Source organism: Notothenia rossii (genome assembly GCF_949606895.1).
Source record: "Notothenia rossii genome assembly, chromosome: 5".
NCBI lineage: Eukaryota > Metazoa > Chordata > Actinopteri > Perciformes > Nototheniidae > Notothenia > Notothenia rossii.
The window spans coordinates 78,538,559-78,682,737 of record NC_136903.1 but is presented as its reverse complement, the minus strand read 5'-3'; the positions used below and the strand labels follow the sequence as shown (position 1 = coordinate 78,682,737).

The 144,179-nt window shown below is 41.4% G+C and overlaps 4 protein-coding genes and 1 long non-coding RNA gene across 17 annotated transcripts in view; 3 read left to right on the top strand and 2 right to left on the bottom strand.

The window, feature by feature from the left end:
- Nucleotides 1-6,892, top strand: part of tmem183a (transmembrane protein 183A) — an 11,683-nt gene extending 4,791 nt beyond the window's left edge. The window contains exons 3-8 of the mRNA XM_079683062.1: nt 2,020-2,190; nt 2,274-2,433; nt 2,668-2,848; nt 3,898-3,978; nt 4,101-4,256; nt 4,609-6,892. Coding sequence (XP_079539188.1) covers nt 2,020-2,190; nt 2,274-2,433; nt 2,668-2,848; nt 3,898-3,978; nt 4,101-4,256; nt 4,609-4,794 — 935 coding nt within the window. The 3' untranslated portion in view covers nt 4,795-6,892. The remainder of the gene's footprint in view (nt 1-2,019; nt 2,191-2,273; nt 2,434-2,667; nt 2,849-3,897; nt 3,979-4,100; nt 4,257-4,608) is intronic.
- Nucleotides 6,893-7,713: 821 nt separating this feature from the next.
- Nucleotides 7,714-40,123, top strand: tfeb (transcription factor EB). 7 transcript variants are annotated; one of them, XM_079682587.1, is made up of 13 exons: nt 7,714-8,001; nt 11,658-12,170; nt 20,712-20,805; nt 26,704-26,808; nt 27,179-27,379; nt 30,087-30,185; nt 30,370-30,558; nt 31,301-31,390; nt 35,352-35,469; nt 35,604-35,654; nt 36,362-36,437; nt 36,555-36,702; nt 36,791-40,123. In XM_079682587.1, exons 4-13 carry the CDS (start codon nt 26,779-26,781, stop codon nt 37,403-37,405), a joined length of 1,617 nt encoding a protein of 538 aa, XP_079538713.1. In that variant the 5' UTR covers nt 7,714-8,001; nt 11,658-12,170; nt 20,712-20,805; nt 26,704-26,778; the 3' UTR covers nt 37,406-40,123. The 7 variants fall into 7 exon arrangements, with proteins under 7 accessions (XP_079538713.1, XP_079538712.1, XP_079538710.1 ...); XM_079682586.1 differs by lacking the exon at nt 11,658-12,170 and having other exon boundaries at nt 20,733-20,805; XM_079682584.1 differs by lacking the exon at nt 11,658-12,170.
- A 38,840-nt stretch (nt 40,124-78,963) lies between these two features.
- Nucleotides 78,964-102,203, top strand: LOC307041645. Its single transcript, XR_013808836.1, has 3 exons — nt 78,964-79,066; nt 99,149-99,257; nt 99,923-102,203. It is a non-coding gene; the product is annotated as an uncharacterized lncRNA (long non-coding RNA).
- Nucleotides 102,204-105,557: 3,354 nt separating this feature from the next.
- On the bottom strand, nt 105,558-134,467 carry mdfi (MyoD family inhibitor). The gene is made up of 5 exons (XM_079683441.1): nt 133,999-134,467; nt 132,362-132,557; nt 121,109-121,246; nt 110,287-110,652; nt 105,558-109,293 (listed from the first exon to the last, which is right to left on the bottom strand). The coding sequence occupies exons 2-5, from the start codon at nt 132,504-132,506 to the stop codon at nt 109,040-109,042; spliced, it is 903 nt and encodes a 300-aa protein (XP_079539567.1). The 5' UTR covers nt 132,507-132,557; nt 133,999-134,467; the 3' UTR covers nt 105,558-109,039.
- A 7,259-nt stretch (nt 134,468-141,726) lies between these two features.
- Nucleotides 141,727-144,179, bottom strand: part of foxp4 (forkhead box P4) — a 93,773-nt gene continuing 91,320 nt past the window's right edge. For all 7 annotated transcript variants that reach the window (XM_079683058.1, XM_079683056.1, XM_079683054.1 and 4 more), the window contains one exon: nt 141,727-144,179. This exon is cut by the window's right edge and continues 2,848 nt beyond it. The gene's annotated coding sequence lies outside the window, so the exon portion shown is untranslated.

Below are 144,179 nucleotides of genomic sequence, written 5' to 3'. Positions count from 1 at the left end.
TGTGCAGAGGACTCCCCTGTGCTGTAAATATAATAAATAGCCTAATAAATGCAAAAAAACTGTAGTTTTTGTCTGATATAACAATAAATACAACTTTATTAGCTATCAAGCTATGAAATATGTTTTGCGGATCCAGACAAAATATTTTTTGGGAAAAAGGAGCAAAATGGCTCTTTTGGTCAAAAAGGTTGCAGACCCCTGTACTAGGCCAAAATAGAGTCAAAGAGTATATGAGAGTGAGAGTGTTTTAATTAATATATTTGGCAGTTTGGAGTAAGTCTGTAGATTTGTGTGTGTGTGTTTCATGTATAGGCCTTTCACGATAATTAATTTTGTAGGATACATTGTCCCGGAAATTATTGCGATAAACGATAATATTGTCGGCACCGTTGTATGACCATTTTAGACCACTGACATAATGATAATATATAATAATAATTCAAGTACATCCTTTCAAACTGCTAGTCACATCCTCATGTAAATGGCAATTTATCGAGTTCATTTTTATTTATCGTACGATAAGTCAATTTCAATTTCACTTTCATTAGTGAATGAAACTATGTGCCCTTTATAGTCTGTGTCCAATATTGTGTATTTGTATATATTGTATATATATCCTATATATATGCTAAGGTCCCGCTGCTGACACGATAGCAGTCATTTAGTGCGCATATGTGCAATTAAACCCATGATATCAAAATCTCACTCCAGCCAGGTGCCCAAAGTTGGCAACCCTGAGTTTACTGTGTTTTGTTTCAATTAATGTGTCATTTAGTTACAAATATGTGATTATATCTGAACAACAAAGTGGTCAAAAATCATTTTATTCATTTATTGGAAACATTTTCATGATCGCTTTTTACATTTTCATTTATTGTCATTTCCATTCAGTCAGTCAATAAGTACTATTTTTAAAATGTTAATTTGCTACATATCCACACAAACAAACAAAGTGTGCAGTCCAATGAATGTTAATCTAACTGGGTTTTGATGGAGAACATCTCTTTTTCTTCTTTATTATTTTTATTTCTATTGTGCACTCTAATCAATATTAATCTAACTATTGTTCGTTTATACATTTTAAGAATGGCGTTTATCTTTTTTGAGTTCTTATTTTATTTAATGTATTTGGGTCTACAACAGATGATACAAATGTTTTATGTCAGTAAATGTGTACGAACAGAGGCAGGGGTGTTTGTGAAAACAACGGGGACAGAGCTGGCTGCTGTCAGACGAACAGCTGTGCGGCGTCATCACAAACGGACGTCGCTTCACGTGACGCTCCGGAGGAAAGGACGTCCCATTGCTCTTAAAACTCGTTTCCCTGATTCTAGTGGTTTCCTTGCGTCTCTCCATGCTTCCCTGGTGGGAGGGACTAAACGCAGGGAAAGGACGCAAGTGAGGGACGCAAGGATTCCATTTAACCGACCTGAGATGCAGCCCAAGTCGGACAAAATGACTAGCCATCATGCAACGCACTAGCAAGACGGCGATCGCAATTGCACAGGTCTGCGTCGGTCTCGCTCATCTCAAACAAGCCTAATATCCTGTATCTGTGTCACGTGGGTTTCGCCCCTCCTCGTTGGGATGGGGGGCTTTTAAATGACTAGCGACAGGTTACAATCCATTAAATATTTTTGGACAAGTGAACGTGAAAACAGATTATAACCATTATTATAGACTGTATGATTGGAACCGATCCTTTCGTCACATAGTCACCAGATTAAATAGTTCACATATTTCCGCAAGCCAAATATCTTCCGGACTTTCCCCCAAATTACATTCTTCAGACATCTGGAGAGAAATGTACTTTGCTTGAGACAACATTTTCTGATCTCAGCAACACACACACTTGCAAGATCTGGCAACACAGCTCCTAATTTTTCAGCTAGCACCTGAAAATGTTTTATATAACTTACATTTGTGATGCTGGAAATGTTTGCTTGTTGTCTAAATATCACATTCTTAGCTAAATAAATGCCTGGACAGATCATTTAAGTGCATTTTTCCGTGTTTCAGTAAAATTACTGTGCGGCCTGGAAGCATCTCATGGTGCTGTAGAGGAGGTCCTCTCGTCTTCAGTGAGTGTCGCAGCCAACGCTTTGGACAGCAGTGATGACCTCGATCCCGAAGAAGATGGAGAAAAGGAAACTAAAGATGCCAGCAAGAAGAAAAACAAGAGGAGGAAGGGTATTATTTGTTTAAAGCTTACTGAGAAAATGTATGAGATGAAAATGCAGGACCCAAGGTTTACATGCTTACTTTTTTCACAGAAAGCAGTGAGAGCGGTGATGGCGGGCAGTATCCAGTGGATATTTGGTTAATGCTTGCCTCCTACATTCGGCCTGAGGATGTGTGCAGATTCGCTCTGATCTGCAAGAATGCCTGGACTGTCACTTGCACTGGAGCTTTTTGGACCAGGATTTACAGAAGGTGAGGTGGTTTTATTGATGAAGTCAGTGGACACCAGCCAATATTTGTGTACAGGTTACTTTATAGTGAACCAAAAAAAGCTCCAGGCTTTCATTTACACATTTTTTTGTATTAAATGACATGTTGACAAGATACATTTTTGAATGTGGTAAAATAAGTTAGCAGAACAAATCGAGTAAACTGACACTTTGTTTAATAAACATGCTTTCTCTCCCTTTCACCTTCCATCTCCAGGCACTACAAGATTAATACTGACCTGCCGTTACGTCTCCAGCCTGACTGTATTGACAGGATGGGCTCTTTACGTGCACGTGTGATTCGCTCCCTTTTCCATTTCTATGAGCCGTTCAGCTTGCGTGTCTCAAAGATTCCTGCCCTGCCAGAATCCACGCCCACAACCTTGTTTAACTCCAAGGTAAATGAGTTGATTTGCAATCAGTCACTTTACTATACAGACATGGAGCTAAAGTATTGTTAGTCCTTGTAATTAATAGATCCGACTTTTTCATGCAAATTGCTCATGGCTAACCAGGCTATCCACGACCACCCATGTTAGGCTGGAGCCACACGAGGACGTTAACGCAAATGGACGGAAATCAATATCAAAAAAGTCTTCCGTCCACAGGCAATAGGCACCAGAAACATGTCCGTTCACACGAGACCGCTCGATAGCGCTGGAGACGCTGTAGTACATATGCCGGGCCTGTAAGTGGCGCTGTACTCCTGCCACAAAAGCAGCGAAGAAGACTTCCCACCATGGTTGCCATGGTTGCCCTTCTGTTTATTCTTCGCTGTGGGCGCTCTAGCTCTTTTTCTCCCTCCCCAAGGCAAGCGTTTGCTCCTGCTGTAATTCTCTCCGGTAGTCCACCAGCAGATGAAAAACACCCTCCTCTCCGCCTCTTCCAAGGGACGAGGGGACCGTGCGGCAGAGTTTCAGTTCGACTTTTTTTCGCTGGTCAACATGTCCGTTAAAGTTTAAATCTTCCGGATAAAATTAGAAAAGTGCCGGTCAAATGTCTTCTTTGTTATTTATTGAGCTTTAAAACAAATGAATAATGACTCTATATAATAACAATATAAGAATGAAAGAACGGAGCCTCTCTTTCCCTCCCCCCTCTTCTGACAGCCCAGCAGCTGATCTCTGAGCAGGAGAGGCGGGGCTATTGCTTCAACATTTTCAAGGAAATTATCGTTTAGGCGTAAACACGGAGCCGTTTGCCCCCCAGAGCGTTTTGTTTGCAGATCTACCCACTTTGGGACCCGTTATCGCTATCGTTTATCTATCTGATATTGAACTGTAGCAGATACGACTGTTATCGTCCTCGTGTGGCCGGGGCCTTAGGCTAAAGCCAGATATTATAGAACCTAAATTATTTATATGTATACATTATGTCTCGATATTTCATTTGTATTCCTCTCACTGTGCAAATGTTGATGTTATATGCTTAATGTTCCCTGTTGTAGTGTTTACTGTCCTGGGTCAGAAAGGTTTCAGGGACCCGGCCTGAGGCATTATGGGAGTTCAACTTCAAGTTTCTTAAGCATGTAAGAAAAACATTTAAAAAACCAAATTAACTTCTTTTGTTTTGATAACGTTTTACATAGTCAGTCGTTGCTTCTGCTGTCATGTTTATTTCCGTGTGTTTCTGTGGTCATCTCCCTCGCAGCAGGGACACAGTAAGAACGGTTGTGCCAAGTCATTGTGTCTGCCAAGACAATACGAAGATGTCCACCTGAACCCAGACTCTAACTGCTACATGCTTCAGGTCACCACCCTCAACTTCATCTTCACCCCTGTGGTCATGGGCATGTCGCTATCCCTCGTGAGTAACTCAAATATGATTTTTTTTTTTTTTTTATGAGGCCTAGGGATTAGGACATCATGTTTATGACTGAGACTCTATCAGAGTTTATCGGTTTATTGAGGCCACATAAAAGATCAGAATGGATAAAGACAGACAGACATGGGTAAATCTCCTTCAAAACATTCAGAATATCTTCCCCTATTTGTCATGTTATGCTTACAACTGTATTTTAATTTTTGGCTAATTAATCTGCTTTGGCCTATATTATCTTCACGCACAAAGGATATAATACGGTTTTGGATAATGGCTGGTGTACCAGGTATCCTTATCTCCTCTTCAAATCCAAACTTGTCTGTTTCTCTTCTTGTAGTTCACAATCAACGTTAGCACAGACATGCGCCACCACCGTGTCCGCCTGCTGTTCCAGGACTCTCCGCTCCGGTGGGGGAAGAAGAGGGGGGATCAAGGCGGCACCCAGGTGGTTTTGGATCCCGTACAGAGTGTAAAGATCATGGAGTGGTGGCACCCACAGTACCCCTCCTCAGCCTTTATATAGGAGCCATACCCTTCTGGCAGGACGTCCATTCAATGAGAAGTCTTCAGATATCTCAGCCTGACTGCTGAACCATGGATTAGGTTTATTTACTTATTTTGGAATTTACTATCCCCATCAACATTTCCATCATCAACTTTTTTTAATTGTCATTGTTGGATAAAATTGTTGTTAAAGAAAGTCAACATTTGATGGCCATAGATGGGATGGAAACCCCACTCCCATTTTCAAAGTCAAACGTTGTTGCATACCTATCCACCACTGCAACCTCAGCACCCAGCGTTTAGTGTTATTTAAACATCATCATTTATCCCAGATGTAAATCATGTCCTGCAGAATTGTCCACTGTGAACATTACTCTTAGTAATATTAGGGCTTGTTATGCATAAAAAACAAATCTGCCACCTCCACAGAGGAACATTGGCAGTACTCTCGACAATTTATAAAGAAAAATTACAAAAGATTAGTAGTAGTTTCTCATTCGACAGCTGAAAGAAATCAAACGTCAAATTGCTTTGCATTGTTATCTCAAAGTTACCTGTGACATGATCACAGTGGTATTTGATAGATGATACATATTGATTTATTGCCCAGCCCTACAGATATGCCAGAGGAACATGTACATTTGATCTCCCGGTTGCATTCAAAGACTCAAAATCTGGCGTTATTTTACATTTGAGAACATTTTGCATATTGAATATACATGTGTCACACAAGTTTTATTTTTAACAAGTGAATGAATGGGTTCAAACTAGGGCTGAACGATATATTGTGTCATGGCGATAACCGCGATATGCGCATATTCACATGGCAGGGAAGTGTGATTTTATTAATTTTTTCTAATACGTTTTTTTTTTCTTCATTTTAGGGCGTGCGATATTAAGTAGGTACATTAACTCAAACACGTCGTGTTACAATTAATTTGCTGCTTGCTACAAAAGGAAAACTTGCGTGGCTCTCATGTCAGGGGTACTTGAGTGAGTGACATGCAGGCTCTGCATGCACAGCAAGCCACCAATCACAATAATCTTTGATCAGATCACAGCAGGCCCCGCCCTGCTAGTTTGCAGACCATCAAAACACCGGTAAAAAATGAGCGAGGCACAGGAGGCCAATACCGGAGAGAATGAAGATTTACTTCCAAAAAGAAAAGCAACATCTGCCATCTGGAACTATTTTGGATACAAAAAGTTTTTTCTCTTCTTCATTCACAGATGAACCCCCTTATTTGAGGGTAAGCAACATGAATTATCATGACATGTTAGAACATGACTTAAGGTATGATGAGTCAACCAGTTAAGATCCATACTGTACGTCCGTGACTAAAATCCTTCATCCGGTTAAATATAGTTTTAAAAAAACGCAATATATATCGCAGGGGAAAAAAATATCGCAATGTCATTTTTTTCAATATCGTACAGCCCTAGATCAAACATTTGTTCTGCCCTTCCTTTTGTTAAGCTTACAACATCTTTATTTTGCGTTTTGACAAAGTTGCAGCAAGAAAGTTGTATTCTTTTAAGATCATGTGTTTTGCTGATATATGTAATTTAAAGGCAGCCACACTTAGTATTATGTAAATATTAATGACACTGCATTTCACACAAGGGGACAAAGAGATGATTTACCTCTGATGTCGTCATCTACTTATCTCCTGATCTGGGCAATGTTTGATTTCTTGTGTTTTTTGGAATATAATATATAAAATATCTTGTTTGTCTCCCTGCTGACTATGAGCCATGTAGGCTACTATACTGTCTCTCTTGTAAAATCACGTTCTCAAATAGTTTGAAGTGGTCTGTCTTATGAGTCTTGTATGTGAGTTGAATCATACCAATCATATTCTTGAATTGTATTGGGAGAGATCTATCATTTATATTAATCTATCCATGGATCAGACATAGTGGAAGCTATTTAAGCTGGATTGATTTACATCTATTTGTGCATGAAAACATATTAAATGAACCACAAACATTTCACACTGATGAAAACAAAATCAAGATAGCTGAATGTTCTGATTAGCACCAGTTGTTTGTTTTATCGTGAGTTGCATTGATAAATAAACTACACTGAAATAAAAACTCAAACTGCCCATTCAAAATGCATTCAGTCATATGTTTTAGGAAATGTTGATTAACTAAACATTCAATTTATTTTTAGAATTTGCTTCCCTCTTGTTGTCCTATTGGGTACTACCGGTGTGCTCTAAAATTAACTGAATAAAATAAGGCTCTCCTTCACATTGCTTTACCTGTAAGAATATTAGTGTACTTGAACTGTAACATGCTATATTTCCTTGAGAAACAAAGCAGCACTTTATACAGAAACCTGGACGGCCCATTTCCTGAAATACAGCTGTGGGACGTCAAGATGGTATTTACAACTCCACAAATAAACTCATGCCTCCTGCCAATATGCCGGATATATAAAACAGACAGAAATGTGAGTTTTGGAGTTGGACATGGATCAACAGTATATGGGACTTATTAAGAGGTTTAACCTATGGGTTTAACACAAATACACAAATTAGCCTCAAATAAACAAAGATACTGCCAATAAGACAGTTTCCACTAAATTGTTGAACACTTAAGAATTTGAAAAGATACTAATGTATTTTAAACGATTTCTATCAAAAGCCTTCATCCTAACACTGACACATCACACTGAAACAGGAATTAAACTAAAATGCGTCATAAATATGAAACCATATCACTGAAAGAAGCGTCTCAATTGCAGGCGGTTTAAAACAATAAAGTTGTCTCCGTCCGAGTTGTTCTTGGAACTCTTCAGCTAAAGTTAGAGGACCTCATAAAACTATTTGCAGTCAACAGGCACAACGTCATCGCCTCGAAATACCACTCTGTCGAAGATATGAGGAAAAACTACATTTCCCACAAACCCATCTGCGCTTTGCCATTGGTGGTAGCACAGGTGACCGCAGACGCTTTGAGTTATGACAACATCTCGACGGACAAAACGAAAACAAATTAGCCTCCGAAGTGCCAGTGGTGGTGGGTGGTACACGCCGTAGCAGTCTGTGGAAATACAGAGAAACTTGAAACTCTTAGAAGCTTCTTGTCCTCTTTAACGCGTGTTTCTCTCCCGATAATCGCGGCCGGGTTCGGTATTGTCAGAGCGCATGAGAGAAGTGGGCACGCACTTTTGGTGAACCTGACTTCTTTACTTCGGTCTGTCTGACCTTCAGAGCTGGTAAGTGATATTTTACCACCACCACTGAAAAATAGCTTCTGCAAAACACTACTAACTCTAGAAACCCCGGCGAGCATTAATTCAAATTGCGTATTTCCAGATTGAAATGCAAAATAGAGCGATAGCCTATAGAGAATAATTTAGTTTAAAATGAAAATGATCTAATGTAAGTCCTTAGGCAATTGAAGGCATCACTGTCTTTCTGCTATATCATCGCACAAATAGTTAAACAACACTTCAGGCTTTGTAGACTAGACGTGTAACGCTAGCAACATACTGACAGCTACTGTCCTTAAACTTAACATAGCATCACAAATCAAAGTGCATCATTCGTTAAGTCTTTGCTTCCAGGTCATGATTATGTTATTATGAATCCACATTGAATAATTGTTGGACATTCAAAAGTTTATTTAAAATACAAAAGAAATGAAGAATTGCACAAAGTAATTCACATAATAGTATGAGAATAGCACAAATTCACATTTAGCTGTTAGACTTTTTGGAAGAGGACACTGCTACCACTTTGGGACCCACTAGGTTAGACACTAATGCACCACTTTCCCCTGTATACTGTCATCAGTAGAGAGCTATTGCCATTTATAAGCAGTGGCCAGCCGGTATCAGTAACAACACCTCAGCCCTGGGGTATGCTTCTATGTATAAGCTGTGACTGTAAACTGTACAGACTATACTCTGCTGTGTATTCAAGTGCTTTGCTTTAAAGTCTTGCATGGTGCAAACATAAAAATAATGGAGGCAGCACTGACTATTTATGCCCCCTTCATCCCCTCTGCAGCATAATGCACATACTGTGTATTTATTTATAGTGTGCCTGCATGCAGAGTGAATTATGTATTTAGCCTGATGCTTTCCAGTAATGCAATGTCAAAGTTTTATTCCAGTTTGAATGTTTTACATATCCCGGGAGTTTAGCTGTGATTTTAAAAGGAACCTTGCTGCATTTAAGTGCGACATGTATTAATCCACCTCAATATTATGTGTTTTTCCCTCGCTTTTACAATATATAATAATCTCCCATGATAAATATAAATGAAGATTTACCACGGTTAAGGTCTAACGTTATCCCCTCCATAGTCTGTCGGAAGTCTGTAGGTCCGATTGCCTGTCTCAGTGGTCACCGACCAGTGTGGTGCGGGTAGATCGCGCACCGTTAAAACAATAAAAGTAACAAAAAAAATAAAAGTTAAAAAATAATGTTTTTTCTTTTAACGTTTTTAGATGTAAGCCTATCATCCACCACCCCTTTAGCAGGTGTTAAATGTTGCACCTGCATGCAGCTTCAGTGGATAAGCCTCACAGTTAAAATGGCACTTTATGTTATCTGCTCACTTCAAGATGTTGTTTTTTTCTTTGTTGTGGTTGCTGTCAACAAAATAATGCACATTCACTCAAACAAATGGAAAATAAGCTACATACTGAATGAATACTGAATGTAATGAACGAAACTTAAAATGATAGGTATGATATCAATATTTATCCTTTTTGACATGTTAGTTATGTTGTGTTCTTGGTTTAATCAAATTGGAAGTTGCACCAAATGATTTGATGTAATTCAGATGCAATTAGCCTACATAAAAGGCCTCAAATTGGAAGTACTGTCTGGGCCGTCTTTTTCACTCAATTCTGCAATAGGTAGATCTCGCCTTTCACCAAGGCCAAGGTCGAGGATCTTGGGCTTTAAAAGGACCACTGCTTTAGATATGTGTACCATCTAAATCACACCAACCAAGTGTTTGACACTTCACCCTGACCCCTGACCTCTCCGATCGGCCTCTGTGATCATCTTTAGCTCTTAACGGAACCAAATCATGGTCAGAGCAGAACAGCCTCAATAGGTCTGAATATAGCTTCTAACTGTTAAGTTTCTACTTATATTCATGACTTGACTACTTTTGTTTTTACTTCTTAAGAAATGAACCCTTTAGCTTTTAGCGAGAGCGCTAATCTAGAGACCATGTTGTGTTAGGAGATGCTATGATGACAGCTCATAAAGTGAGATGCCCAAAATAGAACATCTCGAGCACAGCAATCCCATTAAACTATGCATATGATTATTTATGACATAGATTGTGAAATAGGGCTTTGAAGGAACTGAAACCATGGAAAACCACACAATAACCATTAAAAAAAAGGGCACTAATCAAACAATCAGCATTTAATAATCCTTTTAATGACTTAGTATAAATATGCCTGTTAGGTTCAGTAAGGTGTTTCAGGTGCTTTCAGTTGATTCTAGGAAAATAAGTGTTTCAGGGAAGTTGCGCTGGATCACTGAGGTCAACCACACTCACAAATATAGTTTCTTGGTGGCATGTGGGCTTTCCTTAATGTGTTTTGATAGAAAATCAAAACAGATAGTGACATTAAAGGAAACAAGAACTTCCAGCACTTTGTTGTTCACTGTAACGGAGACACAGATGGGTATCCACATGCATGGGGGCATGTTCAGCTGCAGGTCTCAGGAAATAATGTGTTTTTTGATGCATGAGAGTAGTTTATTTGGCTCAGGCAACCACAGTAAATGCATATCAACATTCATGAACACAAACACACACAGACACTGAGTGAATGAGTTGTTGGTGTGAGTTAAGGCCATAGTACTGGAGTGTATTTTGTTCCACATAAAAATGAAGTAGCACGCAAGTTAGTTCAGCAGTTATGTAGTCACATGGTTTAAACAGGAATTATCGTTCTCCTGGTCGGATAAAATTACTTTCTCAAGCTATCTTTGTTTGGTTGTCTCTGTCTCTCCTTTTCACCTCCTCTATCAGCCTCTCCTCATTTCAGCGAATCCATGAGTGAATGAAAACATCTCCGTTGTGTAAAAAAAGATAAATCTACTCTATTGTGATCTGGCACAAAACTGTCTGGAAATGTGATACTAATGTAGTGCTGCTTCATATCAATAAAACAATTTAAAGTTAACTATATCCTCGTTATTCTATCATGTGCCTCTTGGCGTAATTATATAATATTCTTAAGAATGCCTCTGAACTAAAATCCTGTGAAAAAGCACACAGAAGATAACTTACAATAAAAGCTGCCTGCAACACAGTATCAGAAAATCTTTATAAAACAAACGTTGGACGTCATAACCAGTTGTGTTTGAGAAAAAAGGATAAAGCAGGGTGTCTGTGTGGCTGTTGAGACTTTTACCTGCTCACTCTCTCCCTCTTTGCCAACACAAGCATGTGAACAGAATAGAAACAGGGAAAAATGGGACACATGCATATAGAGGAGTCGTTGGGGTTATTGAGTGCACACAAAGTACGAGGGGTCAGGGGTTAGTTAACACACTGAGCGGCGAGGTCATTGTCAGCAAGGTCAGAGGTGACCGGCCACTATGTTGAGCAGCAGTGATGCCTGGCAGACTAATCACACTCTCTCCAAAAGAACAGTAGCAACCTGCTCAGATTATTTCATTTCATTTTTATTTGTCCCGTTCATGGTACGCAAAACCAAATGTGCAATAATTGCCACAAAACAGGACTCTACCAAAACACCATTGAGCGAAAAGGAGCAGGGAGAAGAATACAATCTTATGTGACCTGCCCCTTTCTAAAAAAAACAAAATAAATACAAATAGCTGGTCTGCACTTCATAATAATACTTTTTTTTTTTTTTTTTTTCCACAGCCAAACATAACAGTATCTTAGGATACTAAGAGAAACACAAACAAAAAAATACTTATTTCCAGCTTGACGGTTAACGGAAAGAATCAAAACAACACCAAAACATCACATGTATAAGGAAAAGAAAAGGAAAGTGCAACACGCTCATCTGAGTCCTACTGGAGAAGAAGGTGGAAAGCGACGCATGATGATAATAATAACAATAACAACAATAACAATGGCAATGGGACCCGCAAATACAGAAGAGACATCACATCAAAAACATGAAGGACCTGAGTACATAGACTTATTCACATTCTGCTTCATATAGACCCATCTTTCTTAATTTATGCAACTTCTTTAACTGGAAAAGATAGTCCAGTTTCAAGCAATACAACCGCCCGCAGAGGGGATCGTTTTGTCCATCTACAATATTGGAATAACCAAACTACTGGTTGGATTTGAGCATAACTTTTCCATCGCTTGTGTAACCTTTCTGTGTTTGAAGGTGAACAATCTTGTCCCACAAATGCACACGTAAGCACAAACTTTACATCCTGTGTGTATGGAAAAGTGTGCTTGTGTGTGTGTTATATTTTCAGCTTCATTGGACTCAGTCCGCTTGAAAGTGTTGGAGATGGGGTTCATTCTCTTCAGGTAAACAAAGGCAGCGGGACACACACAGGCACACTGAGTAGGCGCAATGGATATACTCTAGTGTGAAAGAGCATCAGGTGTGTGTGTAAACACAGCTTCCTCCATACGCCATATGGACAGATCTCCCGTGACCCGGACAATGTTTTCACCGCTTCGTGACTGGAGCAGGAAAAGGAGAATAAGGGAAGTGTCTTTATGGTGTTTTGGTTTTCTCTGAGAAATAAAAAAAGACCTAAGGAATGACTGAATACGTTTTTAAGCTCAGACTTTTTGAACCACAGGATCGACAATTAGCATGTGTTATATGACAACATGACCCATGATTTATCAGATGTGAGCGTGGGTGGGGCATTTTGAGGGCATGTGCTGAGTGTGTGACTCCACTTCCTCATCTTATCTCCACTCCACTGTTTCATATCCTCTTTTGACTGACAGACAGTAGTGAGGGTCTTACGCAGTCTCGCTTTTCTGTTGAAGAATGGCGTCTCTGCTGCATCTGTGTGCACAAACTGCAGCTGGCCTGTTGTGTGCAGCTGGGCAATTTGCTTGTTAGTGTGAACTGCAGGGGTGAAGCTCGCAGTGGGCAGTTGTAGCTTTGTGGAACGTTAGCTCTAACAGGGGCCTCCAGTGATTTCATAGCTATCTCTGTATAAAGATGTTCATCATCTCAGCTATGTTTTTAAGACCTGACTGTTCCCACATTAACACACTTAAAGTTGAAAGTATGACTATATTGTAACAAAGCTTTCAAATTGTATTGTAATTGCCTTAAAAGCTTTTCTTCGAAATAAGCACATACAAACCAAATATAATATATATAATTATCGCACTCTTCACTTGCAGTTTCACATCTTTTTAAGATGGTGTTCCTGTTGTCTGTGGAATATCCTAAGATAATTCTGATTTGCTTCAGGAAAATGTGTTTTCAAGGCTCAATACAGCGTTGAAGATTTTAAGATTGATTTCTTTATCTGCTTTTAATACCCCCCAAACCACAGGATTTGTATTTTCAACAGTCGGCATTGCGATTGTTCGACTGAACACTGCCTCTTACTCTTGTATGAACTCTGCGCTCCCTCAATAATATGCCCCCTGGGCTCCTCAAACAGGTTTGCCATTATGCTTATTCCTAGTATTCTTTCCAGTGGTTGTAGACTAATGGGAATAAAAACAGAAAGGTTGTTTCAACATTACATTTCAGTATTGATACATCTCGTCTGGTTTCATATGATGATATTTTAAAGAAACACACTGATGACTCATTACATGACTGTACGAATACTGTCACGTTGGATCTTTTGTCTTTGGTTGGGAAAAGTATGTTTTACTAATGGGGTTAGTTTTAATGCCAGCATATTCAGACTTGTTTTGTAACTGTTATAACATCAAGCTATTCAGTTAAAGGGTAGGTAAGAATGGAGAAACCAGCTCGAGTGCGCTAGAATTTGAAAATACACAACTGGAAAAAATCTGCCACTTCATTCAGACTTCCTTACAGAGCCCCTCCTCCAACACACATGAACGTGCACATGACCAATGAGGGCACGAGATAAGTTTGTGCACAGATGGAAGGCTGACAGGCAGGTAAGCCATCCAGTTATTTGAGCCAAGCCGGCTCAGATGATTGGTCGTGCTTTTTACAGGGCCACGGCTTCCACAGAAGACATTTTTATTTATTTATTGTCAAAGCATTTATTGTATTCATTGCTATCGGGATGTTAAGAGCATTCCATGGAATATAACAAAAAGTGTATCTGAAGTGAATTACCTACCCTGCCTTTAAGATGGACAATTGTCCATCTTACTCCATCTTAGCAACTACACATTGCTAGTAGCTACCTTGGGCCTATTGAAGGTCACATTGCTTTAAGTGTTTCCTGTTGATAATTCAAAAGGACAGTGTTTTCTTCCATTTAAGCTGATGAAACTTGTCTTTGATTTTGCAATTAAATATTAATCTACAAGATTCTTAAAATGTTGGCTCCTTCCTATGACTCATAAGCCTTAGAACACCAAGTTCCCTTAATGTTACAGGATGTAGTTAATCCTGAAGCTGTTTGTTTGCTGAAGGTAAATGAAGATCAGACCTTTGCTGTGGCCTTTTTAAGTCTGATACAATATTTACTCTGTTGAATCCAGTCTCTAGACATGCCTCTACCTTTAGTTCACACTGGTGAATTTAGAAATATGCACATGCCTTAACTGAGTTGCCAGGATTTTCAATTTGTCAACATTTCACAATATCTCGAAAGCTTGTAGATTATTCTTATTTTTAAGAATCAAATTTCTGTCACTTGTTTTTGTTTTAAGATGACTAAGAAGTCTGACATAGGACACATTTGAGGGTCCCTCTGCAGCGTCCCAGGAACTAGTCAATAATCCAGAATCCATATTGTTTTCTACTTTGAATTCATGTGATTTAAACAGGTATTCATTTCTATAAAGTGTTTGTGTATAAAAAGAGGAAGACGGAGGAACTTTTGCACTTCCAAAATCAACTAGTGCTGTTGTAATACTTCTTGAATTAAGTGGCATGACTCATTTGGTGATCTTGTTCAAATAAGTTATTTCCAGAGGTGACTAATACATTGATATTGATCAATAGTAACATTATAAGTTCAGGATTCGTGGTGTTAGTGGAGATCTCTCATATAAACCGGTGTGATAGAACTGTACAGCTGAGGAACTTAATGATGCTCCTTATAAAATCCATAGCTGGCGCTGTCTTTATTTTTAAAGGGCTGAAATGCAAAGCAACTTTAGTAGCAGCACTGTACCCTGCCCGCGTCTATTGACATCTTTATTGGACAATCTCTTCCTCCTCTCTGTTAGTGTTAGCTGTAGTCCGTGGAAGAATCTTCTCCGGAGGAAATGTAGTGATCTACTGTATAAGGTTGTATGTGTGCGTCTGTGTATAGAGACACAGCATTCCTTTGTCTGCGCTGCTTAATCAAAAAATGGCCCCATATTTGGTCAGAGGACAAGTAATGGATGCTGATCTGACACACTATCACACAAAAAGACACACACATCACAGAGGAAGGTCGCCTGTAAACTTATCTTATTGATACTCGTCCACTTGACCTCTCCTCGAACTCTTGCTTCACGTGTTTTCACGTGTTTTCAATTGTTTCTTACCTTCTTGCCTCCCTCTCTCTCTCTCTCTATCTCTCTCTCTCTCTCTCTCTCTCTCTCTCTCTCTCTCTCTCTCTCTCTCTCTCTCTGCGCAGTTCTTTCTCACTTGCTTCTACTCAAAGGTCTGAAGGGCTAAAAGGCATTCACATTCTTCATACTGATGGTAATTAGTTTTCAACTTGCCTACCAGTTGAGAATGAAAACAGGACAGAGACAGATAGAGGGACGAGGAGTGTGCTTAGTTAATAACAAGTTATGGTGTGTGGCGACCGTAGTGAAATAAATGCTTGTGTGTATGTGTACCTTATCTCCCGAATGCCTTTCATTCCGTTTCACACATGGTGACTCTCACTCATGCAAAAACAGAAATGCTGTACTTCTGGTTGGCTGGTTATTGCTCTACTTTCTCTCTATAGCACGCAAACACACATATTCTCACATTTATTTACTCAGTATTAATGACATTGAACTAATGTTATCTAGGGTTATCTAAAAATAAACACAGAATGGCTCAGTGCATTATGATTTCAGCATCCGGCCACAGCAGCCATTATATCAACTTTTGATACTTTTACTGTATGTGTTTTTATTTTTTTTAATCAACTACACATATATGCAAAGTTTAATAAAAACTTATGCAACGAGAAGATCCAACTCATTTGAAAAAATAACATATTATTTATTTTGATTTATGTATTTAGGTTAATGTATTTGTTTATGATTTATGTAATCAGAAGCAGGCTTTATTCTCAAGCACACAACTTGAGGTCACCTAAGGTCATATCATGATGCACTTAGGAAAGTTTAACAGTCATTTTACGGCCAAGGGTTGATTCAACCTAAATAACTTTATTTAAAAAGGTGCACATATATATGTTTGATATCGAGGATAATGTGTATAAAATGATTTGCAATATGTATAATTATTATACAGACATCATTTTAGGTAAACATACTGTATAATATAATATAAATTGTAGACCAATTTTCCTGCAACCTTAGGAACTCTTAGGTGTTTGGTATATCGACGCTGCTGTTTGTCCTTAGCACAGCTGGATTAAACCTCACTAAGTCATATCATCACAGTCGGTCCAACAACTGTCTATGTTTGTGTGCAACCTCTTTGTAGCCATAGTGACAGAGGGAGTAAATTGAGGAAAACGTAGACAAGTTAAAGAGGGTGTTGGGTGAAGTGTGCGTGCATGTGTGTATTTGAGTCTTGGTAGGCCATTGTCAAAAGAGTACAAGGCTGTCTTGGTCGATGATTTGCCCTCCTACATATACGCCTTATAATTGGCCTGACGCCACAGGAACGCATCTTTTTCAACCAATAAGCTGAGGGCCCCGGGGGGAGTCCTGCCCCTGGACCAAAATAACACAGTAAATACACTGCGGCCACTATGAGAACTGGAGCTGGCCCGCTTTTGAATGCTTTGTGTATAAACAAGTAAAAGCTTGTGAGCCCGGTGCTGCTGAACCATGCTGGTCAGTGTTCTCCTCTGTTGTGATAGGCACAACAAGCTGAGTGGCACTCTGATACCAGTGTTTGTGTTCCTGCATTCAGAGATACAGGATGGTGTAGGGGAGTTTAGATGGGAGGGAACTAATTAGAAGGGATCTTATACTCGGGTTAGATATAGCGATGGAAGAGTTTTATTAACTTATTGCACACGAATGATCCATCTAACAAGCAGCTGCACATACGCTCTGCATTTGGCCTTCATGTGTGCCGACGTGTGTGTTACAGCCCGAGGCAGATTGATTTGCAAGTACATTTTTTAGCAGGAATTGTTCTGGTTTAATTAGCCAACTGTGACGTCTAATGAGTGGCGATGGCTTTACAGTTTTATAGTGTTTGGCCCAACAGTGGAAGTCAGTGTCCTGTTGCATTATGACACATGATAAGGAAACCTGTCAAATTGCTGTTTTTTTTTCTCTTCTGAAACCTTTATTGTATGTTGAACGTAGGGATGCCAGAAACTGACCATGATCAAATTCGAAAATCGGACAGCCCTGGCGAATATTAATCGATTCTTCGCCGCCGCCAAAAGATTTACTTCAATCAACTCACAAGTACCCAGTCAAAAGGAAATCTCTGTCAATCTCTGAGAAGGAAACGCACATTACTGTAGCTAATCAGTGACTATAAAATGATTCAGAGACACCATCAGATGGATATAACACACTTAGAAATCTGTAGTTACCTGCATAAAGATGTAACTTTTTGTTTGAATGTTAGAACAGCTTGGATTCATAACATTGTACAAATATTCTATTGTTAATATAATGTTATACTTAAAGTAAAACTAAGTTCTAAATGCTATCTACACTGCATTGTAACATCTAAATTGTTCTAAAGTTAAATATCTTATGTAATTGCTTGCACCTTGTTTAAAACTAATCAGTGACTTTTGAAATTCATTAAAATCTGTTTCTGTTAGTCATTTTATTTATGCTGTGATTTTAAACGCCCTATACAGTAATCTCCTATACAGGGACCATGACTTTCAGTATCCGATAACAAATATCTTAGTGCGAAACCTCTCTTTTTATTACGATTTGGCATAAGAGTGTTACAACTAATACTGAACAGATACAGATCAGAATCAGAAACCGGTGAATTGTCAAGCCAACACATTCGAGGAATTTGCCTTTCACATTAACATTCATACATAAAAATGAAACGGTGATCAAAAATAAATTGAAGTAAATATAACAATATTTACATTGAATATGGAAGATAATAAATAGCCATTTCCTGTTCTTAGGATTGTATGAAAAATTGGTTATCTGTTGAGTCTCATAACATAACCATCTAAGCATGCAGGTTTGTATTTGCGTCGCGTGTGGGAGGTTGAGTGACAGACTGTGTGGGTGTGCAATTAAAGAAGTAAATATGTTGATTCACTGCCGTAACGTTTAGGATAACATGTGCACAATGACCTAGCAAAAAAAATGCAGGAATTGCCCTTATCTATTGGTGGTTATGTATGCATGTGTGTTCCTGTATTTCAATGGTGGTCACTGCTTTAAGAAGGGAACTGGACTGAAGGAGGAGTTCAAACGATTAAAACGAAAGAGGGTAAAAAAAAAAAAAGGAGAGAGATGAGTTCACTGGACACAGGGCTCCTGTTGTTGTTTCCCCAGACCATGGCATTCAGGCTAATTTAGGGGAAGAGGAGGAGGAGGAGGAGGAGAAGGAGTAGGAGGAGGAGGAGGAGGAATAGGAAGCTGAGCTGGTGGTTATAGGAAGGGAAGGAAGGTGACTAATAGTGTCTGTCACCCAGCTTACTGCAGCTCTGCCCGTGGAGGGAGGAGTGTCCTCACAACCAGTGAAACGGCATTTGAATGCTCTCGTTACTCAGCCCTGCCAGCAAACAACTGTGTCCTTGTCAGAGAGTGTGTGTATTAACACGTGGAGCAGCAGATCTCACTTTCGTACACTATGTTGTCTTTGGGATAGTTGGACAGTTGCTGGTAAGGACTTTTTTTATACTCTCTCTTTATACTTTATGTATAAGTATCACTGTTTCTCACTGCCTGGCTGTTGAATAGGAACTGTCAATGTGAGCTCAATTCAGACCGACTTGTTAGATCAGAAATGAAAGTAAACATGTCTGGGCATATGTGTTTTTTTAGTAACATGTAGTTCCTTTTAATCACAAACTAATGCAGTAGCAGCAACAGAAGCAGTATTGTTTGAATTTCTTTTGACAGTGTTACGTTACGTTTTGACCTTTCAAAAACAGAAATAGGATCCAGAGATCTCGAGCCATCATTGCATTGTTTAGCAATGTGAAAATTGTTTATTATGCGCAGCTAAGTAGAGGCCTAATGTCAGAGCGATGGTACTGATTGTGTGCCGGTCTGGAGCGGAGACAATAAAAGTTAATACATGAAATACAACAGTTCTCCAATGTTCAAATGTTGTATGACATAATGCATCTATTTAAGGAATAGAAAATGTAAACTGAGGTTGGATTGTTGAGAGATGTTTGGAGTGCCGCTACCTTAGGACAGAATTAGCACTACACCTGGCAAAACAGGATGACCGAATGTGATTACATCTTATGATCTGTTAACCTCACTTACTTTAACATTTACTTTGAATTATTCACGTATTGTATGATCGATTAATGAAAAAGCAACGAATTTGCATTTAAAGAAAATGATGTAAGGGAAACAGCTCTAGGTTCTTTCCTTGGGTTTCCTGCAGAGGAAGTTTCTTCATCACTGACAAAACTAGGAGTTGTGAAAACGTATGGACACAAAAGGGAAGTGATGCATTGTGGTCATTATTGATGATGCAGGTCTATTGTCTTTCCTGCAATCTCATTGTGTTGTACTTTGGTTCGATATGGCTAAAAGTGTTTTAGTGCTGACAATGTTTTGTTTTGCTTTCCGCACTAATTTCACATCGCTCTCTTCTCTGATCTGTGGAGCAAAGTGACCTGAGGAAAGCAGAGTGGACACATTCACACTGGGCAAGGGTCTATCTTGGTCAGCTATTTTTAGGTAGTGTTTACAAGGTGACAGGCATAGTGATTCACACACATTGTTGATAAGTTATGGTGATGTATCCTGATGACCTTCAGAAAGTTAATGACTGTGTAGAAATGTTACTCTGTGGATTCTTTATGCATGTCAATTACTGACAAGTTTCTACTCACCTCGGGTTTACCAGAAATCTAAGGACACCAGTCATTGCACAGCAGCTGCTATACATCCAACTCTTTACCTCAACCATGCTACTAACAAGAAGAGTCATTCTTTGTAATGTATTACTTGAGGGTACTCGTTGTCCAACAAATGAAGGTGTAAAAAACATATAGAAACCACATAGAGTGCTTTAACACTTGACCACAAAATAGACTCCATTAAATAATTGCAACAGTCAAAGTTGTCTCCGTCAAAAGAATAATTTTTTTCTTTCTGAGAGTATCTTCTATTTAGACCATTTAGTGAGTTTGTACTAAGGTCTAACCATGGTCTGTTGCTCCCTTCGTTTCCGCTGTGAAAACTCTTATTCTCAAAGTTCTTAAGTGTGTGTTGCACACCTGCTGCTTCCCCAATTGAACACTTCACTGCCTCCTCAGTTGTACTTCCCCACTCTACACATCGTTATATTTTGTGTTCAAGCTATTCATTCCATTCATCCACTTTGCACTGTTACATTTGATAACCAACCACCCTTTCTTTCTTTTTGTCTGTTTTGTTTGTATCATCTTCATTCCACCTCCATCGCCTTCCTTCATCACTCTCCGCCGTCCCTGACCTCCCCTGCAGATTGCAATCCACTTTCTCCAGCATCAAGACATGTAGTCGGCAGCATAAGCAGAGTGTATTCACCCCGTTGTGAACTATTTTTCCTCTAAAAAAGGTAATTCAACATGTGTCTATGTGTGTCTGTCTCTGTGCACCAATGTGCTGCTATATTATAAGGTCAACACACTGATTGTGGAGCCCTGCATTCACACAGCAGGCTATCTTGTTATAAGTGACTTGAATAGAAATGGGAATCTTTTCTATTTAATTTCTAGTAACCCTGTACACTCTGGTGTGCAAACACAACCCCTGTGTGATGTAACTGAATCTTGTGTGTTTTTTGCAATTAGTACAGATGTCAGATTGTCAACTTGACTGTTTATATATTTAAAGCAGCAATTGACCCAGCTGAATTCCAATCCTGAGTGTTGAAAATTCAGTCTGCATGGCCGAATAGTTTGGTATGTTTTGTCGCCAAGGGATACAGGTGTGTGTGTGTGTGTGTGTGTGTGTGTGTGTGTGTGTGTGTGTGTGTGTGTGTGTGTGTGTGTGTGTGTGTGTGTGTGTGTGTGTGTGTGTGTGTGTGTGTGTGTGTGTGTGTGTGTGTGTGTGTGTGTGTGTGTGTGTGTGTGTGTGTGTGTGTGTGTGTGTGTGTGTGTGTGTGTGTGTGTGTGTGTGTGTGTGTGTGTGTGTGCGCGCGCATGTGTGTGAGTTTAAAGAGGAAGGGGTAAAGAACTCCATACTTGCCATGCCAGCCATGTCACATAATCCCGACAACCTTCCCCGGTAAGTGTATGCGCTGGTTTAGGAATATTGATACTTGAGGTCTGTTTACATGCTCTACTCAAAAGCCGACAGACGCTGTAGAGCGGTAACCCACATGCACACTTTTTTTGTTCATGTCCTGCTCTCACCCCTAACTGCTCACATACACACAAACACGCACAAAAACAAAACAAGTAAAACACACCGTGGCTCAGGGGAACAGGGTGTTCCTGAAAAGGAGAACAGAGAGCCGAGGGGGTTATTTTAGTCATTAGAGGAGGCAGACAGACAGCTTAATGCGGGAAGGGTGTGTGTTGTGTGAGTGCGCATGTGCAGTGATGAAATGGCTTGTAACGTGCAAAAGCAGTGTCACTTGTGAAAGCTATGATATTAAAAGGAAGCTTGACATATCATTTAATAACCTGAAACTTAGAGGTAGTAAAGCAGCCAAAGTGATTTATTCAAAGGCTTTCTTTTTGCCAAGAATAACTCTCCTTGCACATCTTTACCCAGCCATGCCCGAGGTTTAAGTTCTTGAACAGTTTTTTGATGTGTTTGTGTCTCAGAGCAGGCCAAGCCAGGTGAAACGCACTTTATTCCAAATTTAAAAGCACCTGTGTGACCTTGAGGGATTTATTTCAATGCTTACTTGCGGTGCCAAAATGCTATATGCATGATATTTGTTTCTGTTCTTCCCGCACGCCTTTTCAATATGACTGTAAATTGTTCAAATAAAGTAACGCAGAGTGCGTACGAAATACATAAAAAGCAAAAAAGCAGATGGCTATTTAAAGTGAAATTCTAAAGTCATAGTCAATACTTGTAATGATAGAGGTAGGTAATAATCCCTGCAAAGCAGTACAAATGCTCTTCTGGGACTTCTTTACACTTGTTCGAACTTTACTGCAGGCAGACCTTTTTTTTCAATGAAGACTGTAAATGATCTTTGAAATCTGTAAAGCAGCTGTGGCCGCATACATGTGGATATACACATGCTTTGTTGTTCGAGAGCATCTCAGTAAATGCGTGTATGTTCACATCCCACATGTAGCTGCTCACAGTTGCCCGTTGAAAAGGCCTTTCTTGGCATGGCGCAGTCCACTCTAAAAATAAACACTCCACAAATTAACACCATGTCTCTGAGCACAGGTGTTATGGCCCCACACTGCCCCCAAGTGTGAGTGCTTGTGTGTTTGGGTCTTTGATCTTCTGTATGTCACACTTTGCACATGTATGTATAGAAACGTTGCAAAGCACAGCGTGTTTAATGTAGTCCATGTTTCCATTGTGGTCATATTGTTGGCACATATGATGATGTGACTAATCTGTTGCACAATCCAGAGGTGACCTGTAACCCGGGCATCCTCCGCTCTACATCCTCCCACTGGCTGTCAGGGTTTGAAGTGAAGGGGCTGTGACATCACAGCGTTGGAAACACAATGACCGCTGTGTGCTCTTACTGCGTCACAGATGCCTGCTGCTTACCCCGGTGGATGCCAGGCAATGGGAAGGCCCATGTGGGAGATCATGCTGCCTGGTAGCAGTGTGTCACCATATGATATGTAGAAGTGATATCCTGTCACTGTGTTTATTTGTGGATCATGGCTTAGTGACACTTGGAGGCTGTGTGATACACATATAGCCACTTATAGCTTCAGATGTGTTGGAAAGTTAGATGGTGTAATGTTAATGTACTGTAGCCATAATGTCTCGTGTCAAACTGTGAGTGACACATACAGTATGTGTCCTACAAACAGCAAAACACACTTTTGCTGTGTTTTTTTAATTTTTTATTGTGTTGTTGTCTTTAGGAGTAGATAAGTGTAAGTAGTGCTGAATCTTAGCATGTACAGTACACATTTTATCTGCCTTGCAACAACACATTCCCCTCAACTTAAAATCTGACGGATCAATCACAACTGTTTATGAGATATGTTGCAGGTTAGAAAAAAATATTTTTAAGAGGAGCGACATTTATGCACTTTCGAAGATGGCTGAAGCTGATGTGGAATTTTCTGTTGAAGTCTATCGCGTTTTCTAATATCACCTGACCAAATTTATTTGCATCTTCCAAAGAATATGACACATGAACTCGCAGATCTGTCTGTCAAGCAAAGTAAAAATACCTTTTTATCTCATGTAGTTTGTTTACATTTTTCCATCATTCAGGGCTATGTCACATGGGTCATTGCTTTGTGTCCTTGGTTGGTCTATCCAGTTGTGTCCGGAGGCATTTTGGAGGTTGCTGACTAATGAGCATTTTCAATTTAGTCTCAAGGGCCTTTGAAGTATACAGCCTGAAGGTCTATCCTTAGACCCTCGAGAAACACAGTAGAGCTCACATCTTCTTGGGGTTGGCATTCCTACCTTCTCGATTGAGTTTGGAGATGTAATCACCCCATTTATAAATACACTTTGCAGCATTCCACCTCTGTGTGTGTGTGTATCTGTGCAAACACACTTGTTTGTCTGTGCAACTAAGAACTTTAAAATAGAGAACTACTAATGCTACATCTTTAGAGGGCCTGTCTACAGCTCCAGATGTTAGCAGTAGGTATGAAACGGCATCAGTAGTTGTTGGCGTTATAGGATTATCTGTCCTGTGAGTAGTGTGCCTCTACCTTCATTTTTGTTCATGGAGAGTATTTTAGTATTTTTGCAGTGTGGTGTCCTGGGATCTAAGTTCTGGTTCATGTTTGTGTTGGAATGTGTGTGTTTCGATGTGTATCTCTGCATGGGAGTGTGTTTTTCCTGTGGGCCATCCAATGGGCACAAAGCGGGCAGTGTGTGCCCCCTCGGGTGCTGAAATGTACACTTCGGACAACAGGCGGCTTCAGTCCTCAATAGGAGCTGCCCTTCTTATTGTACCTCATGCACAATGAGCTTTTCTCTCTCCCTCTGTCTTTCTTTCTGTGTCCTTCTCTCTTTATAACCATATACAGACAGTGTTACTGATGAGAGACTGGAGGAATCAGATTTTGATTGGTTGTTTGGACCCTGATGTCTCTGTCACTACTCGTCTGTATGTAGTTGTCTCGCATTGCGTTACCATCAGCAGAGACTTTAGAATTCATTTGAAACCTGTTTTTTTACAACTTTGCGAGATCAGTCGGGCTTAGTCATGCAGGGGATGAACACAAGTCATTGCAGAAGGGGAACTGTCAGTCCTGGGACTCCCCGCTGAGTGTGCATGCTTAAATATTTGTGAGTGTGTGTGTGCGTGAGAGAAATAAGACAGAGATTTTGTAAGGGGTTTATGGGTGTTCCCCATCGTCCTTCTGCTCACATGATCACCCAAGAACAACAAGACCACATGACTCTCACATGACTTCCCCACGGTAATCGAGGAAGTACCTTACAATACACCCTTTTTTTGAGGGAAAGAGTTTGGGCAGAAAGTGTTAGTGCTCACTTATCTCCTTCCCTGTGCCCTCTTTTAAACATGAGAATACACTTAAAACCTAAATGAGAATACATAAACAAGCTTAGGTGGCCTGGAGATGTGCTTTGTTTTGTTTCAGTTTGCTCTACAGGGCCTAATGCAATACTCAGCAAAGTCAAATCACACAAATAGGTTTGCTAATTAAGATGAACGTTACATTTTGTATCTATGTTGCTTTATTCTTGACTTGTGGATTTTTTAGTTTAGAGATTTTACATCAAGACAAAACCCTCCATTGAAATTTGAAAACAGCTTCCTGTGATGTGTGAATGAGACCATGTGAATGGTTGGAAAGATTATTAGTTTGCTATGTTTTCTTTATTAGGTATTATCTCATATAACTTTACAATGATACACTGTATTTTATATTGGCAGGGTTCTTATTTCTCAAAAAGAAAATAACGATTAGAAGCTGCAAACTATTGTGACGCCTTGAGATGAGTCTTATAGTTTGTTTATCGTATATACAAGATAGACGAGTACTTGCATTCTTTAAAGAGCAAGATTTATTCTAGAGCCATTTATTTGAGGACTCAGACAGACATGAAGGAGACACTGTAGCAAATGCTAAGATATTAACACTGTATATATGGTTAAATAAGGTTAGGGGTCTGACAACATGTCTCTGAACAACTTGTAAAGACGACTGGGTGCCTTTGATTCAGTTGTAAAATAGAGTGCATGTGAGTGGAAAACTAGTCATGCAACAAGACAATGTTTGCAGCCATACCTGTCGTCAGAGTGGCACCAGTGGAAAGGCCAAGGTCTTTGAGCGGACACCTCTCTGTCGAAAATGAAAGGACCAGGATGTATTTAGCATAGCTTGAGTTGACATAGTACTGTTATAATTGGCTTAATCCAAGGTTATCTACAGTATTTAACTGGCCGTTATTTTTAATTAAGAAAGTGGATGTCAACGGGTAGTTACTGTTCAGAATATGATCTGGTTTGTGATTTCAAAGATAATAATACAGGGTGTCCGCGGGGTCTTAAAAAGTATTAAAAGTTGATGAATCAATTTAGCGAAAATTAAGGCTATTAAAAAGTATGAAACGGCATTTTCCAAGGTATTACATTTTGTAGCTTGTTTTCAATAAGTATATCAATTGTCCAAAGAGGTTGTATTCTACAGTCTGCCTGAATGTAATCATGGCGTAGGTGTGTAGTGTGATTCTGTGTAGTTTATTTATAGCATCCCGTTGGATTGGACGTCATCTGAACAGGACATCGCACGCTCAATGCTTGATGGCGCGAAGGTCCGTTTACGCCGGTTGTTAAACAACATCGTTATGGGGAAATGCAAGTCTGCGTCCAAATGGTTGGAAGATAAGGAGGAAGGACAATCAATACTGTATATAATGAATATGAGGTGAAGTGTGTGTAACCAGTGTAACCAGTTAAAACTCAAAGTGGCGATGAGGTCTTAAAATGTATGGAAAGGGTCTTAAAAAAGGTCTTAAAGGTTGTTGCATTTGACTTCAGGATTCCTGCATATACCCTGTAATATCAACATTGTTTTTGACCATAATTTGAATAGAGGAGTCATTGCTATTAATGTTCAACCACTTTATATAAATGACAACATTTGCTTTATAAATGTTTATTAACATACACTTGATTGTTTGCAGAAAGCTCAATGGTTTGGTTATTTAAAAGCTCCCTCAAACTTGAATCCATATCAAAATCTGATGTCTATAATAATAATAATAATAATAATAATAAACATTTGAGACCTTTTTAGTTTTCACTTTTCCTTTCTTCTGGGCCCAACTCTCACTGTCCTCTCACTTCCTTTGTCCTCCACAGCTTCCTCTACCTCTCGGGCTGGACTGCGGTGCCTTGACGTCGGCTCGCCCTCCCCTGCCCCCTCGCCCCCCAGCCATGGCCTCACGCATTGGCATGCGGATGCAGGTACAACGCCACCATCCAATATGCAAGCCTTTTAATAGCTATGGATATCAATGTCTTTCTGGAGAGTTGTATAATCGAGTGGCCCCTGGAGACAAAGGTATTCTGGTCAATGTCAGAGCTTTGTTGACGTGCCATTTAATTGAAGGACATCTACACGCATTAACCACCGATACACTTGGCCGTGCTTCGCATCCGTTGCATATATTAGCACATGTATCATACATACTTTCCATTAAGGCCGGTTAAATAGGTAGAATAGAATGGGAGTCACCAGTTGTTGCATCCTATCAGCTCTTTGTGTCCACTCATGTGTCACAATGCTTTAATGATTATTTCTGTGTTTATGTGTGTGTGTTGTTTGTGTGTCCAGCTGATGCGAGACCAGCTGCAGCAAGAGGAGCAGCGGGAGAGGCAGCAGATACAGCAGATACAGCAGCAGCATCAGCAGCAGCAGCAGAATGCAGCAATGCAATACATGCAGCAGTGCATGGCTGTGCCTCCTGCACCCACACCAGCCATCAACGCCCCACAGCATCACCAAAGCATGCAGGTCCCTGTGGAGGTTCTTAAGGTCAGTAGGGCTGAAAAACAATTATCAACATGAATGTGTTTATTGATTTTACTTGTACTGATTTATTATCAAATCAACTGCTTAATAAGCCAGTAAAATGTAGGAAACATTTTTAACAGACACATCACAATTTCCCTGGGTTCTCAGAGTTCATGGTGAAGACTCTTAAGTTGCTTGTTTGACTTTGTTTGTCAAAGAGAAAAAGGTATTTCATTTACATTGATATGAAAACAGATAAAAACTATTTACTATTTACTATTTGAGAAAATGGAACAAGTAGATGTTGGTTATTTTATGAGTTGTATTCGTCCGTTTCATTCTTGTAAACTTGATATCTTAGCCTGGAGGATTTATTTTAATTTGGCACAAACGTCCACTTGGTGTCAGTGATGAACTGATTGGATTCAAGTGGTCAGAGATTAAATGTCAGGGTCACTGTGACATCATAAAACAAGTTTTAGTCCACAGGTCCAAAATTAATATGTTATTCAAATTCAAAGATTCACATTTTTTATTGTCATATGCACAAAGCTACAGTGTAGAAATGGCAATGAATTCTTGAATCCTGAGCTCTTCTAACAATGCAACATACTGTATATAATAAAATAAAGAAATACTAAATAAAAAGTAGTGCAAAAAGTCTATATATCATTATTATGACAATTCACAACAATGAATAGGATCAAATGAAGTTCTTTTCGACAGACATGGATGGTAAAAAATAGAGTTAAATGTTTACATATACTAATCACTTAATTGAATGACTGTTTTAGTTTGTGAATGAAGTTTATGCTTTTGATCATGACTAAATTATAATCGGAAAGTTGGAAATTATTTATGAGAAGGAATTTTGTAGAAGTATTTGAGAGGGAAAGTAACTTAAATAACATTTTCTGATTTGATAAAGTGTTTATTGAACGCAGAATGCTTTCTCTCCACCGTCTTTTACGACTAGTATTAGACCACCGTGTGATCATAACATAATTAGTGTAGTAAGACCTCCGCTCAAAATGCCAGCAAACTACAAAGACAAAGCCCTAAACAGATCTCATTGAGAGGATTGGCGGAAGAGAGTAAAGATGTTGGTTAAGGGGGGTTACAAATGGCCAGGGGGCTGTGGCACTTCCATTAATCCACTCACATGTTGCTGAGCAGCAGACAGGGCAGCAGTGTGCAGCCGAGGTGCTCAGGACTTCACTGGGGCGTTGTGGCCTTCACATAGCAGCAGCAGCAGCAGGGGAAAACAGGGACAGATTTGAAAAAAAAGGCAGAGAAAGAAAAATGCGGTGGAGCAGCAAGCAGGTAGGGAGACAGAGGGGGGAGAAGGACGGGCCGATAAGAGACGTTTGACATGTTTAGTGATAGGACAGACAGGAGGATGTAGATAGTCTGACAGAGACTGATAAAGCTTAAGTGACATTTTGCCCGATTCCAAAGATGCTTGTGTGGTTCCTTATCTTTGACGATGTGTGTTTGTGTGTATACTGGATTGCACAATGCTCCATTATGTGCGTGTGTGTTTGTGTGACTTTATGGTATTTTGTAAACCAGTAACTGTATGGGGCAATTTGCTGTATCGACAGTTTACTCTGTGCATGCGCGTGTCGAATGGTGTTTATGAAATCTCAGTGTTTAGAGTTGTCAGTGACTTTCCTTTCATGTTGCTGATAAGGACTTCTTTCTGTCTGTCCATCAGTCTCACAGAGCCGTCAGAGCTCCTGTGCTTGTTTGGATTTCCTCTGTGCTGACAGCATTCAGCCAAAAAGGTTGAATAGCTACGGCTGAATAGTTGTTCCTCTGTCTCACGAGACCCAGAGTCGCTTAAAGTTGACAACCAATCACGTGTGTTCATCAAGTATGTCAAGATTTGCTGTAAAAAAACAAACATACACAAAGTAGCTCGAAGGTGAAAAAAACATGAATGTACGGCAATGTTTCTGGGTCATTTGATATAATCCTGCTGTTGGTTATAAAGCAGAGGGGGTTTGGAGAGCTGAGTCTTTTTCTGTAGTAATGGGGAGCAGGCCTGCTTTCTACTGAGCTTTACTCTTTGATGTGAAGGAATGAGGCCAGCCCTTTGCTTTATGTAGCCACACCAGAGGATTTAGTGGCTTTACTCCTGCAGGCTTTACTACTGACTTAATGCTCCTATGTGCCATCACATTGTTATGGGACAGGGATAATGAGGTGTCCATCTGAAGCACATACTCAATTTTTTACCTTTTAAAATGTGATTGTTAAACCAGGCTGAGCTTATATCACTCACAAAACATTTGTGTTTTAATTCAAATCTAATTCTGGTGATGGGTATTACGCAAGTGCCATCACTGTCTGCTTTGTTGTTGTTTGGCCCTGGTATGTTACAAAATAGTCTGAAATAGGAGGTATTTTACAAGTGCACTTTGTAATATATATAGATTTAGCTAGCTAACTACAAATTCTGTAGGATTCATATTTGTATATAAAGGGTTTTCAGTTAGTTTAAGAGAAAAAGCAGTTTTCAACCCTTCTGTTTATATTTGGTTTAGAGATCATCCCTCTAAACATTGCTAAATTACGACTTTATATCATTCATAGACAATGTTTTTGCCTATAATTTAATCAAAAAGGAAACGTTAACAGGATCAACAAAGAATTGGACCAATGTGCAAAATGAATAATGGGTTGAGATTTGATCACATTCTTTAACTGCCTACTCTTAATACAGGTACAGACCCATCTGGAGAACCCTACGGATTACCACATCCGTCAGTCTCGGAGGCAACAGGTGAAAGAATACCTCTCCACCACCTATGCCACCAAACAGGTACGTTTCTGGATGCCTTTCCTGTGCACTGTTTATCTCATTTGATCCACTGTATGTTTTGCCTGTTCCTGAGTTTTTGTTTTGTTTGTCCAACAATCCACTCAGTGTTGCACTAAGCCATTAACAGCATCACCCTCTCCTTCTCTCTCTCTCTCTCTCTCTCTCTTTCTCTCTCTCTCTGTAGATGGTCCACGCAGTAGTGGGGCCAGTGCAGCCCTCTCCTCCCACAAACATGGGTCCTACAGGTGGCTCAGCGTCCGCCCCCCCACCCCTATGCTCCCCACACATGCGCACAGAGCAGCTCATGTCAGGGAACAGCGCCCCAAACAGCCCCATGGCCATGCTCAACATCGGCTCCAGCCACGAGACAGAGGTAGGCGTCCTCAAGTGGCAATGAACATTAAACATGTTCTAAAGTAGGGTTTACAGCAGCCCAGATTGAACAAATATCCTTGAAATATGACTTAATTACAGTCTTGTATACCTTATGAGGATTGAATATTGCCCCCAAAGTGACATTATCTCCACCTTTTATGAAAGCATCGTAATGATTTCATTGCTCTTTGGTAGGCAGGAGCAGCGTTAGCAAATGCATTGGTGTTAATGTGTCATATGTACAGTTGGTGTGTGGGTGAATGAGTTGGTTAACTGGCAATAACTGAGACTGGCTATCATTGGAATTTAAATGCTCCATTATGGCCCAGCAACAGTAATTACAGCTTAACAAGTGACAGCAGAATGTAGGGCCCTTTGAACCTGGCAGACTTTGACCCACCCTCCTCCTCCTCCTCCTCCTTCTCCTCCTCAAACTCTTGACCCTCTTGCTTCTTTGAGTGTCTCTGGGAAAAAATATACTCTTACTAGTTAGCCTTCATGACAAAGAAGTTCTCTTTAAAGTCTTCTCTTGAGGGAGACATGCACCTGCTGGTGAGTTGTCCTGCAGGCCTACATCGAGCAGGTTTCAGGTGCTCTGATAACCAAACGAGCATGCACGGTATTTGCCAAACATGAAGATAAGATGTAGACATAGTTGCAGTGTTTGTCTTAAAGTTAAGCAAGTTAGGTCATTAAGCTTATCAAAATCACAACAGTGACACCCAGTTTGATTTTTCCAGATGGATGAGGTCATTGATGACATCATCAGCATGCAGTCCAATTACGATGATATTCAGGCCTACATTGACCCAATCCAGATGCCAAACACAGTGAGTACAACCAACCAACCAACAACGTGTGTGTTTACAGTAATTCTCTATTTCTATACGAGTTGTGTATTTTCGCAACTAACTGACCCCATGTTGTTGGCAGTTTAACTTATTTGAACCGGAGATCTAAGAATAGAGGATATCATTTGCTGTACAGATAAAGAAATCTTTAAAGGTAATTGTGTTATATTACGTAAAGATGAGTGATTTGACTTGACATGGGTACCCTAATGGCAACTTTATAAAGTTATTATTATTTATTGTTGTTATTATTAAGTCAAATATTTCTAGAATCATGTTCCAATAGCATGTTTTATTGTCCATTTACAAAAAAGCTTTTTCACTGAACTCTGGATAGGAGCCCCTGACCTTATTCTGGGTCATTAATTAAATATTAAAAATATTTAGGTATAATCAACAGCTAATTTTACTTGTGTGTACAAGGGAACATTTAAAAAAAAAAATATTGAGTTGCATACAAATGATCTAAATTAGACCTTTTCCTTTTGCAATTTTTTGTAGGATAATGACATTTAGGAAGGAATAAGGAATACATTTGCTATGCAGCATACTGTAAGCCTATTTGTGCTGGCCAAATGGCTCATACACCTTTTAATGTTTCACCCTTAAAAAATGCAGAACTAGAATCCTCTAAGGTTGTACAGTATTCACGGGGTAGGAAGTCCTCTGAAACCCTGGCCCACTATACTTCAGGCCCAGTCTGCTCTGAGAGAGTTATAGGGTTGGAAATGCAGAGTCATCAGTATTGCTGTTCCTGCATGTGTACCATCTTTCTCTGTCTCTGTCACTGCATTCCTTTTGTGGTTATTTTTCTTTTTTGCTGTTATTGGGATGGTGTTGCAACTTGTGTTAAACCTCAACAAGTCTGAATGAATCTGCTTTGAACCTGCTTTTTTGAGTTGTCAGTTTGTTTCTGTATTTCCTCATATGTCTTCATGCACCACACAAACATCCATATACACATTTCCAGTGTATAATTGACTTAAGCACTAAACATTCCATCCTTAAACCTTGCTGAACAAAGTTAGAAACCAAAGAAAGGACATGTCAGAAGAGGACTGTACAGTGCGTTGTGTCTTAGGGAACAAACTCAGAAAATTAACAATTAAACTGCCAGCAGTTAGAGTTCAACTTGTTTACAAGATATTTGGAGAAAGAGGGAGAGAGAGAGAGAGGGAGGTGGAGAGGGAGAGGGGGAGGAAAAGAAGGGAGGAGGGAGAGGGGGATGAGGGCAATTTGTGCAAGGGGAAAACAGGCTGAAAGTCCAGTTAGGGGAAAGTTCACTCTTGTTTGGTGGGGAGCGGAGGTAGAAGAAAGACAGGATCGGTGCTGCTGAGGTCAGTCTGCCAGGACAGGGGCAGCAGAGCCAGAGAGAGCTGTGAGTGCTACTGCTGCCTGAGAGAGAAGAAGAAGAAGAAGAAACGCCTAGTGAGGGAAGGTGTAGAGGATGAAGGAGATGAATAAAACGTATGCCATTGTGGAAGTTTTTGAAGAACAGATTCAGCTGGTAAGACACAGAAGCGCAGTTGTATGTCAGTCTGTTTAACATGAATTTGGTGCGTTTCGAGTTTATCTTTCCCATTGAGAGAACCACAGGATGCAGTGAGGGCTTTAACTCTCAGCCTCAGGTCCCTGATTATAAAATGAGACACAGCAAGGGAGTAGGGTGGGTGAGGCTTCCGATTTATTTGTTGGTGCTCGTGATGGGTGTTTCTGCAAGACTGAAATCAGAACTCTTGCACGTTCAATTTAACATTAAGCGCCATGTTGGGGTTAACCGTGTAATTAGGGTATACATATTAGCAGGTTCAACTAATGCAGGCTCAGCTCACTGTGTGGTCGTCTATCTAAGTCCCTGCTTCACAACTATGTGTGTGTGAATGTGTGAGAGAGAGGGAAACCCGAACAGCCTCCTGTAGTTTTATCTTATAATATGTTCTCTGTGTTTGATGAGTTATTATTAGTAATTCTTTTAAGTGGGTCTGCATGCTTATGTATGTGTTTTTGTTTTTGTAACATCACACTGATTGATTAGATTAGGCGATTGATCAACCCTGAGGAGGATCAGTGTGTAAAGTCAGAGAGCAACTCGAAACTCAGATCAATATGTTGGTAGTGCTGCCTTTTCACAGCATAATCACTGCTCTTGTGTAAAGTGTTTTTGTGTTAAAATACTGGAGACAAAGCTCAGAGCCTTGTTCCCAATTGACAGACCAGTTTGCAAAACTCACCTGCTAATCCTGATGGGGATTAAAGCGGCAAAATCCATGGAATTCTTGGAATCTCAAAGTTTAGTAAAAGCCGGGGAACACCACTGAATACCAGGCACAAGTGAGCAGTTCAACTCCTAAGTGTGTGTGAGTGTGTATGGGTGGTTAAACTGAGCCATACTGAGTCTCAGTCACGCTTGCTTGTTCAATTGAGTTAGATGGTCTCTTATTGTGAGAGTGAGGCTGCCAGGAACATGGGAGGTCAGTGCAGAAGCATGGAGGATGCTGGGAATACATGTGTTTTCTCTATAAAAGCACAAGACATTGGGGTGTTCAATTGACTTGATGCACAGTTTAGGTTAAGTAGGACGCAGTTAATATGTCAGGGTTATCCCAACTGTATTATATCATTCAAAATGTTGAAAATCAACAAGACAAATGAAGATGTCGTTTTCATATCTAAACAGCTTAACATACAATTACACTTAGCAAATGTGTAAGAAACCCATTTCCTCCTCCCAAGTGAAGATTTATACTTGATTAGATTTTTAATGAAGCATATCATTTACATACACAAGTGAGCCTGTGGAGGTGTGTGTGTTTATACGTGAATGTGTGTGATCTCACATCTCACACGGTAGCCAGCAGATAACGTATCTTGTCCTTCAAGTTCTTTATCTCCCAGCCCTCATTAGCAGTGTTCACATTTGCCCTCACTTCAGGGAGTAGTACACGATTTGTAACGAGGTATAAAAAGTCCTTTGCACTCAAACTATATGGAACAATTAAAAGGAAATCACGTCTTTTTAGGAGACCATGCAAAACAAAATCTCAGCTTTTATGCAATGTCTAAAGTTCAAGAGTTAGGAGACCACGACAAGTGTGAGTTCAGGAGCTGCTTGAGGCGAAGGAGAGAATCAAGCCATAAAGAGAGATAAGGTAGATGGGATGATTGTCAATCATTGCTGTGTGTTTGGCAGGCTGCTCTTAGGTGTGATATTATGGCATTATCTCCTGCTATCTGTTCTTTAGATCGCCCTAAATGTTAAAACTAACTTTATAAGGATACTTACTAGGTGTAAGGAGCTGTAAATAGGTGGTCCTTTTAGAGCCACATTTTGATTTAGTACTGAACTTTCTATTTAAATTACTATTTTACTTTGATTAGGTTCAACATTCATTCCCCATGGAGGTTTTTCGGTTTGGTTTATCAGTTTGTTTGTCTCCAGGATACCCTATTGCCATATTTTCATGAAACTTGGTCAACGGTAAAGCATGGACTATAGAGGAAGCCATTTAACTTTGGAGCATATACATCAATTATTTTTCACTTTTGTCAACACTGCAAAACATTCAGTGCCCTCCGTGTGCCCTTCTAGTTTTATGGAATCTGACATTGTGTTAAATAGTGGACTTTGGAACAGGCAAAGATGTCTTAAAGTGATCATCATAAAAACCTTTTATGGATTAAAGTGTTTTTACGGTTTTCCTTTTGAGTCGAGCAGAACTAAAACATAAGTAATTTATCAACTGAGTGCTTTTGAGGAATTTTCATTCACAACTACTCTGTTCTTGGAAACCAAAGCATTTATTTTCACTCTACTGGCTCCTTCATTCTGCACAGCTCTCATAATGAAGGGATTTTAAAAAGATACTATGTAGACTGTTTGTTTTCCAATGTGTATAATTGTTGTTAATGTGTAACTGTGTATTATGTGTGTCCTCCCCAGCTTCCCCTGTCTAGCAGCCACCTGGATGTGTATACAGGGCCGGGAATGAAGGGTCCAGCCATTGCTATGACCAGCAACTCCTGTCCTGCCAACCTCGCCGTCAAACGAGAAATGACAGGTGCGAAAGGCAAAGTTATACATAAACTTTCTAAACTAATAATATTAGTAGAAGATTATATAGAGGACTGATCACTGATAAATTGTAGAATATTAGCCCCTAGTTAATTGCTTTTTGTTTTTGCAAAGACACAGAATCCCGTGCGATGGCCAAGGAGAGACAGAAGAAAGACAACCACAATCTGAGTAAGTCTTTCCCTAGCATGCTCTCTACCCAAATCACACACACACACACACACACACACACACACACACACACACACACACACACACACACACACACACACACACACACACGCAAGCATGCACACACACACACACACACACACACACACACACACACACACACACACACACACACACACACACACACACACACACACACACATACATACATACATACATACATACATACATACATACATACATACATACATACATACATACATACATACATACATACATACATACATATATATATATATATATATACACACACACACACACCATCATTTTCTCTCTTGCAAACAGTTTTATAAAGCCTCTCACTGATTTAGCTGACATAGCGGGTGGATGGTTAACCTGCTCATTTCTGCTGTCCTGGCACTTAAGTGTAATTACCTGTGACCGTGTTTGTGTGCCTAAACAATTGTCCCTTTTTAGTCCTTAACTTTTATACCCATAATGCATTGATCTATTATTTTCTCATAAACACTACAATACCAACCTTAATTCATGTATTTGTTGATTTGAGACACGCTTAAGTATCAAATCTTGTAGTGTCATAGGTTAAAACAGCTTTGAACAAGTTCTACTTTTGTCATGTTTTTGATTTCTCTGTACTATTATCTACATCATGTATTTACATTTCTCTCTTTCTTTTTCTTTGATAGTTGAAAGGAGGAGGAGATTCAACATCAATGATCGTATCAAAGAGCTGGGCACAATGATCCCCAAAACCAATGACCTGTGAGTTGCTTTTATAATGCTGTATTTTCAGTGTGGATAAAATGTCTTGAATGAAATCTGTTACTGCCTGATACTTATCTATGGAAATGGCCTGTGTATACTCTACTGTGTGCATAGTGACGTGCGCTGGAATAAAGGCACGATACTGCGGGCGTCTGTCGAGTACATCAAACGCATGCAGAAGGACGCACACAGGTCCAGAGAGGTGGAGAACAACTTCAAAAGGATGGAGATGGCCAACAAACAAATGATGCTACGCATTCAGGTAACACAACCACAAACACATGCAAAGAAACACAATCACAGCACCTACGTTGATACTGATGATATTGCCCTCCGCCCGCTGTCTGCAGGAGTTGGAGATGCAGGCTCGTTTACATGGCCTACCCAACAACTCTCCATCAGCCCTGAACCCCACCGACCTGATGTCTTCTTATATAAAACAAGAGACCAGCCCCGTGGAGAACCTCGCTCACACAATGGCACAAGCCCACCACCAGCCCCAGCACATGCCCCAGAACCAGGGTCACCCCCAGGCCCAGCAGCACCACTTCCTCCCACAGAACCACCTCCACCCCCAGGGCCAGGTTCAGCAGCAGCAACAGCAGCAGCAACAGCAGCAGCAGCAGCAGCAGCAGCAGCAGCAGCTGCCCCCGCTTCCCCATCACCTGCAGCAGCCTCAGCCACCTATCCAGTACCCGGCCGTAGGCAGCTCCCAGCCCTTTGACTTTACCCAGTCGCTGGACTTGTGTGATGGGATACCCGGCTTCTCAGACGCCATGTCGGGGCTGGGCGACCTGGGCGGGTTGGACGTCCAGGGCAGGAGAGGTGAGCTGGGCTTCCTGATGATGGACGAGCCCTTGTCCCCTATGGGAGGAGACCCACTGCTCTCCGCAATGTCCCCGGAAGAGTCGGTCGACTCCAGCCGCAGATCCAGCTTCAGCATAGAGGATGGAGACATACTTTAGACACATACTTACACACACACAAACTCACACAAACATGCTAAAGTTTTCGAAAAATGTAAATCAGCATCAAAAGTGACACATTTACAGCACGTATAACAGAAAGGAATCAGCCACCATTCAAGACATTATTCACCCGGCACAAACTATACACTTCACATAATTTTAACATGATCCATGACACATGGATGTGGTACAATTATTTCCCCTTAACGGCGCGAGCAAAAGAAGGCACACAGCCATCTGTATCCTGTAAACGTTTGCGCACACACACCAGTGCTTGTGAGCTTGAATCGTTGCCCAACAGAGCGTTTACAACACTGCCAGGTCAGGAGTTAAATTGCACACTTGACCTTTTTTCTGTAAAGATGGCTCTGAATCATAATTAAACAGGGGACACAACCAGCAGTTAATTAGATTGAAGTTATCAGATACAAGGACAACTGAGTGCATTGTCTCACTTGATAGAGGACAAGTTATTTTGTCCTTACATCAACCTCTTTGAGGAACCATAAATGATTGAATGAGCGATAGTGAATAAAATGGAAATAGCTTTAAGGTCCTGCATGCATAATTTATCTGAAGGGGAAGTAGTCAAGTTATTTTGTTCCCTTCCTCAATCTGTTATTCCAGTGTTGGCTTCAGCCTGTAGCACCAGCTGTTTGACAAAGACCTGTGTTAGCCTGCTAAGCTAAGTTGTATTCCTCCAATGGTGAAACACATTGGGAAACATTATAAAACTCAAAGAAGAAGGTATATAATCCAGCCTTTTTTTAGCAAAGCCCCTTTAATTTATTGCACCTACCCCGCCTCCAGCTGTAGTTGTTGTCTTCTCATTAATACACACTGCTGTCTCCCAGTTATACACCTTTAGCCTTGACACTGTCATGACCTTTACTGTGCAGAGAGTAGGAAAAAAAAGTGGATGCTCATGCAGCATGTCGTCCAAAACAGTCAGGTGTCTAAATACTCAGGTACTGTAACACAATACACAAGCCGGATCAGATTTAAGCAGAAGCAGATGTTAACCTAAACGGTGTCCAGCCCATAACCCCTATCAATGTGCCTTTTCATTTTTGCAGCTGCTGCTCTTCAAGGAGATGTTTTTATAAGTTGGGGATCACGGCCAGGGTTTAGATTTAATATTAACTTTAATGTCGCCTGTAAATGCTTTAGAGTTTCCTACTGTAGCATCCATACCTCTGTCGGTGCCGGAGATAAACGTTTCCTCTTTTTTCTCACTAATTGACTCTGAAGGGCCCAGCTTGCATGAGAAGCCCGGGTGAATGAAATATAAAGTGACAGGGTTTAATACTGAAAAGAGAAAGAGAGTTTTTCTCGGCTGACTGCATAAGTAGTGTTATCTTCACTGTTAAAACACAGCATCAGCACACACTTGCATGCATCCACGTTCTCACACGGTTCACAAACGTGCAGGTGCTCACCTCGTACACAAACATGCGTTATCATGCTCACATACAATACACACAGTGCAGCCTTGAGGCTGTTTCAAATCAGCATGTGAACAAGTCTCCTGTGCTTCAGTCTCTCCCCGACGAGAGGAGTGACGCTGCCAGCTGCAGAGGTCAAACTCAGGTCTGCTGCTCAAACTGCCACCTAAAGGGAAGTGTTATCCCACTGGCTAGCTATCACAGTGATGGTGGGGAGGCTGAGGTTGACCTGAGTTGTCTCTGTGTTGGTGGACCTGGGGCTTGGTTTTGATTTGATATAGCTTATGATAAGTACTGATAAGGTAGAAACGGTAGAAAAAGAAAAAAAAGTTAATAGTGATTTTTTTTTTTATTAAAACAAGTGTTTGTTTTCTTTATTATAGTTTGTTGTTTATTTTATCTACGAAAGCACTGGAAACTATATTACTGTTTTGACTTTGTACATGGAAGAATTGTGGAATAAGATTTATTTCAGATGTATGCCACTAAGCCACTTAAATGTATTTACTTGTATTTGTTGTTTTAGTTTTATTTCAATTTTATTCCAAACTACCCTTTCTTCTCAGAGCCATTTTCAGTAAGCTCACTGTAAAGGCACACACAGGAGTGGTTTGTAAACTTCCATATTTCAACTGACTTTAGAGAGATTAAGAGATTATGTACATTTACGATGTCATTTTTATATAATTTGGTTTTTATTTTTCTCTCTATTTTAACTTTGAATTTTGGAGCCAACTTGATTATTTGGTTTGATTGAATTCAAATTTGCTCATTTTTTTAAATGTAATATTCACCATTGGTTCTGGTCAGACCGAAGCAGGTCGGCGGTTTCGCCATGCCTCCTTCTTGCCTGGCTTTGGTTTCCATGGAGACTGGATGACTACTGACTTCATATAAACTCTGAGCCGAGGAGTCTTGGTTGCCATGGCGTGGCATCACCGACCCTGCATTTGTCTCTACCTTTCTGCCAGAGTCGTGCCTTTTCCCCATCAGCCAGTTTGACTGTTGTTGTACTGTCACCCAGACAACACTCCAAAGAGCTGCTCAGGCCTCCTCTACTCTTCCACTAGAGGGCGCTGCAGAGCAAAATACACAGGGAAAAGTGGTTCTGATTTTACTGAGAATATAAAATGTTTTACCAGAATCCATTCACTGGCTTTTGGCGTTTTTTGTATTGATGCGACTTGAGAATTGTGCGTATGTGTTTGTTTGCGTGGGTGTGGCCTTATATTAAATGGGAGTGCAAAACAATATCTCCTTCCAATCAAAATTATGTGCATTTGGTCTTGTTATTAGGATTATATGATGCTTGACATTCACTGTGCAGGACGATGTACGTACAGAGTTTGAAACCAGTTTTTTGCAATCATGGCATGAGAGTTACACAAGTGTGATGCGGGAATTTAGAGGCTTCAGTGCACAAACACTGGTGAAGGGGACTTTTGGGATGAAGACATCTATTTCCAGCCATTAATCCTTAATTAATTAATTAATTTCTACATTTTTCAGCGTAGACATCTGGATTTTATTTTTAGAATAATTTATTTTAGTTTATTGATGTTTTTCTATTTTTGGGGGGCACAACAAGTTATTCCATTCAGAATATTTTAGCCTGAATTTTTTTTAATTCTAGGTTTACAACTTGTTAAAGAAAGTGAAAGTCTCTTTTGAATGAACGCAAACCAATATGTCCTCCTAAAGTAATGGGGGAAGGACTGCGATTATACAACGAAATTTGGTGAAGAATTGCAAATGCGTTTAAATAAATTGCATCTGCCCCTTCAGCGTTTGTAGTTAAAGATTAATTACGAGCTGTCAATTAGTCAAATTTCAGAAAGTGAATATAAGTGACCCATTGTTTGAGGATAAATTGTTTAAATTAGTGTTTGTGCCCCTCGTCTTTGTTAATTTTTGTCATATGCAGATTAATTAAGGTTGTTGCATTATAGTTCCACCAGAGAGCACTAGAGATCTACATTATTGAAGTGTCTCCTTCAAGTCACTTTTGTGAGATCATTGTCACAGCAGAGGAGAGAAAGGACTGAGTTCCCATTTAATTAACCATATTTTAAATACTACTTAGGAACAAGTAGAATACAATCTAATTTTAGCATGTTCATAAATGGCGAGCAATATGGGATGGGCTGTATGTGTTTGTGCAGAAAACAGCAGCAACTGTTTGACATATTTTTAATGCAAAGGTTTTGCCCTGGTGAATTAAACCCACTTTCCTAAAATCCCAGCATAGCAGGAAACAATTTCCAGAAAAAACCCTAAACAAGTGGAGGTATTAAGATTTTGATAAAAAAAAATGTATTTGCGCCAATTTGGTCAAATAAACCTACTTTCTCAGAGATGGCGGCCCTTCCATTTCACCTGCCGCCTTTATTCGTCTTCTTTTCTTCTCTTTTGCGGCTTTTTTTCCTTCATATCTTCTGATGTATTAGTCCAGGGCTGCTTCAGGATGATCCATAAAATCGTTTTACAGCCTTTCTTAAGTTAAATCGGGGTAATCTTATCCCTCATCCACACACACACACACACACACACACACACACACACACACACACACACACACACACACACACACACACACACACACACACACACACACACACACACACACACACACACACACACACACACACACACACACACACACACACACACACACACACATAGACTGATGCCGCAGAGCATGTTAAAGTGTAGTGCTGGTGTCTGCAGCCCATCCACAGGCCCATTCTCTCGGGCCTTTATGATGCTAATGTACTCCCCAGTCTAATAAATCCCTGTAGAGCTGCAAAGAGTAGATCTTATGGCTCACTCCGATCGCCACCTTTCCGCCCATCTCCCCCATCCAACACACATACACGCACTGCTATTACCGCAGCAGAAGTGCCTGCCTTGCACTTCCACAGATACTTGGGTGGCTGTTTAGTAAGAGCGAGAGAGGGGAAGGGTTGAGCAAAATCAAACATGAAGGTGCAATTGAAGAGATGTTGGCACGCGGACGGAGAGTTTGGGCCCTGTCATAGTGTGCTGGTTGAGGGGAGACACACAGAAACACTCATCCCCCCTTTTTCTGATGTTTGGACCACCTTGATGTAGTTTTGGCACGGTACCTTGAGCACCACCATGCTCTACAGAGGGGCGAATAAGAGGGAAAAGTCAAATAATCGCTGAGGTTTCTCTTTAATCTTCAACAAGATGCTCCATTCAGAGCTGAGGGTGGATCCTCTGTCGGAGCAGGGAGAAATTAGACTTCATTCTCTCCTCCTCCTTCCTCCTTCCTCCTCGCTCACCCCAACATCTCCCTCTACCTGCCCCCTATCTCTCCTCCCTCCATGGTCCTCTGCTGGCCGCTGGGCTTGATGTGTGTGTGTGTGTGTGTGTGTGTGTGTGTGTGTGTGTGTGTGTGTGTGTGTGTGTGTGTGTGTGTGTGTGTGTGTGTGTGTGTGTGTGTGTGTGTGTGTGTGTGTGTGTGTGTGTGTGTGTGTGTGTGTGTGTGTGTGTGTGTGTGTGTGTGTGTGTGTGTGTGTGTGTGTGTGTGTGTGTGTGTGTGTGTGTGTGAGAGAGAGTCCTCCCTCCCTCCTTCCCAGGGGAGCAGTGTGTCACTCAGCTTGAAGCCCACGGAAGAGAGGTGAAAGGGGGCTGATTGAGCTAATTTAGCCCCTGGATGTGAGAGCAGGAAAGGCCTCACCCTCTGCTAATAGACAGACATCAAAATGGAGATGAGGGGGGTGTAAGGAAGGAAAGAAGAGAGGAGGGAGGGAGGACTATAAAACTGAGACTACTTTTTGATGGATTTATATCTTTTTTTACCGAGGGGATGTGCAGAAAACTTTTATGAACACTGAGTGACATTGTGAAGTTGGTAAAGGTTTATGTGTGTTGCCTTGAATTAAAACCTGCTGATATTACTTATTGATCCATCCTCCTCCATTAAGATCCCGTCAATCACGGCCATCTTTATGATCTCTGCTGCTCAGGCCACTCACTCGTACATTCTCCCTGACAGGCAGACTGGAAGTCACACCAAAAATACTGGCTTTTACCTCATGGATGGAGATTGGAGACACTTTATAGCTCTTGGAAGCATACATACTGCTGTAGGACCTGATGGCCCCCCATCAAAAAGCCTCTAATGAAGATGGCACGGTGACACAACATTGATTTTAGCTCCATAACTCAACAGCACTGCAGATTCAAGTTTGCTCTAAAGTTTTAGGGGCACCTCTGAAAGTCTATTCATCAAAAATATTTCCAAAGTTATTTTTCTTTCCTTGCAATTCTTTGACTGTACACCCAGTGTGTTCACACCTGTTTCCAGTTTAGAACCATTCGATCTATTTTGGATCTCAGTTGAGTGTTAAAAGGGTTATAAAGGCAGTCAAACACTGTGGCTTTGTCCTTTTGAGAAAGGTTGAAACTTAGAACTCCCAAACACTCGTCGACTTCTCCTTCTTTTCTTCACCTTTTTTTTTAGCAAACCATTCCTTCTTCATTCCCACCTCTCATGCCCCTCTTTATTCTGCCGCACCTTTGTCCGTCTTCCTCTACATATTTAATACTCTTCGCTGACTCCCTTCAACCCCTCATGCCTCTATTCCTGAAAGAAAAGGAGCTCAAATTGGCTGGAGAGATGAATAATGTCCCCGCCATTAACAGTGGCGTGGAAGGATCAGTCTTTTCATGTGTGTGGAGGTGAAGATGTGGCTTGCAGGAAAGGTGAGGACTGTGTGGCGGTGCTGGGCTGTGGTGTGGGTCTTTTATCATTATTTCTGACTTTTGATTGGACTGAGAAAGAAGCAGAAGAATGGAGTGACTTATCTGTAGATTTGCTATATGTATCCTGCATAGAGTAAGATGGATAATATACGAGTTCAGCTTTCAATCTAAAAACGAATCTATGATAAAACAGCTTTGTCTTTGACTTCTTTTGTATGAGGTGTAAAAAGTATTTTTCATGAAAGCTATAATTTAGATTTCCCCCCCAACATCATGAAAAATTATAAGAAATAATTTAAGGGTCGCTTCTTTTTTGATGAAATGTAATTTTACACCAAAATGAAGTCTATATATTTTGGGTTCATTCTTACAGTAATTTCTAACTGGATGCTTTAAAACGTGTCACAGTATGTCCAGTAGGGGGAGTTAGTGGTCCACAACACAGTGAAAGCTGAAAACCAACAAGGCCTGACTGACATTTCTCAGCAATGAAAATGAATATGTTGTTTAGAATTGCAATGAATGTCATCCACTGACAGAAAGAGCATCTGGTGCAACCTCTGTAAAATTAAGACATGGTGTCATCTCTAAATTCCACCGGCAGGCTGCCCGGGAACATAATAGGCAAACTGTTGTCGGCTGTTTAAATGATCAAAGACGGAACAAAAATACTAGAACATTTTTAGTTTTGTGGGTTGGTTGGAGAGCTGCTAAATTAAGCTTATCACTTGTAAGATAAATAATGCGTCTGACAAAGCATTTGTCATATTTTGAAGGTTAACCACTCCATCCTTTCCTGTGGCAGCTGATGGAGTGGCTATGAGAGTGATGAATCCTGCATCGTCATAGCAGGTTTTTTTTTATTCAGACTAGGAATTTATCTTGAGAGGGACATTAAATGATGGGCAATATCATCGTCCTTGACAACCAAAACACCCATGAAGATTACTGACTAACTAATGGTCTGGCACACAGGATGTATTCAAACCCAAGCTCCTGATATCTATTTGTTCTTTTGCTGTGTTTGTTTCTCTATCAGCCAATCCATCCACCCAGCCATCCGCTCATCCATTCATCCATCCATCTTGCAAATCCTCTTCCATTTTGTTTGGAGTTGTTGTGAGTGAGAAGCTGTTTCGTTGAACTTAAAATATGAAGGTCGCAAATATTTGAGTTTCTTTTTCTTCTTCCATACCTCCCTGAAAAGCAGCATAGATTATACAGCCTACAGCTGTTATCACATTTATACACTTCTTCAAGCTTCTTTTCATTCTCATCCTCTCTTCTCCCGCCTTTCAGAGACCTGAAGATAACGGCACGCCGCATGACGCCATTGTCCTCACTCTTTCTCTCTCTCTCTGTCTCTCTCTCTCTCTCTCTCTCTCTCGTAGGTGGAGATTTAAAGTTCTGTTTTAAAACTGTCACTGTTCCAATCCTACTTAACCCTCCCTCCTTCTCCCCCTCTTGTCTCCCCCTTCCTCCTGAGTATACTACCTAACCCCTCTGAACTTCAGTCAGAGTTACTGAAGACCCGGAGTACACTGGGGAGTCAGCTACACCGCTGAGAGAGAGACAGAGATAGACAGAGACTTAGCTGCCTGCTATTCTACCGCTCTCTCCGGTAATAAGAAAAGTTTCTGTTCTTTTCTGTGTTACAGCAGGGAGATAAAACCAGGGATCACTCGCACTCGCTCACACTTTTGTGCACAGACACCTATGTGTATGCTTGAAAACACTCTCACAGGCATGATGTTGGAAATGCATGCAGAAAAGCACGTTATACACAATGTACAAAATGGAGGTACAATATTGGCGACAAACTTGCACCCTCACACACAAGCTTCAACCTCGCATACGTCCCTTTCTTACTCTTTTGCACCAAACCAAAAGGGGGACGGGGGTAGAGAAAAAGAAACAAGTTTAGTCTGTAAGCGGCTCGAAAACCTGATACGAATTAGAGGGCGATTTCCACATAGGTCAATGTATTCAGCTGATATCCTAAGAGGGAGGACATTTAATACCCCTCTTTGGTTGAATTAATTAATTATAATATTAGGCTAGCTCTAGGGGCCCTTTTCTTCAGTGATTAAGTGAGCACATATCTTTAAAAGACTGTGTTGGTCTCTGGGGCCCTGGGCTTCTGAACCTAGGGGTGAAACAGAGAGAGATGTATTATACATGAGAGGACGGAGTAACACAGACCGGTCTTCTCACCTCGATGGCAAGACACACCGTGTTGCGTATTTAGACCTTCAATGGCACTTGTCTTTCTTTGCAGAGGAGCTTCGCTCTCGCCCCTCCGCCCTCCTCAGGTCCCTGCAGTGTTCTGCTCAGTGGAGCTCAAGTTGAATTGTCTTCAAAGGAACAGGTTAGTAGTGCCCGTACCTTGTCTGCACCTTTGCATCTGTGCCACAATTGGAAAAACATAGGGACACCTTAATGTAAAAATACCGTATTATTAATAATTATTGAAAACAATGAAATAACAGCATACAATACATTTTGAATGCATTAACTTTTAATGTTGCAGGTCATCCAGTTATTGCTAAGATTGAATACATATTATTTTGTATTATGCATCAGTGGTCCATTTTTTATATTTCTTAATAATCTTATTCAGCAGTAGAATGTTACACTTACTGAAGAAAGGCCCTTTCAATTTTAATATAATTGTACTTTATTAAAGATGTTAAAGGTTTCTACTGCACTGCATCTATTATTATTACTATACAGTACACCCATTATTTCACAGCTATTTCTACTCTGAAGGTCAAGATTTTAAACTAAAAACATGTAATAAAATATGCACTTCTATCCTTTTTCATTCCAACAGTATACAATTGTTATTATTAACTCCACTTTGACAACAATAAATAAATGTTTACATGTTTTTAATTCTGCCATATTATTACAGTAATTTAAATGTATGTTATTATAATGCATTATAATATTTCTTATTGAATAATAAGAACTTTCCTGTAGTTGAATATTTTTCAAATGGATAATTTACTGGATCAAAACATCACAATACTTCGTCATGGAAATCAAACATATAACAACAATGTAAAGATTTTAACAAAGTTCAAACTGGAGTTAATCTACTTAGTTACCATCCATCTCTGTGCACGTGTATTCATGTATGGTGTGTGTCTCCCGCGGCATGTGCTAACCCCTATACTGACCCAGTGAGAAGCCTCTTAGCTGTCAATCATGTCAAGCATGTGTATATGTGTGTATCTGTGTGCATGTGTGTGTGTGTGTGTGTGTGGGTGACAGGTATTTGACATCACGTCTAAATCATGGATACTTAATGGCTGTTCTCCTTTCTAACAGAGGTTGATGGTGGAGACAAAGAGGAAGGGCAGGGATGACAAGAAGGTGATGACAGGTCGGGAGAGAACAAATCGGGTGTATTTGTGTATGTGTGGGTGTGTGTGTGTTTGTGTGTGTGTGTGTGTATTTGTGTGTGGTATAATTATAAATAGATGTGGAATGGAGTGACTGTAGCTGTTTGAATGGATCCACCTCCACACAAAGGTTTTGTAGTGCAAAACCAACGAGTGCTTGTAACTAACACCCTCCCTCCTCAGTACACACACACACACACACACACACACACACACACACACACACACACACACACACACACACACACACACACACACACACACACACACACACACACACACACACACACACACACACACACACACACACACACACACACACACACACACACACACACACACACGACCGTAGGCTTCCCGCCCCCACTGCCTGACCCCACTAAACATTCAGGTACAATTAATTATTCCATCCTGATCTAACGAACGCATTGCACTGATTGGACACCCTGAGGGTACAAGGGGCACTATTTTAAAAACACTTTCTGGTCATGAATTTTAATCACTTCAAATGTATTGATAAATTATTAATTAAGTGACTTTAAGTGATGCCAGGTGGGCATAATTTCAGGAATAGTAAAATGCTTTTGGGGGTGAAGTGCTGTGATGTGAAAGCAGAGCGGAGGGGCTTGTTATTTTTCTCTTACTGTAAAGCAGCTGTTTTATTTAAAAGGGATTTCTTACAAAGTGTTCAACAGTCTACGGGGCTTATTTGGTCAGGCAAAGAGGATCGGCCATTTTGCAAAAATTAAGGTCATTTTTCATTCTTTGTTTTATTCCAGCTGTAGGGCTGCAGTAGTAGTAGTAGTATTCACTGATTCAGTTTTTTCTGCAATTGACTTAAATGAATAGTGTGGCTTTAATTGTTGGGGACTCACAGGTACAAATGATAAAACAATTTAAATACATCAGCAATTTTAGCTCATTATCTGAGGTTTTTGGAAGAACCAATATAGCTCTGGTTTTAAAGCTTAAAAGAGGCACACCTTTTTGGGGTTACATTCATCATAAATCCCTCATAATATTGCTATAATATTAGCTTTCTGCTCAAAATCCGAGACTGAATATTTTCATGACTCCTGCTGGCACCCAGCAAGTTTTGAAGTAAAAATACAGTATGTTTAAGTGTGGGTATCAGTGTGTCTGTGCCGGTGTCTGTTCCTGCCTGTTCTATAGGTTAACCTGCCGAACAAGACCCGAGCGGGAACAGCGCAAATTACAAATTACCTCCCTTATTAGGCCTGACCCCAAATTTCCTTTCATGAATATTCATTATGGTGGCCGCTCGGCGCGACAAGAAATGAATTTGCCCTCTCCTCGGAGTGGACTGTGAATAAGGAATGATTAATGGAATTCTGCGTGGTATGAATCCATCATTCCTAGAATGGAGGCTGGCCTGGTAATAAGGATCCAATTAGAGCCACAGTGGGTGGGACACAGCAGGAGCCTCGGCACAAGACACACTCTCACACACACACACACTCACTTTTTGCATTTTTCATCTCCAAATTTCATTAAAGGAAAATTAAGTATAATTGCTTGAATTTACTGCAAGCAGAGCTAACTTTTGTAGCATCTCTGTCCTTTTGCCTTCCTTTTTTTCTTGCTCTGCAGCAGAGTTTTACCTCTCCGCCTCTTTCTCCCAGCACACCTCACCTCTCAGCAGGGCTGCTGTAGCTCACGCTGGCACCTCCACCTTTCCTGGTTAATTTCATGTTCTGGTGCGTCCTGAGACAGCTCATCCTGCTGCCAAATATTTGTGTTGAGAGACCAGCTAATCTGGAGCTGGTTACATGCTCCTATCCCCATGTGCACACACACTCTGGAACATGCAGGGTTATCGGTGCTCAAATTGGCTCCTGTGTGCTGGTGTGTGTATTTGTGTATGTGAATGCTTGCCGAGCGGCTGATACCAGTGTGTGTCTTCCACCCTTCTTGACCAGCGTATCGACCATTTGGCCAAGTAACAGGAGATTAACGGTACATCCGTGTTTACTGCTGAAGTGCAACTGCTGTGTGTGCAGATGAACGGATGAGTGAGGAGATGAAAGGACGAACTTAGTGGAAAGAAGATATTGACAGTTCCCCTCTATCTGTGAAAAACTGGATGAGTTGGCCCTCTCTTACTTTGGGAGTTTGTGCAAATTAAATGTATTGTTCTGCTAAGTCCATTTTAATTGAAAATAACCCATGTTTCACCTGTGGCCAATGTAAATTCCACTTCCTGGCACATCTTTATTGTCCCTTCATCTATTTCCCTGTGTCCTCTCTCCTCTCCCCGGCTTTAATGAGGTGTTCTGTTCGTCTGCCTCATAAACTAAAACCTTTTAGATGAATTACATCTCTTAAGATTCATCTCCAGCACCGTGGCTTCTTTTCCCCTTTTATGATTGTATTTAATCCACATCACATCTTTATTCAGAACAAATACCCCCTGTATGACACCTCGCCGAGCGCAGGCAGGGAAGAGGAATGTTTCGGCGAAGGTAGAGAGACATGGAGATGTGCCAGCACGGCTCAGCTTGCTCTCTGATGATATCCTCGATAAGACTTTTAGCTAATTACTGACTGCTGCCTATGAATGCGGCTTCAGTGGAGAGAAAGCCAATGAACCTGCCTGCTAGCTCAATAGAGAGGCAGCAAGAAAAAAGAAAGGGGACGCGTCTGTTGAAAGAGAGACAGATTAACATTTGTTCTTTTACATGCCTCCCTCTGCCACACACACAATAACTTTGCTTATACTAATTAACAATTAGCAAAGACTGGTTGGCTAATTGTGTTATTGCTCCTAATCAAGAGGCTAATTACCAGAATGTCAATTTAGATTTAATTACTAAGTGCTTTGTTAATTCCCACTGAGCATAAGTTACCCTTTCTCTCCCTCTCTCCCTGCTTTCTCTCCCCCTCCCCTCTTCTTTTTCTCTCCCTCTCCCTTCTTTTCCCCTCTCGTTCCATGTTGAACCCTCGATGTGTTCTGAGGTCCTGTGTTGGGATTGGGGGGGTGGGTAAATACAGAGATAAAGGAGGCAAGGTGTTTGAGCAGGGAGTCCAAGAGGCACAGGCATTAATGAACAGCTTTTACCGCCGGGCCTCCAATTAGCCAACTCTCTCCCGCCCAACATCACAGAGAGGAGAGATCCACCAAGATCCAGTCAGCCAGCCCCCCACCCCCCTTCCACTACCACCTCCCACTGGCCCCTCGCAGCTGTGCCTGCTCTCCCTGCACTCAGCTGTATGTGTTGACCTGGTTGGCGAGGTGCTGTATACATTGGCTCTTATGGATGAATAGAGTTGTAGTTAACTTAATTGAACTGAATTAAGCATAATTCAATGTGATAGTGTGTGCTCTAATGTAGTGGAATTCATATGGGTATACTTGGAAAAAACAACCATAATCATCATCGTTATATTCATCTTAAAATTAATACATAAGGTGTTACAAAGTGTTGTACTAAGACAATCATTTTATTTATATAAAAAGCTAGAGTGCGAAGAATTATTTAAATTTTAAGATTTGTATTAGTTTACACAAAATGACCCAATAACTTCTCATTTTAAAGTCTCTCCTTATCCCTATATTTAACTTTTATAATTGGGAAAATAACGGTGCAATTACTAGTTAAGTAGACTTTTTTTTTAACATAATTTTTTTAAATAAAAGATAAAAACCTTCTACCTCTTCTTTTTGAAATAAGGGATTATACTCATGATTATCCAATTAGGACAATGACAATAATAACTGTTATTATTATTTTCTATTTGATTTACTTTCCATTTGAACCAAATGCTGTCTTTTTTCTTCTTCTCCCCCTTTTCTCTCTTCTGATCTACGAGGCTCTTCCTGACAGCTCAGGGCCTCCAACATGGATTTAATGGTCATTGCTTGTCTCTCCCTCAGACAAAGCAAGCAAACCACAATACATCACACACATACACTTTCCACATGGGTACTGTCAACTGTTCTGTTTTATTTATTTATTTGATCATTGTGTCTGAGCATTGCGTAGTTGCCTGGAACGAAGCACAGAAAACAGATGTTGTGAATGTTGCTTATCTGATGCCTGTCTATTTATGCAGGCATCTTGTTCAACCACTATTTGGTGTTGTTGTCTTACTATTGTTCATCACCTGGACCATTGCTGGAGATGAGGGTGAACACATACATGTGTGTACCACACACACACCAACACACACATCTCTGTCTCAAAAAGAGCAAGCGCTTTCAGTCTCCTCTCTAACTGCCTGGCTCCTCATACTCCTGCCAAAATACCATAAGACAGGGTATAATATATATAATTATCCCCACTTACATTAGCCATTATGCCAGTGGAGCATTGCCTGCAGAATGACACACGACCTGTCAAGACTTCATTCACGCCATTAATAAGCGTCATTAGTGTCTGCTTTGAATACCCCTCTTGCACACTGCAGTCATTTCAACATGTCATAGATTTTAATTTGAGGGTAAAAATAGCTGTGAGGATATTATGCACTCTCTCAGCCAGTCTCTGTAGTCTTCTGATGGGGAGGAAGTTCACAGTGTGACCTTGGATTTTCTCTTTATTGGAATTATAACCATTACTGTTCTTTAGTGGTGTGGGCCAGCTACCAGCACAGAGGCTGCTATGCTTAGTGTGCTCCTTCCTTTGTGGTGTCCATCAACAGCATTCAAAATCAAAAAATGTTAAACCATTAGTTTGTCACAAATGTCGTTTAGGCAATTGACCGGCATCTTATGCAGTCTTATACAAAGTGGGTTAAAGGCCCTAAATTATTTCAAAGGCAGAATGCACTTAAGGAACTAATGCTATGGTGGCCTACTGTGAAATGCCAACTGCTTATCAACGGTTCAACACTATTATATAATGAGGGCCTTATAAAAGAGGGTTTTGTGATCTAATAGTCCGTTTCTTCATTGTTGGCGAAAAACAGAACAAACGCACATGTTTTTTTACATGAGTCCATTTGTAAGAGAGGCAAACTTATGCCATCTGTTAAACATTACTAAGGTTTTTTGTGTGTGTGTATCATCCCACATAATGCAAGACACCATTGTTTACCAGGCATTACAATTGCTAAATGTTCATGTACAAAACTTCATACATGTTGTAAAGCAAATAGCAAAATAGCTTATTTTACCCAGACAAAAGGTTTGGTTTTCTCCAAGTACCAGGCTAGTGCCAAAGAATAGTTCAAAGATTTTTGGGAAATATGCTCATTTGCTTTCTTGCCAAGAGTTGCATTGAAAACATTGATACTATTCATTATGAAGCCAAAGCCAGCAGCAGCTTACCTTCACGCAAAGACTGGAAACATCCAGCTTGGCTCTGTCCACAGGTAACACAACTTTTGAAAAAGGTCCAGAGGGACTGAAACATTAGTATGATTAATAAATTGTGATGCTGAGAAAGAGAAATGTGTATTTTTTTCCGCAAGTCTCAAGTAAAAATTCCCAATGCACATGCATCGGAGATATATATTCAAATATGTCCAAAATCCATTAAGTAGCAGAGGGCATTGTATTATTATATACATTTTAAGTTGTTAGTTAATTATTTTTATACAAGTAGCCAACTCGTTCTTTCTGCATCACGCATGTTTTTGTCCTATTTAATAAAACTGCTCGATTCATCGTCCAGTTTCAACGTTGAGAGAAAAATGTAAATGTATGTGTGGCATGTCACAGAGAAGCAACTGTTCACTCAAAACAACAATGGTGGAGGTTAGCGAAGATGCTTAATCACAACTGGGGAATATGTCTTTAAAGCGCCTGTCCATTTCCAAACATTTTACAATGTATGAAGGCTTCCCAGATGTAGAGAAACCCAACATGGTTTAAGCTCTGCTTGTTGCTGGGTTTTAGAACACGTAATAACAATCCCTTGATGCAGCAACACCTGCCATGGCGTGGGGTTAGCTATTGGAAATGATAGGTTTCAGAGCAGCAGCAAAGACTTTGTTGAATGGTCAGTCTGAAAGAGCCATTTCAAACCACTTGGCAAGAATGGATGGCTGATTGTCGTGACAGACTTAAATGTTAAAAGTACATACCATCCATCCATCTTCTCCAGCTTATCCGTGGTCGGGTCGCGGAGGTAGCAGTTCCAGCAGAGAGCCCCAAACTTCCCTTTCCCTGGCCACATCAACCAGCTCTGACTGGGGGATCCCAAGGCGCTCCCAGGCCAGCGAAGAGATATAATTCCTCCACCTGGTCCTAGGTCTACCCCTCGTTATCTTCCCAGCTGGACGTGCCTGGAACACCTCCCTAGGGAGGCGCCCAGGTGGCATCCTTACTAGGTGCCTGAACCACCTCAACTGGCTCCTTTCGACGCGAAGGAGGAGCGGTTCGACTCCGAGTCTCCTCCCGGATGACCAAACTTCTCACCTTATCCCTAAGGGAGACGCCAGCCACCCTGCGGAGAAAACCCATCTCGGCCGCTTGTATCCGCGATCTCGTTCTTTCGGTCATGACCCATCCTTCATGACCATAGGTGAGGGTAGGAACGAAAATGGCCCGGTAGACAGAGAGCTTTGCCTTCTGGGTCAGCTCCCTTTTCGTCACAACGGTGCGGTAAAGAGACTGCAGTACCGCTCCCGCTGCTCCGATTCTCCGGCCCATTTCACGCTCCATTGTTCCCTCACTCGAGAACAAGACCCCGAGATACTTGAACTCCTTCACTTGGGGTGAGGACTCATTCCCTACTTGGAGTGGACAGTCCATCGGTTTCCTGCTGAGAACCATGGCATCAGATTTGGAGGTGCTGATCCTCATCCCAGCCGCTTCACACTCGGTTTGCGAAACGATCCAGTGAGAGCTGAAGATCGCAGACCGATGAAGCCATCAGAACCACATCATCTGCAAAAAGCAGTGGTGCAATCCTTAGTCCACCGAACTGCAGACCCCTCCCCCACGACTATGCCTCGAAATCCGATCCATGTATATCACAAACAGGATTGGTGACAAAGCACAGCCCTGGCGGAGGCCAACCCTCACCGGAAATGGGTCCGACTTACTGCCGAGGACCCGGACACAGCTCTCGCTTTGGGAGTACAGAGATTGGATGGCCCTGAGTAGAGACCCCCTCACCCCATACTCCCGCAGCACCTCCCACAGTAACTCCCTGGGAACTCGGTCATATGCCTTCTCCAAGTCTACAAAACACAAGTAGACTGGATAAGCGTACTCCCAGGCCCCCTCCAGGATCCTTGCGAGAGTAAAAAGCTGATCTGTCGTTCCACGACCAGGACGGAATCCGCATTGTTCCTCCTCAATCTGAGGTTCGACAATACATACATTTTATTTAAATAAATCATTATAATATAAGTTTATATTCTTCTGTGTTTCACCTATTTCCTGTACTCATATAAATAATGTCTGACATCTGAGTTAAATCACTCCAAGCAGTTATAATAAAACAAAATCTATATTCTCCTGTGGGATACCAAATAGGTTTTCCTTTTTGTTCTGTATCGCTTTCCCTCTTTTCAATGCTGATTAAGTGTTTAGAGAGTGTCTTTGTGTGTCAGTGTGTATGTGCACCTACATGCAGAGTAAGAGAGTGTTTTCTTGTTAAAATGTGTCCCTGTGTGTGTGTGTGTGTGTGTGTGTGTGTGTGTGTGTGTGTGTGTGTGTGTGTGTGTGTGTGTGTGTGTGTGTGTGTGTGTGTGTCTGTGTGCGCATCATTTCAACTCAGTAAGACACAGGGGAATCTCCTACAGGTACGATACATGATGAGTGTGTGTGTGTGTGTGTGTGTGTGTGTGTGTGTGTGTGTGTGTGTGTGTGTGTGTGTGTGTGTGTGTGTGTGTGTGTGTGTGTGTGTGTGTGTGTGTGTGTGTGTGTGTGTGTGTGTGTGTGTGTGTGTGTGTGTGAGACTATGTGCCTGTGTGTGCGTGAGACAGAGTGAAGGAGACCGTCCCACAGGTACAACTGCGTGTGTGTGTCTCTGTGTGACTGTCCCACAGGTGCAGCGAGTGTTTGAGCCTCCTGACAGGCTGTGTCTTTGATCGTTTGGTGAGTCGGTCCTTGTTTGCCGCGCCTGTGTGCGACTGCTGTAGGGGCTAATTAGCCAATGAAAAGACTTAATCACTAGAGCCTGCTGTCAACTGTACACCTTGGCTTGCTTTCAGGAATCTTTAAAAAGGGAGTTTGAAAGGGGGCAGAGGAGTTAACAGAAGGAGGAACGGAGGGGGGATTTTTGGATTGGAGGGAACTTAAACAAGGTATTTGTTTCATTGTTTCCCCCATTATAAGTATGTGTTCAAATGACATGATTAAAATGGCAAATAAGCCACACAGTAACTAATGATCTTCCGTAGTGAGAATGAGAGGGAAGGGAGATGTTATAAAAAGACGAGAAAAATAATCAAAACGACAGCCATTAATCCTGATCAGTGACCCATCACTGCTCCGTCCTGACAAAGAGAGAAAGAGGAAAAGGAAGGGAGAGGAGAGTAAAGGAGGTGATGGGGAAGGACGACTGACACCCCATGAACCTCTCCTCCATGTAAAGAGCCAATTAGAGCCAGGAGAACCCTCTGCTGTTGTCCCTGTCGGCTCCAACACGGTGGCCCCCAGCTCCTCTAACCCCCCCTTCACTCGCCTCCCATCAGCACACGGCCCGTCTGGCTTTTATGCTGTCATGGCTGCTTACCTCTGGCCCCCAGTAAACAAGCATTACATAACTCACAAAACTGGTGTGTGTGTGTGTGTGTGTGTGTGTGTGTGTGTGTGTGTGTGTGTGTGTGTGTGTGTGTGTGTGTGTGTGTGTGTGAGAGAGTTATGATGATGACCTGCACGTGGCCACTAAAATTTACTTTTTATTCACAACACCCTGTAATTAGAGAAACAGCATCAACCACTGAACTGAATGTTTCCACCCTGGATTTAACCCTGCTGTGTGTGTGTGTGTGTGTGTGTGTGTGTGTGTGTGTGTGTGTGTGTGTGTGTGTGTGTGTGTGTGTGTGCCTTTTAAGTGGTTTATGTTGTCAATTAATCTGCAGTGTGATCTTGTTATTGTCTCATGATGCGGATCTTTCTGCCCTCCTAGGCCTCCCTTGCTTATGAAACTGTCTTTTTTCTCCACAGTGATTCATTTGTCTGATTTATTTTTATATATTTTACGAGTAAGTGGATAACACAAGTGAATGTTTCACTGTATATCCATTTAAAGGGTATTTCCTTGTTTTCATTACAGTAAAGTGTAATGTCTCAATGTGTTGAATTATTTATAATATATATAATATAATAATATCACAGTATCCGCATTCCACAACTTCTGTAAAGACTCACTTATGATGAAAAGGTAAAAAAGCATTTTTTTCTAAATGATCAATTGTATTTAATTGAAGAGGTTTTAGCAATAATGTAACTTCAACATATACTACTATAATGTAATCGTTCCACAACATTTTCTATTCAATATACCAGGGAAAAGTCGATAGAGAAACTCAAAGCAAAAAAATGCTTTAGGATTCAAATATCTATACCTTCTTTTGTAACTCGCAAGATAAAAAGAGATAAGAAGGAACCTTTCCACTGCAGACGCTCTGACTTGTCACAGCAGCAATATTCAAGACGTAACTAATAACTTTAAGCCCTGCTCCATCAAAGTGAACTAGTGAGTGAGTCAACTTCCATAATAGCAGGGGCCACCAACTGTCCAAGTGTCCATCATGTTAAAAGCAGTTTAGTTAAGTAGTATAAGTTCAAGTGTTATTGAGAATAAAGAGCAAAATCACAACCTTCTGTCCCTAAATTATTGAGCTATTGATTTTTGAACCTCAAACCTTTCACCTTCAACTTTAAAGTGCATCAGGTGAACCTTGAAAGCTTAGGAAAAAAGGGAATGTGATGATGGGTTTTAAGGAGAGAAGTAGGAAACCCATTTAAGAAGGTAGACAGATAAGAACAGATGGTATAGAAGAGAGGACTAAGTGGAGAACTAATAGACGGTGTGGGAAAGTGATGAGAAATGAGTTGCAGGCTAAATACCCCCCCGCCTCATTTCCCCTCTCTCGTTCTCTCCTTCAGCTCTCCTCTGAATATGTGTGACTGACAGGGATGTTAAGTGCCGTTTGACACCAAAGACGGAGGTGACTATGTGAAGGTAGCTATCTAACTGAGAGGTTTTTCAGTCCGGTGTGTGTGTGTGTGTGTGTGTGTGTGTGTGTGTGTGTCTGTGTGTGTGCATGTGTCAGGGTGGGGTTGTGTAATGAATTAGAGACGTGGGTCCGATTAAAATGACTGGTAATTTCTCCGGGGAGATGAGAGCCTGGAGCGGCATGAATCAAACGACTGCCAGGATGACTCACCAACACCATCTCCAACACTCTCAGACAGAGAGGAGCGATGGACAGTCGGAGGACGGTCGGAGAGAGTGGACAGTGGACAGTTGGCTGAAGGGAAAGACGGTGAGGGGGCAGGAGGGGTTGTGGCCCAGGTGACGGGGGACACAGGGCCTGCCGTGGTACAAGACAAGTGGAGAATTAAAGGGGTGCAGGATATGTGCTGTCCAGAGAAGAAAGGCAGATGGAAAGAGCACTATTAGCGTTTATGAAGAAATATGGAGAGATAGAGGTGACAAGATGATGGCCAAGGAAGGGAGGGAGAGGGGGGGAGTTGAGGAGAGTGAAAGGAAAGGTCTCAAGCATCACTAGTTTCAATCTGTTCTCACCGTTCACACCCCTATCTCTGGCCTCATTGCAGGTGACAGCAGCATGGCTAAATTACCTCCTGCTGGCACTCAAATTAAACAGGGCACATAGCGAGAGTGAGAGACAGTGAGAAAGGAAGGGACAGAGAGAGAGACAGTTTCTGTGTGTGTGTGTGTGTGTGTGTGTGTGTGGGGGGGGGTGGGGTGGGGGTGCTTATGAAAAGAGTGTCCGTGGTCACATTAATGCAATTTCTCTCTGGATCCCTCCGTTCCCTCGGCCCAGCCCTGGATAATGAGCTAGCGAACACTCTCCCTTCCCCCCCACTGGGCCTACCTGCTATGACAAAAGTCTCTGAACGCTATTTTTGGAGCCCCTCTTCTCATCTATTTCCTTGAATTGGTGATGATAATGATCATTGTGGCTTGAGGTGCCATATTCAAATTAACTGCCATTCCTCCGGTGCTATCGGCCCGGCATCACCCTGCCTGCAAAAAAGTGTCCCTGCACCGCCTCTGTCAGCTCCCACCGTTCCTCCCCTCCCTCACCTCTCCTGGAAGCAACACAAAGACCATTGAAGCAGCGCCGGCTGATATGTTTCCTTGTTGAGCTTATTCAAATCAGGTGTTTGAAAACGAACCTTGTTTGCATTGTAATGTTGCGTGGCGGAGCATCTACAATTGACAATTTACTGATACAGGCCTGTTAGAGGGCTAGGTGCATCAGTGCTGTGAATATGAAATGAATTACATTCCCGCCTGTAGTTATTCAGATCAGAGTGTAACATGATAGCTTACATGAGTGGGTTTGAATGGGGGTCTAACTAAATAAATTTGAATTGGAAAGGGTGTGTTTGGCAGATTGTGCCACTCACCAGGTGCTGCGGCGGATAAAGCAAGCAGTTTATTGTACATAATAGGATGCAAGAATCTTTACATATACATGAATTCTATTAGGCATCGCTGGCACTGGAGGGAGGCACAAAAGGCAGCGGCGCTCACTGAGAGGAGGTGAGGGAGCTGCTCACATCCATCAGTCTGATAAAGAGATTTGTATTCGTCAGTCTAGTATGTGTGTGTGTTGGTGTGTGTGTATTTTGTGGGGAAAAAGGCCATCATGCTGCCACTCTCACTTTGCACTGTTTTAGGAACAAAGATAATAAAGTGTTTCTGTGAAACAAAACACCTGGGGGATACCTGTCACTGCAGAGACTCCTCTCAGTACAAAATCTGTGTGTGTGTGTGTGTGTGTGTGTGTGTGTGTGTGTGTGTGTGTGTGTGTGTGTGTGTGTGTGTGTGTGTGTGTGTGTGTGTGTGTGTGTGTGTGTGTTTAACCTAGGGCTGGTTGGCTGATAGAAAAACTTTTTTGTCAAAATATTTGTGCAGCGCCAGTGGAGTGTTCATTATTCAAACGGCGGAAATTTTCCGAAGAAGTAGAACAGGAGTGATTTCTACAATCTGTGACACTTCCATATGTGGGCATCTGTGTGCTATATCTACTTCATCTTAGCAGCTGCTGTGGGTAATCTGGGCTGGTCGGGGGCTAATGGCTGACTTGTTTTCTGGTCCAGCTGAGCTCTTAATTACATGATTGAGCTTGTTATGGCCTAATTAAAATGGTAAAACACAGGGCAGAGAGAGGGAGTGAGTGAAAGAGCTGGGAGAGGGAGAGAGAGTAAGACTAGCAGACCTCAATCCCTCTCTCTCCATCCCACTCCCCCCCCCCCTTTATTAAACTGTTAACCCACAAGGTCCCCTACCTCACCCCCTTGTCTGCCCCCGGCTATTTGGAATGGGCCACGATCTACAGCCATAATCAGCGGGCCTACATTTCAATAACACATTTTATCATTTAACCTCTAGTTATACACATCAAGGTGGCAGAGCGTGTTCCATTTGGGGAATTGAGAAGGGGGACATTTGTGTCGATAAGAAAGTTAAACACAAAAACAAAATTACCAGCGAGTTATTACAAGAGCCCGAGGACAGAAAAAAAGTTGGCTAAGTTTGTATCAGAAACTAAGACACAAGAGGGAGGGGACAGCGCGAGAGAATAAGGCGATGAACAATGTTTTTGTTGTTCAGTTTTTGAGAGTATACTTTTGGGTCAATTAACAATAAAGATCAATTGATATCTCCTTATCCTTTCTTCTGTGATTTTTAGCCCGCAGTAATGAGATAAATATTTATGAAGGCTGAAAGTCCCCTGCCTCTCCTCCTTGTGTCAAATGCTCAGCGTGATCAAAGGCTCAGCCCAAAAACACACGACACACTAAAAGCATCAAGGCTCTGTTTGGCATTGTTTTTATACTGTCCCACAGCTCACACACAGAAAACTGCACATCACCCCCCCCCCCTCCCCATCACCACTACCACCAACATCCCTCCTCTCCTCCCCATACCCTCCTTAAGAGAAAAAAAACACAGATAGGTTTGGGACCGCTACACTGTCGCTTTAAGATAAAATATTCTATCTTCCACATCATAATTATCTCCTTAAGGTAGAAATATTAGCATATCCACCAATCTTATTATCTGAGAAATTGGCTCATTAAGTCGGCTGGCTCCCCTTGCGCCCACCTTGTTCTCCATTGTCCATACTTCATCAGTGAGGGAGGCTGCTGAGGGGCTTTCTGACTGACAGGAGGCACACAGCCCTCGGAGCAGGCCTCTGTGGGGACGGGCCAGCACATGCTGACGGGACAGCGCTCTAATGTTCTGCGAGGGAAGAAGAAGAAGAAGGCTTCCTCAGTCAAGTTCCCCCTCGAGACCAGGAGAGTGGGACCTAGCTCGGCTCCAGTAATGCTTTGTGATTACAGAGTTGAGTTGGTAATTTAGAGAATATTGATCAACATTGCTTGCAGGGAGATAAAAGTTTGCTGCACATAGTTTGACCTTCCTGAGGTATTGGTGAGACTGCCTGTGTGACCCTGCCTGGGGATGAGGGCTAAACCCTGGACAGAGACAGTGTTCAAAGCCCAATGTATGGTCTTAAAGAGGAAAGCATACATTTGCTTAGTAATCAGAAAGATGGGCTTCCTAAATTACATTTCCTGTGCCATTAGATATTAATGAGATGCTGGAGAATAGCTTTGGCCTCTAATCTGTAGGATTTAATCCCTAGATTGAAACCTGACACCCGTGGAGGCTAATGAAATCATCCTTTTAATCCAGGGAAATGTCCCCCATAAGCCCACAGCTTTAGAGAACCACAGGACGCTCTGTGCAGCGGACAACACCGTGCTGGATGAGTTCGGGCGGAGGATTGAAGGGAGGGACACGGAGCTCTTTAAAAGTAGAAGATGTTTGGATAATTTAAAAATTCTGAGACAAACAGATTATGTGAAAAGGGTAGAGGTTGCAAAATGATAGAGTAGCTACGGTGTGTGATTAAAGATGAACCAATCTTTTTGACATTTCTCCAGAACAGAGAGATGCTTCCACACAATGCATGAGCCCCCTTCTCCCTCCTCTCTCTCTTCTGCCTGTCTGCCTGTCTCTCTTTCTCTCTCTCTGCTGTGCAGGGTTGAGTTGTTAATTAGAATCGTGGCCAGGCCAAATGAATTCAGACCTTCTTCCTTCTGTAATGGTGCTGCAGACCCCAAGCTGTGGGCTTTAATTCTCCTCTCATCAGTCTGATGGAAAAATCACCTCACTGCCATTCAGCGCTGCCACTCATTAACCAAGCCAAGAAAAGGTGCCCGATCACAATGGACAATTTTATTATGTTTTTTCACCTCTTTTTTCTTTTCTTCTTATTGCATACATATGCAAATAAGTCATTCGGTAACCTAAAAATGTATGCACAGTATGTGTGACAAGAAAAATGTCACATATGCACAATATCATGTGACATTTTCTTTATTTTTCTGAATGAGCTTGGCATTGATTTTGTTTTATGACAATCAAATGCAGCAATGAACAAAACAGGATCCATGGGCATCTATTCAGAAACCTGTGCGTATATGTATGTGTACTGTATATGTGTGTACTGCATATGAGTCCCTAAATACTTACGAGGGTGGGCTGCGGGGTTTATGTGTGTATTGACAGGCCATGTGGAGGCATGAGGGTCGAGTTGCGATATGCTTAACAGCCAATTTACAAAGGTCAGGTGAGTGGGATCAAACGGGTGGGAAGATCACACCTTACACTCCTAAATGAGTAACAATCATCCCTCCAAAGGTCACCCAGACACAACCAAGGATTAGAATAATAGAGCAGGCCTCCCACTCCTCCTCCTTCTTCTTCCCTTCGCCTCGCCACCCTTTCGCTCTCCACAGGGGGCACGGAAGAACAAGACACCTCTCTTCATTTATTTAAGGTTTGTTCTGTTTCCTTATCTCTCTAGTCAAAGTGAGCACCTGTCTGTGTGTAACTCATTATAATATCTAAAAATTGAAGGATTATGAAACACAGCAGGTCATAATTAGAATATCTTGTTTTATAATCTATCCCGAGTGTATTTAAATAAATACATAATAAAATAAAATAAAACATGACCATGGTACAATTTAAAAGGTATCAGTAATTGTCTTTTTTCCCCAAAAATGAGATTATTTTTTCAGCAGCTAAATCATTTTTTGTTAACTTTTGTTAAATATTGGATTCATTTCAATTTGCCATACCATTTAAATAGTATAGCCCATTACACAACATAGATGAGCTCTGGCCATACAGATTTGATTTTCTCGCTCCACTCGCCATCATCAGAAATACAAATAAAATGAAATACTTTATTCTCCATCACAAGGGAATGGACATTCTTGGACGTGGCTCACACGGTATAAAATAAACATGTACCAAAAAGATACATGAAGCAATAAAGATATATCCACACAGAGTTAAGAAATACACATAAATGGCAAATTATGTGTGGTTTCCTTGTAAAAGAATAAATAAAACAGCTAAAAGCTGATTTTTTTAATTTTTGCTATCCTTTCAATAAAATTGTACTTCCCTTCTAATTATTCAAAAATAAAAATGATTTAAATCTGACATTTCAGCAGTGGCATCGTCCTGGCTGCATGGAGACACAAATCCACTGTGCAAGAACAACAGGGGGCAGTGTTGGGTCACACTAAACACCCAGCTTTCTGTCCACCTCCCTCTCTCCCCCTTTCTATCCCCCTTTCCCTCCCTCTTTCTCTCTCTGGCCAAAGTCCAGTCTAACCACCTCTCAGGATTAATTACACTTTTTCAATTAATGTTCTAATGAGAGCTGCTGGTGCAGAAGTCTGATAAGGCAGTTAGGGAGTGAATGAGACGCAAACACACACACACACACACACACACACACACACACACACACACACACACACACACACACGCACACGCACACGCACACGCACACGCACACGCACACACTCCGACTACAGTGATTGATGGGACATAACAGGGGCTGATACAGTGTAAGAGATCAGCTTGACCAAAACTGGACTTGAGGTGGACCAACACACACTCATCAGACACAAGTGGGTTATTGTTATAAATGGAATTAAAAACACACATGCTGTATGTTTTGATGAGGATAGTCTCTTTGGTGACACAAACCCACATTTCTGCAAACTGGGTTTCCATGGTAATGAGCTCAACTGGTGCAGAAGGGCAGCTCACACACAGACATGCGGACTTCGCCGGCACGCACCAGGGGACCTGTCAAGTATAAATTAGTGCCGTTGATGTGTCACAAGATGCCCCCGAAGGTCATTAATTGGTCAGTGATTGGAGGTTGGCATGTCATTTTTATGAAGATAATTTGCATAAGGCAGCAAAGTACCTTCCCATCCAAATCATTTCACAGATCCTATATGTTAAAGCCCACTCTTTCTTACAAGGGGCTTCTTCTTTTCCTCTCGGTGAGACTGTCTGAGTGAACACCATGCATAAGACAGAGCATTGTATAAGAATGTGCATTCCTTTTTTTATCTACAGTCGATGTAGTAAATCCAGTCATTTCATCTGAATCCAATACTTCAAGGCCTTATACCAGCGATCCAATATAACGGATCATTGTTAAAAATGATTTCATCCAAATGAAAACACCTGCAATTTCAGGAGGCTTCACAATTTCTTACATGTTGATATGGACAAAATGATTTTGAATATGCATGGCTATCCCGTCTAATACAATACACTTATATTCTCATTTTGAAATAAGGTCCCAGGAAGAATAAATTAAAAATCAATGGAGATGTGATGAATTATAAACGGGGCCCATTGTTTAAGAACCAGAACTAAATTGAAGGTCAAGGGAAAAAAAGGAAATCCCCGACTTTTTCGATCACATCCTTTGGAAAGTGTGGAGGCTGAATATTCTCAGAGGACAAAGGAAAAGATAGTGTATGGTGTGTGTGTGTGTGTGTGTGTGTGTGTGTGTGTGTGTGTGTGTGTGTGTGTGTGCATGTGCGCGTGCATGTGTTCGCGTGTGTCTTAGAGAGAGAGAGAGAGAGAGAGAGAAAAAGTGTAGAAATATAGTTTTTAATTAAAAAAACGCTGAATGTGATTCTTACTCTCACTAATCAGAGCAAACCATTACATTACATTTTACACTTTAAAAGATAATAAGAATTAAGAGTGTCTTGTCTGTATATGCATTAGTCCATATATGCATTAGTTAGGAGTTTGTTAAATTAGAACACCATTTTCTCTCATGTTCTTACATCGTCCCCACCAAAGGAGAGTATAAAAGTACGAGTGTGAGAGATTGCCCTTCTCTGCGCTGCTGCTGTCTCTCTCTTCCACACGCACGCACACACACACACACACACACACACACACACACACACACACACACACACACACACACACACACACACACACACACACACACACACACACACACACACACACACACACACACACACACACACACACACGCACACGCACACTTTACTCACTTTGTCTTCTCTCTCTGTTTCATTCTTCTCTCTCTTTTACTCTCTCTCTCTCTTTCTCTTCGTCTCATTGCCCCATAACCACAGAGAGATGAGTTCAAGCCACCATTAAAGCGTTAAAAATTTAAATATATAAAAAAAAAAATCTTAACGCTCTTTTTAATTAAAAAGGATCCTAATAATCCACATCATATTATACGTCGCAGATTCATCGGTCAATTTAATAACAGTGAGGCTTTTGGATCTTAATATCTCTGCTACCAGGTTTCCTTCATAACTGAGAGCCCGTGTTAATTACAGCAGAGCCTAATGGTGGGGAATATTCAGGGCCTCTCCATGTTTTGATAAATGGCTTTCCACTAAGATTTATTCCTAATTATCTCATTTGTCTTTCTCCATTACTTTTTATAGCTTAAATTTATGAAGTCATTAAGACGTTAGTGGGCCTGATAATGATTAGGAGAAGGAATTGTATGAAAGTGAATTATATGAAAATGATTATGGCTAAAGGAGTGTTTAAAATGAGGGCTGCGGAAGCCTGTACGTGTGTGTGCGAGTGCGTGTGTGTGTGTGTGCATGAGGGCTTTGTTTGAAGGTGGTGCATGCCACCCCCTCCACCCTACCACCACCAACCCTCCCCCTGTCCTGCCCAGCTGATGCTACCACCTTACACCGGTGGAAATAAGCATGATGAAACATCTTTGTCTCGCTCTTCATCCTTCTGTGTCTCTCCTCCCTGCCGGCCCCCCATCAGCTCATATCTCTGCTCCATCTATCTGTCTGGTCTGACTCTGCTAACGCGGGGCAATGTTCTCTCCGAGTAATGAGAGATGATCTTTCTCTTTCTGTCTTTAACACACTCCCACACGTACACACAGATGAAGAAGTATTTCTTCCACTGCATTTGGCTTCTGTTTAATTTCATTTTCCTTGGAAGATAATGAAACATATAAATACAGAGGCCCACGTGTGCGTTTGGGGTTTTGAAGTTATGACCATTATGACCATGGTGCCAGAGCTCCCTGGCACCGTCACTGCGGTCTAATCTGTTTGATGAAGGCTTTTAGCTATAGCACAATGGGGACTAGCAGCCCTTCTCTCTGTCACCACACACTGTTTTGTTTAAATTTGCTAAATGCATCGGTATCTATGGCCGATGCCATTTTCAGCCTAAAATCCACCTTATTGGCACACATGCTGAGTTCCCCTCTTGTTATTCTGGCCCTTACTTGTCTCTAGTACACCTCTTCTTCCCACCCTGGCAGGCTGTGTGCCAGAGATCATAAGAGGCAGTGCAAGCCCCTGCTTAATTAATTCATTATTTGATTATTTAATCACCCAGATGAAGGACGTCTTTAACACTGATGTTAATTAGCTAACATCTGGGCCAGTCAGCGGGCCAACCACACAGAAACACAGAGCAGAATAGCAACACCTACTCCGTCTCTTATGCTGTCTTGATGTCACATCCTACATCCTTTCATCTGCAACTTCTGTCAGCAATGTTTTTCTTGAGAAAGATGTGACCTTTGGTCTAGGATTTTGAGAAAAATAGCCATTATTATAAAAACAAGTCCCAATATTATGTTGTCCTTTTAACTTAATTTGACATTCATGTCTCAGATGCCAAAGTAAATGTTGGCTAACCTGCTCCCTATCAACATTCATTTGTTCACCTTCACTTGCCTCACCCTCATGCAATGCTGCCTCTCGCCATCGGGAGGAGCAATGTCTTTCCTTTCAACCTCCTAAGAGACACTCCTTGATTTCACTTCTTAACAGGGTTGCCACACGGCTGTCCACAATATGACTGCTGATACTGCATGCAGGTAGTGTGCATATTGAGATAACAACAGCAATAATACAATTTCAAACCGACACATATTATAATGTATTTAGACATTGGATGGATTTCCATCATATGAAATAACATGTAAAGTAAACCCAAAGGTCACAAATGTTCCTATATTGCTGTATCTCTTCTTTTACATGTTTTAAGGTGTGTGTAGGAAGATAAAGGCAGGGAGACAGAAATGCATGATCCAGAGAAAAAGACTGCAGACAGTGAAGGAGAGATGGAGGAGGAAAAAGATATGTGTGACTCTCTAGCCTGATTAAGACCACTCCAGTCAGGGTGGTGCTACTTCACACAAACAGCAGTGGCCTTCAGTGGAAGAGGGAGGACTGGAGAGGAGTGTGTGTGTGTGTGTGTGTGTGTGTGTGTGTGTGTGTGTGTGTGTGTGTGTGTGTGTGTGTGTGTGTGTGTGTGTGTGTGTGTGTGTGTGTGTGTGTGTGTGTGTGTGTGTGTGTGTGTGTGTGTGTGCGTGCGTGCGTGCGTGTGCGTGTGCTTGCGTGTGCGTGCGTGTGTAGATGTGGAGGAGGGTAGAAGGAGGGATTCCCTTTAATTGCAATCATTCTGGCAGCACTGCAGGGATCTACATGCCATGCATACAATTAGGAGAGGGTAGGAGAGAGAAGAGGACAGGGGAGGAAAGGATAGTGGAGGAGAGGAGAGGATAAAAGAGGAGAGGAGAAGGGAGGAGAGGACTAAGGAGGAGAAAAGAGGAAAAATGATAAGAAAAGAGGACTAAGGAAAATGAAAGAGGGGAGGAGAGGAAAGGAGACAGCATGCTACCAATCTTACTTTCTTTTATTCATACCATGAGTGTATGCACAACCCTAAACACACACAAACAAAGCTAAAGATGGACTTCCAAGATGTCCAAATCAACAATATGTATGGCTGTTTCTTAATGTACATCGTTTGATAGGACTCTATCAGACAGGACTAGGCTCTAGACATTTGTGTATGTGGTGTATCAATGTTTTGTTGGCAGCAGCATCTTGGTTTGTGTGTGTGTTTGTATACATGCTTTCCGTGTGCTGCCGAGGTTAATTGAGACACACAGCTCATCTCTGCCCTGATGAGGGTCAAAGCACAGAGGCAGATCTGCATCGCATTAATCTAACCCCAATTTATGCTGCCACACACTGTCAGTTGCAACCCTGCCCCCCAATCATACACACACACTTGTACCCACTCACACACACCCATTAATTTAGCCCCCAATTTGTGTTGTCTTCAGCTGCTGTGATGCATGGCATACACTCTTGGTCGCACAATCACAAATTCATATAGCAGCAAGGCACACACTGAACGCTTTCTCACACACACTCACTAAAGCAACAGCGGCTTATAAAGAGTAGATGTACTTTTGATGTTGGATCTATGAGGTAAGGTGTATAATCAAATCAACTAGCAACACAGCCAAAGATCTACCCTTGCTTAACAGCACACACACACACACACACACACACACACACACACACAATATCTCACATTCATGTGGCCTCTATTATTCCTGCATAAGTTCCTCGCAGATTGCTGGCCTGACAGAAGCTAAACCCTGCAGCACCCACAGAAGGAAAGGCAAATTAACCAGCTTCACTCCAACACTGAGGGACCATTAAAGTCGAAATGCCTGATCTCCCTGGCCGGTTTTTCCTCTCCAGCCTCTCCCTCGTTCCTCTCTCGTTTCCTCACTCTCCAGCTGGAAAGGTTAGCTGCGAGAGGCTCTCAGAGACACTCGAGCAGACACACAAGTGATCTTTCCTTTAATTGGCTTTTTCACTCCACTTCGCCTCCTCTCTTTTCCCTAGCAGGTCAGCATCGTCCACTGCAGGGCCCGACAGAAGAAACACACACACACACACACACACACACACACACACACACACACACACACACACACACACACACACACACACACACACACACACACACACACACACACACACACACACACACACACACACACACACACACACACACACACACACACACACACACACACACACACACACACACACACACACATATGCACACACAAAACGACACAGAAGCAGTCAGGCTGAACTGAGGACTTGATGCATTGTGTGCGTGTGCGTGCACCTTTATCTCTGTCCGACCAGTCAATCTGTCGTTAGCAGTAAAGGAGTAGCAGCGCTGTGTAATTGAGCTATCTGGCTCTCGGGCCTCCATGATGTCCTCATCCATGAAGCAGCTGACACCGCAGCTCTGCTCCTCACAGTCACACAGACAGGGCACACAGGAAATTCATAAGGAGAACTGTGACAGGTGTGGAGCCATTATCATCCATAGCACAGTCCATTTTTTTGAAAGCTACAAAGCCAAGTTTCCTTTCAAAAAAAGCTTTTACAAAAGTTGGAAATGTATCCAATTTTGAAAAATATATATTTCATGTAGGCATTAGGCTCTGTTAGAATACTCTTGTTTCAGAGCTGGATAAGAGCGCAGGCTAAACTCCTGCCACTGAAAATCCAGTCCCATAACTTCTCATCACATCTGGAAAAAATACTTAATTGTGTTCCCCTAAACTCAATCTGGAAGCTAGCAGATCTTGATAGGAGAAAGAGAATCACAGTGTGAAATGAGTTGCACGCTACGCTGACTTACCCGTGGTAGCCTAGAATCAGAGCAAGATGACTAGACAAGGCCGTTCACACGATTGCACCCTGAACTCAGTAACGCCGACTATTCCGCTTCATCTTGTTCTATGCGCCGGGCCTCGCCACAGCCATTATCCACAGGGTGCAGTGTGTGAGAGGACATCATTAGCAGCTGTCTGCAGAGCAGCCTCCTGCCCCTATCTCTGCTGACACCATTCTATCTAACGGCCCGGCCCGAGGAGAACCAGAGCAGGGCCGGCAACTGAGAACAGCCTCATTCCCACCTGCCACAAAAACAGATAGGACACCAAGATAGCTGCAGCCTGCTGGTGACTCTGTAGCCTCCATTGGGGTGATAATGGAGTGAGGCTCATGACTCATCAAAAGCACAGATGCTCAATCCCCATCTCAGTTGCAAGACTTACTGAAATATATTTAATCACAGCAGTATTGGAGCAAAACCACTTTGATATTTGTCAGGTGGATCAGACCAGTATGAAGCCCCTGAATGTAAAAGTGCATTTACAATTGATACATTTTTCCCAAATGTAGCAATTTTCCAAAACATACTCTCTCCCTTAGTCCTTGCAATGTGTAGCCTTGCAGATAGTTTCAGCCTAACATATATATTTAGAGCCCATAAGAGTCTGCTATTTTTTGCTAATTAGCACGGAAAGCAAAGTACAGGTCAGGCTGATTAGTGTCATAAGTTGGGTGTAATTTGCAACACAACACAACATTGACGGAGAAAGCTAATGGTACGAGTTAATTCTAAAGAACAATGTGTACCACATTTGATGGCAATACTCCCAATAGTTGTTGATATATTTCAAGTTAGGGAATCTCCAGTGTCAGGAGGATATGTCTTCTATAAACCATGAATGAATATGCAAGTAGTACATGGTGAGAAAATTCCCAGGGTAAGACAAAAGTTGACATGCTAGGTGCGCTACAGGAAATGTCAGTATGTCAGTTTGGTACGATCAACATCTGTACCAAATTTCATGGCAATCCTTTCAGTCAACGTACTTTTTCTAGAGTCGTTCAAGCTATAGACCACTCAATGTGAAAAATGTTAATACAATTATGATCTTGGGAACTGACTATTTAAGGGGCAGTGCTCTGTAAACATTAGTGAACTGTAAGTCACGGATGCCATTATACAAACCATATACAGTATGTAGGAAACAGCAGCAGTCAAATACAGCAAGTGTTAGATTTCAAGTTTGTTGTCTCACAAACGAATGAAAACACATAAGAGAGGTTTGCCATCTTGCCTGGGAAAACAGAGATTGTCATGGCGGGGCTTTTGATGGAGCGCTGTGATGTGCTGCAGTTCAGCTGTGTTTGAAAGCAGTCTTTTGCTCTGAGGTGGACATGTGACAGCAGGTGGGCAACTACACAAGATCAACAGGCGCTAAAAGGAAATGGGCTTTGAGGTTGTCATGGTAATCAGAGCATTATGACCCAAACAGTCTCCGGGCTATTACCCCAACCCACGCTGCTGCTGCCCGTCCCCTGACCCCCCTTCCACCTCCCTTCACACTCGCTGAGGTGTGTGTGCCTGCATTGAGGTCAACTGGACCAGATCTTTTATTTTTTTCTAGCAGAGCACCCACCCACCATGATCAAGTGTTTTTTCTTTCAAGTCAGGCACACATGCAGACACACACAGACAATGGTCCAAGGCGCTCTGTCTGACACAGGACAGGAAATAAGTGTTTATGTGGACGAGGCGCCCCTTCCTGTGCGTTCCCAGAGGGCCACCCCCCAAATCCAGGCTCAACGTGCGCCTCTGGATTTCACCTTCCCTCAAAAACACTAACCCAGGATATCATTCTTTCTGAAAAATCTCTTTCTCTTCACTTCTTATTTCTCTCACAATTAATTTTTTCAATCTGTCTCTCTATTATCCCTCACTGTCCCCCCTCGTCTTTCTGTTTTTACTGGCTGTGCAAAACAATTGAGTTTTGTTGGGGAATTGTACCTTTACTGGCACTTTCACATTAATTTTGACTCCAGATGACCCAATAAATGTGTTCGCTTTAGGGCTTTCAACTGGCAGCACAGGCCATCAGCAGTTCACTGGTGAAGCAGACAGAACTGTGTGTATCAAGGCCAGGCAGAGACGCAGCAGAAACTGGAGAGCCTTTTTAGACCTGTAAGATGTTGACTTGTTACCATTGCATTTTGTGTATGTGTGTATGTGTGTGTTTTGTGTGTGGATGTGTAAGGACAAGGCTCTGGTCTGTGCTCCCTGTTTGCTTAAGGTGGCATGAGTCAGCTTGACTCAAAAACAGGAGCCTGTTTTTGTGTGACCTGCCAACTGCCTGTCTGACATTTAGCTAGATTTCTCTCTCACACATTTTCACACACACACACACACACACACACACACACACACACACACACACACACACACACACACACACACACACACACACACACACACACACACACACACACACACACACACACACACACACACACACACACACACACACACACACACACACACACACACACACACACACACACACACTTAGCCACAAGTCAACATCACTCTGCAGAGCAAAACTGCCCTTTGGCTCTCCATCGCCTCAATGCTTATTTTTTGAACTCATGTTTCCACCAAAAGTAATAACGAGTAAATATATTTTGTTTGGGTTCACATGTTTCACTTGGAACCAGGATTTTCAAGTACCAAAGTTAAGAGTCAGGATGGGACTTACCAAAGGTTTGGGATGTCAATAAAGGTGGGAAAGGGGGAAAAGTCGTGATGGTTAAACTTGTTTGGTGGTTGGAAGAAAAATGTGGTTTCTCATGCAGACTGGGAAAGAGCTGAGGGTTTAGGCTGATACGGGGGTCTTGGATCAGGGATAGGAGGATAAAGATGTGTTAGGGGGAGGGTCTCATAGTCTACTCCTCCACCGTGCCCCTCCAAGCCACGTTGCTGCTGTTATGAGCAGCCAGAGGGGTTTGGCAATAGGCCAGAAGTTGCATAACGGTGCCCTTAAACCAGTGGGGTGCCATGCCTCTCCTCCCCTTTCGGTCTCTCTCTCCCCTTTAGTTTTTTTTTTACATTAGTCTTTTACACAAGACATTCCTATTTATCTTTTCGCTTTGTCCATGATAACCCTAAACACACCCTATTGGCAAAATTAAGTGGAGCGAGCATCAATGTGCTGTTATTATTCTAATTGTTTACAGCTTCATAAAAAAATATTTATTTCTCTATGTCTTTAAAAAACAACAACAGTCGAACAGGCCAGAGGGGTTTACTACGAAGTCAGAACAGTGCGTTAGCGAGGTATGTTGAGCCTGAAGCTAGAGTTCTCAGTATTACAAAGGAGGCTCTCTTTTAAACTGGCTAGATCACCATAGCAGTCAATCTTCAAATTAAATAAGGAATTGAATCCCAAATCAAATTTACGTAAATGGAACTGCTGTGATAAAGTATAATTGTATCGAAAGTCTCCATGAATGGATTTTTGAGTCCTACCTGCCACAGGCCAAATATTTCAGGACCCCCACTGGCCTTAACCTTCAACATTTCACACAGATATATACTCAAACATACAACAACTACAAGTAGAGCTAAAACGATTGCAAAGAGACAAAAAATGACAAAAAACACACTCTTACTGCAAAAGGCACAAAACAAACTACAAGGAAACAGAAAATGACAACAAAGGAAAAATGACTCAATTGAATAACTACTTTTTTCAAAGCTTAAACATTTATTTGACAAGTGGGGTAAAGGATGATAAAGCTGTCCAAAATACTTGCTTTCCTGATCTAAAACGGAAGTAGGCCTAGAGCACATTTTGCCATGCAGAAGCCCTCTAATTCACTCAATAATAAGGTGAATAGAAAAAGTGATGGGACCCAGGGAACAATAGTTTCATAATTCATATGCATGTAATGCCAATATGAAAAAGTGCAACCCAGTCTCACGGCATTTCGTGTTATAGTCACAACATTTAATCTATTGATTCGTGTTCCCTAACACGATTTCCCCTTTTTTTTCGTGTCAGACAGAGCGATTTTAAAAGCTATGTATTTCTATTGGCAGTGTGTTTCGTGCCTGCAACAAGTCTTTTTGTCCGGTCGCCTCTTGGAAGACCGGAAGCTGTGTGGTTTATAAAAACATGTTCTTACTCAATATCAAGGCACGATTATTGTTTTTATTTTAAATCGTATAATGTCTGACTTTTTTTGCCGTCTGCAAGGAAAATAAATGGGGCTCAGCCTCAGAATACTGAAATCTGTATTTTTAAAATCTTTTTTTCCTTCTAATTTGTTAATCTTTTCTAAATAACAAACTGTTATTTACTCAATAACACACAATTATCCTTCTTTTTATTTATTTGTTTAATTCTATAATCTCTGGCTTTTTTGGCGTCAGGAACTGAATTTCAAAATAAAATAACCGGAAACAGACGTAGGCCTATATGGGACATTTCGCGCATAATTGCGAGTGTAACTTATATCTATGGTGACAGACACCATAGATATATATAAACAATAGATGACTCACCCGCGCTGCTGGCCAATGGAGACTGACGTTGCCACATGGCCGCCATCTTGCTACAGGCAGTGCTCTCCATAGATATGGCTCATGGGAGATTTTCCAGCGTAGCTGACCGGCCGCCATCTTGCCACAGTCAACAGTTACTCTGATTCGCGTTATGGTAGCTGTTGTAAGCAGTAGCGTGGCGTGACGAAAAAATTAGGGGAAGCCAATAATACGTCCTTTCTTTTGTGTCGGGGGTGTGGTGGTCAATGTAATAACGTAACCAGATGATTGATTACAGCACCCGGTATCATTTTACACACATTTGTATCATACAGATGCAGGACTTACACACGCCTGTTATCTGACCGACAGGTCCGCACGCACTCTCCAGTCGAAACTCTAATAAGCATTCATTCACAAACTAAATCAGGAGACCTTTAACGTTTTACGTCCGATTCGCTCCTTTTTTCTTCGCTGTACACAGCTCCAGTTTGGGCATTGGCCTGTCATCAGATTTTATTTGTTGTTGCTGCTGCAGCGGAAGTTTAGTACAATTATTTTTTGATACAATACTCCAAATCTCCACCCTCCATCGATGACTGTAACACCTACGTCACTTCCGGGCAAAATGTACGGCCCCGCCCACTTTTGGGGGAAAACAACGCTGTCATTTGAATGGCGGTCAATCCAAATTCTGAAGTTTTTGCCCATCCGATCAATTTGTTTTGAAAACCGTGGATTTTTGGATCTTCAAAGAGCTCGATTACGATGGCCATTCAGGCAAACAATTACATTAGATCATTGGTAATCGACAATCGGGCTTGATATATGGTTAAATTAAAATCAGTAGGCGAGGCTGTCATTTCTCCAGCTGTTACTCTCATGAGTGGCGGAACATAATAGTTTTATCATGCCAAAAAGCTGCTGTGTCGTTTATTGCACCTCAAACATTAAAACAAATCCAGAGTTACGTGTTTCTGTACTTCCTCTAAGAAGAAAGGACAGTAACAAAAGATCTCTGTGGCTTCAGGCTCGATCGCCATTCAAATGACAGCTGTTGTTTCCCCCAAAAGGGGGCGGAGCCGTAAAGTGACGTAGATGTTACTCTCATCTATGAAAATCGATAGCCTACTGCTATATTTAACCATATATCGAGCCCGATCGTCTATTTCTAATGGCATAATGCAATTGTTTGCCTGTCTGGCCATTGGGCTCTTTGAAGATCCAAAAATCTCCAGTTTTCTTACATTTCTGATCAGATTGGCAAAAACTTCAGAATTTGTATTGACCGCCGTTCAACTGACAGCATTGTTTTCCCCCAAAAGTGGGCGGAGCCGTTATTTTTGCCCGGAAGTGACGCATTTGTTACTCTCATCTATAATTGGACTTGCTTCAGTTGCTTGCTACTTTCTAACGGCGGTGAGAGTGGTGCAGTGACGCTATCTATTTTCTATCGATTAGATTTATGATTCGAAAATTATAAAAGTAGGGTAGACATGTGGATATTATCAGGCTGAACAAAACGTGCATTTATCTAACAGGTTCGTTTTCCACTGACCTGATTTCCAGCTATTTTCCAAAACCTTGTGGAGAAATCCCATTGCTTTTCCGGGTTTTAGGACGCGTCACTGCACCACTCAGTTGATGCGATTTGATTGGATTGTGAGGCAAGGGAAGCCAGCCGCCTCTGGCTTCCCTTGGCATGGCCCGGACCAACCACAGGTTGGCAGGGACATGACGAGAGCCTCATCTGATTGGTCAATCCCTCCATTTTTTTTCACCAAGGGAAGCCAATTTCGGCTGGCCTCCTCTCGCAACAGAGAGTGCAATCTACTGTTACACCATAACATCTAGAGGGGCGCTGTTTCACTCTTTGTAAAATACTGGGGGAGAGACGGGCCGGCAGCAACACAGAACAAAGAATTTCCGAAACTAAAATAAGTGTTTTTATTTATTTATTAAAATTATAACTACAATCCGAAAAAACTTGGCCTCCAGGAGAAAACGCCACTGGTTGTAAGGTGAGTGATCTGCACAAAAATACTCATAACTTGCTGACATCTTGACTGATTTACAAACGGTTTGGTTTATTATAAACATTATTAGCATGGCTATGATACAGGATGCTTGGACACGTTGAAATTGCAGCTTTTCTTTGTGTATGTGGTTGTATTTATTAGCTGGCTAATAACAAGAGGCTGTGAGTGAGACCTAGTATTACAAAGTTGACCCAGCAACTTTACACCAGTGGGAGAGGCAGAACTGCTCTTTCTTTTCAACATGACTTAAGTTACACATGATTTCTTCCAAGTGGTTTGGCTTGTTAAAAACATCTTGCATTATGATACAGGAATTTGCTGGCTTTGTGTTTACAGAAGTACCTGACTATGCCGGACTTTTGTGCAGCCTACGGATGCTCCAATCGCCGGTGTCTGCCTATGTATTTATTAAATCTTCATGTTCCATGAGACGCAGCACTATGTTCCCCACATATGTTTATGTTTGCTCAGTCTAATAAACCCATAACATGGTTGTGAAAGAATACCAAAGCTGAGGCTGGACGATGATTGATTGTTGGTGTGCCATGTGTCACTGTGTGTCTTATTGGTTTTGTGTTATACTGTATTTTATTGTGTGCAGCTGGTCCTTATCTCCAAGACACATTTAAAACAAATAACCTTGAACCTTGAAGCCCCATCTCTCCCCACCTGCTCCTGCTTCCTACATCCCCTCCACACCACACCAAGTTGTTCTTCTTAATAATAATAATACATTTATTTTGGGGCGCCGCCTTTCATAACACCCAAGGACACCTTACAGGGGCATCGGGGCAATATAGGGAACAATTTAAACAGTGGATTTTGTGATATATCAGCCGGGGTGAGACAAGACAAACCACAAATGGACTACAGAAGGACACAAAAGGACACATGGTACAGTTTATATTATTCTTGGTCTTTTTTCAATAACATTTCAAAGGTTCTGGATTTGTTTACAAATCTAGAAACTAAATACAAAACTAGGATGATATGAAGATCTCATTTCAAAAATAATTGTGATAAATGAGACAGAACTGGCCTGTCTATGAGCACATTTTATGTTGGTTCGGTTCTTCTGATAAAGGTGTGAATATCTAAATAATATACCAACATATGCTATTGTCATTAGTTGTGTCCCTGTTCTTCAAGCTAAGGCATTGCTAAATGAACAACTCTTGGCTTACAGAGTGGTAACATGAGACCGATTTTTATATATAAAATATAAATGTATTTTAATTTTATAATTTATTTATAATTTATTTTAAATATTAACAATATAATACAATTAATGGAAATATATACACCGGCAAATATTTAATATAAATACCTTGTGTGTGTGTATAGCTATTTCTTTATCTGATTAATGTTATTTTCATATGAAAGTCCATGATTATAAGTATGCAGTATCATAACTACATCTTCGATGTTTATAAAAAACCAAACCGTTGGAAAATTGGTTGAAAATTGAGCAAGCTATGGTTATTTAAATAGTAAACCATTATGTTATGAATGAGAGAACTGCCTGTGGCAAGATGGCGGCCAAGTGATGAGTATATATATGAGTATATGTGTGTAAAAATGAGTGCTTGGTATCTTAGCTTGTTACTTATTAGCCAGCTAAGGACGTAACTAACCCTTTATACATACATATACATTTTAGTTTATGATTCAGCCTTGGGTAAGACTTTTATAGTCTGGCTATGACGCCCATAATGCTAAACGGGAGCAAATGTTAATATGGGACCTAATTATCCCAGTGGTGGCCGCCGGAGCTAACGGAGCCGCAGGGGGCTAGCTCCAGCCGGCGTCCCGGAACTAGCCCACTGCGGCTCCGTTAGGTCCGGGCGATGGAGTCCGTCGTTATAACTGGAGATCAAGGAATGCAGGTGAAACGCAGACTTGGTTCACCTGCTGTAGTATTAGCTAAATAAATTATGTTGAACAAGGCTTATTAAGCTGAATATCGCCACAATTGTTCTGCTATGTATCGGTACTTCGTTTGTATAGGGTAACTACACTGTTAGCAGTAACTTGGTATGCATGTATTTCTTGTTAGCTTAGCTTCTTAGCCTGAGCTAGCTCTGTTTACTTCCAGTTCGGAGGCATCAGGTCACGCCTCGGCTCCGCCTCTTTGCCCTTATTTGGAGCAGGCTGAAGAAGGCGGGAGTTCAACTCTGACGTCACTGTCGAGCCGTTAGTGACCGACTCCGCCTACTAAAGGCCCAGATACACCGGCCAGTCACCTGAGAAGTCGCCGACGCCGACACCGACTGTTGTGTCGCCGGACTCTCCTGCTTATTTGCCGACTTCGCGCACTGGAACACACCGCAAATCCGAGCCGAGCACGTATGAACTGCGCATGCGTGAGTGGCAATAACTCTCCTTACCAGCAGGCGGCGGTAGTGTGTATTCGTCATTCAAAAGAGGCAACAACCGGAACAACCGGAAGACAGAGAAGAAGAACAGACTCCGTGATATAAACAAACAACAAATAGCGCTTTTCTTTCCATTTTCACTCTCGTCCATTGAAAACATGAACGAACAGGAGCAGGACGAACGGGAGGTACTGGAGCTAACAGCCCTTGGACTCACGCTTGTGTTAAATCATTTGTTTACAAATTTGTTTAAATTAGGTAATCAGAAGAAATGGAACCCCAGTAATTACATGTATAAACCATGTATTTAACATATATTGCATCATTTTATGCATTTTCAGAAAAAGTGGTAGTTTGTTAAACAGTGACATCAACGGCATGTCTGGTCTGTAAAATGCCCGAAAAGTAAAAGAATGGGAGATAAATATCCCAAAGTCTCCACATTTTATTATATTTTTAATGTGTTTCTGGTCCTCTTTCAGTTGAGACAGTGTAGATGAAGGATGTGTCAGGATGTAGAACTCTTGTGTGAACATTGGATAAAGCCAGGTTCATATTCTTGTTTCATGTTGTTGACATATTAGAGTCAAAGGTTTGCACAGAGCGAAATATCTTTGTGTTGCACCATAAATCAGAAAATACTGCATTAAAAAACTCATTTCCTGCGTTTTTATACTGATAAAGTGTGATATAAATAATGTACAGGCTTTCAGATTGCTGTAGTTGTCACACCCCCAGGTTTATGTCACGGGTTTTAGTGTTGTCTGTCTAGGTTTGGGTGTTTGCGGTCATGTTTTTCCTCCTGGGTTATGGTCTGGTCCTTTTCCCTGTGTTTTTCATGTCTGTCGTTAGTTCCCTGGTCTGTCTAATTCCCTGATTTTTTTCACCTGTCACTCCTCGTGTGTCTCCTGTGCCCATCAGTGTGAGCTCCGCCCCTAATTGTTCCCACCTGTGCCTTGTTACCCTGTGTTTAAATTCCCCTGTCTCCCAGTGTTCAGTGTCAGTTCGTCTTGTCTATTTTCATGTCAGGTCTATGCTTTTGGAACTCTTTGGTTTTTGATTCCTCACTGCGTGAGCGCCTTCATTTTTTGTCCTCTGTTTTTTTTGTCATCTCGACTGGAGTTTTGGTGATAACCTTTTTGTTCATTTTTTGCTAAATCATGGAAAAATAAAGTATCTCACAATACTTTACCTCTGCATTTGGGTCCTACATACTAAGTACCTGGAATCGTAACAGTAGTTCACTAAACACATTAACCACATGTTTGGTGTTGAAACTGTCAGAAAAAGTGAAAGAATGGGAGATAAATATCCACAAATCTAGAAATTGCATTATATTTTGTGTGTGTTTGTGGTCCTCTTTCAGTTGAGACACTGTAGGATGCTCCCGGAAAAGACCAAACACTGGATGTCTTTCAGTCGCCAACATGTGTTTTCGAAACACTGATATTAACTGAGAAATCCTGCAGGACTCAAATGCCTCGTCGGGGGCAACGCTGCCTTTCCCGCAGCGTTACCCCCGGTCTGCACGTTGTTTCTCTTTCAGAAACACAGATGACTACTGTTTGTATGATGCGATCACGCTACAAACGGTGTCCACCAAAAGTCGAGTCCAGTGTCTATGGAGTGTCATTTTTATTTGTTATAGTTTGGGAAGATTGAAAATCGGTAGGGAAAGCCAGCTAAGTCGGTAGGCGGTAACATGTCAAAAGAGGTAGACTACCGCCCAAATCGGTAGGGTTGGCAGGTATGTTAATGTGATATGAAATCCGAAAAACATTTCGGAGTTTAGGATGGCGGAAGACACTACATTACCCAGAATCTTCAGCTATCGTTTGGGACTATAGTCTCTTTGCTTGAAAAACCCTGTGATTAATCTTCAAGCTCTGGGATTGGATGTGGGAGTGGCAGTGCAGTGCGCCAAGGTTACGCCGAGGTTATGCCGAGGTTACGCCGAGCGTCAAACAGCTCTTTGAAATGGAACGAAACCACGGGAGACTATCCAAAACTGGACTTGAAAGGGACCAAAAAAGAATCGGAGGTTGCTCTATACTGAGGGGGGGGGGGGGGGTGGTCACCAGACGTCGTTTGTGCCTCTTGGGATCTAAACGAAGGCCGATAAACCGCCTCTGCAGGCGACGAGTATGCAATAATCCGAGTGGCACAACAAAGTGAGCAGCCGCCATGAGACCCAGAGTCTGCATGATGGTCAAAGCTGTCTGCAAACTGCCCGAAGCAGGGATGCCTGTCTGCTTTCTGTCAGGGTGGCACGTAGTCTGCCTGCATCGAGCAAAACCCCCAGATATACCTGCTGGTGAGGTATGGGGCAGCTCTTCTTCCAATTGACCGCAAAACCCAACTTGGTTAGGTGTAGGATCAATTGGGCTGTGTGAAACATTGCGCGTTCCCTGGACCTGGCCATGACTATGAGGTCGTCTAGATAAAAGAACACCCTCATGCCATGGTCGCGCAGCGGCTGCCGCTGTGTGGCCACAAATTTGCCGAACGTGCGTGGGGATAGTGAGTAACCGAACAGTAGTCTGTTGTACTCGTAGGCTACCCCCTGGAAGGCGAAATGCAAATACTTTCTGTGCTTTGGATCAATTTCGATATGAAAGTAAGCGTCCTTCAGGTTCATGGCTGTGAACCAATCGGTCTGCATCAGCCCCAGTAACTGTTTTATAGTTAACATATGGAATTTTTTGCAGGCAATGTGCCGATTCAGGCTGCGAAGATCCAGAATGGGCCTGAATTCTCCTGCCTTCTTAGGAACCAGGAAGTACATGGAATAGCGGCTGAAGCGCTGCATGACCGAGGTGATCGATCCGAAGAGCCCAAGGAGATCATCACGGTCCTTCTTGTCGAGCGCCGTGAGTCCTAACCACACGTGGCGTGATCCCACTGTGGACAAAGACATCACACGGCCAGCTACGGCGGCTACACCATGGACCAGATTATTCATCTGTCCAATGCAGCGGTCCACATAATCGCTCCGGTCTTCCTGAGACCGGGAGGCGGGGGCTTCCTGCCGAGGTGTAATCAGCAAAATCCCTAACACGCCCAGATTATTGGCCGCTGCGGCCAGCTGTGCCCCGAGCCGGAATATCTTATCCAGAAATTCCAGTGTTTCACGGTCACAAGGCAGCGGGGGCAGGGGTCTTCTCCCCTCCACCTAACCTGCTGTCTGTGGGAGCAGATGGGCCGCCAGGCTCTCATCGAGGGGGGGGCACACCGGGACATGCTGTGTCCGTGCGGCCCTGCATCCTGAGTAAACCTGCCATGCCAGCCACCGGAGCCCTCGTCTTCAGAGGGTGCCGCCACGTCGCCTCCACACACTGCCAAATATCTGGCAATGGGGCGAAACAAAGGTCGGCTGGGCTGGCTAAACCGGGCCATAAAACCCCTGACGGAGGCGGCTCACCGGTTTGGGTGGTAGCGGAGGGGGAAGCGGAGACCCACACGCTCCGTCGCCATGGCCTTCACCAGCGGGAAATCCTGACAGGCAGACCTGCGCGGTGGACCCTCGTGGACGCCGGACCAGAAGCGCCCGACAACTCCCGACGCTCATCTTCTTCCTCCTTGACAAACGGGGCTGCCCGGCCCGTCGGAATGGCGAACACGAACGCCTCCTCCTCGGCCACCTCCTGGTCCTCCATTTCGACCACCTCAAGCTCCTCCTGCGCCTAGTTGGGCGAGACATAATGCACCTGGAAATGTTCCAGGCGATGTTGGCGTCTGAGCTGCGGGAGCGCACGACAGGCACTACAGGACGGAGAATGTTTGCTGCCCTCCACCGCGTGGTCAGGCCCCAAACACTCGAAGCACAGACGGTGGGGATCAGCGCCCGCAATTAAGCCAGGGCAAGTAGGGCAAGGCCGATGTTCAAGGAATGGTGAGTCCATATGCTTTCACTTATGCTATCTATCTTTTACCTTTAGCTTCAGTTGTTGTTGCTCGCTGAAGAGAAAAAGGATGACAGTCTGGAGGCGTAGTCACCTTATATACTGTGGGCCTGAGTGCACGCGCATTCAGGTAGGCTCGCCCCGATTGGCCGGCTACGTTTATGCAACTCAGTAGGTGAATTCACGCATACTATAGCATGATAGAGAGTAGTACCCATATAGTCCAGTAGAGGGCGGAGCCTGTGTGATAACTAATTTAACTCACCACCCGTCCAGGACGCCAGTTAACCCAAATCAAACGCACCCAAAACATCAGCTGATTAGGTGTCTAGCGAACATGCTACATGCTAAAATGCCGGTGGATCCTCCTGTTTTCACTGGTGACCTTATTTGGAGTGTGTAAGGCCTCTCTGCTGTTCTTGCGTGGAAACCCAGTGACAGGCTGAGTATTGTTAACTATGTTCGTTATTCTCGGGTCCAGGAGAGAAGCTTTAAAAAGGAGACTTATTGAATCTCTGAGAAGGTTCAATTGGGTACTTTAATTAAAAAAGGCGCGGCTATGTTACAAACAGGATATTGTTCAGTCAGAAAAACAGCTGTGATCTAGTCCTCGTGAGCGAAGAGAAGAGACCCGAGCTCCTCTTTTCCAGCTGTTTTATCTCCTCTGCTAGCTCCTCCCTGCGGGCCGACTGCCGCTGCTGAAGGCCGGCCCTTCACGTAATGTCCGTTGTTTCATTAAACAGAGGATTTAGACATTTATACATTCAATATACTTAAACACACCTCTTATCCTCATATTCTCTTTCATCACTTTTCATTTAACACATTCTAAACGCTGTAATCAATACTCTAAAAAATACAGAAAATACTTCACGGCATTTTGGTTTCCGGTCATTCCGGATGTTATCACATGCTACTCACGTCTGTAAACACTAACTTTATTCAAATAAACTGTACCTTCGTTTAATATTCAGCAATAATAATATCTCTACGTCTATATTTGTAGTGTTAAAATCAGTAGGTTCCGTTGTACATCACTCCATGTCATTTCGCTACTAAATTCACCTCTATAAGAAATGGTAAATTAGCCACATGCTAACTGCTAACCGGAGATGAAAGATTTTCAGAATAAAGCTTAACAGCTGGTTGTGCACAAGAATTTCTGGTTTTTCAGTATAAAACAGCATTTAATTTCGATTTTAATTTCTAACAGTCCCTCCTTACACACCTAAAAGGTGTGTATTTAATACTGAAATCAATGAGTTCTTCATCTGAACTTTGCATAGTACATAACTCATGTTACAAACATACAATCAAAATGGAATGGTTCAATAGCCTTAACTTTACAAAAATACAAAAAATACTTTGACTGTGCTCAAACATAAAAGTTTTCCCTTGTGCATAACTTCTAGTGTTTACATTCAATAACATTCTTCAAAATAGCAGCAATGGCTTGGTATCAGAACATTTCTTCCTCCCTCCTTTCACAGAAACCATTCTCATACCACGCTGAGTGTTAAGGCACTTGTTTTTACAAAGTGAAAAGAAACAAACCATTTTAGAATAGCAATGATTTATAAAACATGAGATCCACCATATTAGAATAGTATAAAGTAATAAAGAATAAAATAAAATATCTTGATAAAATAAAATATCTTGGATTGGCAAAATAAATTGATAAATAATAAAAAATACACTATCTTGGAATAGTGTGGGTTAAATTGAAAATAAAACTTACACTATCTTGGAATAGTGTAAAGTAAATTGAATATAACACTTACACTATCTTGGAATAGTGTAAATTGAAAATAACAATTACACTATCTTGGAATAGTGTAAAGTAAATTGAAAATAAAAATTGCACTATCTTGGAATAGTGTAAAGTAAATTGAAAATAAAAATAAAAATAGACTAGCTTGGCATTTTATTTTGCTCACTTCTTCAAATGATTTCATCATTTAAATAATTACCTCTACTGAACATTCATTGAACAATCTCATCTCTGAACATCCATATCAATAAACATCATTCAAACTAACTCATCATTTTCATCAACATCTGTATACGGGGGTGGATCGTCCTGTTCTGCTAGCATTGGAAATTGTCCCCCCATGTGATATTGACCACTAGCATATTCCCGGTTGAGGGCCCCATTAATCAGTCGGTTTGCACAAGCGCGGATGCAGGTTGAGAAACAACAACTACACAGTGCCAATATCACAATCACACTTGACACAGAGATCAGTCCGTTCAGTAAGAAAGCCTTGTACTTCCCCAGCCAACCATCTAAGAAACCCCCGAGGGGGTTCTTCTCTATCCCACTGTTGTCTGCTAACTCCATGCTCAAAGTCGTGAGTCCCTTCAGAGCCTTGGTTACTGATCCATCAGGTGAGGTATTGTTTGGGATGAAAGTACAACATAATGTTCCAAACATTTTGCATACACCCCCTTTTTCTGCCAATAACATATCTAGGGCCACTCTGTTCTGCAAAGACATCTGGCTGGTCTTGTCGAGTTGCTCACTTAGTCCCTTCATCGCGTCCCTGGAGTGATTTATGAACCTCTGCTGATTGTAGTAGATATAGTTAATCCAGTCCACATTCTTATTTACGGTGGGCCAAAGAAAAATGGATTCGAACCCTGCTAAAATCTGGTTTCTAGCTTTAAACTAATCTGGGACTCCCCTGGGCACCCCTATGCTGTCCATGTACACAGTGGAATCAAAACTCCCTCTAAAGACTGACCTTTTGGCTCTAGTTGCTTTGGGTTGGACTGCCATGTTTATCAGTTACGCGGCCGTCATTGGTACTGCATAAAAAGGCCTCACTAGCTGTACCAGAGCACAGGTCCCTGTCCAATCCTGTGGTAAAACTGAGTACAGGGTTTTAGTGCCACAATACCACCACACATCTGTTCTGGGATACTGCCTAATGGGCATAGCTATTTCTGGGAGAAAATCCTGCTTCGTTAAAATCGTTGTAGAATTGCACAACTTAAGAGTTCCTACTTCTATACCTTTTAGGCATTCCCTTGTGATGCAATCCTAAAGTCCCTCGTATGGCATGAAGTCAAGTGGAATGTCATTCATTTTTACCACTGGATACTTTTGTGCAATGTCTAAACAATCTGCTGGGGATTTTTGTCCATAGAGTTTGTACATACAGAGCTGTCCTCTTGGGTTATTGTGGGCATTAAATGGAAATGGCACTGTTCCCAAACTTGGTCGGGCAGCCGCCATCTTGCTCTAGTTAACAGAGTAAACAACCCAGTCTAACCAGGAATTTGTTTCCTCGTATCCTGTTTCTACTGCTATGACTTTCTGTATAGAGGTCGTACTCAGATAGGTGACCAGTGGATTGTTCACAGATTTAGCAGGGGGTATTTCTGGTTCTGGTTTAAAAAAGGATTCAGTATATTTTGGGGCGAGATCAGGGATTACATCAGCTGGTGGGTCAATTATTTTCACTAAAATTGATCCCATTGGGTCTTTTCCAGGAACTTCTATCCCCATCAGTAAATGGAATGCAGTGACGTCTCCCTTTTTCTTGAAATGGGGAGTGAGTGCGCTTTTAAAAGCAATTATTATTGGATTGTGTTTGCTCATATCTCCACTATGGCGACCTTTGGAAAAAGATAGCTGAGACCTAAACGCCAAACCAGGGGGATTGTTATTTCCTTCTGCCCTTGCACTCCAATATACCTTCTCTGAAACGGGACACCATGTATTATCATCTGGCCGTCCCCAGTCCTCCCTGAGGAGCTCAGGTGAGCTAAAGGACTCTTGAGTGTTTAGAACGGTTTTGTCACAAATTATTTAAAAGATTATTTCCGCGGTACACCTTCATATGATCATTATAGTTATACAAACAATAAGAGAATACATGAAAAACAGGTATGAAATACTATATGGCAGTAAAACAAGAATACAGTTTAGTGATTTGTAAAATATCCATAAAGAAAAAGAAAATCTGTTTACAGTTCTGTTTCATATGGGTGCTGAGAGAGGTATCCATAGATCTCTTCATGTTGCTCTCAAAGTGCACCAGATTAATGCTTTCAACTTCAATATTTAAAAAAAAATCTTCCCGGTTGAGCATCCCCCCAGGGCCCCCTAGAGGAGGTGAGGACCTAGAGGAGGTGAAGACCCCCCTGGAGGAGGTGAGATCCGCCCCCCACTCATAAAAAAATAGCACTTTACCCTTGCCTATATGCCATGAGCTGGTAGTGGAGCCTTCATTGTAACAGTCATTCAGATGCAATTAGCCTATATAAAAGGCCTCAAATTGGAAGCACAGTCTGTGCCGTCTTTTTCACTAAATTCTGCAATAGTTAGATCTCGCCTTTCACCTAGGCCGAGGTCGATGATCTTGGGCTTAAAAAGGTTGGTGACCACTGCTGTAGAGAGTGAAGTCTGGTTGGTCCAGTGGATCTGTTTCTAAATCGGATCTTATCTTGAGATCCTTTTGGGAGACGAACTGACAGTCATGGGGTGTGTGCTCTTCCGTGATCAGTCCTGTAGACATGTTTGTTAAACCACTTTGGTATGTTATGTGGTTTCAACAGACTGGTCTGAATCTTGATTTTCCTGATTGGGGAAAATGTGAATGCCTGTGAATTGATGAATGCTACTACCATACTTGCCAACCTTTACCTTTGCCAACCTTAGACCTCAGAAATCGGGAGCAATGCAAAATTGGGGGGGGGGGGGGGTGCTAGTGGATCGCCGGAGCTGTTAGATTAACATTAACATGCTTATTGTAGTTGTAAGTGCACTGCCTTGCGGCCTGTAGCACCGTCCTTGATGGAGCATATGTGTGGGCTGGACCTGTATTTTACAGGAAAGGAGTGAGCAGAGAGTAGAGTAGTTGTCGGTTCTTGTTCTGTTTTCTGTGAATATCTGCCTCACCCTCAGACTTTGAGTTGTGCGCGCTACTAAAGAGACGTGTTACCATGGAAACCAAACAATGATGTAGCTGTATTAAAGTCCGAGTGGAAATAGTCGTGTGTAAATCTGATTTTGTCAGAAATCGGGAGAAATGTGGGAGAAATATGACCCCAGGAGGAAACCGGGAGAGGGCAATGAAATCGGGAGTCTCCCGCGAAAATCGGGAGGGTTGACAAGTATGGCTACTACTCCATGGGCTGTGTTGACTTTCAATGGGTGGCACATTACCACATGTGCAGTTTTCTCAATGACTTTTGCTATTGCAGCTATGTGTCTTGCACATCCTGTCTGGCCTAGTTCTATATTGTCTAATTTTGAGCTATGGTACATGAGTACCTGTCTCACTCCCCCTTTTTTCTGAAACAGGACTCCATTGACTATTCCACCTGATTCAGAAACATCAAGGCAAATATCATCGTCATAATCCGGAGTGGAAAGGTGTGCCGCTTGACTCAGGGCTTGCTTCGTCTTCGTGAAAGCTTCTTCGGCCAACGTTGTCCACTCGAGAGTAGCTTTAAGATTTCATTTTCCTGCTTCTTCAATTATGTGTCTCAGTGGTTGTGTCAAGTCCACATAGTCAGGTATGTATGTCCTGCTGTAACCTGTCCGGCCCAGGAACGCAAGCATTTGTTGCACTGTTTTGGGCTTTGGTTGGGAGAGGATGGAAGACCGTTGTGCTGGTGTCAGAGTTAGACTGTTTGAGGAAATCATCCTTCCCAGGAATGTAACTGTTCTCCTTGCGATCTGTGTTTTTTCTTTCTTCACTTTATAGCCCACATTGGCCAGTAGGATTAGCAATTGTTGTGTCACAGCCAGACATGTTGCTGCATCTGGCCCGGCTAGAAGTAAATCATCAACATATTGTATCAAAGTTACTCCCCCCGGTGGTTGCAATGCACTGAGGTCTTGTTTCAAAGCACTGTTAAATAATCCTGGGCTATCCTTGTAACCCTGTGGCATCCGGTTCTAGGTGTATCGCTGTCTTTGGTAGGTAAAAGCAAATATATCCTGGACTTTTGGATCTAATGGTAAGCAAAAGAATGCATTAGCTAGATCTATCCCTGTGAAATATTTGTGACCTGGATTAAGATTTTGTAATGCTACATGTGGATCGGGAACAGGAATATTAGCAGTTTTAGTGACATTGTTGATTTCTCTCAGATCATGGACCATTCTCCATCCCTTGTTTCCAGCTTTTGGTACCGGCAAGATGGGAGTATTCCAATTTGAGCCGGTGTGTCTGATTACTCCAGCTTGCAACAATCCTTGAATGGTGCTTCCTATTCCATCTATTTGTTCTTGCTTCAATTTGTATTGCGGGCGCCAACATGGTTTTTAATTTTCCACCAGCTCCACTGAGACTTCATGATTTACTAATCCAACATCATAGTCTCCAGTGGTCCAAAGATGTGTAGGCACCTGCATCAGCATTTCTTCTGTGTCCGGATGGTTTGTGTGTTCTCGGCCATGATCTCTGTCCAATTCTTGCTTCTCCAATAGCCCTTGTTCCTGGCTCTTGTTTCCAATCCTCCACATCGTCTGGTCTGTTGATCTCCACAAAAAAGGTGATTTTGTCGCCAACCATTCTGTGTTCAATGCAGTCTTTATCATTGGACCCAATGATCTGGACTCAGCTCCTATAGTCATGGCGAGTGTGACATGAGGAACAGCTTCTTCAGATAAATTGTACCATTGTTTTTGTTCTGGTGTGAGTTTTACCGCTGCTGCTACACCCTGCGGTCCTACGTAGATGTCTGCTACAGTCAAATCTTCCATCTTTCCCTCTTTATCTTCCATCCATGCGTCTTGATATTCTTCATCTGGTCGCCTTAGATAATTGTACGTACAATGTAGAGGATCTTGTGGGGGCCCATAGGGTCCCAGTGTATTTATCCATGGCTTCCAGGCCATGTACGTTCTTTGGACATGAGGAGTGTCGATTTCAGTGTTGATCAGGCGGCTCCAGTACACAGTGGTTGTGTCATTTTCTTCGTCGTTTTCTGGATTTGCTGCCATCATCATGATTCTCTGTTGTCCGTCGTACGTCTGGTAGAGTGGTATCTGGCCTGGAAATTGGACAATTAGCCCATCTGGTGTGCATAGAATTCTCGCTCCTGATTTTACGAGGAGGTCTCTTCCCATCAGATTTATGGGACAGTTTGGGGCATAGAGGAAAGGATGTTACAGGAGTTGCTTTTCAATTTTTGTAACCAATGGTAATGTATATCTCTGTACATCAATTTTTCCCGAGTATCCAACTGTTTTGAGGGTGTGATTTGAGAGTGGTGGTGGCTTTCCCTTTAATCTTGTCAAACAGGAAGCTTTGGCTCCTGTGTTTACCCTCATTTCCACCTTCTCTCCCTCACTCTCACAGGTGACCATTGGTTCATCTTGGGCTGGAATTGCGTCACCTGTGATTGGATCCTCTGGGCCCCCTCATACGTATGGACAACTCCAAGCTGTCAGAGGCATTTGGTTCATGTTTGGCACCCCTACTCCTCGTGGTTGTCCCTGGAATCCTCCTCTGCCACCACTGGGTCCTCCCCTCTGTTGATACTGCGTAGGCATGTAGATGGGTGCTTGTGGCTGTAGTTGGACAGGAGCATACACAGGTGGTTGCTGTACTTGGGGATAATACTGCTGCGTCTGGGTCTGCTGAAATTGTGTAGGATCGCATTCTAGTGCTTGTGGTGGGTTTTGCATTTGTTGATGCGGACACTCTCTGGACCAATGGTCCAGCTGACCTCATATGTAACATCCCAACTTCCGGAAACCCTTTCCTCTGCCTTTTCCTCGGAAACCTCCTCTGCCTCCTTGTTGGTTCTGCATCTGATTTCCTGGCGCTATCTGAGTTTGAACTGTTGGAGGCGTCTGTCCTGCGTTTTCTGTTAGTATTACCATTTCTGTCACAGCCAGCATCTGCCTTGTCATTTCCTTACTTCTATTAGCTTCGGTATCTCTCTCAGCCACCTGCATTTCCAAAAGTCTTTTTTCCAGTTTTTTTGTTTCTTCATGATCTTCCACCTTTATTTCCTGGTATTTGATGTCGTGTTGAATGAGATTTAATCTCCATTCTTCTGGGAGTTTAGCTTCCAATCCCACCACATCTCCCAGGCGTGCCTGCACTGATTTGGGAAGGGCTTTGATGACTGCGTTCTTCCACAGCATTGTGACAGCCGGCGAAGTGTCATGTCGTTCTCCAGTGCAGTCCTCCCACACTCCTTCACATCTCTTCAGGAAGGCATGCATGTCTTCCCCAGGCTCTTTTCTCAGGCTGTTGAGGGCATGTAAACTGCGTGTTGTTGGGTAAATGTGACGAATGGCAGCCCAATAGCTCGACCTGATTTTGTTGAACGAGGTATCATCTGGAGAGTTGGTGCATTTGGCCTTTGAATCCACTGCTCTTGCCTCTAGTCTTCCTTCTATCCGTCCAAGCAATGCCCTGTCTCCCAAGCACAGGTGGTCTTGGACAGTGTATTTCTCCAGACCATTCACCTTCTGACCTCCCTGGGTGAGTGGAGGTAGTTTTGCCACTAATGATTCCATGTCCCTATGAATCCATGGTTGGTAGTCAAATCCTCTTCCGGCCGCTATCAATGGCATGGAGGTATGTGCACCAGTCTTGGTTCTTCGAGATGTCTTGTTTTTTTTAGTTTTGGGGCATGTCCCAGGGTAATGTTGCTCGTTTTCGTCGCTACTAGTATTCTCAGTAGGAGATGCAAAACTGCGTTGTTGATTTGATTGTTCATGGTATGGGGAGTGTACACTGGTTTCCGACTGTGCACCGTCGTCTGTCACGGTTTGTGAAACAAGCAGGACCCAAATGCAGATATAAACTGAACTTCCTTTATTTCAAGGCTATGAGATATATGTACAATGACAAAAACAGAACACTCACCGCAGAACTAGTCAGGGAACAAGACGAACCGACCAAGACAGACAGACAACCCAGAACTTAAATACACACAAGACTAATCACACAACAAGACACAGGTGAGGAGGGAGGAGAAAACACAGGGGCCCAGGTGAACATAATCAGACAATTAGACACACCAGGGAAACTAATGACAAGAGGAAAACACAGGGAAAAGGACCAGACAATAACCCAAAGGAAAACATGACATGGAAAACAGCAAAAACACCCAAACCTACAAAACTATAAACGTGACATAACATGAGAATCGTGACATAACCCCCCCCTCAAGGGACGGATTCCAGACGTCCCAAAAAAACAAAAATCCAGCAGGGTGGGTGGAGGGGGTCTGGAGGACGGGTCTCGGGCGGACGGCCCGGGGGCAAGGCAGAGTCAAAAAAAGGGGAATTCGGGCGGACGGCCCGGGGGCAAGGCAGAGTTCAAAAAGGGGAATTCGGGCGGACGGCCCGGGGGCAAGGCAGAGTCCGAGGAGGGGTGAAGACCAGACAGCTCCGGAGGCCAGTCAGGAGCCGGTGTCGGCAAGATCCCCCATGGAAGAGGACACAGGACCGGCAGGACCCCCGGCAGGAGAGCAGTCGGTGGAATCCCCAACGCGACAGGACATGGAGTTGGCAGGACCCCCAGCGGAAGAGTAGTCGGCGGGACCTCCAACGTGACAAGACATAGAGTTGGCAGGACCCCCGGCAGAAGAGTAGTCTGCGGGACCTCCAACGGCACAGGACATAGAGTTGGCAGGACCCCCAGCGGAAGAGTAGTCGGCGGGACCTCCAACGGGACCAGACATGGAGTTGGCAGGACCCCCGGCAGAAGAGTAGTCTGCGGGACCTCCAACGGCACAGGACATGGGGTTGGCCGGACCCCCGGCAGAAGAGCAGTCTGCGGGACCTCCAACGGCTCAGGACATGGGGTTGGCAGGACCCCCGGCAGAAGAGTAGTCTGCGGGACCTCCAACGTGACAAGACATGGAGTTGGCAGGACCCCCGGCAGAAGAGTAATCTGCGGGACCTCTAACGGCACAGGACATGGAGTTGGCAGGACCCCCAGCGGAAGAGTAGTCGGCGGGACCTCCAACGTGACAAGACATGGAGTTGGCAGGACCCCCGGCAGAAGAGTAGTCTGCGGGACCTCCAACGGCACAGGACATGGGGTTGGCCGGACCCCCGGCAGAAGAGCAGTCTGCGGGACCTCCAACGGCTCAGGACATGGGGTTGGCAGGACCCCCGGCAGAAGAGTAGTCTGCGGGACCTCCAACGGGACCAGACATGGAGTTGGCAGGACCCCCGGCAGAAGAGTAGTCTGCGGGACCTCCAACGTGACAAGACATGGAGTTGGCAGGACCCCCGGCAGAAGAGTAGTCTGCGGGACCTCCAACGGCACAGGACATGGAGTTGGCAGGACCCCCAGCGGAAGAGTAGTCGGCGGGACCTCCAACGTGACAAGACATGGAGTTGGCAGGACCTCCGGCAGAAGAGTAGTCTGCGGGACCTCCAACGGCATAGGACATGGGGTTGGCAGGACCCTCGGCAGAAGAGCAGTCTGCGGGACCTCCAACGGGACACGACATAGAGTTGGCAGGCCCCCCGGCAGAAGAGTAGTCTACGGGACTTCCAACGGCACAGGACATGCGGTTGGCAGGACCCCCGGCAGAAGAGCAGTCTGCGGGACCTCCAACGGCTCAGGACATGGGGTTGGCAGGACCCCCGGCAGAAGAGTAGTCTGCGAGACCTCCAACGGGACCAGACATGGAGTTGGCAGGACCCCCGGCAGAAGAGTAGTCTGCGGGACCTCCAACGTGACAAGACATGGAGTTGGCAGGACCCCCGGCAGAAGAGTAGTCTGCGGGACCTCCAACGGCACAGGACATGGGGTTGGCAGGACCACCGGCAGAAAGGCAGTCTGCGGGACCTCCAACGACACTTGAGTGGGTTGGTTCGCCAACAGAACACGGGGAGCTGGCGTCGGAACGACAGCCATCAGGACACGGGGAGCTGGCGTCGGACGGACAGCCAACCGGAGACGAGGTGCTGGAGTCGGCCGGTACGCCGACAGGACTCGGGGAGCTGGCGTCGGACGGACAGCCAACCGGAGACGAGGTGCTGGAGTCGGCCAGTACGCCGACAGGACTCGGGGAGCTGGCGTCGGACAGACAGCCAACCGGACACGGGGAGCTGGCGTCGGACGGACAGCCAACCGGAGACGAGGTGCTGGAGTTGGCCGGTACGCCGACAGGACTCGGGGAGCTGGCGTCGGACGGACAGCCAACCGGAGACAAGGTGCTGGAGTCGGCCGGTACGCCGACAGGACTCGGGGAGCTGGCGTCGGCCGATGAGTCAGCAGGTGACGAGGAGCCGGAGTCGGGACCATGGTTACTGGAGCCGGCAATGAAGCCGGGACCATGGCTGTAAGGTCCGGTTCTGGAGCCGGAAACATGGCTGTAAGGTTCGGTTCTGGAGCCGGAAACATGGCTGTAAGGGCCGGCACTGGACCCAGAAACATGGCTGTAAGGTCCGGCTCTGGAGCCGGAAACATGTCTATAAGGTCCGGTTCTGGAGCCGGAAACATGGCTGTAAGGTCCGGTTCTGGGGCCGGAAACATGGCTGTAAGGTCCGGTTCTGGAGCCGGAAACATGGCTGTAAGGTCCGGTTCTGGAGCCGGAACCATGGCTCTTGGGGCTTGAGCTGCTAGCTTGGCCTTGCGACTCCTCCTCTTAGCAGCCGCCTGAATACTCCGTGGACCTCCATAAGCCAGACGAGTTCCAGAATATGACTCCTGGACAGGAGCAGGAACTGGGGCAGAAGCATGGGTTGACTGCAGACGGAACCCACCGAGGCGTATGGTGCCAGGTTGGGAATTGGGAGGCCGGGAGCTAGCAAGCCTGGGGCTAGCAGGCCGGGAATCACAGACAGGGAGGATCTTTGAAATCCAGCCAGGTAAGAACTTCACCATACCTGGTTTCTCTCTAGCCATCTGGCGCGCCTCCGACAACACAGCCTCCCGCTGCTGAACTCCGGGTGCTCTCTTCCATCTATCCGAGCAGTTAGCCAAAAAAAAGGAAAAATGTAATAATTCCGACTCTAACGGATCTGCTGGGCCCATTTCTTGGTCGGTTCGTACTGTCACGGTTTGTGAAACAAGCAGGACCCAAATGCAGATATAAACTGAACTTCCTTTATTTCAAGGCTATGAGATATATGTACAATGACAAAAACAGAACACTCACCGCACAACTAGTCTGGGAACAAGACGAACCGACCAAGACAGACAGACAACCCAGAACTTAAATACACACAAGACTAATCACACAACAAGACACAGGTGAGGAGGGAGGAGAAAACACAGGGGCCCAGGTGAACATAATCAGACAATTAGACACACCAGGGAAACTAATGACAAGAGGAAAACACAGGGAAAAGGACCAGACAATAACCCAAAGGAAAACATGACATGGAAAACAGCAAAAACACCCAAACCTACAAAACTATAAAGGTGACATAACATGAGAATCGTGACATCGTCATCATCATTTCCCTTTCCATTGGAATTGTCAGGAGAGTAGTTTGTTCGGCGTGTTGTTTGTGATTGTCCCCATTTTTTTTTTTCTTTTTTTTTTTTCTTCCTTTTCTTTGTCCTGTCTATGTTTTCCTGCCATCATCTCCTGGAATCTTTCCTCTTCTTGTCTTCTTTGTTTGTTTTGTTTTTCTGCCATCATCTCCTGGAATCTTTCCTCTTCTTGTCTCCTTTGTGTCTGACTTTCTTGGTAATCATCTTCCATCCTTCTTCTTTCTGTCATCCTGTTATCATACACCTCCTCTGCCTTTTGTCTTTCTTCTGCCTCCGCAACTTGTTTGTGTTCTTGATGCTTTCCGAACTTTTCCTGCGCATCCATTCCTGTTTTTATTGGTAGTAGCAGAGAGAAAATCGGCGTGTCCGAACCTGCCATTGATGATGTCTCAGCACCGGGAGGTTTGTTGTTGGGCTTGAATGACATAGGTGTTCGTAATGTGTTTTTCTGAACTTGATGCTCTCTAGTCATGTCCTTCAATTCTTGCATTTCGTGTTCGAAAATCTCCCGCAGCTGGTCAGATTTACTGTGTAGCATTCTTACTTCATAGTCCAATTCTTTGACACTTCTTTCTGTGGGGACTTCGTCCAACTTCAATATTCCTCCTGAAACATTAAAAGTTGGGGCTTGTATTGAGGTTTGAGAGACAAGGTCTGCTTTTGTCATGTAAGGAGGAGGTTTTTCAGGCAGGTTTGGATAGAGTTCTGGAGTTTGGATTACTGGAGCCTCTTCCTTTTTTCCCGTTGTGTCTTCTTTCGCTAGCGAATTTGCTTCTTGGGCGACGCACATGTTTGCCATCCCACTAACAGAATACTTTAAATGGAGCATCATACTTGTAACTTGTGCTTTCCTTGTCTCCGCTTTGTTCATAGCAATCTTTTGAAGGTCCATACCAAGAAGGGTTGTCCGGCTTTGATCCATGCTTGTTGTTCTCGCAGGTATTCTCCATTTTCATGATCAATTACAGCTTTTCTATGGGTTTTCGTTGGTGCTGGTTGATCATCGGCTGGATACAGTCGTCTCGTTTACCATTGTTCCAACAGTTTCTCCATTCGGTTCCATGTCTTTTGTCCAAGATTTGGAGCTGTTATAGCATCTGATCTGATTTTTATCCTTCCCTTGATATCTGCAGTTGAGCCTGGCTCTGCGTCTGGTCTCAACTTGGTTTGTTTTGGTGACATGTTCTCTAACTATTTATTAAGTTATCAAAGATGAAGCACTAATCCTCTAACTAGCACCTTCGTTGCTGTTCGTCCGAACTTTAAATCTGGGTTGCTTTTTTTTCCTTCTTTTTTTAGATGCTCAAGGTTTTTTTTTGTTGGTTTTTTCAAAAAAAGTTTTAAGTTTTTTGTAAAATATTAATAAAGTAAATTAAAATATAAAAATAATGCACATTTTAAAATATGAAATGTTGAAAATAAAAATTGTACAGTGTATGGTTTTGACTTTGAAATATGAAAATAGAAATCTTGTGAAAATCGAAATCTACTGTGTACAGTGCATACCGAAGTGTATGAAATTATGCTAATGTCACACTTGTGTTAGCTTCAATAAATTGCTGTTTGAATATTCTACAGTCTAGGTTATGGTATTTATGTAAAGTTTCTCATCTTATAATTAGAAACCACTTTGCAATTCTATTCTGGCGATACCTGTGTTTGTTTATAAACTTTAGAATTAAACTTCAGAATGTTAATATATCTTTCCCTAAGTAGGTGTTCCCTCTATCTGTGTAATAATTCTGTATTACCAGCAGAGTGCACTGTTGTAATTTCCAGCTCAATCCACTAGGGAATAGCTGTTGCAAAACTGACTTCTTTTAACAAGAAGAATGGTATTTTCCTTCTTAAAATGGTAAGAAAATTACACTATGGTTAAACAACACAGCACATAACCACCAAAACACATTTGCAAAGAGGAATATTTCAAAAACCGCCAAAACACATTTGCAAAGAGGAATATTCAAAAAACCGCCAAAACACATTTGCAAAGAGGATTATTTCAAAAACCACCAAAACACATTTGCCAGCAGAATTACTTCAAAAATCAGCCAATACACTTTTGCCAGCAGAAATACTTCAAAAATCAGTTTGGAGTTTTTTGAAAATACAACAATCCTTCCCTTTAATATCCAAAACCTGATTCAGCCTTCTAGTTCCAACTGTGACAAGAAGTATGATTTGTTCTTCACAAGATGGAGGTCAGGAAAATGCCTCGTTAGAGTGAAACCAGCTGCATAAGAACAAACAAAGGAGTGCTTTGAATTTGCATTTCACGAAATGTCGATTGCCCTGTGTCTGTTTGTCAATATGTGGTGAAAACAAAATGGCAACTGATTTTCCAACTCACCACGTGGCTCTCACAGGGGAGTTTTGAATAATGGCGGGGTGATATTTACTCTAACACTTCTATGTATTTTACAATAAAAAAATGAGCCTTAAACCCTTTACGTTATAGGCCATAAACCGAATCACGTAATATTTGACTTAGGGTCACTATATACAGAGTAAGACGCTAATCAAACACAATTAGGAGAATACCGTCTATCTAACGCACGAATGTCGCATTTCTCGTCGTAATCCACTCGGAATGTTTGGTTGTAAATAGAACAGAATAAACACTGATAAAGCATTAAACTTTACTCAGGCCTATTACAAGGACTTTTTAGAACAGCCTTAAACTGTTGCTCAGCCTTAAACTGACTCGCGATGTCTCCTTTATTCTAACAGCCTTAAACTGTTTAATGACCTTAAATCATTTACGTTATAGGCCTTAGCACTAGAACCGCCAGAGGTCGCTGTATACCTAAAACCGCCAACGGGTAAAATTTACCTGCTATTGATTTGCAAGGTACAATGTTATTTTATTTATCATACAGAACAATGAGTTTTGATCGCACAGGGATGACATTTATACCAATAGAATCTGTGGACTCTCAGCTTTTCAGATGACATAGTTTGTGCAGATAGCATGAAGTATAAAATATCGCTACAAGTGCTGATTTAAACGCTTGGTGTTAGACTTGTGTTTTGTTTAGGTACAAATCTCTCAATCTCTCTCTATCTATCTATAGCTATCTATCGATCCATCTGTAATGTTCTGTTCTATGGACATATAATTGTCTACATAAACAGACTACGCGGACTACTTCTCTCATTCCGAGTGTCCATCTTTATTCAACTGGCACGTAACCTGCACACATGCATTACGTCCTCAACGTGAGCTCAGTCATCCAAGATCTTGTATTCTCCAAGATGTTACACTATCTATAACTATATATCTATCTCTCTCTTTCTCTATCTATCAATATATCTATCTCTCTCTCTCTATCTATCTCTCTATCTATAAGGAACCGCAGTAGACAAAAGGCGTTGCTATAGCAACACGTCATGTTTACGCTGCATTTTCTATGAGGTAAACATTACCCGCTGGCGGATATGGGTATAAATGGCAATTTATTTGGCGATTTTTTTCAATCTGACTTCCTATTGACAATTTTTAACAACAGACTGTGCTATATAACACACTTTCAGGAAAAGTCACGGACTGTGAGACTTTAATATGTTATGGGAAAAAAGTTACATACAATAAAAAAACAGCAGCGGGTAACATTTACCCGTTGGCGGTTCTAGTGTTAAACCTAAAAACGTAAGAAGAGACACCTCCGTGAAGTATGAGAAGTATGATCAGCCTTAAACTGAGTACACACACAATTACAAAACACACACAAATTAATAACATGCAGGGTTAATAGAACAAAATAAATTGAACTCACCCTGCCTGTAACAAAGCAACGCCACATGTTGTTGGATACCAATGTTTATCAATTTGGGCTTGTTTTAACTTAAATTGCACAGCTATTTTCAGGATCCGCTGGCCGCCGTCAAACACACAGAACTAACATTGTCCAACATAAACTATTGAAGAATTCGATTTAACAGGTTTCTCCTTACCTAGTCCATTCGAGCTCTCTGTGTGTCGAACGGATGCCAGCGGCTCCGGCCAACAGCCGGCTGTAGTCTCTCCCGGTTGAGCGAGGATCACGTCAGGGTCACCAATTGTTAACTATGTTCATTATTCTCGCGTCCAGGAGAGAAGCTTTAAAAAGGAGACTTATTGAGTCTCTGAGAAGGTTCAATTGGGTACTTCAATTAAAAAAGGCGCGGGTATGTTACAAACAGGATATTGTTCAGTCAGAAAAAGAGCTGTGATCTGGTCCTCGTGAGCGAAGAGAAGAGACCCGAGCTCCTCTTTTCCAGCTGTTTTATCTCCTCTGCTGGCTCCTCCCTGCGGGCCGGCTGCTGCTGCTGAAGGCCGGCCCTTCACGTAATGTCCGTTGTTTCATTAAACAGAGGATTTAGACATTTCTACATTCAATATTCTTAAACACACCTCTTCTCCTCATATTCTCTTTCATCACTTTTCATTTAACACATTCTAAACGCTGTAATCAATACTCTAAAAAATACAGAAAATACTTCAAGGCATTTTGGTTTCCGGTCATTCCGGATGTTATCACATGCTAGATGCTACTCACGTTTGTAAACACTAACTTTATTCAAATAAACTGTACCTTCGTTTAATATTCAGCAATAATAATATCTCTACGTCTATAGTTGTAGTGTTAAAATCAGTAGGTTCCGGTGTACATCACTCCATGTCATTTCGCTACTAAATTCACCTCTATAAGAAATGGTAAATTAGCCACATGCTAACTGCTAATCGGAGATGAAAGATTTTCAGAATAAAGCTTAACAGCTGGTTGTGCACAAGAATTTCTGGTTTTTCAGTATAAAACAGCCTTTAAACTGCCGGCATGTTTAAACTACATTATACCATCAAAACATTGATTTTAATTTCTAACAGTATTCAGGTTGATGGGACTGGTCTGAATGCAGAAGCAGAGGTGTTGGTCCTGGATCAGATTGTGGAGGACTTCGTGGTGCTCAAGACTCTCAGACTGACGCTCAGAGAGGTGAGTAAAATAACAGACTCCTATATTGTAACTCACTGTACAGAGAGTTTACATTCTTATAGTTGTACCAGTATTATTCTGCTGTTGATTCAATAAGAAATGTCATTCATTTAGCAGCATAATAATAGTGATTGCACTTTGGTGTCTTTTAGATGTTTTTTTTTTTTCATCTGTCTTTTTTTGTTAAATATAAGTGAGTCCCTGCAAGGCAGTAACATATTTGTCATTGATAATTACTTGTATTCACAGGCTGCAAAGTGCCCTCTGTAGAACATTGAATCATTTATTGTTGGTTTGGACATATGATTTCCTGATTACATTGACTTTTATTTCAATTAAAAAAACAGATATAATATAATTGTATTATTTCTTTTAGCAAAGGTTTTCTTTATGGTCAGTTATTTTTGCACAATGTAATATTTTAGTACTCTTTCTTTTCCCCCCGGTTTTAGTATCCACTTGTACAAGAAACCTCAAGGGTAATGGCTTATAGCCCTCAATGACTTCCTATTGCTTTGGTAGGCCTTAGTCACGTAATTTGGCTGTGTTAATAAACAAGGTTCTTGGTTCAATGGGAAAACAAGCTGAGCAAATTAGTACTGATTAATTAGCCATTATCAAAATGAATTAAAATGTCAATTTTATGAGTTTAACTGTTTTTACAGGGCCTCGGTTGAGTCATCGGGCCAAAATACAGGCATAAAGAGGCAGCCAAACCGGAGCAATGGTCCCTGCTGGAGCCAACGTTTGGGCAGTGCTTTATTGTCGTACTGCCAGCCTTGGGGATCTGGCATGTCCCACCCACACAGATGAAAGCCAACTCTTAAGTGGCAGTGTCTGCTCTGTATGCACCTCCCCTGTCTGACACAGGAGCTTTACACTGTGATGGTGCTGATTCGTGTGTGTGTTTGCTAACATGGGATTCATTTAGCATTGTCAGGAGTTATATATTCCCATTTTCAATCCTTCGTTTTTAATTGTTTGCCTTTCTCTCACTTTATTCTGAATTCACAAGCAGCTGGGATAGATAAAGCATTTTAATGCAACTGATTTTTGCTTTTGCTTTTCAACTTGCCTGCCTTTAAGTTGAGGCAAGGATAAAGTGTGTTTAGAATGTACCTGCACTGTCTCTTCCCTCCAGGTCCTCCGGTGTGTCTTTCATTCAATGGTCAAGGCCTGCTTTTTAACATTTGTAAACCAAAATATAAAGGCTATAACTGTCACTTGTAAGTACAGAAATCTCTTCTTTTGTTCATTTCTCAGTTTGTTTGAGGCTCTGAAACTGAAGCAACTAACCCTCAGGCGGTCTTTGCATCAACTTCTGCAGGAAGTGACCCAAACTCACCCGAGATCAGTACCTCAGATTGATCAGGTAATGCCTGCTGCACTGCAGCTATGCAGAGCCATTAAATCAAATGACTTTACACTGCCTTAGAGTGAGATCTTTCAGGCGATTCATCAGTGATTCATTATCCAACGGATGCTCTCACAGCAGAGGGATCTAGTTTGCTAGATTAATCTATCTGTCATCGTGGTATAAGGAAGATATATGGGCATTGTTCAACAGAGCAGGGATGAAGTAAGGGAACGGATTTGTATTAGCACTGGACATGGACATTTGTTATAAGAACATAACTCCAGGATCATATTGGGAGTTAGGGGCTGCTGTTTTTTCCGTTCTATAATGAGATATTTTTGCAAACTTCCTCGCTTTTCAAAGCACCCCTACTATAGCAAAGCTCCAGCTGCTGCAGAATGACTTTCCTGGTCTCGTTTCTCTCACACTAACTGACGTCAAAGCGCATATCAGATGGTCTAGGATACTTTTTGAGGCTCACACATGCAAATGGTCATCTATCCTCCTCCACCCACTCTCCCTACTCAGGCCTACCGCCCTGCCGCTTCTGCTGCTTCCGTGAGACCGAAGCAGAAACAAATGTCTCAGGCCTGCCAACTCTTGTGTGGTACTTGTGTATGTGTTAGTGTGTGCGCGTGTGAGTGTGTATTCCATGGGAGCACACTGGGCTGTGGTTCCCTCAGTAGTCCTGCAGCGGCAGTAACTCAATACAGTACACACACATTTTTGTTGCTGATCCAAGCTTCTCTGCTTGCCACGATTTTTGGTTCAGTTGAACTTGTTGTAAAACACTGCCGTGCACTGTTAAATAGGAGAACATGTAATCAGCATCTAATGAACACAGTGTGCCCTGTTATGAAAGATGGTTATATGCACTTTAATGAAGTGGATTTGTTGCTGCAGACTTTGATTTAGCATTTGTATGGCTCCAAGTCATATTTCAATGCAATATTTGTTCTCAGGGTTTCAGAAAAGCAGTACTGAAAATATTATCTGAACTCCTAGTCTTCTCAACTATTATGGATACTATACTATTACAAAAATTATAGTAAATACATTTCGATGCCAATGTAACTCTTGCAATAATAGTTCTTTCTTTCTTTCTTTTTTCTGTGTCTCTGCCCCCCACCCATTTATTTGCCTCTAATGTAGGAAGAAAAGATGTTTCTTTGTAATAAGGAGCCACTGGCACTAGTTCCACTGACTCACACAGCTGCACCAATAGAGCTCTCCTCCCTCTGATTTACAGCCAGTGGTGGTATTATAGGTTTCTAGTTGTTTTCCAAAGTTATTTACTGGCTCTTTCAATCCATCTGCCTGTGTTTCTGCAGTTTGTGCAGAGATTTTTGTACTGTTCTACCTTTGACATTTAGTAAAACAAAACCTGATGTGACAAGATATTTTGCAATTATCAACTGTTGGTGATAACTTTGTTCAACGAACACTGGTTGAAAGAAAATAATAGTTTCAAAACCCCAGTGTTAAGTTGGTTATGTTGAATAAAAAAACAAAAACTTCAAGGGTGGATATTCAATGAATTCTGCTACACAGCTCAGACTACATTTGTATGTTTTAATGGACAATTAAGTTATGGCCCAACGTCTTTAAATAACTGTGGTTAATATGCTGCGCATGAGCAAGTGAGCCTAAATGTTGATGGGGAATGTGAAGGTGTCGAGGTCTATTTGAACACATGTTTTTGCGGAATAAAAGCTGAAATATGTTGCGTCTCTATATGTGAAACTATTGTATCTGACCGTGTATTTGAATCCATGTTGTGTTTAGTGTTTGAAGATGATCTGTTTATATATGATTCAGACTTGACAAAAATTAACTTTGAATCTTTTATATTATTCAATACTTAACCAACTTTTAAAGGACTCTACGTGCCTGACTTTGTGCAGGCACATGCAGAAACAGATAATGGTCTCCCTCAGAGAAAAAAGATTTTGCTACGTGATTTAGGTTAGATTGAAACAGTCCATTTTATGCTTCATTGCTCCTTATGAAGATTTACGAACTGTACACCTCAGAAGAATGTCCTCCCTCTCTGCAGATTCTTTCTGGTTGGTTGATTGTGAAAGACTTAAACTGTATTTTAGAAAGAGAACTTTTTTTGACAGAATTCATTTGTAGAGCTTGAAAGGAGACAAAGCGTTTGGTACACAAAGTCAGACTTGTGAGTCATGAGTTTTGTGAAATATTTATTTTCTGTAAAACATGTTGTTTCATCTTAGCATCTTGGAGTGGCATTTTAATGCGCATGACACTAAAATAATTAATCAAATAAATCACGAGTGTGCTTAAGCACTAATTATTCTATTTGAAGACACATTGTTTGAGACCTGATAGGTGAAAAAACAAGGTTTTTGAAACAATTGATAGATACATGTATGCAGTGTAACTTAGTGTCTCCATAATTACCATAATTGTTATTCATAATCATCACAAATTACAATGCCAAAGCGTTGATATGAAAGGCACTGATTTAAATGGATTGCAAAAGATGCAAAATAGTTGAAATTATCCCCGAGGACACTTAAATCAATAATCCCTATAGATGTAGCCACACTTGAAGGTTACATACTCGTCGCCTCATACAATGGTCACATCAAAAAGTAACAGGCATATTGTATGACTTCTTGTGTCTGCATTCCTTTGACCCAAAATTAATAATAAATGGAGTATTTCCATAGGTGTCTTTGTGACTTCAGTGGAGGAGGGTAGAGCTGTGTTTGGTGGGAGCCAAGGGCGAGCGACTTGTCATGTCAGGGGTATTAATTTATGATTTCCATCCCAGCTTCTGACCTCTTCACCTCCATTAGAATGCAGCCTTTGTAATTTCATGGTTAATATTCAATAGCCACTTGTCCCCTGTGCCCGCTTTGTGCATGTGAAATTTCTGGAGGGGGTGTACATCATTTTTTATTTTAGTTTGTGTGTTTGCAAATGTGTGCTTATGGAAAAGGAAACGAGGGTCGACTCCAGCATGGCTTCCTGCAAAACAGTTGCAGATGTCCAGATATGTCCTCAGTGTCTCCAAGGGCTTGAGTTGCCTCTCTGTCTAACCTGAGTCATTTGAACCCCCTCCGCAATACACAATTTGTATCTTCATGAAGGATGGCACACACAAACACACAGTGGATGAATCCTTTACTGGACTTTGCCTGGGACCCAGATTCTGACCCTCCTATTAGTGAACACTACACTCAGTCTACAAGAAGCAGCGGCTGGCCAACATCTCACACCCAGTGGTCATTACACAGGTGTGCACACAAGTATGCATGCGCACAAACACAGAAGACAGGAATTGTTTTCATCAGATCTTACTGCTGGCCACTCTCAAGACGGAAAGAGAATGAAAAGGGAGAAAAGATTAAAGGCAGGGGAAGAAGAACATCTCAAACAGTAAGAGTCCCCTGCATTTCTCCACACTCATGTGTTGGCCTGAACACGCATTCCTACTGAAAGGCTTTGGCCAGCCTTTAAAAAAACACATTAAAGGGCTGTTCTGCATGAGCACAGTTGTTTCTGTTTTCTCCCTTTTCCCCCTTTTTCTCTCGCTCTGCTCAACTCAGAGATCATCTAATCTGGTGGGGTTTTTGGGAAATTTGCAGATGCTAAAATATTTTTATGAGAAATAATAAAACACAGCAGGAAAATGAGCAACAACACTGTTTAAAACGAGAGAAATAAAGCTATACTGCTTTTACCGCATGGTCCCTTTATGTAACACATGGTCGACACTTTATGTAACACATGGTCAGTTTTTTAACCTACCTCTATATTGAATTTTATGTTATTTGGTTTGTTTTTATCTGTGGCTTCCAAGTCAATTTGTTTGACGTCACCCCACAGCACTAAAGGATGGGTTCAAAAAAACGTTATCAACACCACCCTTCAAATCCGAATGTGTTCTTTCGGTAGTATTATTGACGTATATTGTTTGAATATTTGTATCATACAATTGAACATTTCAGCTAAATATTTTACATGCTTATGCATTACTTTTAGCTAAATGCTTGATTCCTAACTATACTAAAGCATACTCAATTTTAAACATGTGGTGTTAATCAATTTTGTAATGCAACTAAGTACATCTACTCAAGACTTAAAGGTGGGGTAGGTAATTCACTTCAGAAACACTTTTTGTTATATTCCATGGAATGCTCTTAACATCCCGATAGCAATGAATATATTAAATGCTTTGAAAATAAATACATGCAAAAATGTCATCTGTGGAAGCCGTGGCGCTGTAAAAAGCACAACCAATTATTTTCACCGTCCCGGCTAAAATAACTGGATGGCCTACCTGCCTGTCAGCCTTCCATCTGTGCGCAAACTTATCTCGTGCCCTCATTGGTCATGTCATTGGGGATCTGTAAGGAAGTCTGAAGGAAGGGGCAGATTTTTTTCGGCTGCAAACTTTCAAATTCTAGCGCACTCGAGCTGGTTTCCCCAAAATTACCTACCCTATCTTTAAGGTATGTTATCATGTAATGGTGTGATATAACCATTGCTTTTGATACCTTGAGTTAAGTTCAAACCTTTGTTCTTTTACTTGAGTGAATGTAAAACATGGAGATGAATTCAAAAGAAAGCAATGGCAATTTCTTAGCAACAGTGTATTCTTTCACTGTTTTTAATGTATACATATTTTGCTTTCCTAATATTTTTTGTAAGTGGGCCAAGCAGTGCAGAAGAGAAGGTCAAATGTATAAAAACAGTTTAAGCTCCATCTGGAATTTCAGTAATTCAACACTCTCCAGGTGATGACTAAGCAATTTTTTGTTTCTATTAGATTCGTTTCTGCTACAAAAACACTTTTTAAAATACCAGACTACAGTACAACCCAAGTATTTGTGTAACCGTAATGCAATAAGGCCATAATGTAATAAGCTTGGAGCCTATGTGAAAAGGGAGAAAGAATGACACGTGTAGGCTGGAGTTCACATTGTTTATTCAGTCTTAAACTAAGAGATTTTAACGTGACTTCCAGGACAGCAATTCAAATTGACATAAAATGGGTGTAGTGTAAACAAAATGACATTATAGTGGACTATGGTCGAGTAACAACTAATCTAGGCTAATATAACTTTCAGAGGACTGCCAGAATAGGCCAGTTTTTTCAAACCAATATCCAAATGACGTCTTATGATTAAAATAATGAATCTTGGAAAGTCAACAATTCAACATTTTTGTAGTTAGGTAATTCCAACAAAAATACTGATAATACTGATTATGGACACCATTGAAAGTCAACTTGTTTTCTTCAAGTATTACTGTAATGACTGAGCGGGAAATATTTGAATCTGTCTAGTACAGTTAAAACATGAAATCCATATCCCCAAGCAATTTTTACAATCCAGAGTGTGACCGAAATGTAAGACAGTTGTTCATCTCTCTACATCCAGACATATTCTCCATCTCCAGACCAACCAGTCAGTGTTTTCAATCCATCAGACTGCCACCATTCGCAACCAATTACTGAGGCCCTTTTCAGGATGGACTTAAAAAGTATTTAATGATCAAGTCATAAAATCGTAATCAGACATCATTAAATAAAACTTAAATGATATGTTTACTGTTTTTCAACCCAGACGTTTAGTAAAATATCGTTTCACATGATTTTTGATGCACTGCACAACAAAGAGTTGACATACTCCAAGAGGAGCTCTTTAAACACCCAGGCTAAGCTAATTTAGGAAAAGCAGGAACTTCACAGGAGGGTTCGACTTGTTTATAAGATCTACAGCCAAAATGAGAGTTGCAAAGCTGTTCTTTCTGTCACAGGTAGGTTTCTGTTGAACTTTAACCAAATTCCATCTCTGCTGCAAACAGGAATTCAAGCAAATAAAATCAATTTAACATAATAAAATGAAACAGATTACCAAAAAGCATGTCTTGGAGCTTTCCATTTATGCAATCTGGATTTACCTTGGTTTTAAAATAAAAGTTTGGGGTCAGTGAGAAGCTGGAGCTGTGTAAGAATCTTGAAACTTGAGCAAGAGTGCGTGAGGTTGTTTTTAAGCACAGTCATAAACAGGCAATAGGAAACATGGATTAGTCACATCTCTGGTAATAATGATCATGATTCTTTGTAAAGGAACTCATAATCTGTCTAAAAATCATCAAGCCTAAAGCAGACCTATTGTTTGTGCTGTCGAATCAGTGGGTAGCAAACATATGTTAGTATTTATTAATATTCCAGTTAGTAATACTTTTTAGTTTAGTTTTAACACTGCCGGCTAAAAGGCAGGGTAGCCAGGCCATTGTCTTCAGTGGAGGCCAGTAATGCTATCATTAACTAGTTTAATCTGATTTACATTTGTCGATTTATCTGCATCATTTTTAATGATTGACTTCTGCTATTAACAAACCAGTGTTTTTATTTAGCTTTTAAATGTATGGATTAGCTTTGCATCCCCATAGACTATTATTATTAAAGTCCATCCATATTTCTTTTAGTGACATGGTTGGTCTGGTGACAGAGAACAGGTCGTTGGATGAAGCAACATCTTCACAATCTGCACTGGGAATATGTTGTTAATCCAAACAAATGAAATTGTAATAAATTCTATACACAACATTATATAATCCAGTTCTCCCTTCATAAATCTCTTTGTGTTGTTATTTAAATTGCATTATTTTCCAGGGCACTCCAGGGATTTTGAAACGTGTCAACATTTAAAACACATCCTTTCCTTTATAAACAGAAATTAAAGGTCTTAATGTATTTTCAAGTTGCATTTCTTGATTTCCAAAAACGTTCTGCTTCTGTGTTATCAGGTTGATTGGCAGATTTAGTGTATACTCTTAATCAACAGTGTTATATTTCAGCCCTTCTGTCTAAAAACTTGTCCAGTCAGAGGAAAACTCTTTGGTATTTCCAAGAAAAAAGGATTGCACAAACAGTATTTGATAAGAGAGGAGAGAGATTTGTATCAAGTCATTTTAAAATGCACAACAGATATGGGCGACATCTCAAGAGGTATTGAGTCGGAGAAGATATGCATCTGAGGATACGAGAGTGCGGGCCTGTTATCAAAAGCGTAACTATTCACACTGTGAGCATATGCATCTAAGTTAACATAATGTCGTGAGATTTTCACTCAAGGAATTAAATGAGATGTTGAGCAATGTCTGCTTTATAGAGAGCCCGGCATAACCCGATAACACAGAAATGTGATTTTCACATTAGAGGAGAAATGCAAATAGCTTAACTAAAATCTACAAAACAAGGATTAATAGATATTTGGTAAAGGCGAGGAATCTACTACAAAATGCAGGCCTTAAGCTAAGCTAAGCCAAGGCCATCTGTTCACATAACACAATGACAAAGAAAAATCAAACATGTTGAAAAAGAGATGATGCGATCCAATCCTCTTCCAGCCTTGACTTTTGTTAGATGATGAGGAATCCACTGAATCCAGCCGAAGCCCCTCAAAATAAACAATGTAAAAGTAAACAAGATGTGAAACATTAAATGAGGAGAGACCTTTGATTAAGAACTCTCTCCCTTCACATGTTAGAGTAGAGAATGTGTCCATGACGAATGCAATCAGCCGTTCACTCAAAAGTCACTTAGAGTACTCATTTAATTGGACCCATTTTCCGACTGATGCACGACACTCATGATTCTTCTCTGAATAAGACAGTGAGATGAATATTAACAAAAGGAATTCGTCTGTAGTATTGCCACAAGCCACCATTAACGTTTTATATTTTTGTACATTGCAATAAGAACAAAGACAGCGGTGGATCCACCACTAAGTGTGTGTGTGTGTGTCTGTGAGTGTGTGTCACAAAGGCCACTGTACGCAATCAAAGTGGAAGACTTTGACCTTGCCAAGGACAGGAGGACAGAGTATGTTTCTATTGAGATCTGAGCGTCCATTTTCCCATTATGCTGCTGCTCTTATCTACAGAAACACTAAAATCCGGTTAAATGGAGCCATTTTCTCATTTGCCTTTGGAGGTCATTTTTCATGCTTGGAGAACTCCACTGATTCAGACGGCACAAGGGGCTCCATTGTGATAATAGCCTGTTCTGCGAGGGTCCGGAGGCCCGGTCTGCACAGTCAGGCAGACAGTCCCAGACCAGAGCTGGAAATCCCTCTACATCATACATCCAGTTGTGTAGCAAGGGGCCGCAGCAAAGGCGGGAAGCTACTGTCCCATCGTTTGATCAATAAAAGAGAGGAGAAATCACCATTGACTGCTCTCAGCAGGTTATTGCTTGACAAACCTTGTACGAAACCTAATTCAAGAGCCAACTAGGCCCTTCAATAGAGTGTTAACCACAGAGCACAGGCAACAAGGATGTTTAGCGCTTCCCAGCTCTGGTGAGACACTGGTTGAAGTTGCTCCTGGGCTGTGGCAGTTTGTAGCAGTACTTTGCCCCCTGTGGTGGCAGCTGGGGCCCTCAAGAGGAAAAGCAAAGGCTGCAGCACTCCATGCAGATCTCCAGGCAGTCTGCAGACTCGCAGCAGGCGTCGATGATGCCACAGTCCATGTCACATGGCAGTTCACAGTCGCCACACTCCTCTGACGCACAGCAGCAGCAGAAACACGAGTCGTCCCCCGCACAGGAGCCGCATGTGGCACAGTCCAGCACGATGTTACACAGAGTTAGGAATTCACAAAAGAGGCAGGCCAGAATACAGTGAACACAGCAGTCTGCAGAGAAAGAGAGACAGAGTTTTATCATTGCCCACTCATAATTACTTTTCTTATGTCAATAGTTTATATGCTAATCCGTCAGTATTTTCTCTGTCACATGTCATGCTAATGAAGCAAAGAAATATAAAAAGTTTTGTCAGAAGTAGCTTGGCATCACGTTCACTGTGATAGGTCAGAAATGATGAAACATGATTGAGTAATTACTTCACAAGAACACGTTTTCCTTCAGTGCCAGGCTAAAGGCTAAGGATGGCCAATGTCCTGGTGGCATTAGTAAACTGACTTACCACTTTTTTTCTTTAATAGGAGTTAAAAAAACACATTTCTGGTCTTACAAAATCTTTCTTGGGAATAAGTTACCTCGCCCTCGCTGCTCAACCACATAACTCCTCTCTTCTTTTTTTAGCCCCCAGTATCAGTATTAGTCATGTAAAAGACATGACAGTTGCTACTTTTTAATTAGCGAATGTCATGAGAAGGTGGCCTTTTCCACATATAACAGTTACCAGTTGAAAATGTTAAATGCCATACTTTTCACACTGTGCCATGGATCTAACCCACTCACGTTTCAAAGACACAAAAGTGGATTTATTACAGGAATGCAGAGGTTAATATATTTTCATATTTTAAAGTTTGTTAAATTACTCCTTTGGTTTTTGATTAATATATTTCATTTGGCTTTTTAAGTTGGTAAAGATTAAGTACGATTTTACATTGAGTGGGTATGAAATATACTGTTAAACTTAGCTGAACTCTGGGCTGCTGCTTTTGCTCTTTTAATACAACCCACCAATGGTAATACAGGCAATAATCTTACAAATTGCAAAACGAAATGTAAATGATTTCTACTTCTGGGTCAATGAAGATGTGAAAATAGCGTTATGATCCTTCAATCTGACGAGACATATGAAAAACGTTGAACCTTGCTTGCTATCCATCCCTTTCGTGTTGTTGTCCCCCCCCCCCCCTTCGTCGGTGTCTGTATCTCACCGTCCTGTGACTCTGCAGGAACCTGAGAGCTGTTGCTCTTGGAGCTGCTCTTGCTCCTCTTGCTGCTCTGGGATGTGATGGAAGGGTTGGACCGCAATTTCTTGGTGTGTTTGGGTCCCGCCGAAGAGGACGAGGAGGTGGAGGATTCCCCTCTTGGGAGGGAGCCCAGCTTAGGATGCTGATGAAGGCCCCCGTTCCTGACCCCGTTGGACTGGAGTGTGTGTGTGCGAGGCGTGTGATGCGGACAGTGCGTGTGAGGGGAGTGTCTGTGTGCGTGGTGCTTGGCTCCGTTGCGTTGTTGGCCGCTGGGCTGTGTCTGACATGGCTGGGTGTGGCGGGCGGGCGTAAATCTGGCTGCTGGTTGAGCTGCGAAAGGACACAGGTGAATTAATTTACAATAGGCTGGGGGTTGTATGCATTTCAAAGTGAATACAAATTCAAAACTCTTCAGTTTAACTCAGTGTTGCTTTTGTTCTGTCATATAAATGATAAGCTTGCACTTGCACTTTTAAGGTACTTTTTAGTTGTGTCGAATTGTGATATAGCTCTGATGAGAATATATTATGAAGGCCCACATGTATATGATAGACTAAGACCCCGTCCACACGGACACGAAACAGGTTGCATCGGCGTTCGGCGAGGCCGTAACGGAACCGCGGAAACGGAGCCCTCAAACAATAACGGGTCCCAAGGTGGGTAGATCTACAAACGAAACGCTCTGGAGGGCCAAACGGCTTCGTGTGTACGTCCTATACGATAATTTCCTGATAACGATGAAGCCATAGCCCCGCCTCTCCCCACCTCTGCTGCTCACTGCTGTAGCATGCTCAGTAGCTACTGCTACGGAGAATAAACAGAAGGGCAACCAGGCAACCATGGCAACCAGGCAACCATGGCAACCATGGCAACCATGCTCGGGGGGGGGGTCTTCTTCGCTGCTTTTGGTGTGTTTTGTGGCGGAAGTACAGCGCCACTTACAGGCCCGGCATATGTACTACAGCGTCTCCAGCGGGTCGAGCGGCCTCGTGTGGACGGACACGTTTCTTGAGCCTACAGTATACTGTGTGGATGGAAGACTTTTTTAAAATCGAATTTGGTTTTCGTTTTTGTCTCCGTATAGATGCAGCCTAACACCGTAAGTATACTCACATTGTCAATTAATCTATACATTATTTTATGTGACTAACCCTTTTTTTCAGACTAGCAATCTAAAGGCCATACTTTTAGTATGCATTACAAAATAGAGACACATACAGCAAATCCTTCCATTTGAGATATACCCTGGTTTGAACCAGGGTATATTTTGACATGTGTGCTTGATAAAGAATTTCAACAATTATTTGTGTTCTCAGATTGAAGCATCCCTTAAAGCATTTAGGGATAAAATATGTATATAGTGTGCGAGCAGGCTTGCCAACATGTGTAGCTAATGCAGGTGATCACTGTACAGCTCTGAGGCAGGGCCGAGGACCCTCTAAGCGTGCGTGCAGACTTGTGGTGATGAGGCGTTGTGCAGAGGGAGGCTCTGGGAAACTGAGTTCAATTACAAAGCCTACCCTAAAGGCAAAACCTCAAGGGAGGAGTTCTGTATTTGCTGAACTGACCCCTGAACCTACTAGTCTAGACTCTTATACAACAATAAAGACATGACGGGCAAAAAAAGACACATGAAAAGAGTGTAAGAGAAGAAGACCAGAGTGTTTTTCTGTGTATAAGCTCATCCTATCAATTCATCTTTTGGAAGAATAGAGTACCTACAAACAGTGTGCACATTTTGTTAATCTTGGCTCAATATTCCACTTAGTATGTTTTACCTCCAACTACTTAGCCGAAGTTATGGAGGCAGAAAAGCACACCTTCGCTGCCAAACAAAACACACACCCTGAAAAGAAGAATAAAATGGAAGCCTGGTTTTTATATATTACGGTAGTATTTAATACCATCCTATTGAGACCCTAAATATTTTCTTGACCTGAAAGCATCTGGTGTCGAGAGACGTGGTGAAGATTAACAGGGCAGGTTAGACAACAGAGCGAGAAAAAATCAAAGCAGGAAGGCAGTACCTCTCAGATGCACACACACAGTGTGGTCCTGAGCTCTGGCTATGAAACACGACTGGCAATAAAAGCGTCCGTTCGATAACCGCGCAGAGACAGATAACCCATCCAGGCCTGTTTTGATTGGCTAAAGGCCGTAGTCACACAACCAATCCAGTGTTATTAAAGATTCTTTCATTCAGCGTTTTTCTAACTTTGCTCCAGATGTTTGGCAGGCTGCAGGGCCAGTGTGTGTGTGTGTGTGTGTGTGTGTGTGTGTGTGTGTGTGTGTGTGTGTGTGTGTGTGTGTGTGTGTGTGTGTGTGTGTGTGTGTGTGTGTGTGTGTGTGTGTGTGTGTGTGTGTGTGTGTGTGTGTGTGTGTGTGTGCATTAGTGTGTAGACATGTATGCATGTGCAGGGCTAGAGAAAAGGAGCCATACTAATCTAAAGTATGTAAAAAGTCAATACTTGCTTCTCTCCTGTGTTATGTCTCTCCCTCTTTTCTTACTTCACTTCATCTCCTCCCTTTCTGTCTGTCTTTCTTATTGCTCCCTTCTAACCTTTTGCACAATGCTGTATTTTCACTCTGAGCTGGCCAGGATGTAGGTCGGTAAGAGAAGAAGGGATTAGAAAGACGGGAGGGAAGCATTCCCACTGGGTGTGTATTGTCCAGGGGATTGTGAGTTGTAGAGAAATTCATCCTTTTTGTGAGTTTGTGGTGTGCATGTGTGTGAGGGTATGAACGCAGTACATAGGCGGATCTGGCAAGCAAACAGACAGACAGAGACGGGGAGTCAGGCCTGTCTCCAAACAGAGCTTGAGGTTAGGCCCACTCTCACACAAATATATGCATGCAAGGACACGTGCGGACACACACTCATATGCACATGCACACACACAGAAAAAACACAAGGTCCCTTTGTCTGAGATCAAGAACGTAAGGGAGAAATATGGACTGAGAAAGAGAGAAAACAAAGTTGGAGAAATGGGTTGCTGCCTATTTGGAGGAAGCATGGGTGTGACTCATAAACACAATGATTCAGCAGTGGGAGCTAGTTAAAAATAACAGCAAATAAAGAGCCAAATGACTGTGGGATTAACATGATGAGACTGGGAAACCACAGAGCGTGTGTGTATGGTGCTAACACAGCAGGGTTGGCCACTGGGGGTCCTGCAACCCTTACAATGTGTGTGTGTGACTGTTTGTCCATGCAGATGTCTTGGGCCAGTGAGCGAGCACCAGTGAGTCACCATCAGTTGAATGCGGCAGCACACACACCCCCATTCACACACCCTCCACCTCTTCCTTCTCTTCTGGCATCTCTCAGCCACCCTGTACTTACACACCTCTCTCCCAGACCAAAGATCTGCTGTTCATCTCTCTCTCTCTCTCTCTCTCTCTCTCTCTCTCTCTCTCTGTCTCTCTCTCTGCTCTACTAGAATGAGTCACCAGTATGAGTATGAACTCTGTCTCTATTCCAGCTGCTTTATCTTCCCGTCTACTCTGGTGCATGTTTGTCTGTCTATTTAGGACAGAGTGATGAAATGTAAATATATTTTTTCATCAGACAAAATCTGCGCTCCCAAATGCAATTGTGAATGTTGCATGTACCAGAAATGTGCCCCTTACCTAACAAAACACAAGCAAATAGAAATGCTTTTTGCATTATTAAGCACAGCAGAGGCTCAGTATCCAATCAAATATGTTTGACTCACGCTCAACACTGATGCACATTATTGCGGTTTGCAGTGAAGTTGTTTTTATCAAGGAGGACATGGGTCATTTATGATGACAATAAAGAAATCACTAACTCCCTTCTGAGATTGTCTTGCATAGTTGTGCTGTTTTTAATTGTGGGCCAAAAGTGTCAACTACTAAAAATGTGAGAATGGGAAAATGATATGTTGCTGGTGAAGTTTTCAATGAGTTTTTGCCACATGTTTGGCTCCTATAAAGCCCCCAAACCAACATTATAGCGGTAAATAGTGGTTTGTTTTGATGCGGCCTTCTAATGCATTGAAAAAGTAGCACATAGACTGATGCATCAATTACATTTGAAATGTTGAATTACCTCTAGATTAATAAAAAGCTACTTCATGTTAGTTTTAATGAAAAAATAACCACTTAGTTTGGTCATAGCAATGTTAACACACATTGAATTCTATCATACAATTAAAGGCTAACGAGGTTAACATAATGTGTATGTTAGAATCTGAGCCACACAACATTTCAGATATAAAAGTACTTGACAAAGTGAAAACTTGATCACTGAAGGCAATGGTCTGTTTGTCTTGGTTTTATTTGTGCTGACAGGTTAAAGATACCAATGCATACAAAAAAGCAACACACTTATCCTACAAAAGCCTCAATTTAAATGTTCTTCGAGTAGTCAAATCATACATACAGAACATTAAAATATGATGTGCATACAGTGACACAATAGCCAAGCTTTACACAGACAGAGGTACAATAGGAAGCTCTGATTTCAGTGTTATCGTGTAAATGACATGTTAACACGTCTGTCCGTCCTGGGAGAGGGATGCCTCCTCTGCTGCTCTCCCTGAGGTTTCTCCCATTTTTCCCTTTAAACTGTGGGTTTTCTCTGGAAGTTTTTCCTTGTACGATGTGAGGGTCTAAGGACAGAGGGTGTCGTATTGTCATACTGATATTCTGTACAAACTGTGAAGTCCACTGAGACAAATGTAACATTTGTGATATTGGATTATATAAATGAACATTGATTGATTGATTGATTGATTGATTGATTGATTGATTGATTGATTGATTGATTGTTTGATTAACATTTATTTTTAGTTTGAGATGTTGGAGCTTGTTTTGGCTCCTGAGGGTGGAGCTGCACTTCTAGCAAAGTGGAGAGACAAAGTCTCAGTTAAGTGTTAATTCATGACATTTAGAACCCAATCAAACCTCATGATTGCAAAGAGAAAAGGCCGAATTGGTATTTAAACAGCAGACTCAGCACCACTACTTGTTGTTATAAAAGGTCTACATAATAAGCCTAAATAAGATCTCAACGCTCAAAAGGGTTGAGTGATTGCAATTTGACAGATGTGTTCGTGCCTGCACAAGTTTGCGGAAAAAGCCGTTTCTATACCAGGAATAACAAAGCTGTGCACTTGGAATTAGTCTTTTGTATATAGATTTGAAATTTGCCAAGAACATTTCTTTCTCTTTTTGCTGGAAGAAAACATAAAATATGACCCACAATGCATAACAACAACTTGCCCAATACACAAAAGTTCTGGAAAACAAAATAATTGATGTTTTCTTGTGGTTTTTTGACATTCAGATACAAATGTAATCCCTGCAAATGTCTGAAAACACTCCATTACATATTTATTTTTGCAAAGTTTGACTTTGTTTGTGACTTTCACCCGACAAAGTCATGTAAAAACAGTGCAAATATTTCCTGAAGTGGTTTAGGCCTTTAAAGAGGACCAAGCAGCGGATTTGCAATAACAACATGACAAACTGCAACACTAATCCCTGACCTGAGACTTCCTCCATCCACCTCCTTCACACACGACTGACAGTGTCACCATTACCTCTACCTGATAGTACATGTCAAATATAGTGTATCGGTTTATTTGTGACTAAACGTATATATAGATCATAATTATATTCAGAAGAAGACAAGAGAGATTGAATGAAAAGAAAAGAGAGAATTAAAGCAGAGGAACAGAGATGGAAAACTGTTTGAGCACAGTGACTGTTCTCTAATTAAAGCCAATGACACAGCTCTGTTAGATTTCCCACCAACAACACACTGCACACCCCTCCCCTTTGATGACAAGATAATAACAAACAGCTCCTCTCAACATTTTCCTTACACGCACTTCCATGCCCTGATTGGCACATGCAAAAAAAAGGGTCTGTTTTATATCTGTTTTATGCTTTGATCTGATTTGGATCAGAAGATAATTTCAAACCGATACAAATAAACAAAGTGCAGGAATCATAAATGCTACTGTGATCATGTCAGTGGTGTATTATTGTACATGTCATTGTTTCCTCGTGAGACCAAAAGTGTGCAAGCATTTAAACATCTGTGAACATGTTTATCTTGCTGCGACAGTGGCGTCAAAGAAGGCAGGGTGTTCATGACACCAGTGACAGGAAGTGTGTGTCTGTGTGTGCTTGTGCGTACACAGTCACACTTGTGAACTGCTTTCTCCGTACATTGTTATCAGACAGCTCTTCATGGGCCAAGGGCCAGATGCATTCTATAGCTCTGATGTCATCACTGTGAGACAGGATGAGGAATTTGTTTTGGCTTCTGTTTCCTCACCCTCTCACTCGCAAACACATTGGCAGATGTCAGACAGCCATGACCTCACCACAGACCTGAGTCACAGCTATTCGGTAACGTCTTTACGCTCATCATAAAGCCTGAGGAGCGGATACTGCTTGATTGATGGGTTGCAGATCACACACAAAATATATAAACGCCAGACAAGCTGAGGTTCACGAAAGACACAATAACAAACCCTAAGTAATTGTTGTAGTGTTAATTTTGTCTGCCATTTTTTCTTTAGTCCCAGTCCTGCTAAATGTCCTTGTAAGTTTTTATCATAGTTTTATTTAACCTATATTTTGTGCATTGTTTATCTTCGACAAAAAAAACTTTTACCATGTTTTTTAAGTGAATGAAAAGTGTTTTTATTATTATTTAGTTATGGTATTATATTGAACAATTCATTTCATCTGCAGTAGCCAAAATGTCCTTATAAGAAGGCATACATAGCACAGCAATTGGAACTGAAAGATAAACACTCACACAAAAGAATTGTCATTTTGTCAACACAAATGAAGGGATAATGGCAAAAATATAAACCACATTTTAGTCTTTTTTTTACGTCAACAATATTGCATAGTGAAATATTGCCATCAGTCAGTTTAATGACATCAGATCTTTCATAGTCTCATCCTTACTCTGGAAGAAAGGTTGTTGAAGACCATATTTAATATTTGCAATTAACAAAATGATATTTGATGGATACAGCAGGCATATGCTGTGTATTCACCTGAGAAAGGGATAAAGAAAGGAAGAAATGTCACTGTTTAGTTTTAGTTCAAGTCCCGTGAATACGTGTGATATGTGTAAGTTGTAGAAGGCAGAGTAAAGCCAGTAAATGTTCATGGCGGTACATTTTGTCCAAGCCTACTGTTGCATAACCCTTCCTGCACAGCATATGGAGCTGGTGGGTTTCATAGATTTTATTGGGATGTAAAATGAAGAAGGGAGAGAGGCAGAGAGAAGTCTTCCAGAGCGAGCCTGAAATAGAACAGCAGAAAGGACAGGTAGAGGCACAAACATACACGGAGACAGCAGACATTCACACACCTACTTAAAACACACTGCATTCACCTACTTATCCATTTCCTCACTGAACTGCTGGTTATTCAGTTACCACAAACTAGCTATTACCATGGGACACGTTTATGTGTTTGTGCATGTCACCCATGGCTGGCCCTGGATTCCGGGAAAAAATGCTCGCAGTTTTGTAACACATGCTCAGATTTCAGCTTACTCAACCGTCCTCTCACCCCTTTATTCCTCCCTTTATTCCCTTACACAATCCCTCTGTTTTTTAACTGACAGGAAGGACAGATTTAGACCACCGTATGGCGTTTAAATTTGTTACGGTGTGAGTGGTCAAAAATCCAGACATCTTAGCTAGAGTTTTGTGAGGGTTTATTATTGTGAAGGTTGGTTTTCTAAGTGAATAAATGACATAGAAGAACTAGATTGATAATTAGGTTGAAATTCTACTTATTTCAAACTGGAGTGAAAGCAAGAAAAATATGTGGTGAGATAATAACATAGGCTTTGCTACAGGGAGTTAAGCAACTGCACATCAAGGAGAGTGAAGCCGTCTCTCTCTGTCTGAATCATAACCGTGGGACTTGTAATATGAGGGAGGGAAATGCGCGGTGGCGATTGGTGATATGACTCTGAAAGGAGAACTTCCAGGTGTTGGTACACTTCTGGCCAGCAATTGCAGCGGAGAGGTGCCAAAACACCCAGTGGGGAGTGTAATGACCGGACAGTTGGCGTTTTTGGGAAGTAGTTTAGACTTGAGTGTAAATAAAACCAAACAACATGAGACACATTCATCTCTCCTCCTGCAATTTTCTTACTTTGGTAGTAATTTTATGTTGCAGCAATGAGAAATGTTAGTGGAGTGGATTGGTCACAAAACACATTGCATAATAGAGAGCCCAAATCCTGGTTTCTGTTACAAAAGTAAGAAGACCTCATTGGAAATCAAACTGACATTTATAATAAACCCAATGACAAAAATCCAGCCCTGGAACAAAACCATTCTCAGTCTTCTCTTGTGGTGTAGTCCATCTGTCTAGACAGGGATGGTAAACCTTAACAAAATGATGTATAAAAACTGTTAATTATTTTGTTTAAGAAACCTTTACCAAACAACATTTCCCACAAGCCCAAGACTGTTGTTGGTTAAACATAATACGCTTGACAGCCAGTTGAGTGGTGAGCTTTATGAGCTAACAGGGAGCGATAATTTTAAAACATTTTTGCCATTATTTTGTTTTGGATGTTCCTTCATTTAATGCATGGACAGTAGAAGGGGACAGGAAAAGAGGAGTGAAAGGAATGGATTGATTTAACAACGCCATTGCCATAAATCAAAGATGTTTTGACAACTTGATCTCCACCTTAAACCTCTAGGTCACCAGGGGCCTAATTTATAAACGGTGCGTATGCTCAAAAGATGGCGTACGCCAGTTTCTAAGCAATGTTTGCGATTCATAAAAAACAAACTTGACGGGAAAATGTGTGGTCCTCCACGCAAACTCTGACCCATGCGTACGCACTAAGCACAAAAACGGGAGAGACGAGAAACTGCGACACCGTTGGCAGAAGGAAGAATGGAGAGAAATATGTGGAAATAATACCATAAATACAATGTTACCTCTCATTTATCATATATGAAGAATTCATTTTCAAACATTGATTAAAGCCAATCTTAAAATGATTAAACAAACGCCTGTTTGAGACTCCTCAGTGCACATAAAAACATAACTTGGAGAAATAAATATATACGGATATGTTATTTAAAACCACCTCGAATATGTTGTCTTAATGTTATGACATGTATTCTCATAAATAATGCGGTAAGCAGGAGGGCAGAATTACGTCTAAACTGAGGCCATTTTGTATTTCTATAGGTTGTATAGATACGAGCATGGTTTTAAATACTATCATGTTTAATCATGTTTTATGCCGTTTGCTAAGACTTGATGTCGCTCATAAAACACAGGAGGTATGGAATCTAAGAACACCATATATTTGGTAGATTTGGCAACTGATATAACTCAACACATTCGTTTTATTTCCTTTAACTGGTGGATATAGAGTTGCTGCGGGGGGGGGGGGGGGGGGGTTGAGGCGCACAGGCTGCGGTGGAGACGCTGCTCACAGCTGATCGACAGCTGATAGACAGCTGGAACACAAACCACCAAATTAAAAAATAAACATGAATTGACTCCACTCTGCAGGGATCCCCGATACTTTCTTACAGTTTCTCATCATGGGGGGGGTGTCTCCTGTCCCCAACACAAACACACTGACACACTGCCTGAGGAAGGTTAAATGTTTTTTGTCATTAACTTTTTTCGGACCACTTATTTATTTATTTTGGTGACGATCCGACCTCCATGCTGCTACTCTGGTTCAAACTGCATCCACCAAACAATAGGATTTATCTCCACCTCCCCAAATTAACCTAAATCTGACACGGTGTGAGATGTCTTTTTTAGCTGTTCTGTCGTCATTCCCTGCGATCTTCTTCATGCATTCAGTCAAAATGAATATTAATACGGGGCGTTTCTTTGACTATTTATAGGCAAATATGGGCGTTACGTGAAGCCCGCAAAAAGCTGCACTGCATTTCGAGTCGATTGTGATTTATAAAGGGAAACCGGCGTAGGACGTGCCGCACGCAAGTCCTACGCCGGTTCGCAGTGTTTTATGAATCGGAAAATGTCTGTGCGTATTTATTTGCTTTGTCCTACATAAGCAACCTTCCAACGTGAATCCTACACAAGGCTTTACAAATGAGGCCCCAGGACACCAGCGTAGACACGTATTTAAGTCATTTTAAACTGCAGATATTACAGTTAAAATGTTAAATCACTTTAGGGACATTAATGTTTGTGGGAGAGCGGAGCTGTAATGAAATGTATGCTTTTGTTTCTATGAAAGCTTAGACATTTGTCATTGTATACATTTAGGTAGATTCTCATCGACTAACTATCTTAGAATCTGGATAGTTAACCCCAGAAACTAGTGGAGCCGGCTAGCTTGAATTGGACTTTAGTTCTCAATTGATCAAATCAAATACTTTTTTTCGGTGGTTATCTTGATTATAATTAAATGACACTTGAAAATGGGAACATAATCGTCACACTATCAACTAGCGTGTCACTGTGATACCCTAACAATCCCCGTCATAACAACAAACGATAGGCAGAGATAAAATCCAGAGGCAAAAGAACAGACATGTTTTTTATTTCAAGTGTTCAGAAATCCTAACCTACTTAGCTAACAATGTAGATATTTCTGTCTGTGTGTGATTACCTGACCTATTTCTTCAGGGTGTTCAAATGTATTTGTTAAAGGTCAGGGCAATGTGACTCATCAAACCAGTGATCGGTACTGGAAACAAAACTCTCACAATGTGTCTCTGAGTATGAGTTCATATGTGTGAATCTGTGTGTGCAGTTTACTCACATGTAATGCTTTTGCCGGGTGTTGTGAGCTCCGTGTGTGAGAGGCGGCTGCTCCACTTGTCTTCATCATCCCCTCGCAACCTTTCTGGGGTGCCATTTAACCTCAATATGAGGGGCTCAGTATAGGTGTGGGCCTCATCTGAAAAACAAACCAACACAGATGCATACACAATTAAAAAAACAAAAAGTTTTCTGTAAGATCACACATGTTTATGTTTAGTTTATTTAAAGGTTTTTTGAGGTTCATGTTCCTGGGTGACTACTGCTTTCCATGCGGATATTATCGGATATCAGCAGCAAGCTGTTTTCCCGCTTGTAGTAAACTTGTCTACACTCATGTCATTTCCCATCTACTAGCACTTAATTAATTTAAACCGAGTAGTTCTGCTGACTTCAACAAAGCAGAAGATTTTGTCTGTATGTGTGTGCTCTGTCCTGCACTTGCATCTGGAAGCAGTTAAATCCAACCCCTTGGGACTGTTTAGGGGTCTATGTGTATGCTTGTGAAACCTGAAATCTGTGTGAGTCTGTGTGTGCTGCGATTGTGTTTAAGAGTGGGTGTGTGTGTTTATAATGAACAAGGAAGACGACATACACATTATTTAAATACAGTAAATACATGTCTGGGTGTTTTATGTGTTCACCGGTACCATGCAGTGCTCTAATGAAGCTGTTATTATGTGCACACAGACACACACACGTATATACTAACATACATACATACACACCACACAGAGGCCTTCAAAGCCACGCAGGCTTGGGCCTCTGAGAGGTGCAGACTCATTCCTGGGCAAATGGGAGCCAGCTGGGTTTGATAAACACACATACACACACTCACACACACACACACACACAAACCAAACCACGTCCTGTGCATGGACTCAACACTTCCCGGCTATGTTTATTTACTCTATCCACTCTCGCTCACTTCTCTATCTGTCCTCTCTTTCCTGTCCCCTGCCTCTCGTCTCCAGCTCAAATTCCCTCTCTGCTCTTACAAATAAATTCCTTCACATATTTGGCATCACTCCATAGATTAATTCCTACTTTCACGGCTAAACCTATGCAGTATGTCAATGTAGAGGTCTCAGCTGTAGGGTGCAGTGAAAGAAGGGATGAAAGATTCAAGAAAACGCTTAGCAACAGTTTATTTAAAAGAAGAAAGTGATTTCTAGAGATTAATAGTTGATAGAATACATTTATCTGGTTCTGAAATTGTGTTTCTCCAAATATTACTTCTGTATCAGGGGAATCAAACCTCTCAGGATCAGGATGTCATCGGTATCAACCAGGAAAGTATGAACCTCAGTCTATTTATTCTTTTGGTAGATCAGTGGAAAAATATACTGTAACTTTTTTCAAATTTAAGGTAATTTGCTTACGCATTTCCTGCTTTTGTCTGTTTTATACAACTGATGTGTTTTTTTTCTTAAAATGTTGAGACATTTGCAGACGTCCTCAGATAGACATTGTTCACGCTTTTCTATAAATCAATAGACCATTATTCAATAATCATTAATCGATGATGTTGATAGTTTTTGGATGAAGTTTCTATTTTGTTTTTAATTATAAAAAAATGGTGTAAAGTGTAAAATGTTAGACTCCATGAGATTTACTGTTTGCCATAATTGTAACAGTGTCTAATATCATGACATACAAACAGGGGAAAATCTGTGATAAACAATGGAATCTTTTTTACTGAAATGACTGAAAAATACCTACACTGATATCAAAGTGGGTTTTATAGCAACTAAATGTTCACCTATTGTAACAATGACCAGGCCTCTATCAGATAAAGCATGTGGTACAGGTTGAAACTACATGGTGCACCACACTGCTTATTTTAGACAATCTAATCAGACATACCGAAATGCAGTTTGTTGCATCTTTTTTTAATACTTTCACAAGGCAACTACCAAATTGTTGCTAATATTAGTTTAACACAAACCAGGAACGGTACACTTCCTAATGGACAAGCACAAACTTTTAAGCACAGCATTCATTTACTCGCAAACCTCTTGTTCTTTGTTCAAATCGTGACTTTTTTATATAAATTCATAAAGCTCTGTCTGTCCAGCAAAAGTCCTTCAAAGGCTTGTTCTTCAAGGCAAAAGGATGATGAAAAGAGATATCTTTTATGTAAAAGCATTGCGCAAAAGGCTTTATTCTTATTGAAAACAATTACAAAAAGCAGCCGCAAGCTGCTAAAACTCACTCCGTTTGATCAAGACCTTTCTAAAGAAACACTATCCATATTTTCTTAGAAAACAAAGTCAATCAAAGCTACTTGTATGAATCACTTGGTTATGCAAGGTGGTCTAACCTTGATGAAGAGAAACAGTGTTTTAAGCATTGGATGTTTCGTGTGTTTGCCTTCACTTTTTATATGTGTGTGTGTGTGTGTTTGTGTGTGTATATGAGGGCATTTTTGCGTGTAATGGGATCTCTGTGGGTTTGAAGTTGGAGGAGACGTAAACAGGACCTGGATAGATGGGAAGCACTTCCTGCTTATCCGTTCTATTACACAAACCCAACACATATACCTGTACACAAACATAAAACACATATTACCTTCCTATATGTATTAACAGCTCTCCACAAACACACACACACACACACACACACACACACACACACACACACACACACACACACACACACACACACACACACACACACACACACACACACACACACACACACACACACACACACACACACACACACACAGCTGTCTCTTGCATGTGGAAGCCATTTCTAAGGCCCATGTTGTATCCATTAGTTTCAATCAGTCAGCTTCAGATATGAAAGCCGCTAGTGAGAACCGTTGCTCGCGACACTGCCAACATTTTGTCTAGTTAGTGTATTATAGGTTGTGTATGTCACTAGCAACTATATATGTCCATCTGTTATTACATCCATTCACCCATACATCCTTATTTTACTTTCCTGTAATCACTTTGGATAACACTCAGCACTTATTCCAAGGAATATGGAAAAGACAATATATGTAGCTCCGTGCATATTGGTTCCATATTCTTACATCTGTAAAGTCATGTATTTTTGAATATCTCTCTAAACATCACGTTAACCATAATCAGTAACCAACAAGCTTGTCAAAATCCATCAGTTAAAATCATCCATTGTTCTAGCAGCTGGTACCCATTTATAAATATTAAAGATGGATAGAAAAAAGTAATATATCAAAAGATGCTGGCAGGCAACATTTGAGTTTAATGAGATTTGGCAGGTTTTTGTGAATATTCAGATCAGTAATATAATTAAAACAAAAAGTGCTTTAGGTGGCATTTATCGGTTATAGCTCTTCTCGTGCTGTTTTGGTCACATTCTCTGGAAGCTGCATTTGGGGGCAATTATGTCATTATCAAAGCCACACGAGAGCCCAACTTCAGCAAACCACAGGAAAGGAAAGGTCTTCTTCAGTGTAATAGCCATGACTCCACACAACAAATTAGTTTAAAAAGATCCCTCAATTACTGAAAATTATATATTTAGCTAAATAGGACAACAATAGTGTAAACGCCTTGGAAGTGTGACAAAGGTAGTAGTCGAATTAGAAGTAAGGATACCAGAGTATTGCTGCCATGTTTGGAAAAGTCAAAGTTGATGATATTCAATAAATATGTCCATGAAGTATCAGAATATGTGTTTAACACCTCCACATTGTAATGACTATGTGGTAATAATCTGTTTGGCTTAACCACTTGATAGTTGCATGTTATGAGTCCTTATTTAGACTCCTACTGCCGAGCACTATGGGTTAAATGAGTTTAGGTCTTGTGACTGCAGTCAATGTTTTTCCCCCTGTAAACGTTTAAAACCACGATTGTTGGAGCAAAACACAACCCCATCAAAACCCCTAGTGCCATCCAAGCAGGCCTTAGACCAATTGTGTGTTGGCATCAGCATCAAACCACTGAACCGCCCGACCTCAGAGACATTTCTGAGATCTGAGAAAGATGAGCCTCTAATTCGAATCAGACCAGAGCAATCAAGAGCCGCTGAGGAGAGCTGGCTGTGTGTTTACACATGTGTATTTGTTTGTGCATGCTTGCTTGTGTTCATGTATGTGCTTGTGTTCATGTGCGTGTTCGTGCTTGTACACGTCGTTTCAGTGAACCTGAAGGGCGATCCAAAAGAATTGCAGTCTTCTAGAAAACAAACTGTTAACTATTCAAACAAAAACATGTGGATACACACAAACACACATATACTCACACACACAGATCCATGCTATGCTAGCTGGCAAAGGATGTGACAAATCCTAGATCACCTGAAGGGGAGCAGAACCTGCTGTTCCTCTGGGTATGATCTCTGAGGGGGAGTGCTGAGCTGAGTTTACCTTCCGCCTTTCAAACTACCTCAACCTACGACTTCACTTGTACTTCTTTAGAGGCACAGGTTTCTAATGTGCAAAGGAAAGAAGCTGGTCTCTTAGGTGTGTACATCCCTTTGGCAAAGACATACGGTACATATACACCCACCAGCCACAAACAGGGAAACAGGCATCCAAAATGATGAGTTAATCCAGTGAAACTTGCACCGTGTAGTGTGAATGTTAAGATGCAACTCTGTTTAATATTGTCAATATATCAATGTCTCTGTGTTGTGTTTGATCATACTTCCAAGTAGTACAGGAACAATCAGTCAATTAGAAGAAACAACCTTTTGCTAATCAGTTAGTGATGAGTCACAAACTGATTTTAGATACCAAAATATGAGAGGTAGGTGCTTTACTATGTTGTATAATAAATATTTATGTGAAAACTGTCTTGAGCATTTCATGAAACATTTGATACAAGAGAGGTTTATGTATCAATATAAAATACAATATACATAATTGTATAATCATGAAAACAATGTTATATTTTTTATGTCTAGTATGTGTAATATACTCACTATTCAGTAATAACAAACTTTAACTATATATTATGATAAATCAAAAACCATAAATATGTAAAAACACAAGTGCTATCTTTAGCTAAAAAATAAGTAGTTTATTTCACAATTCTCTAACATAATAGATTAAATAAGTGATCAAGTAACCGTAAAAATACAATTAGCAAATAAATCAATAATACAAATTATTGTTACGGTTGCAGCAATCACTTAGAAGCACACTATTCAGGCACACAAATGGGTGCACGCCCTGCTGACTCATCTCTAAAAACATAAAGATAGAGATAAGAGTCGAGAGAATTGGAAGGAAGATGGCATGAGATGAGGTGAAGAGCAACGGAGCAGAATAATGTTCAGCAGAGCGCAGTTAGTGGGGACGATGCAGTAGCAGCTCTCAGGCCAGCAGTAATGACTGGAACTGATTGAAACCACACACAACCGCTGGGGTTCAGACCAAAACGAAGGAAAATACAAAGAAAATAACACATGACTACAAAACCGTTTTCTATCTGTATTCCTCAACAAATACACACATCCGTACACACGCACACTCAAAGGAAAAGGAAAGAAGGGGCAATTGTTTAGCTGCAATCCTGTCTAAAGCCCACACACTCACTCTCACACACACACACACACACACACACACACACACACACACACACACACACACACACACACACACACACACACACACACACACACAAACACACACACACACACACACACACACACACACACACACACACAAACACACACACACAAACACACACACACACACACACACACACACACACACACAAACACACACACACAACACACACACACACACACACACACACACACACACACACACACACACACACACACACACACACACACACACCACGCACACACACCCCCAGTGCAGATTGCAGCGCTGGAATATGTCCAAAATCAGAGATTATAGCTGCTGAGAGAATGAAGCCGTGTAAGCTCATTAAAGACAAAAACTGTCTGCTGTTGAACAGGCTTAAGGGGAATTTAATTGTGTTACTTTGTCTCTGAGATTCCTCTGGTTCCTGGGAACACACTGCTGTTTGCTATACTGTTGCATTACACAGGGAGCCTAAATTAGGGACACCACTATTGCATAAACACAAACTCCTCTTTTTTTGTTTACTGTCTCATCAAGATGTTAATCCGTGGGAAAAACACATTGCAAAAGACTGCTATATTGTTTCCATTTGTGTTCACTTCAATGGTTAATTTCTTTAATTAAAACATGTTGGAAATATTTTCCTTCTTTGTTTATAATTCAACAAGAATTGTGATGTAGTTAGCAGTATACTAAAAGCAGCAGAAAGGCAGAACTTAGTATATCTTGATATCTGTGAATGTATCACAAGATATCTCATTATCAAGATATTTGGCATATCTTCTTCATGTCGTGCAGCCTACTGTATAAGTAACACTTTCCCTTGGGGTACAATACAAATTGATCTTATCTCATTGCCCTGCTTTGATGGCAAGCCAATATCAGAGGTCAACATTGAGTTATTAAAGTTATAAATATTTGTTAAGTGTTCTCTTATCTAGGGCTGCACGATTTTGGGAAAAAAAGGTAATTGCGATTTTTCTGACAAATATTGCGATTTGATTTGCGATATTTGTTTTTAAGCGACCCAACGGAAGTTTATTGTAAAATGCGGCCATATCTCCGGCTAGGAAGGTTGTATCAACATACTCCCGTTTCTAGCACCCCCGCAGCCCGAGCTACGAGTGAAAGAACTAAACTTACATGAAACTTCCGTTGGGTTGCTTTAAAGTCAAGCTTCAGTTTAAGATTCACCCTGTAATAGAAACATGTGATGGAGCATTACTAAACTGACTCAGATGGTTTGTTTCACCAAACCATCTGGAAAGCTCCATTGGAAGCCATTTGGAAAAGGCAGGCACTTTCAAAAATACTTGGCAGGTGATTGGATCAATCTGTCTATCACCTTCTATCATGGGCCACATCTGATTGGTTAACAATGGCTGCTACATGTGGAGCACAGCACTTCTGATTGGCGTGGATGAATGACACACAAGAAGAACAAAAAAAAAACGTTATAAAAAATCGCAGGCTTTGCAATTTGATAATCGCATCATTTAAAATCGCAATTTTGATTTAAAATCGATTAATCGTTCAGCCCTACTCTTATCTCTATTATTCTAATGCATCAATATTGGCCTGAAGGGCAGTATTGGTATACATACCATCTCTGTAGACTTACACTGGAAGAGACAACAACCACATACTTGAAGAGTTAACCTTCATACCTGTCACTGAAGCAATAGGTGTACAGTAACAGGCCTCTGGCTCAAGTGTCTCAACAAGACAGACAGTTTGCTGGGTGGTTAGTAATATCAAATCATGCTGACACTTTCTGTCAACAGCAGAAAGAGAGAGGGAGAGAGAGCAGGCCACCAAAGCAGACGCAGCAACGGTTTCTCAGATGTTTGCGAGGTGGTAAAGTTAAAAAAAAAGAAGCACGCTCATTTGCGTAGCTCAAATATGCTGTAAAATGCCTCAAATTGCTCCTAGTTTATTTCTATCCCTGGGAGAAACCAAATTAGACACAAGCCCCGACAAACCTCAAGTACTAAAAAGGGACAAGTAGGCAAATAGCTGCTTCTGCACGCTAGAGTGAAGAGCGAGAGAGAGATAGAGAGGGATAAAATGCATCTAGTTTAAACTGTAACACATAGGACATTTGTTATTTGTATTCTATGCACTAGGTAGCAGGATAAACAAAGAGATCTAGAAATCATCTAAACCATGAAAACACGTCAGTTTGGCACAACATTGAACGTAATGCTGAGCATATTATCTCAGGAATAAATAATGCCACTTCTAAAAGTAACATTAATTGATAACAGCTAAAAACAAAACATGTCAAACTTCTTGTCCGACGGCGGTCAACTTTACGTTTTTGGAACATACTGTATCAATGATACCATAATGCCTGTTGACAGCTCTGCACTTTTGCTCCTTACGCTAGCTTGGCATACTAAAGGAATAAGGTACACAAAGCCGAAATCTTGGTGGTCCTGATACAAAAAATTAAAAGGCAGTATGATGTGCTTAGAAATGGTACAGAGATATTTTAACTACCAGCTGTCAGTCAACTATGCTTTATTATTAAAGAGCAAATAACTGCAAGCGACCTGACTGTAATCGTCTTGATGGGGTCAGCTAATACTAAATTGTTTATTTGGAGAAAGACTAACCGCTATGTTTGTATTTCTGGGCAGAAAAACAACTCATTCAATAACAGTGGCTTTCTTTTTCTTGACTAAAACATTTTTAGGTGAGTGTTAAAAGTACAGACTAGTTTCCCATCCAACATATTAACTAAACAACAGCCAAAATCTTCATTTTCTTTGGCCCGCTTGCAATTAAACATTAAAGAGCTGCAGCTGGCTACAGCTGTCTTGAAACTGCTGACATGAACAAGCTCCAAATACACATTCTATAGTTCGAGACACAGATAATAATGGCATTCATAGAATCATAGCTCTGGTGATTTGAAAAGAAAGCAACTCTCGTACTGTATGCAATTGCAAGAGAAAAATACATTCTTCCTCAGCCCTAATGCAGAGAGTGACAGAAAGACAAAAGCAGGGAAGTGGGCAAAAAAAGACGGTGGAAGAGAAAAAATAGAGTGAGAGAGATGCCAGTGGTGAAAGAGAATGAGGGAATCAGCATGTGGCGGTACAGTAAGAGGCTACTATATAAACAGACAGCCTCATTGCATCTAAATGCCTGAGTGATAGCAACACTCACAACAGTGAGAGGCACACATCTGTCAACACACACACACACCACTGTTCAATGACCTTGTAACGACTGAAAAGAGCTTTATTCTTTCACAGCAGCAAATACGCCTCTTTAAATACGGGCTGACAACTAGGGCTAAAACTCAAACTGAACTCATTTGGTGCATTGTGATTGGCCATCTCCCACGCTGATGCTGCCATTGTCATAAATAAAAGAAAGTATGGCCTCAAAAACTACATTTTAAGCATCAGGCAGGAAAAATGCTTTGTGTACTTTAAAAGGTAAAGCTGAATGTCTATAAAACCTTCTCATAGCCTAAAAAAGCTTCCTTTTGAGCATGGCATCATTATAATGTAGTCTCGTACGTGCGTATGCAAACTAACAACACCTATATATACGATTTGTAGGCGTGGTTCAACCAATTGGAAAAAGTACAACAATCAGAACTTAATTGAAACTAAGTTAAATCTGTGCATGTCATCTTTGTATAGTCTTCAGCTCCACAGCCACATTCATTAAAGTTAGCAGCAGTAAACGGGTGAAAGGTAGGACCTTTACTCAGATGTCCAAGTATTTGTCATTCGTATTATAGAAATGACAACTCCTAGATTGTTATTCGTCTTTCATCAAAGTTAAAAGCGTTAAGGTTGTCACCTCCTAAACATAGATTTAATGTCAAAGAAAAATGGTGTTGGTCTGATTGATACCTACTGTTGCTACTGATTGTTAGGGCATAATACACCCTTCCTGTCAGCATGAAAGTGACTAAATTAGCAACAGTCAAAATGTACGAAGTGAAATAAAATGGCAAAACATAATTTAAATGTAGTAAAGGCTGTTAAACTTTAAAATAAACCATGAAGAAAAAAATATGTTAAGCATCTTTACTAGCTAAGCATCTTTGAAATAAATAGTGCCATCTTGGAAGTTATCCATTTCTAAATATGGGCCAAATTGGCACAAGTTCAATTCAAGCTGAGTTAGATCTAAACCTGTGCCTGTTGTGTTGTTTCAAAGCGCTGCACACTGATGGGTGGGGGGTGTCGCACAACGCTGAAAGCAGGGCCTTGTTGCCCTCAGTGGTAGCCTGACCAATCTTCTCCCCCCCCGACCTGGCTCCCCTACCTACGGTCAGCCTACACACACAACACACACACAAATTATCCCTGTCAGCCAGAGAAGCAGCAACTTTTAGTGTGAGAAGCCACAGTTATACTTTGTGTTGGCTTCCTGAGCAAAACGCACAGGTAAAGTAAGCACAGCCCAGAGAACATGTTCTGACACAAACCTTCAGTTAATAACTATAAAACTCGTCGTTGAGATATTATCATTAGATGTGATGCTGTACTGACACTTATCATGGTGCACCACAATATGGCGGCAACAGAAATGTGCGTGTGTTGATTATACTCACATTCATTAAAGGAATCATGCTAAACTGGGTTAAGACTTGTCTTTAAAAAAACAAAACTAAGAAAGCCCCATCACCCTTTGCAGGTTTTGGTGGTTGGTTCCCATGGCAACATGACACATAAATCTTTGCACACTTCCCTTACTGTTTACTATACCCTAATTATGACCTTCATTCTGAACTACAGTCTGTGCTGTCCGTTTTTCTCAATGTGTTTTAGGAAACTTGAATCATTTTTGGCTTATCCTGGATGAGTCATTCAGGCACAATACTGTTCCCTCGTTCCCGCCCTGGTGTCAGTCAACCCTTACCATGACCAATCACACAAAGGCAAAGGGTCATGGGTTCATTCTCAAATTCCCAGGAGTCCCATTGCAGACTTTAAGCGTTCCACAGCCCTTAATTGGTCCTGACCCCTCAGATCATCCAAGGCGGCACACCCCCCACACTGAGCTATCAGCTCGGTACACAACAGTTTTTATCTGTCAGTGAGAAGGCCTCTGACCTAATGAATCACCATGACATCCACCAAAAACACACAATGATTTTTGGGGGGATATAGATGGAATAATTTGAGTCAACCATTAGTGATTAGTAATTACCAATCTGTAAAATGTTAAGCATAACAATGAGTCAAGGCTGTTCCAGTCTGGAAAACTAACATCAACCTTACTTTCTCAAAGGTGAATAAATTGTTCTGCTTTCGGGAAAGGAGGTTAACTATAGTTCCTAAAGAAAGGAAAAAGTGTTGCACAAGACATATTCACACACGAGCCAAGCCTTTTAACATAATAAGGTTAAAATGTATAAAAAAACACAAATCCAATGCCTCTTTTGCTTACTGGAGGGCTCTTTCTCTTTTAATCAACTCCCTGCCTCACCTTGTTTTGAGGCAGCCACACAAAAAAACATAAAGGAGTTCTTATATCAAAGTGGGTTTGTTTGTTTGTAGTTACAAACATTGGCCCTATAAAAGACTTGTTTAGACCTATCACATAACTTCTGTGATTTTGTACTTTCTCCATTACAAGAACATACACCCAGACACACTAAAAGCTACACAACAGCGTGCAAAGATTGTTTGGTTTAAGTCTTTCCTGTTTTTGTAACTTTGTCCTTACCTGGGCGAGGACAGGGCTTTGGGTTCGGGGAGTTTGCTATCTCTGATGTCGTGGTCTTGTTTGAACTGGGTTGTGAAACTGGAGTGGGGTCCCCCTCATCTGGTGGCTCTGGGGAGATGGCAGGGGCCTTCCTCTCCTCATCCATGGGCGTAGGCCTGGCTCTTATGGGAGGAGGTGGAGGGGCCAAGGAGTGAGCCTGAATAAGATGAGAGAGATAGCCAAACATATAATTACAGAGGTGATTGCATGGGTCACATGACAGATTTTTGTCTGTCGTTTTAAATTGAAAACCAAACAGCTTGATGCTTGCCATTGTTTTTTGTTGCTTATGGCCATGATTTAGTGAGAGGAAGGTGTAATCAGGCACAACTTGAACCAGCATGAATACCTTACAGCTATAAAACCACTCAAGGAAGGCGCTGGCACGCTGCTTTCATGAAACACTGGCAACACAACGGATGTGCATAATAATAGCCTTCATTAATAAATAGTGTTTAAACTCTTTAAACTTGTGTTGTGGAAATAAAAAACAATATGGGTAGTATGTTTAGCCTATAACAACAAGAGATAAAAACGCAAAGGTAACTCAAGTAGTATGAAAAGTTAAATTATAATTATATGAAAAGAACAGACACACACAAAAGACAAAAAACAAAAATATGAAGAAGCAAAAAAATTACTAAATAATGATATTTTTTGTAAAACTTCACTGCAAGTTATTTGGCATTTTTAACTATTTTATGACATACATTAATAGGCGGTGGTTCGATTTGATCTTAGACAAGACAGACTCATACCACTTTAATATTAACTTTAACTATAACTTTAATAGGATTTAATATTGACTACTATTGTCGACCCACGATTGCAGCAAACGTAAGGGTTGCTATAGCCTAAATGATGCATGCCTACTTGGCTACCTTCATACCTGCCACATTACCTGTTATCAGTTCAGCTGGATTTTATCTTATATTCGAGAGGAGTCCAACAGACAGTCAGCCCCAAGCCCCGGGCACCTTCTCAAAGTCATCATTAACACGGGACAAATTGAGTGTGTCACGTGCCAACGTGTGTTTGGTGCGCGCCAGCCCTGCCAGAGCAGCTCAGCTGGACAGCTGTTTGCGCGCTCCCGTGGTTCTGCTCGGCATTTGCTGGCCAGAACACTTTTGACAACCTATTAAATATGTTTTTATGAAATCGCTTGATAAGCTATGGTTTACCAAATGCGTAAAATGTTTTACCCCAACTAAGTGGGCTTAGTTTAAATACAAGAAAGTAAAAAGTGTAGGCTATAGAAGTTTCGGGAAAAGAGCAAACATCGCACCACACGCGTGAAAACACTGCCAAACGTCCAGCTTAAGTTAACTGTTAAAAGGTTTTAAAAACAGTCTACCTTTCAAGATAAATATATGCTGACATGTATAGTATTAATTGCCCTTACAGAAGTTACTTCCAGCTAACGGGCGTTTTCTGTTTACCTTTATTGCATGTCTGCGCCCTGCTTTCCCTAAACGAGTCCCTGCATGCTCAGACCGAGCTCAGCTTCAATGTAGCGATTCTTCTTCAGTCTAGATTCATACTTCAAAAAGTAAGTTTGATGTAGGTTACAACAACAGCACAGCACAACAACCCCGTACCTTCTCTCTGGCTGGGACGCGGTTCAGCAAAGCGTTCGGCTAATTCATTCTCTGACCGACCAGGTGGACTTCTCGCCCTCCGCGACCTTTGCCGTACTCGTTGCCTCCACTCTTGTCACCTCACACGAACACCGGCTCTCTTTTCGGCTCATGTAGGTAGGCCAAAAACTCCCAAATTCAATGCATATTCCAGCAAAGATAGTTTTCTCTCCGCCTCCAAAAGTGTGTCTCTCCGGCTCGCCCCGTCCTCCAGCAGACCAGATGTTGGGAAGTTTATGCGTCTCTGCAGGCAGCTCGCTGGGTCTTCTTTGTATGCACTGCAGGGTTACTTTTAGTTGCTTTTCTGCAAAAAATTTCCAAGTCCACCACCGTCCAAGAGTTTAAACTACGTCCCGTGTAGGCTACTCGGTCTCTCCTCTTCATTACTCTCACTGAACTTGCCTAAGACTTCTATGCTGCAGCTATTGGACAGGAAACTACAGTCAGCAGTGATTGTGCTTCCTCCAGGCTACAAAGTAGTTGGGCTGAACTATACTGTCATATAATTACCCCCTTAACCCGAACCAGACACAGCAATAACACAGGGTAGCTTTCATCAGGAATTATGAGCCCAGAGACCATTATGTTTTGTCATTAATAACAGAGTAAAAGTTTGTGAATATAACTTTTTATGTACAAGTTTCAACACTTTTACTAATTCAAAATTACTTGAATGCAGCATACCTGTTGTGCTCAGTTATGGTCACTATTTTTAGCACATTATGCTTTAATATAATATGATATTCTGTAACATTCTGTTGAGTTATTACTGCTATATGTTTACTCTTTCAGATCTTAAATATAATACTGAAGTTGTTTCAATGGATGCTAAATTCTATTTTTGTCAGCCAATACAGTTTTTTCACCTTGGAGAAACTCTGAAAACTTACATTTTGAAAAACCAATTGCAGTTTCTGTATAGTAAGCAAGAACAATATCTAATTCTTCCAATTATGGGCCATTTTCTGCCCAGTACACATACTCCAATATGAGTCGAACGAGACCTCTGTTCTTCAGGTGCAGGGTCACATGCTGTTATGATTCACTGTGGGAATTTATTTGTGCAAGTGACCTCTTTAGGTGTCCCAGCACAAGACTAAACAAGGTCTTGTCTCATGATTCATCCTCATAATACTAAGTGTGCACTCAAAAGCAATTACAATTAAGCCTACAAAGCACATCCCCACCTTAAACCCTTTTTGCCGTTGACAGCTGGCATTATTTTTTAAGCTGAGAAAATGTATTGTCAATCCAGAGATATTGAAACACAATTAGCCTTGCAAATCTCACTGAAAACATAATTGTTTATCAAAACTATAAACATGTTATCAAGTGTTGAATAAGTGAATTAATTTGATCGACTAACTAAATTAGCGTTTTACATAAATAAAGACTTTTAAAGAAAGAGGATAAAGTCCCCTTTTATAGAGTGATTTATAATATTTGAGTAATGCATCTCCTCTGATATCTGTTATCCAATTAATAAACAAACAAATAGGGTTGAGCCATGATAATTGAATTTACTGTGTGTATTTACATTGACGATCATACAAATATGAAATAAAATATGTGAGCTTAATGAAACCAGAATCTTTGTGAAACCCGTTAACCTTGGTTTAGCACTAAATCTATTTTAAATATATATATATAGACTTTTGATAGTTCAAGCTCACTATTTTCATGAACAAGTTTAAGCTTCTTTTAATTACATTCTCAGATGTTCAATGGACCTCATATTTATATTTTAAAACTTTACACCAATAGTTATGCAGCAACGACACAGATTTTAAAATGAATGAGTCCAATAACACAAGTAGTCTTTGTTAGGTAGTGATTTTTTTTTACCATAAAATATACGAGTGTATTTAAATGTCTGACAATACTGATCACAATAAGCCTAATAATATCTCTACCAGTATCAGATGTATTATTTTCGAAAAAACGTTCCAACAGACAATCCACTACTTATCATCATTTTTTTGTTGTCGTTACCCCACATTAGATTTTTCATCAACACACAAAGGTCCAGAGTTACTCTATCAATATAGAGTAACATGGAGAAACTGAACCCATACATCAAATGTAGAATAAACATATTAAACAATGCAATAAAACAACAAAAAGAAATCATTTGAAGGAGAAAAAAATAACATTACAAGTTATATTTAATTAGACACATTCAAATTAAGCTGTTATTGCATACAGTAGTAAGCTCAAAAATCAACCTCTTAGCATCTGCAAAAAAGGACGTCTAACCTTGTTTAATTTAATATTGAGAATATTCTTTACCTTTTAATATAACCTATAATAAAGTAGTAGGAATAATGGAAGTATTTACTGGGTCACTCATGATACAGAGGATAACAGCCAGCATTTCAGACCGGCTCTGTCTGTCTGAGTCATGTTGACACCCGGACGATGTTTCTGATGAGGGTTTTTATTGTGATTGATGTTTAGAGGCGTGGCAGGGTCTCAAGGTAATTCACAGCAGCAAATCTTCTGAGGCCTTTTCTGAGACAGGCTTCATTTTACTAACAACATGAAAACCTCCTGTTCTATTTGTGTGTACAATCACTCATCCAGAGACAGCCAGGCTTTGACACTGAACTATTTGTGGGATTTAGTGTGGGCTCAGCGTCTGTCTGGGCACGAAGGTCAGAGTCTGTGTGGAAGTGTCTCAGCAGGATTGCTTTTTTACTGTTTGTCTCCTTGTTTGTGAGAGAAATCTAGACATAGTGCAGTTTACTGGGGCCAGCTGGGTACTGCTGATCTGACAAAACTTGCTTTTGGATCCAAATATTTTTGTAACACATATTCCATATAGATATTAAATTAAGACAGATAATTGACGCAGTAACACCAATGGATGATTTTAACAAAGTCTGCCACTGACAGGAAGTGGGATAACAACCAATACAGCATTTCAAAGTCTCTTTGAGTTAATTCATATCAACACATTTCAAATAGTTGCCCTCCCTGCTGTTTTACATGCATAACTTAACAGGATGGGACAAAGCATCCAAATTGTATCAAATTTAAATTCCCCCTCCCCCATTTCAACTTATTCACAGGATCACAATGTGTTAATGAGGCAAATTCTTATCTTTTATCTGATATCATCACATCAGCTAAAAACGATACCATACAATTATGGAGTAATAAAAGCAGAGATCCCACTTAAATAAACCAAATACAAGCTTCAAAGACCCTGAAGACTGTTGACATTACACTGTGGCTACATTAAAGCCTTGTCTGTTTGTACAAGATTGAGTCCCCCCACCTATTCCAGCACTGCACAATGAGAGCGGAGACATAGTTTTGTCATCAGCTTCCTGAAACACTCATTCTCTCTATCCTCTTCCGTTTGTGACTATGCCTCAACCTTTCAACGAGACCACAATGATACAGTCACATAGCTCCCATTTATTTCGCTTGGATTTTACATAACAACTTAAACACTAATCATTAACAGGTACTTAAATGTTATTTCATCAACAAGTATTAATGATTTTCTAAACTCATTTTTCACAGAGTAGTTTAGCAGGTTGCCTTTGTTCTGGTTCTACAGTAATTGGCAGCTTCCTGTGGAGGTGAACGAGGGCTCTTATGACCGCCCAGGGTCTGTAGCACCAGGCCTATTAATATGGCAGTGTCCCTTCACATTTCTCACCATCAAATCAGCTTCAGTTAATTAATCAGGAGCAGCACACAGGCACATACACAATAATATTTGTAGTGCGTCCAGATAAACATAAATATCTTGTCCCTGATCCTGAACCGTTATGAGTCATAACGGTTCCTTTGAAGGAACAGTTTCATATTTTGGGTTAAGTTTGAGTTACATGAGGAGATATTGACCTCTCACACATCAGTACATTGCATGTCAATAAGGGTAACAAAATCCACTTGTAAGCACATCTCAAGCTTATATAAAATAAAATGTTTTTTCTCATTTGTTTAACACAGTACAGTTCAATTTTTTACGGTTACCAGGCTATATTTAGGCCAGCATGATTTGCCAGGTAACTGCCCTTTTTTATGGTTGTTGAATTTGTGTTACCCTTTGAATGTTTCTTAATGCTAAGCTTAATTAGCTTCTGGCTCCTGAACTTACCTATTAACTTACAGGACATCACAAAATGTATATTTTGGCAATAAGCTATTATGTGTAGTATGTGATATCGCTCCAAATGATCATGAAAAAATTAGAGTCTACACTTCGAATACTTGCCTTGCAAATATTGTTCAAGGTCCATTATGATACAGGGAGTGTCATCATATGCACTTTATTTGAGATTACTTGCATGTTTACGTATTTTACTTTCATTTCCATTTCTTTATGTTTACAGCACTTAAGTTTCAACTCTAGCTAGAAAGGTCTGAAGCTTCAGAGGCCTTCCAGTTAGCTGAGATACAGCAGAGAGAGAGCTTCTCCAGCTCACCAGCACTGGAGGACTGAGCGTAGAGCCCCACAGTTCCAGGACTTCTGAGCAGAATGCATTGGATGCCACATCCAGGCCCTATACCCAGCGTCAGATCAGCGGACAGGCTGGGAGGGGCGGACAGAGGAAATGTAGAGATTGGGAGAGAGTACAGTGTATGTGTAGGTGTGTGTTCACAAGGGAATGCAACTGGAGCCACACACACACACACACACACACACACAGAGAGAGTATCTGCTGAGACCATCAGATTATTATTCTAAACTTTTGACGTTGATTGTTTCAGTGGTTTTGAACAGTCTGGTTGTTACTGGGAGATTGAGAGAGAGAGAGAGAGAGAGAGAGAGAGAGAGAGAGAGAGAGAGAGAGAGAGAGAGAGAGAGATGAAAATGTGGTTCCAATCACTCACAAAGATGCTTTTGTTCTGTAGCTGGGGCCCTCTCTCTCACACACACTCTCTCACACACTCTCTCATTCTCTCTCTTTGGAGTTTCATCCACTTTCTCATCTGAACTCTCTGAGGAGGATCCTGGGAAGAAAAAGCTACCTGAGAGACACTCACTAATTGGAGGCTTTAGTTATTGCCATAAAAAAGTCATAAAAAAATCCTGGTTTAGTATGTCGTTAAAAAAAGTAATAAATAAAGTTATTGTACTTCATAAAAAAGTCCATAGCATTGTATTTGATAGAAGAGTGAACAGTCGAGTATGTCTTAAAAAACGTTATATTATATCATGCCATAAACATGCCATAAAAAAGTCAAAGTATAGTATGCCATAACAATGTATTTTAAAAACGAAATAGAGTATTATGTCATAATAATGTCTAACAAACATATGAATACATTTGGGCCAAAAAAACATGCATTCTAAGTTTATTACACCCGCCCACATTAGCTTTGGAATCAATACCAATAGACACTAAACACTAACATCTTTTTAAATTTGAAAGTCAGCTTTAAACTGGTCAGTTTAAATCGATTTATTATGACTGTAAGCAATGCATATAATTTCCTGACATTTTGAGGGCGGCCATTTCAAATATTCTCCCCTGTTTACATAGTTTGACAACCCCTGCATCAGACTGAATAATCAGATCCATGTGGATGCATGCAGCGGCAGATAATCAGCATGTTGTGTTGTTTTGAGTATTAAGTCAACACACTGGAGGACTGCCCACTCCCTCAGCCACAGACAGGAGGGGAAGACTGGTGAGGGGGGATGACAGTGAGAGAGATGTTAGCATGGCGCTCAGTACATTTATTTTGTGACTCACATGGTCTGCCTGGACCTCAGTGCTCACTATGCGTCTGGGACTAACAGCCATCCATATACCCAATCAGAGACACATACACACACATTAAGTCCTGCAAGTGTATCCAGGTTTGCACAATACACACACTCCTGTGCGCACACCTATTGCTCACTTTGTCCAGATAGACATTAAGAAATATATTCAGTGCTCAATGCCAAACACTACTGTGCCACGCCAAGAATAACCTCTTTGTGTGTTGCTCTGCACCCTGGCTCACCTTGCACAAGTATATAGTTCTGAGTTTCTGCTTAGTATTCATGATGTGTGCATGCCAGTGAGTGTGTTTCTGTATGCGTGTGCATGTGTCACTGTAATAAGCTTAAGATGGGGTCTCTCCCAAAACCAAATGTCACAGGGATTTAAGCGTCAAGAGCGAGTTTCCTCCCAGCTGACTAACAGAGAAGTTCACTAAAAGCACAAAATTAAACAAAGTCTCAACTTTCCAAATAACATCCAGCCAGTTTCCATTTTTTCTCCCTGTGGCAACACATCCACCATGCAGCGCAAATGCAGCTTTAAAGATAAGCTGTAGGGCATGTGAAGTAGAGAGACAGTATGGGAGAGAAGGAAAGATGATGGGTGAGTGAAAAAGAAGTCTCACAAAACTAGACTGTATGATATTCAGTGATTTTCAACCACCTGCATTTATGTTACTCCCTCCATCCCAAACTCTACAGGTTGGTTCTGCACTCTCTGGCCCACCCTGTTGGTCGGACCCTGTCAGTGGACCACAGTGCTGTTTGTTGCTGGGTTTGTGTTTATGAGATGCTGCTTGTGTTGTCCGGTTTGTTTACTCCTCCTGGTGGCCACTCTCTGCATCACAACACAGGCTGACCTCTCTGAAGGCCTTGAGGCTGCCTGGAAATGTTTCTGTTTGAGCAGCAGTTTGTCATGTAATGAGGGTCACATTTCAGAGAGGATCGATTAACTATTATACTGTAATGATTTGGTATATTCATTTAAGGATTGTGTGTTTGTGTAAGTCTGCATGTTTTTCGATTATAGTGAAATATGTCTATACATTTCTTAGGGCCTTAGCTCTTAAAATGACAAATTGTCCTCAAGATAGCTTATTTTATAAAAGCACCTCAGATTTTGACAGCTGTTGTTAAAAGTGAGATGACACCATTTCTGATGAAACTCACCACAACGAGTTTTTACTAGAAAATGTAATATTTGGCACATTATAAATGACATGTTTATAGATGTTGAGGTTAATCACATTTAAATGTGTGTCAGGATGTACATCTGGTGAAGCCTTATTTTATAGGTTAAGCATTGTATAGCTTTACCTGCACAGTATGACTCAACAGGATGCTAAGAGGAAATTTGCTCGGAACATTCAGCTATCCTTCATTATTAACAGCAGTTGCCTTGATTAGTTTTCCCTAATTATAGTGGTTAGAGACTGCAGGAGTCGGGCGTTTATATAATAAGTAGTCTGGCAGTGGTCACAGTGAAAATTAGAGTAGCCTCATTTAATACTTAGGTATTTCACTGCATTTTCAGTTTGTGTTGTCATAGCTTGCTGCACGACAGGATTCATTATTTTGTTAGGTATTATAACATAAATAAAGTATTTATTTACTGTGGTAGGTAGTTTCACAGGTATTTGTTATATATACCCTGTGATTGTAAGTAGAATGAACTCTTAAAAGGAAGCATCGTTTATTTTGCATTATGGGATACATTATGTGAAGCAATTGTGATCATTTGATCCGAATATTTTTTTTCTTTGCAGACTGATATATGTCAAGACCTGTGTTAAATCTAAGAGGTCAAACTGACATGCTATGTATAAGAGAAAAGCAAGAAAGGATTCAAAGGTAATTTAGAAAAATAAATCATTATTTAATAATATCATGATCCCTTTAACAAGTTAGGAACCAAAGCTATCTACTTCTGGAGAAGAAACAACAAGGACGCAGCAATCGACAGTGTAATAAGTATTTTATTGCATTTTATAATGCCATTGTCAATAATTAGTACAGATTACATGCAACTAGACCTACTGTACAGTTTTTTTATTGTCTGCATGGACAGACACAAGAAGATTCAGGTTACAAATACACAGATATATGTGTGTGTTTTTTTATACAGCATGAAGGAAAGGGCAGTGACTGGCATTACATGGCTGCCCGGGGGGGAGGGTCAGAGGGCTGGGCTCCACTTTCTGTCTAAAGCTGCCGCCCAGTCCCTGTCCCCACCTCTTCCTCGGGTCACACTTTCAAATAACAAGAAACAGAACAAAAACCAAAGGAAAAAGAGAGGTAAACAGGTAAACTGAAACTAAGAAACAATACAGAGTCACTGCTGAAAATGTACACACATTCCTTAGGTTTAACCAGAGGAGAGCTGAAGTGGTAGTTCCATCGGATTCTGGCTATCTACGTGATAATACCACCAGGCAATGCTCCACTTCGAGAGTCCCTTCCCCCCTCACATGACACCTCAGAACTGTCCAATCACAAGTCAGGATTTGGGCTCCCCGTGTCCTTTGAGTCAGTCACCAGCCAATAGGATGCAGGCTGCTCCTACAACACCTTTACGATGTACGAGATAACAGCTATCAGTGAAGTCCATGGATACTTTTGGAAGTAGCTTGGTTTTTGTTTGGTTAAAGTTGTGGCATTGGTTTGGTTACAGTTTGGTTACAGTTCAGGAGTTTGGACTAAGCAAATGGTTGCCTTCAATGCCTTTGGTAGTCAGAGGGTGAGCTGCATCTCTGAGAGCCATTCCACATTTTGGTATTGAGACTACACATGAGGAGGAGTATCAAAAATGCAACAGTGTCGGGCTTTGATCTGCCTCTGGGACTGGGAGATGGGGTCTGTGACTGGTCACCACCAGCCAGGTGTGTGACTCAGTGACACCCCCATGGCGCCTGCAGATGATTGGCAGCTCTGCGGGTCAGGGTTCAGCACAGGAATGACAGGGGTCAGGGGTCAGAGGGAGGGGTCACAGGGAGCTGGGACACATATTGGCACCTGAGAGGACCAACAGCAATATCTTTCTAGAGCTCCGCGATTTTTTTTAAAGCAAGAGAGGGGCTACATATTCATACATTTTTTCCTCTTTCTCTTTTTCTTTTCAGAGATTTTGGTCCTGTCTTTGAGAAAAAGTCCTTCTGAGGTATCAATACATAATGAAGTAACTTTTTAGTTTGTTTTCCATTTGTTTTGTTTTTCTTTCCTTAAAAATGCATAAATGCAGTACAGAGACAAAAAAGTATCAAAATAGACCTAGCTAAGATAAATATACAAACAGGTGTTACCTAAACCACTGATCTAACTTTTATTCTTTTAATTTTTTTTTGAGATAATACACTTAAAAAATCAGCGTCCCAGACGTTTTATGAAGAACTGAAAAAATGGAAACAAACAAAACGAAAACTAATAAACCAAGATACCTGCAGCACTTAATAGGAAAAATACATATACTTCAGCATTAGCAGTACAGTATAGGAATCAGAGCTGAAAGCTTTACAATAGCTAAACAGGTGCGGAAAATAAAAACAGGAGATCAGAAAAATCAAAAGGACAAAACGGGAAAGAATGCCCTGGAGAGATAAGTCAAGCATTAATATACAAGAATACAACATGTTATGCCAAGCTGGAGAAAGAACAGAAGTGTTACATGACGACCTGTGAACAATCTACATCTTTATAAAACAGCTTTGTTTACAGGTGTACCTTAAAGCACAAGTCAGAGATCATCTATGTACTGTATGCAGCAGTTCCTCTGGGTTTGGATATTACTAGTAGTAGTGATGAGTTTCTTTAAGTGTGTGTTAGTCCTCTCAGCATCTCTGAGTGTTTTGGCGAAGCGGCTGCCGCTGTGTTGAGGGTCTTTGGATATCTGGATGGTTAGAGCCTCTGTTGCACTAACCCACAGCCCCGCTTCTAAGCCTCTGTTACTCCTGTGTGTGTTTTAACAACCATTTTCTGTTCATGAATATGCACATGTTCAGTCAGAGCACACAGTGAGAGGCTGTTCACTTAGATCAGAGCTAATCGATGCAGGAATATGGTCAGCTGATAAAAAACAGTTTCATATATCGAGCACTTCACAACACACTTAGAGACGTAGAGAGTGCTTTAGATGTGGTTTAAGGAGAGGTAGTCATTTTTTAATTCCATGGAAAGTGAAACGTCTCTATGTTTTTGGGCTCGAGCAGATGTGTTAGGGAGTCCAGATCGCCAAATAGCTTCGTTTTCTCTTGTCAGTCATACAGTAATGTCTAACAACAATTTTGGCATTTGTTATAATCATCGAGTAAGAATGGAGGAAAAAAATATTTTTGTTCGGTCTCCCATTGGCTATGTGTTGAACCGTTTTGAAAAGGAGGTAGTGTTATTTTTGGTTTTTTATCTCGTTTCAAGATGT

Excerpts from the sequence above, each read along its gene's own strand:
- mdfi (XM_079683441.1), bottom strand. The coding sequence starts at position 132,506 with ATGGATGAGGAGAGGAAGGCCCCTGCCATCTCCCCAGAGCCACCAGAT. Across the intron at positions 121,247-132,361 it reads AAAGCCCTGTCCTCGCCCAG|ATGAGGCCCACACCTATACT; the intron begins GTAAGGACAAAG and ends TTTGTTTTTCAG. Across the intron at positions 109,294-110,286 it reads TCCTGCAGAGTCACAGGACG|ACTGCTGTGTTCACTGTATT; the intron begins GTGAGATACAGA and ends CTTTCTCTGCAG.
- tfeb (XM_079682583.1), top strand. The coding sequence starts at position 18,774 with ATGCTCTCGTTACTCAGCCCTGCCAGCAAACAACTGTGTCCTTGTCAG. Across the intron at positions 26,809-27,178 it reads GCATTGGCATGCGGATGCAG|CTGATGCGAGACCAGCTGCA; the intron begins GTACAACGCCAC and ends TTGTGTGTCCAG. Across the intron at positions 30,186-30,369 it reads CCACCTATGCCACCAAACAG|ATGGTCCACGCAGTAGTGGG; the intron begins GTACGTTTCTGG and ends CTCTCTCTGTAG.